The sequence below is a fragment of the Caloenas nicobarica genome, chromosome 2 (genome assembly GCF_036013445.1).
Source record: "Caloenas nicobarica isolate bCalNic1 chromosome 2, bCalNic1.hap1, whole genome shotgun sequence".
In the NCBI taxonomy this organism is placed as follows: domain Eukaryota; kingdom Metazoa; phylum Chordata; class Aves; order Columbiformes; family Columbidae; genus Caloenas; species Caloenas nicobarica.
Window position 1 is genome coordinate 51,353,228 of NC_088246.1, and position 144,179 is coordinate 51,497,406.

At 44.7% G+C, this 144,179-nt stretch overlaps 3 protein-coding genes across 3 annotated transcripts; 2 read left to right on the forward strand and 1 right to left on the reverse strand.

Moving 5' to 3' along the window:
* The first annotated feature begins 11,157 nt into the window (after nucleotides 1–11,157).
* NME8 (NME/NM23 family member 8) lies at nucleotides 11,158–33,181 on the forward strand. Its single transcript, XM_065629758.1, has 15 exons — nucleotides 11,158–11,190; nucleotides 11,288–11,345; nucleotides 12,249–12,355; nucleotides 13,416–13,487; nucleotides 14,507–14,623; nucleotides 15,225–15,291; nucleotides 18,202–18,281; nucleotides 19,939–20,031; nucleotides 24,256–24,407; nucleotides 25,731–25,909; nucleotides 26,992–27,136; nucleotides 30,023–30,127; nucleotides 31,046–31,197; nucleotides 32,220–32,364; nucleotides 32,959–33,181. The coding sequence occupies exons 1-15, from the start codon at nucleotides 11,158–11,160 to the stop codon at nucleotides 33,179–33,181; spliced, it is 1,728 nt and encodes a 575-aa protein (XP_065485830.1).
* A 10,838-nt stretch (nucleotides 33,182–44,019) lies between these two features.
* Nucleotides 44,020–54,252, reverse strand: SFRP4 (secreted frizzled related protein 4). The gene is made up of 6 exons (XM_065629075.1): nucleotides 53,698–54,252; nucleotides 53,464–53,544; nucleotides 53,310–53,375; nucleotides 50,524–50,722; nucleotides 47,373–47,436; nucleotides 44,020–44,923 (listed from the first exon to the last, which is right to left on the reverse strand). Exons 1-6 carry the CDS (start codon nucleotides 54,137–54,139, stop codon nucleotides 44,735–44,737), a joined length of 1,041 nt encoding a protein of 346 aa, XP_065485147.1. The 5' UTR covers nucleotides 54,140–54,252; the 3' UTR covers nucleotides 44,020–44,734.
* A 1,547-nt stretch (nucleotides 54,253–55,799) lies between these two features.
* EPDR1 (ependymin related 1) lies at nucleotides 55,800–88,498 on the forward strand. The gene is made up of 3 exons (XM_065629077.1): nucleotides 55,800–56,139; nucleotides 82,955–83,163; nucleotides 86,048–88,498. Exons 1-3 carry the CDS (start codon nucleotides 55,856–55,858, stop codon nucleotides 86,236–86,238), a joined length of 684 nt encoding a protein of 227 aa, XP_065485149.1. The 5' UTR covers nucleotides 55,800–55,855; the 3' UTR covers nucleotides 86,239–88,498.
* The last annotated feature ends 55,681 nt before the right edge of the window (nucleotides 88,499–144,179 follow it).

Consider the following 144,179-nt stretch of genomic DNA (forward strand, 5'->3'; position numbering starts at 1 on the left):
ATAGACCTGATGCTGGACAGATATTACAAGGAAAACAAGAAAATCTGAGAGCTTTCCCTTGGCTTGAGCTGACATGTCTGTATGGTTTTGCTCAGTACAACTGTAACTTGCTGCTATGGCTGAGTTTTACTGCCATATTTCCTCCACACACACAGACAAGACATTTTAAAACTTGTATGGAACATTTCAGTTTAGCTACATGGCAAAGTCACTGGAAAGCCTTAAACAGAGAGAAATTTCCACAATTCAGATTCTTCTTCAGGTAGCTGGTTTTTAATATCAAATATTATCTTTTGAGTAACCTTTCAAGATTAAGGTGTGTAGAACTCATCAGGTCATTGCCACCACTCCTGTCTGATGTGAATAACAAAAGTGAAGTAAAACAAGTGAAGCTGAGTGATGCGATAGGACACTATTCCTGGAGATGAAGTTATATATCATTACTATTTTGTAACTTATACTTAAACCTGGAACCATTTATATTTCAACCCGGAAATTATAAATGAGATTGAGACACAGAGGAAAAAATGGGTTTGATCGAGAAAGTGTGTTCCTTAAAATTCTAGATATATTGATGGCTTTATTGTGCTATACACAGCACTTGATTAGCATTAAAAAGGAAAGGCTATCAGAATTTTTATATAAGAGACAAAAGTACTTTTACCATCTGTAACTGCAGTACCTCTCTGCTTCTCTGCATGTTTCAGATGCTGAAACTTTGGGCAAAATGGTGGAAATGAAATTAGCAGTAGATTCATATGGGAAAGTTTCAAAGATCTGAGCTTGAGTTAATAAAAACTTGCAAAGTAGTTATGAGATATATTAACTGAATAGTGGGAGATAATTGAAAACATTGAACAAATTTAGGTGAATAATGTGTGCAATCAGATTGTAAAACTTATATGCACTCAAAGTTGAAGATAAAACTAGTTTTATAGCTGCTTGTATAAAATTAATAGGCCTGTTCCATTTAACATGTAGTTATAAAATACTGAATTTAGACACACATGTACAGTATAACACTATTGTACTGTTTTACAGAGCAAAAAGCAGAAAATAATATGCCATCTTGGGAATATTTGAAAGATCATTTACTTATTCTTAACATAATTAGCATTTTTATAGGCTATTTCATAATTTAAATAAAGCTAGAACCTCTCTTATTTAAGGATCAAACAACTGCCTGCAGCGTGCTAGAGATTTTTGTATACATAAGAGAGGGAATAATTTAAAATAAATTAACAGCAAAACTCTCACAGATAGATATGATGACCATATCATTGTGATTATATCAACATATACTGATGTATAAATATGTATTAGTATATATAAATATATATCAGTTTAAATACACCAGTATATATTTACACACTGTGTTTTCAGTAAAACACTGAATTAAAATTTTTATTAAAAGAGAAAAGGTTATAAACTTTCAGCTGTGCTTCAGATTGAAGTTCATCATCTTTCTTGAAGTTTGTCAAATTTGAACAGTGAGGATGACTCACTGGGATCAGCAGCTGACTTCGTTTAAAAAAAAAAAAGGAAAAAAAAAGAAGAGGACTAGTCAATAGAAACTACAATGCTAAAAAAATCAGGAAACAGTTTTAATAAGCTTTTCTCAATATATCTGAAATATACATCCCTGGTTCCCTAATGGATCTCCAGTACTTTATTTCACTGTCAGATCATCTTCCACCACGAAATCATTTTTCAGGAAAAAATTTTTAGGCCATATTACCGTCTGTACTAGGAACAGCATATGGATGGCATAGCTGTTAGCAATCTGTGTACATGGAATTATTGTGTACATTTTCACACACTGAGTTTGCAATGTATAATATATATGAATGCATATATACATGTTTCCTACCTGTCTTTTGTGTTCAAGACCACGACTGGGGAAACAAGTTTGTTCCCCCTCCAGCCTCTGTGGTGAGCCTATGGGACTGGCAGGGTGTTTCACCCTCAGGCTGTGTGCAATAGCAATCCTTACAACCCGGAGCACCTCCTGTGCTCATGAAGTGTACACGTGCAGTGAGTACAGCTGGAGCACAGGAAGGAAACCACGACAGCAGAGGCAAATCTGGTTTTGAGATAAGCCAGAGGTGATTTCTGACCCTCCAGTACCTGGTATATTGGAAACCCTGTGAGAAACCCAAGCAGCAGCTCACAGATAGGATGAGTCATCCAGCCACAGGCTTGCCCTGTATCACCTTTTTTCCAGCAGGACCCTTTTTCTACAGATAAAAATACATTGCGATCCACACAAAACCTTCTTGATTCTGCTAACGAGTGACTATTACTCTCTCCAAATGACCTTCTTGTTTGACATATCATCACATACTACATGACCAAGCCCCAGATTTCCTTTTCCTATCCACAGGAACATATGACAGAAATGATCACTTGCGGTTTATCTCATCCTTTTGTCATATACTGGGGAGGCATATGGCATTTATTCCTCAAAATTCTTAGTGAAAAAAGTGTGGCCTATGTCAGGTGAAAGCTTGGCTACTGCTGGCCTCTGCAGTACTTCTATATGCAGATACATGCTGTGTACAAGCCAGGACTTCGCATCCATTAAACAAGTTGAACCAGCATAAAACCTTGAATGTTAAAGTGACATCTGCAACAGGATGTACCATTTAAAATGTTTCTGAATGTGACACAGGCATTCATCATTTCTAAACAGCAGTTTTCTAAGTACTGTGTTAGATTTTTGAAAGCTACAGTTGGCTAAAAGTTGTGATGACTGCAAACATTCTGTCAAGACCTGTTTTCTATTCCTTACAATATTGTTATCTTAGAACAGATATATAGGAAATCGTTTAGAAATATGTAGTCTTTTTTACTTTCATGAGCTGGATCAGAGCTTGAAAAAGTCAATAATGAGAATAACTCAGCATGATTTTTTTTTCCTATGTAAGCTTGAATGAGTATAGCTTGAAAAATTTTAACAAGTTAACAAAATTTCATTTGCTTTTAAGCCTCTCTGTGTGACCTGATCAACTGTCTCTGCCTTATGTGCTCTTCCTGTTTATAAACTTCCCACTATCTTACTTTTTCTTTTAAATGACTGCATAGTGCCAACTAGTAGGGAATTTAAACACAAAGCCAAACCAAACTCTTACACCAGCCAAATCATTCTCCAACTGCTTGACTATTTTATTCATTATGGCCATAAAAACATAGCTCAATTAGTCTCTGGCAAAGTGTTTAGTGGCTTTTTTTCTGTTCTGTTTAATTTCCACTCCTATTTTAGCAAGGAACAGTACTTCATATACTACAAAATTTTCAACCCAGTACAGCTGTGCAGACACTAACCTGCCCCATGACTGGAATGTCTGAGCATATTCTGCTCAGACTACATCACAATTCAAGTATTAATGTAATATTCCATTGTATTTTCAGGTCTGGTATTCTCTAAAACCTTAAATCTTTCCTCAACCATATTTGGATGCTCACCTTGATATATCAAGACAACACAATTGTCTGATCTCCTGTTTTTTTGCCTTGATGGGATTTACAACCACGAATATGCTAAAGCTTTTCACATATATCTGTTCAGATTGTCTCTGCAGATGAATTTCTTCCAGTCAAAACAGGAATACACAACAAGGTTTACTAGCTGGAGTTCCATAAAATATAGAGACGTCTGAGTTCAGTCCAGCTTCGTTAACTTCGGCTAGGCTCTGAAGATCTTTAGATTTGATAAACTAGAAATGACTCTGTATATTTACTAGTTAACTTCAATTTTAAACACTTACATGAACTTCAGTTACAATCTATCTTTGTTAACTCATATCACAGGTTTTGTTTTTCAACATATAGGAAGCTGCTTCAAGTCAATGTATCTTTACTTTCCTACGATTTACAGATCCCGTTGCAAAGACCAGATTTCTCTACCTCTCTTGTAGTAGAGCCCTAACCAGGACACATGAGTAATGGAAAACTTTACATGAATCTGGTGAATCAGTGTATTTGAGACTGCCAGAGAAGAAACTACTAGTCTGTTTCAGCTGGCCTAGATGTGACCCAGATCAGAATTACCAGGTTTTTTGATGAGGACTACTTGAGCTCTTGGAAATCACTTATTATTTCTTGTGGCCCTCTTATGTTCATGGATGGGCACATATCACAGCTACAAAGGCCAAATCCGACGTTACACTCTAGTGTTCCATAAATCACTATGTAAGATATTGAATATGTTTCATACACCCAAAAGACAAACCAATATACAGACAAGGAATGACAAATACATAGAAACGGGTACACGAATTACCAAACACAAATAAAACTTTAACAAAGGCAGAAATTAAAAAATATATATATTATCATGTGTATTGCATCCACAACTATTAACCATGCTGTCATTCACATAATTTTGAGATTCTAGGGTGAAGTGGAATAAAACATCACTGATTTTTCTTGCTCTAGGGCACCAAGTCCCAGAGGTGATAGCCACATTACTTGGAAGGATTAATGCCCATATTTATCAGGACTGCTAGAACATTGTATTGTCTCGGTTCCTTTTCATCTGTGTATTTTCTGTATGTTCCATGGTAGCATTCATGAACCTCTCATGGTACAAAGTGTACAAAAGTCTATGTATTAGTAACATCCACATCATTCATGTAGTCTTCAGGGCAAATTAGGGGAATGTGCCTAGCACTGACACGGTCAGATCATTCTCTGAAAGCAATCTGTCAATTCCATTATGTTAGCTACCATTTACAGGCAAAACTAATTAATTGCCCCTCAAACCTATACAACTGTAACCTGTACTAGGCTTGGACTGTCACCTGAAAGCTAACTGCCTGGTTTTGGGGTCATTTGTTCTCTCACCTTGAGAACACACATGCTGTTGTGTCACAGTAAGTCTTTACAAAATTTCTTAGATTGTTAATTTATTTTATGCTAGGTTTGTTTATCAATATAGTTTTACCACACAGAACTATTGCACCTGCAAGTCTGTGCAATGGTGGTCTGCGCTTGCAGGCACAAGTACCACGTTCTTCAGTTTTGCAGCTTTCTGAACCATAACATCTATTTTATTTTCAAGAAGTTAAAATGTCCACCTTTTCACATACTTTCTTTCTGCTTTCCTCAACAATGCAAGAAATCAGAAAGTTCTGCTGCTGCTGTCAGATCCATGGTCTGATGCAGAGTAAGCCAGTACACACATACAGACCTTTCAAGTTACACAGACTGCTATGCTGCCAGGCTAAGAACAGTTCTGTAGAAGAGCTGGGAAGATCAGATGTTCTCTGATCATGAGCAATCCTAGAGCGAATCCAGGCAGAGAGGCAGGAGGAACACCTGGACACATCCAGGAAATCTAGCAAGTAAAAAGCACTGATCGAATAAACTACAGCACTGTCTTATCTGTGGACTATACAGCTACAGAGGAGATCACAAGAGATTATAAATGAAGGTGATTAAGGTCTCCAGTGTGTTTACTAGCAGGTACTCATCACAGCTGCATAGGCACTGGCACCAGAGCATGTACTAGGAAAAGTAAAAAGACTGACTTGCAGGGAAAACCCGTCTCTAGTTTTTTCTCAAACGTTACAAGTCTCAGAAATGTCTACAACTGCTTTTCATTACTTCATAGAAGAATGTTAGTCATTTAAAACTAAGTCACTTGGGACATTAACAACTCGTGACAAAGAACAGACCTGAAATCAAGTGGTATGCACAAAATGGAGTGAAATAGTTTTAAAGTTACTCAGAAAAATCATGTAGTCATTCATCATGAACCCATTTTGGTTTATCCATTGCATATTTTCAGTATACTCACAGAATCATTTTGATTCAGGAAGGAAGACAGTAAACTCCTAACCCCTTTTTTCTGACGTCTTTTATAATGACCACGGAAAGTTCTGGTCTGGATAACCTAAGTATGTCATCATTAAATTCATTAAGAATTTACAGAACTGTGTACTCTAACCTAAAGAAGCATATTCTTATTATACTTTTTCCACTAAAAGTGCAGACTTGCAGAGTTTTTTGATAGTGTTTATTATCGAAGAATATCATATAAAATCATCAAGCTACACTTAAGCTGCCTAAGTTGGCAGCTAAAACACTCTGACAGAAGAAAGTCCTTTGTTTGGGGGGTGGGGAAGGACGTGACATGGAAATCAGGTACATCCTCCAGTCAAGGTCTTGCTTTCATTTCTCTGTGGAAAGGATATTTTAAACATAATCCCAGGGACCAAGAGAAGAAACAGTCGTTGACTGTTATTCCCCCAAAAAAACTCACACTAGTACAATATCATCAAGTGTATAGAAAGGAGGAGGTTAAAGATAAAAAGCTGGAGAAAATATTTTTCCTTACTCAAGGCCCTTACTATTTAACTACCCTTCCTACCCCACACCAAATCAGGTATATACCTTTACACAACAGCTACTAGACAGTAACATATAGATCTAATTCCTTACTGAAATTATGACTGTCAGAACAAAAAATGAGGGAGACACAGTATGAAACCCAAAAAGAAGAGCTTCAGCTGCTGATTAACAAACATGACACAACTCCAATCTTCATTTACCACTTGCTTCTAAATTTTGCAAATGTGTTGATGAGTATGGGTGCAATGAAAATCAATCTTTTAAGTCCAATATTTTAAAATACCAAATTTATGAATGAGATCCCTTTACACTAAATAATTTGTGATATCCAAAGCATACATATAATCCATTCTAGCGGAGTAGTTAAATAACAGGCTGTCAGCCTTTTAACATTTGGTAAATGAGCATTACCTCATTCCAGTGTTTCTCTTCAGAATTTTTCTTTCCTAAGATGTAAAATAGTGGGTGCTCATGAAGAAAGTGGTCTAGATAAAAAAATTAGCAGTTTGTGAAAGAAACCCCCAAAACATAGTCTATGTTTTGGGGCTTTAACTTCCTCACAGTGATTGGGTTAAATATCTCATTTTTTGTAGTTCTTTCTAAATTTGTAAGCCTATTAAGGTTTCAAAAGTTGTTCTCCTGCTTCATACAGGAAAGATTATTCAAGGGCACTCCCCCACTTCCAAGTAGACCAATGCAGAATTTATACTAGTTCCAAGCTAGAGTTTTCATTAAAAACAAAAAAATTAGGAAGTGCTTTAATGTTGATTATATAAACGCACTATTTCTGATCCGAGTGCACAGTCTGTCTTGCCACCTAATCAGTCTAATCCAAGCTGTTTGGACATAGCACAATCTCAGCATTGAAAATTTATGCAGCTCTGTGGAAACGCTGCCTCCTTCACACTGCTGCGGAATTAACATCTGTCAACTTGGGATGATTTAACAGTGAGAAAGAACATCTATTCTAGCTCCGTTAAGTACTATTACCCTGCTTTTTTTCTTCATATCAGTTTCTGGAAATAAAATTAACTCTTCAGTAGGGACTTTGCAAGGTGAGCAGTCCCAGAAAGTTTAAGTAGCAAGAATGTCACTGAAACTAGATTTTCTTAACATGAGGCAGATACACATAGCAGCATTTAGTATGCCTGGGCAGGGCTTCAGAAGTAGATTGAAAGCCCAAATGATTTATAAATCAGGAACAACTCACATATGTGAAATGCGAACAGTTTAGAGACACCTACATTTCATTTGTGCTCATTCTTAAACTTTTACCTCCACAAAGAAATTCTCACCAGCTGGGATGCCTTTAAGATTTAATCTATATATGAAAAAAGCCATACCATGCTGTGGGCCAATCATGTTTTCTACCTGTATAAATGAACTTTGCCTTTAGGCACACATAAGTGCGAATTTTGGGAGGTGCTGAGATATAAGCTCACATCTGAAAAAACAATACTCTGGTCTGAACCGGTGCAGTCCCAGACCTGCACTGATAGCATGTGAGCATGAGCAGTCATCGTCATTTGGCTTTCAAGATCTCCCTTTGGTCACCGTGACTTCCACAAAAAAATTCCTCTTTTCATCACCGTTGTCTCACAATTTGCAAGTAACACAGAGTGAAGGTGGATTGCTAATTATGTTCCATGCCTAATAGTCTCAAATTTTAAAGGGTAAGGTTGGATTCTGCCAAGTGGGAAACAGAGGGGAAACAGTGCAGGAAATGGCGATACTTCCTCCAACTCCTGGTCCCCCCAGCTCCCTCCCCATTCCCCTCTTTGCGTGCCCATAGCTTGGCTCCCTGTGCTATGTCAGCCCCAGACTGGCAGAAGAGGGTGAGGAGGGAAAAACGACCCTTGGAGACTGAGCAGTGTGAGGGGCTGAGGTGCTGTTACAGTCCAGAGAGGCAGTTAGAGCCGTTGGGGGTTGGCAGATGGGCGGTTAGAGGGTGTCCCCAGGTGAGCAGCTGGTCCACGACAGGGACAAGGTGTGGATGTGGGTGTGGGGCTGCCCATCTCCTCCCGGGTGGGTTCCGATCTCAGGGGTGAGCAGGCACTCAAGCTGTTGTGCCATGGTGGTGTGCTTGTCGTGGCGAGTGCGTGCCAAACCACTGGGTGCACAAGCACGTGAGTGTCCTGGTTATGGGAACCTGTGTGGGGAGCTGTCACTGACCTGCCATGTGTCTGTGCATTTCATAGAATCATAGAATAGTTTGGATTGGAAGAGACCTTCAGAGGTCATCTAGTCCAACCCCCCTGCAATGAGCAGGGACATCTTCAACCAGATCAGGTTGCTCAGAGCCCCGTCCAGCCTGGCCTTGAATGTCTCCAGGGATGGGGCATCTACCACCTCTCTGGGCAACCTGGGCCAGTGTCTCACCACCCTCATTGTAAAACATTTCTTCCTCATGTCTAGCTTGAATCTCCCCTCCTTCAGTTTAAAACAATCACGCCTCATCCTATCACAACAGGCCCTGCTAAAGTCTGTCCCCATCTTTCTCGTGGGCCCCTTTTAAGTACTGAAAGGCTGCAATAAGGTCTCCCTGGAGCCTTCTCTTCTCCAGGCTAAGCAAACCCAAGTCTCTCAGCCTGTCCTCAGAGCAGAGCTGTTCCAGCCCTCTGATCATTTTTGTGGCCTCCTCTGGCCCCTCTCCAACAGGTCCATGCCTTTCCATTTGTCCGCTTACCCATGTTTCTGTGTGTTTGTGTGTGCATGCAGAAGGTGGACTTATGCACAAAAGTCTGTGCATGCATGCACACCCGGGCATGCTCACGGACAGGGCCTGCGCAGATGAGCACACACCTGTATAACAGAGGTGCATACTTGCAGGCTTGGGTGCCTGCAGAAGGATGTGAGTCCTTGCACATATTTGTGGAAGTATGCAGGTGTGCATGTGCATGCGAGCTGAAGTGTGGTGTACCTCAATGAGTGTTTTCCATCTGTGGTTTTTCATATTTCATCCTGTTTCATAGAATTCAAGGGTAGAGAGCAGATGGTCCGTGAGAGTGCTATGTGGAGGATGCAGGGACTCATTGTCATACACAAGTGCTTATGTACAGGCAACTATGTGTCTGTATGTATGTACACATACACAGGTGCTTGTCAAAATCTCACAAACGCCTGGGTATTTTCATATATATATGTGTGTGAAGGTTTGTCCTAAGATATTCCACGTCTGTCTGCAAAGAACATGCATATTTGAATGTCAGTTTGACAGTGTATCTGAGTGCAGACTCAGATCTATTTTTATATTTGAATAGTCCAAGGAAGCAGTTTTGGTTGTGGTAAGAGGTGTAGCACGTAAACAGCAAAAGGCATTGTATCAAGGTTAGAGAAGCATGTTGCCTGTATCAAAGATAATAGAGAAAATGTGCTTGTCCATGTTTTATCAGTGTAATACTGTATTACTGAGAGAATGTGTTATGAGAAAATTTTATTTAAAAGTATAGATGTCACATGTATCTTCACGTCTGTCTCATACAGCTGCTATGCCAGATTAATATTAATATTTGTGTATTTGCATGCATATCATGTGTCTGTTCTGCAGTGCTTTTATCTGCCATCTGAGAATGCATAACTGCACATTTTTGGCTGGGGAGCATGTGTAGATTGATTGGGAAGTATAGCCCATTGTGATATACGTGGCATGTGTTTTGTAGATCTGATCTTGCAGTATATTGATCCCCACTGCTCAGAGACAGTAAGTAACAATGAAAGACAAGTTCTTTAGCTTAAGATTTCCTACTAATATGGGATATTTTAATCTGTCAGTTTACTATAGTTTGAATTGTTAGCATGTCTCCTCAGAGTCTTTAACGGACCGAACCTAACACCATGCTAACAACTCTGTCTTGCTACCTGTTTTAAATTACTTGAAGAAAGCCTGTATTTATAATTTTATACATGAATAAAATTTTTAGATGAAATGTGAAACAAGCATCAGGGCAAGATTTCTCATGTTGACCACTGTGCCTCAGTCTATGATCTAAAGGGAGCATCTCCAGTGGGAATGCCAGGATAGTTCAAACTCTGGATGTATTTGCTGGTTGACTTGTCAGATATTGGTGACAGTGGAGGTGACTTTCATGATGGCACTTTCACCTTCCTCAAGACAAAGACCATCAAGAGCTTTATAAACCTCCACTCAAGCTGCTGATCCAGTGATAACATTCATTATTCAGTCAAGGTCCATTAACTAAGACAATTTTCCTGCCCAGTTCAAAGTTAATTATCTATTAATTAAAAAAAAGTGAGGGGGAATATTTAAAACATGTTTTATTGATGACAGAATGATGAATGCACCAGGATTCAGTTTGGGAGTCATTGGTCATTTGGTCATTTGGTAAGTCATTGCTTTTCATATATCCCAGAAGACAGGAAGCCTGATTCGATGCCATCAGAGTTGAAGCTCTTTAATCAATACTTTTTTGAAATGGTTCACTCTTACAGCAGCTGTCATCCCATCCAAGGTCCTTGTGGCCATTCTGAACAGAAAAATTATAAGTTTGAAAAATTGTTGAGACCAAAAAATTCTGAAAATCTTAAGAGATTAAGAAACTAAATTTTATTCTGTTTCCTGTGCTATGTGGGGTTTGCATATAAGTTGTATATTGCACCACAGAATTCTGACACAGGGTGTTAACTGTCATTGTTGTAGGGGCTTCAGTTGAGTTATTTTTTAAGGGAATCGGAAGGCAGTGCTGTGCTGAAAAACATGTAAATCAGTTCTGCTTGTCACATGTTCTTCTAAAAAATTGTTTAATGGACTTTGTATTTTGATATGTTTCCTGTAATCACAGAGAAATGGCAAGCAAGAAGAAAGAAACCCAGTTCCAGGTATAAATCCTAATTACTTGAACAATTCCAGAGATTAATGGGTATAGATTTTGTCCACTTTTGTAAGAAGTTAAAATGTCAATTCATTTTATTTCAGACCATAATAACCGATCAAGACCAGTGGGATGAAATGTTGCTAAAGAAAGGTGTAGTAGGTACTGTTAGTATTTTCTGTTTAATCTCCCATGAAAACATATACAGTTTTTCATACGTATATATTATATCATATTTAATAGATACTTGTCATAAATCTAGAAGACTGGTGTCATTAACTTTTAGAGAAAGTTTATATTAATGTCTTTATAAATCTATGTATTGTGTTTATGAATATATACTGTCTTTCTGATAAATACTTGTCACAAATCATATTATCCATAATTTTATGCACTGCTATAGTCTGATGTTTAGAAAATATCTTTACAATATGGTATTCTGTATGGTAAGAGGTAGGACACTTCTGTGGAATTTTTTCCCTAAAATCTTGTACAGACTAAATTAATACTGTACAGTTGTACTGAGCAGTTAATTGGTCAGCATTCTTGAGAGCACATGTTCAATGATGTGTATTATCCCCTATTTTCAGTTTACTCAGTCCAATGACAGTGTCTCCAAAGTCTCCTAAAAAGTCTATTTAGATAGAAGGAACAAATTTGTGATAGGATCTTATCTACAGTGGAGCAATAATGGGAAAGAAATTATCTGTGTGGGCTTATGGAGGTAAAATCCTGTAGAATAAAGACCTAGATAAGAATGAAAACCGACAGTGGTAAAAGAAAAAGAACAACTAAAAGGAAAAGGAATATGAGAGAGACATAGTGGTTTGGATTAATCATCTCAAATAGTATTACGAAGTAGGTTGTTGATGTCAAAAGTAATTGAAATAAAAGAGGAAACTGTAGTGTATCCACTGAATACATTGGTGTATTCATGATGCTTTCACTGACTAGGAGACGACTGAAAGATGCATATGAACACCGTCCCACTACTGTTCATAAATATGTCTCATTTTATAAGTTCCACAAGTCAGCTGCTTGTAATTCCAAACTATCTCATTTTAGTAATAGACGTGTATCAAGCTTGGTGTGGTCCTTGCAAAGCTGTGTTGAATCTGTTCAGAAAACTGAAGACTGAGTTTGATGATGACGATGTGTTGCATTTTGCAGTGGTAAGGATGTAAATTCTGTATGGAACTTTATTTACATTTTATTTTAAATATCTCTTTATATCTGCCTATACAGAGCTTTCATTTTAATATGTGGTATTGATTTTGGCCTAATTTCCTCTTCTTCTGCATATTTCCTGTTAAGACTTTGTTTAGAGGTAGATTAGAAACTATGATAAATATGGAAGGAGCTATAATGGAAAGGGACCTGATATCCCACAACTTTTGTTTTTCTTGATGGGATTGCAGAAACACTCAAAAGCTGGACTATATGATTTTTAGTTTAAGTCTGTACATTATTGATTATCACATTTAAAATTCTTACATCCCTGAAAAATGCTGTTAAGCCTTTTTCCCAAACATTCCCATTTATTTCATTTTTAAGACAACAAAAAGGAGGAATTGAAAAATAAATTATCACTAAAGCTATAGTATAAAAATATTCCTCTGCATTAGCAGCATGGAATAGGAGGTATATATCATATCCAAACTAGATAAATTTGTTTCACAGATTCACTTCCTCCCAGATGTTGATCAAGTTCATCCTTTTTCGTGTTCCTGAGAACTTTCAAATGCCTGATGAAAGCATTTCTGCAGAAAATACTTGTATTTTTTATACACAAAAAGGTGTTCAGAGATTATCTCAAGTGTGTTCATAGAGTTGACCACATGTGACAAAGAATGTAATACAGTGAATAATCTCTTCTGTCAAGACTGTATGGGCTACTTCCTCATTTATGTATGTTATTACAACCTACATAGGAAAACAGCATTAGGATAACGTATTCTTCCGTGATTAGCTGCTGTAATACAGAGGCCAATCCCATGTTACCAAACCAGTTCATTCTTCATCACCAGCAAATGCCATAAGGATTGTTAGTTGCATTTAAGATTGCAGTTTGAGTATGTAACACCAAAGTATACAAGACTGCAATTTTCTTTCAGGCAAAAAGTTTTATATATATATACATATACATATATATATATACACATATATATACATATACACATGCATACATATACACACTTACATAAGTAAACAATCTTTTTCATCTAACTTCAGGCAGAGGCTGACAGCATTCCAACTCTGGAACCATTTAGGAAAAGATGTGAACCCGTGTTCCTTTTTTGTGTTGTAAGTACGTCACATCAGTTTCTTTCAATGTGCTGCCTACTTTTGCATTAATTTTTCAGCAGATTAAGAAGAAATGTGAAGCTATATAAATCAGATATTTACATTTTACAGTATGTAGGATCATGTCATCAGATGTTTACTTGGGGCTCTTTCCCATGCCTAAATCTGTGGTTCTCGAGCACATTTTTTGTTATGGCTGCTGCACATACAGCTACAGAAGATTTGTGGTAGCCATAGTTTAGGTAGTTACCTAATCAGAAATTAGTATAAATTTTTCAGAGTTGCCTCACATTAAGTGTCCACATATGTCTACAGTGAAATGATTATTTCATGCACACTTTCCCTCAGGGAAAAAGTTTACATTTCCTGCCACTTAAAGTTTGTCAAGATAAACAACTAAATGCATTTTTTTCACCAGAACAATTGTAACAATGAATCATATGTTTATTACCTCTCCTTGATGGATACAGACAGGCTGTTCTCCTATGACTCCAATGTAGATCACTGCTCACTATGAAGCAGTGGGGTTTTTTTGACTTTGAGTTCCCAGAACTAAGGGCCAAGAACAACAATACTTTCAAGATACTTTCAGGTTTTAATCTGAATGCTGCTAAGTGAAGTTGGCAGTATCTTTGATCATTGGTAGTTAGCTTAACTATGGTGCTCCTAAGTGTAGTAGAGCACACACTGAAACGTAATGCAAAGATAGAAAACTCCATGTTATAGAAATTAAGAGCTAGTAAATTCCATATTTGCATTTATTTCTGACTGTACTATTAATGGTAAACCCAGAAATAACTGTAGAAAATGAGGCAGAAAAGGAGGGAAGTAAAAGTAAGAATGCTTCATTCTGAACTAATAGAGGTAGTAGTAGATTTGGTATTCACTTCAGAGGGCATAGGAAGTGGTCCTGTTGCTGGAAAAAAAGAAATAGCAAGATAGAGCATGTTCCAAAAGTCAAGTTAATGTGTAAACTAAGCAATGAAAACTCACCAAGAGTGTTATTTTCTCTTTTACAGAATGGCAAAATTATTGCCATGGTGAGAGGTGCAAATGCTCCTCTTCTAACTAAGAAAACAATAGAGCTAGTGGAAGAAGAGAGGCAAATCGCAGCTGGACAGAAGGAACGCATCGAGGTACACACAAACCAGATATTTAAATAAGAATATTTTTTTACACTTACATAGTTTCTCTCAATGTCTGTGACAGTGTTTTCTGCAATGTAATGTTTTATTTTTGGTATTTTTTTCTTGACAGTATAGTGACATATATGAGGTGGTTTTTTAGAAATTTCCATTAAATTATACTTTATAAAAACTTAAGAAATTTATGGATTAACCTATTAGTGGAAGAAATGGAGAAATGGATGAAATGTCACTAACACATAAAGGTTTTAGTCATTTTTTTTTTTCTTTCAGGACTATTTTTCATATATAACTTAGTAAGAACGCATTATACAAAAAAAAAATAAAGACATGGGAAATAGTCATGTCTCATTGTTTCTTTTGAACGAAAATGGAAATCAAAGAACTCTGCTTACAGTAAAAGGAAGCTTTTAACAAACTGTAGCTCAGTTAAGGAAAATCAGGCTAGCATAAGGTCTTTCCTAGAATTACTTGCTTTCCTGGTTAGCTAATACGCTATTACATTAAGACAAAAATGTTGTAAAGATATGACAAGTGTGTTCGGTGACTTCAGCTTCACACTGGCGATGTGCTGTATTTACTATTACCTTAGGTAGATGAACTTGTTTTCCCAGAAGATAAATCATCAGAAGAGAGTGTTGAGGGCAATGCACCTGAGGGTAAATATATTTGGTTTATTTTAGAAATGTTAATGGAAAGAAAAAGAACAAATGTCTTTTTAGGTTTTTTATTAAGAATTGTGTATGTTCAGCCTCAATAGACCTTCCTTTGAATTAATAACATAACAGGTTATGATTGAGGATGTCAAACTAAGGGGAAGCTTTCTCCTGTCAACAATTAACATATTGGACTGTCGACATTAGTGTTTTCACTTTCCTTTGGGAACCTTCAGAATTCCTGCCCCTGGCACATAGCAGCAGCACTAGATGGCAGGAATTTTCATGTGTAAAACTAGTGTCTGAAAGTCACTTCTACACAGTCCCTGGGTTAGCTATGTACTTTTGTTGACATGGTGCTTCTTGACCCTTGGATGTTCTACAGGAACACCAAAATGAGGGCAACCTGTGAAGACTGGAAGAATTAATCTCAGACTGAAGGCATGCCTTGTATTTCAGATTATTTTTAATTAACTCTTTCATCAGACTAGATTTAAGCACTAAAAACCAGACTTACATAAGAGCATAAACCAACAATAGTAGGATAAGGTTCCAAAAAGATTTTAAAATATGCACCATCCTGTTTGTAAGTCTCATGTCTGTGATTTATTTCAGGCTTGTCATGAGCTAGGACCTACATATTTTCTATTTTTATTGTTATCTGTGGCTATCGAAGCTTCCTACTGCTTTGTATATGCACAGAATGTCATTTGGCAATGTTCAGGTGGAATAAGCTACTTCATCCTCTCTTCTTCATCTTGCCTTCTTTTTTTTTCCTGTGATAAGGCATTCAATCACTGTCACAGATTAAGTTGTGTCCATTCTCCTTCTCCTTCATGTCTTCTTTATTATATGATTCAAGTGACATGTTCCTGACCTCAGTTTTAACCCTCTGAGACCTAGTAGTACAGTATTGTAAATCCTCTAGGATTATATAGACTTTGCACTAATCCACAGAACCTAAAAGTGTGACAAAATCAGGCAACAGAGTTTTCAGCTTGGGTTCAGCTCCAGGTTAAAGGATCCCTCAGAAGCCATAATACACTAACGCTTTGTGGTAATACTTTCCTTACCATGTGCAGGTGCCTATGAGTGTTTTCTGGTACTGGAAACAAGTGGTAGCCTGGTGTTTCCGTTAGAGCTATCAAGTTCTTCTACAGTGTTTGGGATCTGATTGAATTACATGCTCACGCTTAACTGTAAACCTTAGATTCTGCAAAGAGAGATGTAGTTTATATTCTGACCAGTTTCTGTCAATTTTCAAGGATCTGTATGCTATGGATGTTGTAACTGTATGTCTACAACCAGGAAGACCTCTTGTTTTAAACATTAGATTGTGTTAGCAAGCATGTTTTACTTCAACAGTCATAATAAATAACCAGTAAATTACTTCAGCATCCACAAATACTGAGGAAACAGACATCTATTATGACAAGAAATGTATATTTGACTTCATAGAATCATAGAATATCCTGAGTTGGAAGGGACCTACAAGGATCATCGAGTCCAGCTCCTGTGTCTGCACAGGACAACCCCACAGTTCACACCATGTGTCTGAGGGCCTTGTCCAGTCTCTTCTTGAACACTGTCAGGCTTGGGGCCGTGACACCTCCCTGGGGAGCCTGTTCCAGTGTCCACCACCCTCTGGGTGAAGAACCTTTTCCTAATGTCCAACCTAAACCTCCCCTGGCACATCTTCCTGCCATTCCCTTGGGTTCTGTCATTGGTTGCTAAAGAGAAGAGTTCAGTGCCTGCCCCTCCTCCTACTCTTGTGAGGAAGCTGTAGACCATGATGAGGTCTCCACCCAGTGGACTTTAGCCAGTCTTCCCCTCCAAACCCTTCACCAACTTCATGGCCCTCTTCTGGACACTCTCCAGTAGCTTTATATCTTTTCTATATTGTGGCGGCCAGACCTGCACTCAGTGCTCCAGGTGAGGCTGTACCAGTGCGGAGCAGAGCGAGACAATCCCCTCCCTTGCCCGGCTGGCAATGCTGTGCTGGATGCACCCAGGACATGGTTGGCCCTCTTGGCTGCCAGGACACACTGTTGGCTCTTGTTCAACTTGCCATTGACCAGAACCCCCAGATCCCTCTCCACAGAGCTGCTTTCCAGCATCTCATCCCCAGTCTGTACGTACAGCCAGGGTTGCCTTGTCCCAGGTGCAAAATTGGCACTTGACTTTGTTGAACTTTATGTGGTTGGTGATTGCGCAGCTCTCCAATTTGTCCAGATCCATCTGCAGGGCCTCTCTGCCCTCAAGAGTGTCAACAGCTCCTCCCAATTTTGTGTCATCAGCAGACTTACTAAGTAATCCCTCAAGTCCTGAGTCTAAGTCATTTATGAAGACATTGAAGAGTGCTAGCCCTAAGATGGATCCCTGCGGAACCCCGCTAGTGACTGGGGAAAAGCGTTATCAAAGCCACAGACTTTTGTAAATTCCAACTGCTTTTCTTCCGCATGTTTTTTATTTAGAATCATAGAATCACAGAACTACTTGAAATCTTGAAATCTCCAATATTCATCCAATTTTTCACTTAGTGAATTTTCCTTAGTAGTATTCATTTGTTTCATATTTTTACTCTTGTACATATAGAGCTCCCCAGACAAAGCACCCTTAAACAGTAGTTTTTCCACCACACCTAGCTGTATGTGAATCATTTCTCCACCATATGACCCAAAACACTAGTGGTTCATAAGGAATGTGGATTTCAGGGATGGTCAAGGACAGTTCCACTCTCCAAGACATACTTTACATGTTCAAGTCAAGCATTTTTTGGAACCCCTGTTTGGCCATCTCAATATTAAAATGGAGAATTATATAGGGAAACCCTCTTGTAAGTAATGGAAAGTTCAGTTGTGTATTTGTTTTGATAAATGTATTCACTGACACATGTTTTTTCCCCTTTCCCAGAGGAAGCAGTCAAATACTCTGTTGGAATTATAAAACCTGCTGATGTCTTAGAGGGACGCGTAAAAGAAATTAAAAAAAAGGTAGACAAAATTTGAAGATTTATTCATCCTCTTTAGCATAGGTATAGTAGCAAGATGTAAGATAAAGTAGGACCTAATTTATGCCCAGGCTTTAGAACAAGACCTGTTAATGCTTCTCTGATAAGGATGATAAAAGCAAGATAATTTTGACCTGAAATAATTTAGCATTCAATTTGACACTATTGCTTTAACATTTGACATCACTGGATGAGGTATGTTGATGAGGTATGACATTGATTCAAACTACGTTAATCAGCGACATGTGAAATCAGAAAAGTGTCTTTTTTTTTCCTCCATATTGCAATAGAAACAAGAACTAGAAATTGTGCTAGTAAAGCTAATTCTTCTCAGAGCATCTTTAAGAATTGTGGGCACGCATAAATCAACTAACCAGTTCCTTATGGAAGAGAGTCTGTACACAGACATATATGACAATATATGCATGTGGATGGTCAGGCTAATTCATGTGCACTAGTAAGTGTACTAATACATGTCAGTAGTGCAGTATTTGTTCCTGCACTGGAGAATGAGATTCCAGTAAGTACACAGGAGTGCATCCAAGGATTCAATGTTTGTTTAAGCCATCACGCAGTGAAAGAAAAATTATTTTGCCTTCCAGAATATGATACTATTGTAATGCACATTTAAATTATAGGAATTTCTCACTGTTTCTGTTACAAAAAATGCCTCATAACACTGTATATCAAAATAAAATCATGCTAATTTTAAAAAGTGTTATGACAGGGCCAGTGACCTTTGCAGGAAAGAAAATCAGAGTATTGTATAGGTTGTTCCTGCAATTATCCTGCCTTGGCCAGAAAGGAAGAAAATTCAGCAAAGACAAAAAAGAAGCAGGTAGTGCTTGAAAGCAATTTAGCTGGAGCTGAGCAGCTGCTAGTTTGCATTGCCTTATGAGGTGTGCACCCATAATGTTTCCACATTCAGCCTTGTCAAGACGGTCTGGAAACACTCAGCAGCATCATATGGGCTTTTAAAGAGAAAAGTGCTGCTAAGCAGATTAATATTGACATATGATCAGTATTTGGGCTGGGTAGTGCCTTTGTAGTTTGAATATTAGTATACGGCATAAACCTCATAACAGTGGGTTCTGAAATTTTATACAGGTCATGTAAGTGTGCATCTCTTACACATACTTAAATTTAATGCAGTAATGTAACTTAAAATAATAATAAAATAGATTTTATTTTTGTTTACTTGCTGTTTCTAAAGACAAGTAGTTTAGCCGGGTACAACAGTTGTTGACAAGTATCCAGTTATATAACTACTAAGATTATAATATAGTTTATAATAACATTTTTAGAAGTGGTTGCACGTTAATCACTCACAATGGTTAAAATGAGTTCGTTCAATGTTAAATAAAAGTTATTATTAACTACTGAATGAACACATACATTGAACTGCACTATATTTTTCACAAACCTTAATTTAGTGGGAATTATAATCCTGAATTTAGTGAAGTGCTTCGAAAAGCTGGAACTTTAGTTTACGTAAACTCAGCAGTTATATTTGGAATATTTTAGAGAATTTAAAATTTAAGATATTTTCCAAAATCAATCAATCTTTAGATTTACAATAACACATGATCTTGTATGTAACCATTTTCAAAGGCCACTGAGTAATAACTGAATAATTGCAGATTAAACGAGCAGGATTTACCATTGAAGCAGCAGAGGAGAAAATGCTAACTGAAGAGCAAATCAGAGCATTCTATGACCACAATAAAGAACAGGTAAAACCAAATGAAAGCCAAAATAGAAGGAGCAGGTAAAACTTATCATTGTAGCTGTATGTGTTTGCAAATCTCTGTCTTGTACATTTTTAGTATGTTGAAGAACTGATTTAATGTAGATTTAGTACATAGAAAAAATTATCCCTCTTTTTTTCTTCCTGACTCATACAAATATGTCTTGGTAACGCTCTAACATTCCAACTAAGTTAAATCAAATTCCAATTAAATACCAAAAGATTTTGTAGTTCTTTCTGTTAGCAGAATGTATATGACCCTTAGTCATGGCCCTAAACATAGGCTATTAGGTGCTGCAATGTAGCACAAATCCAAAATCCGGTGTCATCTACATGACAGTACACATCTCTTTGACACATACACTTCCAGTCAGAAAATAAGTTATAGTATATATTACATTATTTTTTTCTTTGCAGGTTTTATCACAGGGTAGTACTGAAAACAAGCACATGCATAAGCAGAAAGCGTCTACATCGAAGTTTATTTTTCTGGCCTTATATTGGGGGACAACAAATAGCTAAGTACAGACAGCTCAAGAAAACAATGAAATTATGCTGATCACCATTAAATGCCAGTGGTCTAGCAAACTAGCACCTGGATATTGTCAAGTGCTTTGGCAATATGGTAGCTAAAGTTAACTCTACAGAAAGATCTGGATCGCAAAAATGAAGCTGCTTAGCAAATATGTTTACCTTCTCCTATTTACGATCTGCAAAAGATAAACAGAGGCTGCAATTATTTGCAGAGAACTAGTTTGATATTATTAGAGAGGCCAATAGAGGGATCAATGAAAGTGTTAGCATAACCAAAAGAAGAAGCGGGGAAAGTATTCCAGTGGCGTTCCAAACGAATAAGAGTGAGACAAGATTGCTCCTACTGAAGCCAGAGAGAAAAAGATAGTGATCACCAGATGGCTGCACTACAGTTTAGAAAGGAAGTAACAGGGAGAGCTTACAAGGAATCATGAAGAGCTTGTTGTTGTCAAAGCTGAGACTCTAGTTTAGACAAAGATGATTTTGAAATAGAAGTAAAAATAAGTTATCTTCATAGGACTGGCAGCCAAATTTAAGATAAGTTAGGTGTAGAGGGAGATGTGGGAGGAGCAAAGACAGAAAAAGCATGTAGTGTTCAATATATGGCAGCACTACTACACTGAAGCAGATCCTGGCCAGCATTAGGACAGAGGAAATAACAAAACTACTATAAACTATCAGAAATGGTTCAGAGGACCCTATCTGTATTGAGAAGCCAATTATTTGCCATTCTTAAAGTTTAATTCTAAGCTGAAAAATAGTTATGTTAAGGTGACAATATGGAATATAGATTGCTTTGTGTTCAGTGGGCAAAATTATTCCTGGTTTAATACTCTGCAACCTTGCTGAAGTTCCAGAGGCTGCCTATTGTAACAGAATGAAGACTCAAGATAATAGACCTCCAGATATAACTGGAAGCAGAAACGGTTTCTTTTTAATGATGCTGAGTGAGCCAAAAGAGCCAAATCTAATAGCCACATCTATTTCTTTTAATGTGAGCAAGTGTACTTTTGAAGCCACAACAGTATAGATACACTCTTTATGCTTTGTACTAAACATTTTAGTATTTGCGTTTATTCTATCTCTTTTGAGTTAGTTCATCTTGTGAAGTGGGTTAAGTTTATGCATGGATATGAAGATAATCAAAAGAGAATTGCAATTAATTGAAAGGACACATGAATATTTCATTCCCATATTATTAAAGGAAAAATGTATCATACACAATCAGATGAGGGTGACTGGTAAAGAAGAGATTTGGTCAAATATTTTAAATGAGAAAATATATTTGAGGAAATTCACATAACTGATAAAGGTGACATACAAGGAAAAAATATTACAACCTCACAGCAGCTTCAAAAGATATTTTCTGAAGAAAATGTAAATCTACTGGATTGAAGGTTGAAACTGAAGGAGTGAAAAGAACATGATAAAGAGAATCACAGAATCACAGAATGTTAGGGATTGGAAGGGACCTCAAAAGATAATCTAGTCCAATCCCCCTGCCAGAGCAGGAACACCTAGATGAGGTTACACAGGAAGGCGTCCAGGCAGGTTTTGAATGTCTCCAGAGAAGGAGAATCCACAACCCCCCTGGGCATCCTGTTCCAGTGTTCCATCACCCTCACTGAGAAGAAGTTTCTTCTCAAATTTAAGTGGAACCTCTTGTGTTCCAGCTTGAACCCATTACCCCTTGTCTTACTGTTGGTTGTCACTGAGAAGAGCCTGGCTCCATCCTGTGACACTCACCTTTTATAGATTTATAAACATTGATGAGGTCACCCCTCAGTCTCCTCTTCTCCAAGCTAAAGAGACCCAGCTCCCTCAGCCTTTCCTCATAAGGGACATGCTCCACTCCCTTCATCATCTTCGTTGCCCTGCGCTGGACTCTCTCCAGCAGTTCCCTGTCCTTCTTGAACTGAGGGGCCCAGAACTGGACACAATATTCCAGATGAGGTCTCACCAGGGCAGAGTAGAGGGGAAGGAGAACCTCTCTCGACCTACTAACCACCCCGCTTCTAATACACCCCAGGATGCCATTGGCCTTCTTGGCCACAAGGGCACAGTGCTGGCTCATGGTCATCCTGCTGTCCACCAGGACCCCCAGGTCCCTTTCCCCTACACTGCTCTCTAATAGGTCATTCCCCAACCTATACTGGAACCTGGGGTTGTTCCTGCCCAGATGTAAGACTCTACATTTTCCCTTGTTATATTTCATTAATTTTTTCCCTGCCCAACTCTCCAGCCTGTCCCGATCTCGCTGGATGGCAGCACAGCCTTCTGGCGTGTCAGCCACTCCTCCCAGCTTGGTGTCATCAGCAAACTTGCTGATAGTACACTCAATTCCCTCATCCAAGTCGTTGATGAATATATTGAATAGTACTGGCCCCAGAACTGACCCTTGAGGCACTCCACTAGATACAGGCCTCCAACCAGACTCTGCCCCATTGACCACGACTTTCTGGCTTCTCTCCTTCAGCCAGTTTGTGGTCCACCTCACTACCCAATCGTCCAGTCCACAATTCCTCAGTTTAGCCGTGAGGATGCTGTGGGAGACGGTGTCAAATGCTTTACTGAAGTCAAGGTAGACCACATCCACTGCTCTGCCATCGTCAATCCACCTTGTTATAAAAGGCTATGAGGTTGGTCAAGCACGACTTCCCCTTGGTGAAGCCATGTTGACTGCCCCTGATGACCCTCTTATCCTTGATATGTCTTAAGATGGCACCAAGGGTAAGGTGTTCCATCACTTTCCCAGGGATGGAGGTGAGGCTGACCGGTCTATAGTTGCCCGGGTCCTCCTTCTTGCCCTTTTTGAAGACTGGAGTGACATTTGCTTTCCTCCAGTCCTCAGGCACCTCTCCCGTTTCCCAAGACTTAGCAAAGATGATGGAGAGTGGTCCAGCAATGACTTCAGCCAGCTCCCTCAGCACCCGCGGGTGCATCCCATCTGGACCCGTGGATTTATGGATGTCCAGATTGCTTAATTGCTCCCTAACCCAGTCCTTATCAACCAAGGCAAACTCCTCCATCGCCCTGCCTTCCTCTGGGGCCTCAGGGGTACGGGGCTCCTCAGGACAGCCTCTGGCAGAGTAGACAGAGACAAAGAAGGCATTCAGTAACTCTGCCTTCTCTGTATCTTCTGTCACCAGGGCACCCGCCCCATTCATCAGTGGGCCTACATTGCCTCTGGTGTTAGTTTTATCTGCCATGTATATGAATGAAGTAAAAGACTAGGAATGTCTTGCAAATATCTCAGTGTTCTATACTTGCAGTCAGCTACATGATTTTTAGTTTCAAAAATTACACCTGGAACTGTATTGCAGTTTGTTGTGTTGCACTATACGTGTTACTGCAAGCATAACATTTGATTACATTGAGCTTCTAGATTTTCTCCACTCCTGTCATTTGCATTTTAACCTGGAAGAACATGTGGTACTTGCTTAATGGAATTTTATTACTATATTTACCTTGATTAATAATGTTTTAGACATTTTATAGTGTTGTTTTCTCAAACGATTAATCTAAAACTTCCCAAATAATTTAGAGGATTTTGAGTAATGTATATGAATGTCATTTTAGAACAGGAATTATGAGTTACTTTGGAAAGGATATCATCATTTCCAATGATAAACTCGGAGTTCCTACAATTCATAGGGGAAAAATTATGTTTTTTTAGCCTGATTTTGAAGAATTTGTTCAATACATGATGAGTGGACCATGCCATGTTTTGGTAATCACTAAAAAAGGAGCACCTGCTGATATTCCTAACTGGAAAGAACTACGTAAATTGAGTGAGGATGATGACCCTGAGGCTGAGGAGTCAGGCAGGTAACTAACAGTGAAAATGTGGATATGTGATTCAGTTACAGTATTTGCAGCACACCATAAACTAAAGGACGTTGTTGCAGATGCTCATGTGCCTGTGTTCACAGGGTCCAGGGAACAAAGTTCTTCACCTGTTCTGTCACCAGACCATCACTAGGGATGCAATCACAGTTCCTGTGGGAACACAGAAGCTCCTTGCTTCCTAAGTAAGGACAATAAGGAAAGTGCACTGATCTCTTGCCATTGCTGAACTGGCCTTGAATGGGTTGTCAGTGAGATGAGAACAGTGCTGTACTTCTAAGCTGATGTACTCCATGCCATAGTTCACCCAAAGTGACTGCCAGCATTGGCCATTGAGGGTTGCATTCTTGCATATGTTTACTCCTATATATGATGGGAAACTGTATATGTGGCCCAAGGGAGACTAGGGGACACCCAAGGCATACCATGCTCCCTGGGACCACTCTGTAAAAGCCAGCAAACAAGTGGGAGGCTTTTGGGTTTTGTTCTCCCCTGACTCCAAGATGCATTAAAAACATTGTAAGAATTAGTTGTTCACAACCATGGTATTTTGAAATGTCTGGTTTTCTCCTATGACAAATATTTGTAGAGAATTTGAAAGAGGACAATAGTTGTATACAAAGCATCAGACAATAAAGATAGTGTTCTCAAAAACTGAAATATTGAATCAAGTTTCGGATTTAGACATGAGATTTACTTAAAGCAACATGATATTAAATACATTGTTCTAAAAAAGAACTTGTCATAACAATTGATATTTTTGTTGATGCCTGCTGTATCCTTCTCTGCATTAATTTGGTACAACTGGGGAATATTGCACTTTCTGTAAGTGGCCAAAAGTTACTGGTTTTACATAGCTCAATAAACATTAGAAATACCAGCAAGTAAAAATGAGAAGCACCTCTCTTAAAGATAATTCTGTAGTGCTATCTTTTTATGATGATTCTGTACATTAATTAGCACAATCCTTTTATTGACAATTCATTATACACTGTACACTTGTCAGTGATAATTCTGTCAAGTGAAACAGAGAGACTATTTTGAATAAGCTAGAGAGGAATTAGAAAAGCTGCATGGCTGAGAATTGTCTTTCATAGCACGTGACAAGGCACTTTTTGAGAAGATTAATAATTCTCTTCTCAGAAACATTACTTCAGTGAGGAATCTGAATTTAATAAAAACTTAGTTTGGCATTCCATTTTTATGCTTTACTAAACTTCAAGAAAGTTCATTTTCAGGAAGTCAACTGTTAACACAATGCATGCAGTGACTTAAATATACATCTATTACTTTGTGTCTCCTTAGCTTGGAAGGAACCACGGAAACCGAGAGTTTATTAAACCTGTGTGATGTGCAAGACAGTGTAGAAGAGGCCAGCAGGCAACTTGCCTTCTTTTTCCCAAATTTTGATAAAAATAAGACAGACCAAAAAGTTGAAAGGACTTTGGCTTTAATTAGACCTTCTCTCTTAAAGGAAAGACGAGGTAAGTGCTAATAACTACATTTTCCATCTAGGCTATATAAAAAGTCTTATATTTTGAACTTTAAAAATTCTAACTCTATTAATGAAAGTTTCTTATGTTATATTGTCTCCCCAGCATCAACCTGGCAATAGTCTTTGTCAGGAAAAAAAGCTACATGCTTAATGTTTTTGATACATTGAGAATGTAAATGTCAAAACTATTTTGTTAATTTGCTTGATTTTTCAAGAACATATTTAGATTGTATACTTGGATGGAATGCTTCTAGACTACCTCTCAGAGAAACTAGAAATTTCAAAGTATAGTGTAAGGAATCATTCTTCCTGCAGTAACAAAGCAGATGATATTATCTTTGAATGACAGGTCAAAGGTAGCTCAATGGCAAGGTGAAAAAGATCTGACCTAGGTATGTTCTGTGCTGCATAAGGTAGTGCTGCACAAAGGCAGATCTATACAGACAATGCTTTTACAGATTAAATCAGAAAATCTACCCCAGTAGCATGAAACTCTCCATTTGAACAAGTTGACTTTTCTTCTCAGGCATATATTTTCATTTTTTCTTGAGAATCTCTGTAGTGAAAATAACCTATACACAAAGATCTGAAGGACTGCAATTTTGACCTCTCCTTGTGTTTTTATTTTCTTGATTGTTATCAAGTATGTTGCTCAGAGCACTAGTTTTGCAGTCCATATATAGCCAATTATAATCATTTTGACTTGCACCAAACATGCTTACTTATGCATGTGGTCTTGTAAGACTTAGTCAAATGAATATTCACCTATTCAAAATCCTTAGGCCTCCTTTTGGTGACAGTAACACATATCATGTTTCTCAGTCAGGATTCCTACTGAGGTTCCTGAAGCGAGAGAAAACTTTAGGAAGGTGAGCATCAGCTTTCTAAACATCCGGGCAAATACTGAAGCCCTCTAGCAGTTGCTTTAAATTAGTTTTCCGTTCTTCAGTTGAGAAATTAATTCACCTGTGAAAACATAACAGTATGATTGGAAAGTCCATGTCATTTCTTCACAATTGTGCAAATTAGTGAATGGATGGCGATTTAGCATTATTTCAATATTTCAAACAGATTCTGTCCTACAAAGAATAAGGAATGATGGCTTTGAAATAGCAATGCAGAAAGAAATAATCCTATCTAAAGAACAAGTACGTGAATTTTACAAAGAACATGAAAATGAAGACTACTTCCCAGTCCTTCTAGAGCAAATGACCAGGTATGTTGAATGAAAAATTAGTATGTGTATCTATAAATAAGACTGAAACATCCACAATTAATAATTCTCATGGACAATACATGTCTACAAGATATCCATGTTTCTGAGAGTTTAGTAAAACTCAAAACCAGAACCAGACAACTGCAGATAACGAGATAATTCCCAAATATGTAGACAGATAAATCAGGTTTTGAAAAATTACTTCATATGTCTGTATGACAGATGTTGAAGTCGGTGGCCAGTTCCATTGATTTGGGTGAAAACAGTTGAGCTCTGCTCTGGAAGGCTGCATTTAGGTTGTCTGTAGGAGAGTTCAGAAATCTTCATCCAGGCCGTGTGCTGGATTCCTTGGAGAGAAAACGTAAATAACAGAAAAACAGAATCACAGAAAGGTTAGGATTGGAAGGGACCTGTGGAGATCATCTAGTTCAACCCACCTGCTAAAGCAGGTTCACCCAGAGCAGATTGCACAGGAATGTGTCCAGGCAGGTTTTGAATGTCTCCAGAGAAGGAGACTCCACAACCTCTCTGAGTAGCCTGTTCCAGTGTTCTAGCACCATCAAATTAAAGTTTTTCCTCATGTTTAGATTGAACCTCCTTTGCTTCAGTCTGTACCTGTTGCACCTCATCCTATTGTTGGGCACCACTGAAAGGAGTCTAGTCCCATCCTCTTGACATCCACCCTTGAGATATTTCTAAATATTGATGAGATCCCCTCTCAGCCTTCACTTCTCCAGGCTGAACAGACCCAGCTCTCTCAGTCTTTTCTCATAAGAAAGATGCTCTAGGCCCCTAATCATCTTTGTAGCCCATCACTGGACTCTCTCCAGTGGTTCCTTGTCCTTCTTAAACTGGGGAGCCCAGAACTGGATGCAGTACTCCAGATGCGGCCTCACCAGGGCAGAGTAGAAGGGGAGGACAACCTCCCTCAACCTGCTGGTCACATTCTAATGCTCCCCAGTATACCGTTGGGCTTCTTGGCCACAAGGGCACATTGCTGACTCATGGTCAACCTGTTGTCGACCAGAACTCCCAAGTCCTTCTCTGCAGTTCTGCTTTCCAGCAGGTCCACCCCTAACCTGTACTGATTCCTCCACAGGTGCAGGACCCTGAACTTGCCCTTGTTAAACTTCACTAGGTTCTTCTCTGCCGAGGCCTCCAGCCTGTCCAGGTCTTGCTGAATGGCAGCACAGCCTTCTGGTGCGTTGGCCCTTCCTCCCAATTTGGTATGATCAGCAAACTTGCTGAGGGCGCACTCAGTCTCTTCATCCAGATCATTGATGAACAGGTTGAACAGGACTGGACCCAACTCTGACCCTTGGGGAACCCCAATAACTACAGGCCTCCAACCAGACTCTGCACCATTGATCACAACCCTCTGAGCTCTGCCATCCAGCCAGTTCATGATCCATCTCACTGTACATTCATCCAGCCTGCACTTCCTGAGCTTGCTTATGAGGAGGTTGTGAGAGGCGGTGTCAAAAGCCTTGCTGAAGTCAAGGTAGACAACATCCACTGCTCTTCCCTCGTCTACCCAGCTAGTCATACCATGATAGAAGGCCATCAGGTTGGTCAAACGTGATTTCACTTTGGTGAACCCATGCTGATAGCCTTCTTTTCCTCCACATGCTTGGAGATGACGTCCAGAATGAGCTGTTCCATCACCTTTCCAGGGATGGAGGTGAGGCTGACTGGCCTGTAGTTTCGTGGGTGGTCCTTCTTGCCCTTTTTGAAGACTGGAGTGACATTGGCTTTTCTGCAGTCTTCAGGCACCTCTCCTGTTCTCCAAGACCTTTCAAAGACGATGGAGAGTGGCTTTGCAATAACATCTGCCAACTCTCTCAGCACTTGTGAGTGCATCCCATTGGGGCCCATGGATTTGTGGATGTCCAGTTTGTGTAAACAATCTCTAACCTGATCTTCCTCAACCAAGGGAAAGTCTTCCTTTTGCCAGACTTTCTCTTCTATGTCTAGGGTCTGGGATACCTGAGGGCCAGTTTTAGCAGTAAAGATGGAAGTGAAGAAGGCGTTCAGTAACTCTGCCTTCTCTGTATCATCCATCGCCAGGGCATCCTCCTCATTCAGCAGTGGATCTACATTTTCCCTAACCTTCCTTTTGCTGCTGATATACTTGGTGAAGCCCTTCTTGTTGTCTTTGACATCCCTGGCCAGATTTGCTTCCAAGTGGAGCTTGGCCTTCCTCACCTCATCCCTGCGTACTGTAACAGTCTCCTTGTATTCCTCCCAGGTGGTCTGCCCCTTATTCCACGTTACACAAACATCCTTCTTCCACCCGTGTTTTGACTGGAGTTCCTTACTCATCCATGCTGGCCTCTTACTCCCTTTACTTGATCTCTTCCTCATAGGGATGCATTGGTCTTGGGCTTGGAGGAAGTGATGTTTGAATATTAGCCAGCTCTCTTAGACCCCCCTACCTTCTAGAGCCCTATTCCATGGAATTCTTTGAAGCAGGACATTGAAGAGGTCAAAGTTTGGCCTGCTGAAGTCCATGGTTTTAGTCCTACTCGTTGTCCTCCATGCAGGATCCCAAACTCCACCATGGCTGCCCTCAACCATGGAGTCTCCAACCAGTTCTTCTTGGTTTGTTAGGACAAGGTCTGGATATTGTGCAATAAAGACATAGCCCAATTCTACAACATTCTCACTGTCATGTTGACATTACTGAATGAAATGAAACTTTGAAATTTGTGTTTAAGGCCCATAAGGATTTATCAGGCTGCAGCTGTTTAAATAGAGATAGGTTTTTAAATCCTCCAATATTATTAGGGCTCATTTCCTGGCCTGGACTATATATAATCAAGTTCCCTTTACAAATTACCATGTTTAATATTTGATGTTTTTAATGCCAGTTTTCCCTTTTTACAGTGGTCCAACTCTTATACTTGCTTTAACACGAGAAAATGCTGTAGCACACTGGAGAGGTTTATTAGGCCCAACGACTCTTGAAGGGGCTGAGGAAGATCCAAACAGGTAATACTTGGAATACTGAAATATTATTCACAGCTTCCAATTTACTTTCGCATTCCTCATCTCAGTGAATACCACATTCCAACTGGCGTAACTACAGTGCCATCATCTGGAAACTAATACATATTTCTGCAGTTTGTTAAGCTTGTCTTGGAAGAAGCGGATTATACATAGTGACTATAGTACTTTTTGTGAAATAATGGTTACTAAATATAATGAAAAGCTGAGTTTAAAAAAGGGTATTGATGCAAAAGAAGATCTCTTGAGTCAGAGAAAAACCCTTAACTGCTAGATGCGCATACCACAGGAAGAATCCACCTGTAATAATCTTTTTTGTAATCCTGCTCTGACGGTCATATGAGCAGATTACTTGGCTCTTCAATTGAATCTTTGTGACCTTAAATGGCAATTTTTAGGCTTCAGGGTCTACAGAACTATTGCTATTAATTCTCTACATTAAAAAAATCTGGTAATATCTCATGTTTATTGGGGTTTTTTGCTGAGAACAGATGCTTATTTTATCAGCTTAATGAAAACTCTCCATCAGTAGCATATTTTATTTGTGACTAAGTTTCTTCTGCACATTTTATAAGTCAACATCTTCATTTTTACTGCTCATTTTGTTGTTCTAAGAAACTGCTGTGGTATCATCTCGCCTATTGTGTTGCATTAAGCAAGAACTGTTATTATCTTGGAAATATAACAAGATGACAGGAGGGAAGATGTTCATATTTCAAGTAGTCAATTAAAAATTGATTTTCTTTCCTTAGACAATGAAGGCTTCTTACTCCTGCAGAGAGATCATCAAGCACTTAAGCCACCAGAGCAACATTAATTTGTATTCACTGGGTTAAGGCTAATCATTGTTGAAGCTCGAAATGGCTGTTCTTTTAAGTAACTTACTCTTTTAATGACTCCTAGTTTACGTGCACGGTATGCAGTGGACAGCAGTCCTATTAATCAGCTGCATGGTAGTTCCACACCCGATGATGCTCAGAAGGAATTAGAGTTCTTCTTCCCTCAGGAGCACACACTGGCAGTAATCAAACCTGCTGCTGCTAAGGAGCACAAAGGTAAGTGAACTAGAAAATATGGGCTATGGCTACAGATGTAATTTCTACAAAATATTAGCAATGCAGTAAATTGTGTCATATGCACTCTTTTTATTCTCTGAAATGCTTTTTCCATGCAGAGAAATGCTTTTACAGAGCTTGCATAATTGATATTGAGGTCTCAAGTGTCACAATTCCTTTGCTTAAGCTGCCTATAGCTCTTTCTTCACAAGAATGGTGCTGAATTTAAGTGAGAGAGTTTTTAGCTAACAGTTTAAAAGCCAAGTACTTGTGTAAACCATCTATCCAGCATCCTTCTAAGTCAAAGGAAAGGGAAGCTTTCCAAATTCATATTACTTATTTCATACAAGTATCTCTACTGACTCAAAGATGTTACTGCTCAATTAGATGCGCTCCCATCCTTGGTTTAACTTGCTATTAGGCAAATGGAATGAGGAGGAAAGGTCAAACTATAAAGTACACTATGTACAATTTGGAATATCACCTTAAAGATATTCGTTGCCATTTTTTTTAAACCCTCTATCCAGGGCCTCTTCTTGACATTCTTCTTTTCTGTCCTAACAAATTTTAGTAGTCTTTCTAATGTTAATTTTTCATCAGCTTTTGTGAGTTTTTCTTCCCCTCTTGTAACAATCCAGACTGATTTTAGCAGGTCAGCTGGTGTATGATGTAGCACTACAACTATAGTCCACGTTCTGCCCAGTATGAGAAACAGCAGTGAATGGTACTGGTATAGTTTATAACAGTAAGGGTTTGTCACCTGCACAGAGAAAGATTAGTGCAATGACAATGGTTTCTGTACATTTTAGAGGACTGATGAAGTTTGTCACTTTGTCCATGATTATTTGATACTGTAAGTAGAATTTTAATAGATATTGGTGATTTTTTTTTTAAAGCATCTGGTATTTTATGAAATTTTTAAAGTTTGGGTGTTTTTTTTGCATCCAGACTTTTATTTATTTTATTATTTTTTATTATTTTCTTATTTCACTCAAGAATGAGTTTTGTTGTTATTCTCCTAGATGACATTATGCAAAAAGTTAAAGATGCTGGATTTACTATCTCAAAGATTAAAGAAGCAGCTTTAACTCGTGATATGGTTGCACAATTTTATAAGGATCACGAAGGAAAACCATTTTTCGGTGACTTAGTGAATTCTATGACTGAGTAAGTGTCTCATTATGAAATACTGAGGTATGTCAGTGTACATCAAACTTTAAATTTACAGTACCAAAAAAACATACTACACCCAAAGTGGGCAAAGAATTTTGCATTCTGTCACACTTTCTAGCAAGTTTAGTGGCTTCTAGCATTGACTGCTCTTCCTTCAAAAGGAAGATTTAAAATTCTTTCCAAACTTACGGACAGTGACTGTTAATTTTTATTTATTTCTCAAAAAAATAACAAATTTCTGATGGAATCCTTGTTCTTCCCGTGGAGGACAACTGTCTTCCCCATAATATTGTTAGTCTAGCTGTTGATAAAACAGCATGTATTGTTTTGCTTCAGAAATTATTGGGTGAGAATATTTTGGGGACAAAAAGTCCAAATCCAAATAGATGACCATCGTAATCTTTTTGACTGTCAAACACAGGATATTGTCTTAAACAAAACACTCAGAGAAAAAAAGGCTAACATTTAAACTGTTTAACAAAATTCTGATGGTGCAATGCTTACCATAATCCTTCACAGTACCTCTGAAGTCAAAGTTAGATCTGCATCTCAGAAAAGTGTAAGAGTTTCCTTATATTGATTTTACAGGGGCCCATCGGTGATAATGGTCTTAACAAAGGAAAATGCTGTGGAAGAGTGGAGGCAACTAATGGGTCCAACCGATCCAGAAGAGGCAAAAAATATCTCTCCTGAATCAATTCGAGCTCAGTTTGCACAAGATATTTTGTCTAATGCTGTTCATGGATCATCTACTAAACAACAAGCACTGGAAAACATTGAGTGCATATTTGGAGAGATTGATATAGATTGAACAATTAAGATGCAATCTCTGAAAATTTATATTCATGTCATTAGATGACTTTATTTACCCAGCCACCTCTATTTAAGAGTATATACACACACATATTTCATGCTCAATCCATTTTTTCATTAGCCAGTTCTTTGTTATCAGCTTTGCAAAGCATAACAATGTAACAAGTATGATGATGTTCGTAATTATTTCTTTATATATGCTTACTAGATAGCTTTTCTTTTATAACTTTAACAGATTTGTGCCATTCCAACAGTTCCAGGACTCTAAAGTGCTATAACTGTATATATGTATAACTGCATATATATATGTATATAACTGCCTAAAAAACCAACCAAACAGACAAAAACAGGGTTAAAGAAGGTCATTGAAACACTGTTAATGACATCCGCTGTGATGTAGGTTGAGTCCTCCAGTTCAGGCACCTACAAAGGAGAAATGCTGGAAGGTAGTGGAGATATTGCTACAATATGGGCAGGGAGCAGCAGCAAGTGTGGGAATGCTCCCCAAGGGAGAAGGATCCAGGAACCAAGTGTGAGGCCTCACCACACCCAAGCAGAACTGGGTAGCCACATCCATCAACAATCCCAGACAAAAGAAGTAATGAACCATGTCCAGGACCCATTCAAGGGTCCACCTAGCAAAAATAGGCAAGACAGTCAGAGATAAGCACTCCTGCAACGCAGCTCAGGCAGGGATTAAGGCCAAGTGTGAGTTTAAATTGGGCTTCTGAGCCTGTTGGCCAAGATATGAGTGCGCATCCCAGGTGAGGCTGCTCAGGGCTGTTAAGGCTTATTGGTTCCCTCAGGACCCCGAAAAAAAAACCTTTGCATTGTTTATTTATCGTTTCCCTAAACATCTTCTAACGATTACTGTCACAGGTAGGATAAGAAACTAGAAGGTCCTTTCCGGTCCATTTACTCAATTCAAATGTATCAGATGAAGTAAAATATAAAGTCAGCTCTTACGTAACAGCTATTCTTGACATATAACTCCCTGCCAAACTACTCAATTTGTATCCTGTCCCAGTCTAGCTTGGCTGGCCTTCATGAAGAACACAAATATTCTCTGTACCTGATATATTGTCACTTTTGCTGTCTGAGTCTGTTGAAGGTTGAGATACTAAAGAATGGCATTCAACTAAAGCAACTTACTTATGGCATTGATTATAAGTGCGAAGTCCAGAAAGAATGAAATCTTTCTCACACTTCCTTTATTGTTCCTATTGTATTTAATAAAACTAGTTGTTTTAAAGAACTTCCTGACAAATATTTCTGTTGTGATGGGGCATTTGTTATTATAGACATTCCTCCAGTAGAAGTTGGACTGAGCGTTCTCCTGGTGGCCCATTTTCACCTACAGCTGCTTTACTGCCATAAACTCGAGTTGAGGCTAGCTAGCCCGTAGGAAGCTATGATTAGTGCAGAATTTATATGTCACCTCATGAGGTGAGTTCTGAGAAATGTACTTCAGAATTACTGTATGGTTTTTGGCTTGTTTTTCCTTCAAAAACCCATTAAAACTGTTCTTCCAGGCATTATTTCAGCACTTTGTGTCTTTTGGGTGCTGGCAGCTTGTACTTTAAACCAAGAAGCAGTCTCAGAAAAGGCCTGAGTAGGGCAATTTCCGATACACAAATTCAGTTCATTTCCCAAGATCCTTGCTAGAGTTAATGGTTTTCCTACCAATGGGACAAATACAGTTTTGAAGTTTTAGATGGGGTTATTTTTTGATAGGAACAGAAATGTGAAACAGCAAAATATGTTTATGTCTAAGGAGGTCATCAATCTTCTGATGGTAGTTCACAACCAAATAGTGAACTTTTGATAGGTATCACACACAGGTTTTGAATACTGTGGATTATCTGTTGCACTGATCTTCAATTTCAGTCAGCTGTAAAGGTACACAAGCTCTGCCTGGTTAAGTATGATATCATTTTATATACTGAGTTATTGCTTGTTTAACCACCATTCTTCATCCTCCATTACATCACTCTCAAGCAATATAACATGCTTTTCTCTTTAGTTCAACTGTTAGCTGTTGAAGGACTGCATTTATTTGGGTTCGTATATTCATGTGTGTCACTTATGACCCCTGCTTGGGGGATCACAAGTGCTTGGTTAAAATGATTCAGTAGATTCCATTGCAATATGATGCATAGATCTATGACAGTTTTTCTTCTCATTGCATAAGTATGCAAAGCTAAACTGAAATGTGGGAACATTTAGTTTATCAATGCTTATTTGCTTCTCCTAAACGTGGTCTTGATCTTAATGTGTTTTAGCAGCTTTTGAAAGAAGGAATTCAAGAGATACATTTAAAATGACAAAAATGTTTCAGTCAGCTGTTAGAGAGATTCAGATTCACAAAGGCTGTGTATCTTTGAGTTACAGACTTGTAGAATTATCAAAATATCATATATTCAAAAGCATGGCAAATGAAATACAGTCAGTATTTTAACAGATCACCTTGTCTCTTTAAAAGTTGAACTCAATACGTAGGTATTATACACAAAATTTAGACTGCCATCCACTTTTCTTCAAATTTTAAATTACTGTGACATAGACATGGATGTAATGTTTAAGAGTTTGAGCACTTTTTATGAGATCAGCAAATATTTGCATTTATAGAGTTGGGAGGAATGTGTTCCAACATAAACTCAATCGAGCCTCACAGATTAAAATCTTCCTGCAATTAAATTTACACAGCTCCTTTACCTACAAATCTTATAGAAAGTCTGACTCTGTCCTTTCATCTCATATCTAAATGCCAGACCAAGAGGATGTGACCTTCATGATGCTTTATTTAGAAAATATCTTGTGGTTCAGCATAGAATTAGGTAGTGCAGAGATATGATGAAAATTCTTCCAACACTAACAAAAGATAACATAATTATTCTTCCGAGTTTTGTCCCAGCAGGAGAGAAATGGAACCACAAGACATGTTTATTTGTAAAACAGACCACATAGTTCCTTGTTTAGGAACTTTAATGAAATAATAATCTGACACTAAGACTATATTAAAGCTCTGTTTCAGTTTAGAATGATAAACAAGCTGGTTCTAAATCTCAAAATACTATTTAAGAAGAATTAGTATGTCTCATTTTAGCAAGTGTTTGTACTCAATTACGGCACAATCAAATAAGAGAAGCGGGGAAAAAGCTTTTTTCCCTGCCAAGGAGATGGAGCCGATCAGCTTGTGGTTATGTACCACTGCTCTGTTTTTCCTTTGCTCTGACTGCTGAACGAGCTGCACTGGCAGGTCATACCTCGTAAGGATCTATTCACTTTATCAGCTGTTCTTTGTGAGCAAATGATTAGCTTCGTGATTACCTCTATCAGATGATAAATGCTGATGTGCTCTGAGTATCTAAAGTTTCATCATACTGTAGCAAAAATGCTTGGGGTGTTGTTCTGCTTGGGGCATCTCTTGATCACTCTGATGCATCCATTAACCTTCTACTTGTAACATAGACCATCTGACATATTTAAGGTACATTTGGCTTTTGATCTTACTATTCTCATCTAGAGAAAAGGACTGTGTCCTCCCTTCCAGATGCTTTCCTTTTTGCTTATTGTCATACTGGTTTATCCACAAGCCTCTTGGCAACAACAACAGGAGCTAGTCTGATATTAATAGATTATTTGGAATGCCCTGAATTTACTGCATCTCTAGGAAGCAAGCCTGAAATCTGTTTCACCTTCCAATAAGGCTGTTGTTCAGTTTTGGAGATGTTACAAGAAACACAGTGTCAGCAGTTGAAGTTAAACATAGAGTCTTGACTAGGTCTAATTAGAAGTAATGTACTTCTATAGAAATTAAATACTTATTTGTAGGTCCTTGCAAGTTACTGCTTTCTACCATAACCGGAAACATAATTTTGAATCTTTGTTGACCCATATTAATGGATTTATATTTATTGACAAAATTAATTGGAGCTGATGTGGTCTACCAGAAAAATCCAGTTGAGGAAAAGTTTTCATAAGCGCATTTACATTCAACTACTAAGCACAACCAAAAAGTGTGTGTCAGTTGTGCATAATTGGAGTAAATATTTTTTCAGGTTTCATTCATTTGGAATCTAGGTTGCAATGCTAGATCAAATAATTTAAGAGCTGTTTGAGTATTTTGGACTGGAAAATCTTCTTTTTATTTGTACAGGAAGTATTTCTCAGTTATATGCAATGACTGGACAAAAATAACAAAGCTGCAACACTGAGTTGAATTAATGTGACCGGGTCGTTCAGGTCCTGTTGGAGGGGAGGTTATGACTTTTTTTAAATGCGGTTCATAAAAGAGTTCTGATTTGCATTTACAGTGAGCTTCTAAAACAGTGCCAATTATTCACAATTAGAGCAAATATTTTTTCAGGTTTAATTCTTTTGGAATTGAGGTTAGAACATTCAGTCAAAATTTTCAATGGCAGCTCTTACTAAACTGAGAACCTCCGTGTGGGAGGTAGTAAGAAACACACTAGAAACATCTGTTCGGTATTCCAGGCAATTTTTGTTTTATATGAAAAAAATGTCAAGCCCCTCAGCTGTAGCACTGAGAAAAAAACATTTGACACTTCACGTTTGGGCCTGTTAATTTTTTCAGCTGTGAACAGGCAAAGTAATTACTTTCATCCATCAGCGGACTATTTGCCCACTCTGCTAAACCAAGGTTTCACAACTGTGGTGCTGGGCTGCACTAGCATGGCAATGACTATACCTGGCCATGGATGTGCACAAGGAGAGGTGACTCTGACTTTTAGACAGATGTCAGGGAGCAGAAGTGGGGGGTGAGGCCATATGGGGACACAGGAGGATACACCTCCCTGCTGGAAAAGCTCTCGCTGCATCAACATCTGTTTCACACCTTTGCAAAGGAAAGACAGCAAGCTGGAGGGTGGGGATGTTCTGGGTCTGCATTCAGCTGGTATTTGATTTTGCAGTGGATTAATAACTGTAAGCGATTTTTAAAATTGAGTGAGTTATCTTAGTGTTGAATTGTGTTGGCCCATGGCTTCTTCAAATATAGAAAAATAATATTTGGGAAAACAAAAGGGAACAATAAGAGAAACCTTACTAATTCATTCTGCTTGTCTGCACATCTGCTCTTTGTATTATGATAACCCCTGCTTTTTGTTATATTGCCTTTCCTTCTTCCGTATTTTTACCATATTAGAATAAAAATTTGTCAACATAAAGCATACATAAAAATGTCAAGGAGTTTGGAAACACCGGGCTTGGTGCATTGAAGGCTATTGCAAGATACTGAAATCCTCAGTCCAATAACGGAAACTTACAGAAGGAATGGTGACAATTCTCTGTAGAATATAATTTTTACTTTTTTTTCTCTGATATCAAAAAATGAAAAAAAATATTTTAACAGTTGTAAAATAATACATAATGTTGCTACGAAGTCTAGCTAGCTGTTCCAAAGGTTTAATTCAACAAACATCGCACTTGATGATGTTGACAATAAAACTTGTTAAAGTGAAATATCACAACTTCGGTAATTGCTACTTCAACATCACAATGACTAATTTTTAATAGCTAACATAACTCATATTTATTGGGGTACTTTAAACTGGGATGTGGCAGTTGCACCACCCTTTTCTCCCCCTTCCCTCTCCCCCCCGATGAGATCCGAAGCTTTCAATAGGACAGTTGATGGCTCTTTAACACCTTCTGTGTCCCGCTGTGCCCGTCCTCACAGACGCACCTCGGTCAGTGCCGAAAGTCACGACCCCCCTTCCCGGGGAACTGTGACTCCTCACGCTCATCCCTCGCGGCTTGCAGGATCAGGAGCGACGGGACCCTCGATCAACAGACAGGGTCCTCAGCCAAGGGAGAAGCTTCTGGACCATGCTCGTAATTATCACAGCCAGATCCGACCTGGCTATAAAAGGGGGCCACCTTGGAGAGGTCTTCTCGGAGTAACGGGCCTGTGAACAGAGCCCTCTCCTCAGATCAGGGACCCCATCTAAGGACACTTCCCGGGATTAAATGCCCTCATCTTCTCCTTGGTAAGTGATTTTCTTCCGTATCTTTGAGTGAGCCCATGCCCACCCCGGGCAAGCAATTATTTCTTCTGGGTACCTCTAAGTGAAAGAGGCCTCTTCTTTCTGTGAGTGCTTGCACGCTGTGGATCATCATTTTTGAGTGGTGACATGGTAATAATATCCTGAATTAGTATATCGAACCTGCCTGCAGTTTATTAAATGTTGCCGGAGTGCTGACTGATTTTGGATAAACCCCGTATTTAGTTGCTTCTCCGCTAAACAGTTCTGGTTTGGAAAAAAATCTATTGGGAGCTTATCGCCTGCCTAAATTGACTTCGAGGGAGCCTCCGTGACATTTTAATTGGTGTAGTCAGCAGGATATTAGAAATGGAGGAGTTACTGTGGGGGTACGGCTGTAGTCCTGCCGCCCCGTCCTGCACACATTGGGCGGGGGAGAGGTGGTTCGGTCCCGGAGTGGCCATGGCCGTGTGCGCTGTTGTTGTTTGTGCTGTGCTGTGTACAGTCCTGCGCGCCTGCCTAAAGCAAACACAGGACCAGCACAAATGCTACAAACAGTCGGAGAGGAGTGACTCTGAAAAACAACTGGAAACAAGTTGTTTGAAAGCGGAGTTACGGCGAGAGAGAGAGCAAACGCATTTATTACAACAACAGATTGAGCTCGTGTTAACTCAAGCGAAAACCCCCGCTAGCATTGCCCAATTTCGAAAATTGATTGCGGGCATGGACCCCGAGGACGGGGATATGTGGAGAGATTCTAATGAAAACAGTGTTGATGAAGTGGAGGAGGCAAAAGATGTAAGCCCTCTTCTTAAAACGGAGAAGTTTACAGGTCCACATGGCCGAAAACCCCGAACTGCCGTTCGTACCAGCCGGTGGACGGGACGCGAGCTCAGCGGTTTGCAAGATAAATTTTCTCGCAAGCCGGGCGAAACAGAAACTGAGTATCTTTGGCGTGTTTCACTTACGGGGGGTGATCGGATATTACTGAGTAATGATGAAGCTGGGGGATTTTGGGGCCCTGGCGTGTTTTTAAGTGGTGGTCCGGATGGTGATCAGTCCCTAACATCTCGGGTGGCTTACTCGGCTGGCGGCGTAGATCCCAGGGAGCGAGGGGAGCCCGTCACCATTAGGGTAAGAAGGTTGTCAGAGTTGGCTGAGGGCGTACAAAAAGCTGCTTGTATACAGGCGATGTATGAGAAAGGGCAGCAAGGAATCCCCGTGGCTGCGCCGGTAAATCCCACCCACCTTCGGCCGCTTATCAGAGGGCTGCCGGACGCTTTAAAAATATATGTCCAGTCCCTCAGGGAGAGAATTCAGGTGGCTATAGAACATAACCAGCAAAACCCCCGAAATCCGTCGGCACATGTATTAACCTGGGCTGAAATACTACACAATATAGTCATCTACGGGCGCGAAATGGGGTGGCCGGGCCCAGGCGGTGGCGGCACGGACAAAAGCAGGAGGGTCCGGCCAGGCAGGCGCAAGCCTTGTCCCAGATGGCCCCCACGCTCCCGGGCACACAGAGGGAGCACCGGCAAGTGCCCCGGCTCGGGACCCTGAAACCTTCCGAGCGCGAGTTTACGATCCAGGAGGGACCGAATTGCTCGGGGAGGAAAAACTGTTTTAGCAACTGCACATCTTTCTTGAAGAAGGGAAACTTGCCCCTTTCGTGTCTCTGCGAGGGGAATGAAACGAATTAAAAACTAAAAGCCGCGGGCTGGGACCTCGGGCCGCCCCAACCCACTGAATATTTATTTGCCGAAATGGATAAATTTACAGTTTTTAATTAATACGGGAGTCGCGGGGTGGAAGCTGCTCGTAGTTTGCTCCTGGGCTGCTGCAGTTTAAAGCGATTTGTATTGCGCGGTGCCCTCTGCCAGGCTCAGCAGGACCGGGCATTGCAGAAGCCATTGACCACCTTTGTTATTCTAATCGGCCTCATTCAAGGAAACCAAACAGTGCGAGTGTTGTGGGTTTTGTGAGTTGGTTGTGAGTGTTCTGTGTTTTACCCATCCCCGAAAATATTCGCGGTAATAACGGATCGCACTTTACTACCGCAGTGGTTTAAGATCGGGCTGGAGGGGAAAGTGTTAAGGGGGTATTTCATACGCTGTATTAAGACAGGAAACCCCACTGCATTAGCAACCGGTAGATAATCCCGGATTTCTAACCCAAAAGCCTAGTTCCAAGGAACCGAGACCCACATCTGTGTTCTCTTGCAGGACATTGGAAAGATGAACAATCCTGCTCCTCCTACTGACGGACCGAGGTATCTACGGATAGGATGGCAAAAGACTGCAGCTGAGATTGGGTGGTGGTTAGAATCAAACTTTGGAAAGAGAGTCACACCAGTGCAAAGCTGACAGGTCATTCCAGAGGTGACCCTGCAAATGGAAACACTAATGTACTCTACACATGACACCGCAGAGGCTTCCTAAATCATCACTTACACAAAAACAACAAAATGACTATCGAAAAAACAAAACAATATTGAACTTAAAACCTATTGAAGGAGGAAGGTGTATGCTGGAAGCTGAATTTATCAGTAAGCAATTGCTGCATCTAGTTCTGAACATTTCAGTGCCACTACGAGGACAAATCAACAAAGGACTCTGGGCAGTTGTTGCCATACTGGGGGCTAATTGGTAAAAACATTGTCAACACATTTGGTTTTCCTTATCAGGATGTCTAACCAGCCTCCTCCAGTCTTACTACAACTGTAATTATTGAAATTTGCATTGTTCTATTGTTCGATTATTGTCAGGTTGATTAATGACAATGTACAACACCTAAAATACACTTGAAGTATGATGATCCATGGTGGGCATCAGAACTCACTGGCACTGTGCCCCCTTTTAACTTTGGAGGCAAGAGGTGACTGCACCACCACTCCAAAGGAACAAGTTGGATCATGACTGTGGTCACAGGGTGGATTGTGTGGCAGTTGCACATCCCCCGATGAGATCCAGAGCTTTCAGTAGGGCAGTTGATACCTCTTTAGCACATTTTGTGCCCCACTGTGCCTGTGCTCACCTATGCACAGCCATGTCCCCCCCACCCTGGGGTATGTTGAACGTTCACCTCCCCTCAGCTGGGGGAACAGGTGGGGCAGGACCTTCAGTCACCCTTGGTCAACAAACAGGGTCCTCAGACATGGAGGTGCCCAGGCCCAGAGAAGCTTTTGAATCATGCTCATAATGACCACAGCCAGATCCAACCTGGCTATAAAACGGGGACCCCGCCGAAGACCCCCTTTGAGAGGTCTTCTTGGAGCAGCGGGTCTGTGAACAGAGCCCTCTCCTCAGATCAGGGACCCCATCTAAGGACACTTCCCGGGATTAAATGCCCTCACCTTCTTCTTGGTAAGTGATTTTCTTCGGAAGATATCCTTGAGTGAACCCTTGCCCACCCTGGGCAAGCGATTATTTCTTCTGGGTACCCCTGAGTGAAAGAGGCCTCTTCTTTCTGTGAGTCTGCACACTGTGGATCATTATTTTCGAGTGGTCATATGGAAATAATAACCTGAACTAGTATATCGAACCTGCCTGCAGTTTATTAAATGTTGCTGGAGTGCTGACTGATTTTGGATAAACTCAGTTTCTAGTTGGTTCTCCGCTAAACAGTTCTGGTTTGGAATAAAGTCTGTTGGGAGCTTATCACCTGCCTAAATTTATTTCAGGGGTGTCTCTGTGACATAGGATCAATAGGTAATTAAAGCTTAAGAACTCCTGTTACACAGTAGATAAAACTAGTTTAGAAGCTTTCCAATCATTGGTATTTTAGATCATGCTTGCTTAAGTCAACTTTTGCAAATTCACCTAGTTTAGTCACCTGCAGTGAAATTCTGTCTTCTTTGATTTTGGTTTCAGTTTTTCCATTTCCTTGTACAGGATTAAGATTTCACCTTTAGTCTGTATTTAGGCATCTTAAGTTTGTGGTTTGGTTTTTTTTGCACATGTTAAACACACATAATTTCCACTAAACTCAATAGATGCAATATATATGCTCAGCATTCCTGGCACCTGGATTGAATTTTAGATCTAATTTGCAGATGTTCCATGGAGGTAAAGTTCTGCAGCTACCCAGAATTAGCAGGAATAGCTACATTCAAATGCTGACTTTTGCATATTTTAACCAACTGCTCAAAACTCAACCAATGATCATGTAGGGTTGGTTTTTTTTGTTTCGTGCTTTTTTTTTTTCTTGAACTACCCTATATGCTATTTAGTTTTTCCGTAATACCTCTGTTTTAAGCATTCTAACTTGGCATCTATCTCTTCAGCTTGTGTTAGCATATCACCAACTATATTACAGCTTCTACCAAAATCACTCTAGCATATTCTGCCTTAAATTTCATGCATGCAAATTTCATTTGAATTCTTGCAATAACATAGATCAACATATTGATATGACCAGTTGTAATGCTTTACGTTGACCTACACGTCACTTTTTTTTTTCTAATGTAAACTCTGTCTATTTTTGAAATGCTCATTTTGTTTTATAGCTACCAGAACTGCTAAGTCTAGTCATTATTTTTGCTGTAGGAATTCTTGAAGAGCTTTAAAATGTCTGTCACGAGCTCTTAGAATGCTAATGCAGCTGAACTTTTTACATTTTAACAGAAATCAGACTGTGCTAGCCATTATTTATGTCATCTTAAAGTTATGTTAATTAGATTTATGTCATCTTTGCTATTTTTTTGTATTTTTTAATAAATAAAAGCATCTGCTTTGTCTGTGAAACTTTGCAGGGCTAATGTTACCTTCTGATCAGCAAAACTGCAGATATCCAGTTGTTTTGAGAAGTTCAGGAATATGGACAAGCCATATTTATTTATTCATTTATTTATTTGGTATCAGAGAAAAGTTTAGAAATATGGTGTCAAATGATAAAAAAATGATCCAAATGAACACTGAGCCACATGAAGCCCTATCTTTAATACTGTACAATAGCTGTCAGTTATGTTTAGAATAATGCTTCTATTCCAGTTTTCATAACAAAGCTATATTACAGCAAACACAAGTGTTACTTTTAAGAATTCTACAGATCTGCTCCACTTTAATCTGTCCTTTTAAAAAATACTGATTTTTCAATTAGATGCTTAAATATATTTGAAATTATAACAACAGAAGCCAGCCTGAAGTACAATAAAAAAATTAAACGTCTGCTTTCAACACGTTTTTGCTACACAAACCCACAAGATCAAATACTAACATTGTAAGTATATTTCTGGCACACACATAAAAATAATCACATAATGCATATCCAGATGCTTATCGGTAAACTACGCTTCTCAATGCTCTGAGCAAATTCAGTCAACTTGAATACGCCTACCACATATTAGTGCAAACCTACACTCTATGGCTTGCAGTGGCTTGAAAGGAAAAGCAAACCTTTTAAAAGTAAAGTGCAGCAAAAATGGCTATGTAAAAACTGCCATGAGTTTTTAAGTCAAGGAGTTCTGGATTAATAAAACATGCCGACCAAGCCAGATTGTGCCCCTCATTGTGCAGGGTAAGTCTTTCCCTTTGGAAAATTCACATTCATGCCTTTTTAGGGTTGATTTCTTTCTGGCCATTTCTTATTTTAACGGCCTTTTTGGGGCCACTGACCAGTGGGTTGGTGTTCTTGGTTGATGGTTTTGGGGCTCCACTCCGACCACTGCGCCCTGCATTCTGGCTCTTACTGCGGGCCGTTCGCAGCTTCTGTTCTTGCAGTCTCTGTTCCCACCTCTGTGGAAAGCGCAGAAAAACAAGAAGCTGAGTTAGGGAAGGGTATAATCTTAAATAATTGTCTTAATCAAAGCTATCCTGAAGTACTGATACTAATGCTGCTTTTAACAGTTTTGTGCTGTGCCCTGCAGGGCCGTAGATGTCACTATATTATGGCTGTCTGCAGGGGGGAATCTGCCACAGGTTCTGGGGTGGGGGAATTTGTGCTATACCAGTTGATGAAAATGACGACTGCACACCTTGTGTGCATGCTGCATGTGAGTGCACATCTCATGTCTTTTCAGAAATCCAGGGAAGCTGGCACTACTCCATCGAAAAGATAAGATCTGCACACTGGGACTCCTTTGCAAACCCCTTCTTTGCTGTCTTGCTTAACGTGCTACTGGAATTTTTCCTCAGAAAAGTCTGCAGAAAGCAGACAATATATATTTAAACACTCAATTACAAGAGAAGGTGGTGTTTACTTTCTGGTTCTGTTTTTCCTTTGAGTACAGAAGACTGAGTATGAAAGTTCTGATCTCACAGACAGACAGCAGAGGTGACCACTGAAATGGGATGGTTATGAATAATGCACCTGCAGATTTATTCAGCAGGATCCCTGAGCAATTTTGAAAAGTAGTCAGATCAAAGAGCCCACCAAATAGAATAGTTGTTAGATTTCCAAACCCGAAAGTGTAGTGGTCAGTGGTCCAAATTATGTAGAGATACACAACACTGCAGCAGAGACTGCAGTCTTTCACCTCTAGGAACAGAAATACTTACTTTAAGAAAAGTGAGGTAAATAGTAGAGCCTGGAAAGTGCCTCGCCTCTCCCCTCTATTAATGAACTTCTGAAACTCCCAAAGGCAGGGGCTTTGCCAGTGATTGGAGCAAGAGAAATGCTCTCCAGCTTTCTGCCTCTGCCCTGACCCTGTTGCAACACAGGCTCTTGTCCTGGCTGGAGAAGAGACCAGCCATGCTGTGGTTATGTTAACAGCTGTCTTCTGTGGTGCACAGACAGCTCAAAACATTCATTTTAAGTGGTAACTCAAGATAAAAGTTGGATGCAAGTCTTCAGTGATGAATGACGGGCATTAAAATGAAGCCACTGTGATACCTAGCTCCATACTGGCTATTCTGGTGTAGTCAGGGTCATTATATGCATCTTCATAAAACAAAAACGATTAACAGGCATTTAGGTGTGTCCCACTCAAACATGTTTAACTGAGTATTTAATTTATGAAACTATTAGTATCAGAGGGAAGACACATTCTTTGAGAAATATTTTGTTTGGCGGTCATGCATATATTTGTCAGTCTGGAAGTGAATGTCCAAACAGGCTTCAAGACACAATTAGAAATGGCAAAACAGTGTGAGGAGGTCACTAAAACACACCGTGTGCCAGTAACAGGCCATTAAGTTGACAGCTAGGGGATTTCAAGGGTCCAAGTCATATGTCAATATTCTCCTAAATCCCACATGGTATCATCTGCAATTGCAGTGTATTTATTTTTTAAAGATTTAAAGCATGTTTTCTTTTTCACACATAGGTTTTACATGAGTAGGTGAGGAGAAAAGGGAATTATAAAAGCATCAGATAGGATTTTCCTGCAATAAATTGGTCTGCAATCCAAAAGTTTCTACTGATGGATACATGCATCTTTATTGCTCCTCTCTATCAATTGCCAATCAGCTCATGATTAAAATAAATATACATGTATGTCCTTAATGCTCTGAAAAGTTTTATGAATTCTAGAAATAACTTTCTTCCATCTCTACAAGTGTGAGGAAAAGTCAGATACTGTCTTGATCCAATCCGTCTTTCCATTATAAACAGGAGTTTACAAGAAGGGAACGATAGCAAGTGCTATCGTGAAGCCCCAAAAAGCAGGGGCATCTGCTGCTCCTGCATCCCAGGTCTCTATACGATAGACTTTTCCTCCCAGTGCTCCCTGAAACCAGTGAGAGGATGCCCAATGTTTTCAGTGGGTCTTTAGTGGGAAGTAGCTGGTGATGAGTCTGTGCCTCCAGCCTGCAATCTTTCATGCAGCAAAGTTCATTTATCCAGTGCAGTGGATTTTAATTTCCTTTCTTACCTAACGTGTACTATATACTCATCTGCGTATCACCTGATAGTTACTTGCCTCAGCAGTGATATGAAAGGAATTCCTAGAGTCACTATTGTAATAAGACAGAATTCACACAGAGGTCATGCATCCATCCATCCTTCCATCCATCCATCCAATTCAGGGACAGTTTGCAGATAAAATAGAAATAAAATTTTAGAGACTCTAAAACGCAAGATTAAAATTTTCAAATTTCCATTTAGATGTAATTATGATGTGTGAAAAGCATAATACCCAAAGATATTATGAATATCTGAAAGTCAAGTAAGTTACTCAATGCTGGAGAAGTGCAAAGGTGTTTAACTTTTTATCAAGAACGGCAGCATTCTTTAACTGCTATTTACCTTAAATCTTTTGTTTAGTTGGTCCTTCCATTTTTCAACTAGACATCCATCAAGAAGCATTAACCTGAAAATTAAGAAATAAACACAAGTTATAGAAATTTCTGATTTCGATTCCTGAGATGTCATTCCAGATGGTTTAACAGAGACTGAGGTTGAAATGAACCAGCAGGTACTGGTACTGACAGTGCATGGGGCAATAAGCAGAAAAATATTTTTCTCTGTCCCTAAATGCTTTCTAATGGATTTCTAAATGCTTATATAGATCCTTCTGAAATTCTATTTTAAAATCTGTAAAAACAGAAAATAGTTTTCAAAAGAAAACAGAATTTGCAGGCAAAACTGCAGCACATGACCAGTACGGAGAAAACATTTAGAGCTCTTTTTTCTCACCTGCAGCTGTTCTGAAGGGGAAAATTGTCCTGTCTTGACCACTGTTAACAAAAAGCGATGGGTTGGGTAACATCCCATGAAACTGTTTAAATGTCTATCACATATATTTTACTTATGTCCACCATATGTTCATGTGTGTGCGTGCAGAAGAGCAGTTTAAATTAATGTATTTTACTCCTGAATTCAGAAGAAAAGCTAGGTTTTACATGCACCAGTTAATAAAGCTCAGTGGATGAATGGTAACATTATTTGGCCACTTCAAATTGTCTCCCTTGCTACCTATACACATTAGGAAGGTATTATGTATTTCCTACATGTAGCTACTAAATGAGGGCTTTAAAGTACATTCAGAATATCTATTGGCAGTGATATTTGCCTACCAGTGAAATATGGCTGGGTCCTGTAGGAAAATACTGAGTCTAGGTTTTATGAAATGAACAAATCAAGACTGTAACTATTTAACGTATAGGCCTTAAGTAGCTTCTAAAATAGTTTACTCTAAAGCAGTCTTATGTCACGCCTTCTAAGTCCCACCCTAGAAACAACTATTTTACAGCACAAGGATGCTGGAATTTCTGTATCTCCTCTGCTGCTAACCATTTAACTTTTTTTTTTTTTTTTTCCTTTTGAGATACTGGGACTTTATATTCCCTAATGTCATTTCCCTATTTCTGGAAGGCTTTATTTAAATATCAGTATTGGCTGAAGACATCAAAAATCACTAGAAATGCACATAATTTCATACAGCACTTTGCTGGCAGGTGAGGTTTACACAGCATAGCAGGGCCTGACTCTCCAGTTTCCATGAACAGCGTTGCTGCTCATACCAGTTCAAAAGAGCACAAAATGCTGCCACTCGTAGCTGTTAGTCACTGTGCATCCACTTCGCCTAAACATGAAAGTATTACAGCGAGTGCAAGCCCTGGAAAATCAAGACCAACATGATACACGTATCATTTTCTTTCCGAGGAGAGATCAGAGAATTAACATATAGGATTGATGCTAAAGCCACATCATGATGAATGAAATCATAAAGCAGCGTACATGTGACACAGCTTCTGTTCAGGTGAAAATATTGAGTGAGACCCTAACCCTGTTGACTGGCAATGGATGTTTTGCCATTGACTTCAGCGGAGGTACAGCTTCCACCCATTTTGCTTCTGGCATTTTTAAGAGCTACTGTAACTCAAAACCTTCTGTTTGCGTGCCATGGAATTCAACAGGAAACACATATAATAGTTTATGTTTCTTTTTCAAATCCGTTTTAGTACACTATATGAAATTAAAAACCTCAGTGACCTTTAAAAACCATCACAAAATATTTAGTGAATGGTGTGTTTTTCCACAGTAATGGAGAAGCAGATTGTGATCTTTCCCTTTTGAAATCTCCTCTCCCTGACAGCCTCCTGAGGGTCCTCTCCAACAAAGCCCCGCAGCTCAGAACTCCTTGATCGCAATCTTGGTTGTGGTACTTCTGCATGACCCAGAGTATGTACCCCTAAAATGCGTAACACAACTAGAGGGCCCTAAATTAATCCTTGTGAAATACTTCCAGACCTAAGGGGGCAACATGCTGTGTAATAGTAAAATACTGTGCCTGTTAGCTCACAAAAAAAAAAGTTAATAAAGTATCAGATGCCAAATTTTAGAAACACCTATAGAACAGACCTAGTTTACCAATGTAAAACTCATAGGAAACATGGGTATGGCCCATCAAGTTTCACACGTAGAAGTTCTATGGTCCTTACAAAGTGCACGTGTTCAATTAACAGTCACGTCACTGTATGCAAAACCAGCCTGTGCATTTTGCCAACAGCCTTACCTTTGACCCACAGCGCAGAGCCACACATACCCACCACACCACAACCTGTCCTGTTGGCATCTGTTGCTACCGGTACACTTGGGGTGCTAACAGGGATGGGGCGTCCACTTCTGCCTCAAGGACCCAGAAAGAAAAGGGAGCTGTGATTCATCACCCCCTCTCCTCCTGACCAGCATGCTGGGTTTCCTTCCATGCCTGGGGCTAGGCTGACTGCCAGATGAAAGGTCTGGTAAAGTTTGTTTTGTTTTGTCTTTTAATCATACAGCAGGGCTGGCAAGCTGCTCTGAGAGTATTTACTTTCCATCTGTCATCCGGGAGCTGGAGCTTCAATGGCTGCAGCTTTGGCTGGTCCTGGTACAGCTGTGGGATCAGAAACATCTCACTGATGGCATAATTCCGAAGTATGGATAGGCCAGTGGAGAAGGCCTGGCTCTCTGTTTCCAGCAGCTCTGCAGACAGGAGATGTGTCTCCTATCGCCTCTCCTGGGGTCAGTGAGGCAGAGCTATGCTTCCACCTGGTCCTGCCAACACGGACCACCCTCTAATGTAGCACATTAAGTAGCTCATACCTACAGAAAGTGGTCCTAGAAAAACACTCATGAACAGCTGGAGATGCCTGAACTGCTGCATGATGCATTAAGCAATATGCTGTCAGCACCTAATGCCACCAAGAGTTTATGCTCCACGTGTGAGCCAGGTTTTGTAAACACTGCATCTTGGCACAGACCTGAGCCTGCTTAAGTGGAAAAAGTTAATTGTGAAGGTAATTGAAACATTAATGTGTACGGGCGAGTTATCTTAAGAAAAACTATCAACGGTGTAATATTAACTGTAAATCACAAAACATGCTCATGACCAGAAAGAGAGCTTTGCTGGTCCTCCTTCCCACCTGTCACAGCTACCTAGAACACCCTTCTGCACCATATCACCAGGGCTCACCTTGAGCGCCATTCATAGCACATGATGAGAACATCCTGCTTTGGTTGAAGAGGTGGACACTGGCAGGAGGAGTTTGTAAGAAGAGGCACTTGAGACAGAGGAATTGGAGTTGAAGACTTCAGTATGTCTTTGACTTCAACTACGGTCGTTATCTCGTTGCAGTTCCCTCTTTCTACGCTTTTTACTTTAGCATGAATGACTGCAATTAGAAAAAGAGAGCTATGAGAATAGCAAACTGTATTAGAAATTTAAACACATCTCAAAATTTAATAAAACATATTAAATTGAAAACCATTGTTTTGGCTGTGAAACTAGAACTACTTCTTCATGTGTGGGCACATACAGTGGCTTAGAATAACAGGGGCCTCATCCCAGTTTGGTTTTCAGTAGGACTGTTGACAACTGTGAAATTAAACATGTGCCTAAATCTTTGCCAGATCAGGCCAAGCGATCTCTCCTGGAGTCATACACACAAACAGCTCCTTTGACTCAGACTTGAACAACCCCTTGCATAAATTGGACCCGTTCTTGTAGACACATCTGCCTATATATAATTAAGTAATGAATAATTTACCTCACAGACAGCATGAATCCAGTCTTTCCAATAATAAAACCATTTCCCTGTAGGTTGCATCCAAGAACTAAAGTCTTGTCTTAAATATAAGAAACAAGGTTTGAAACAAGTAGTCAAAAACTAAGAGGCTTAGGATCTTCATTATTTACCTGGTTTATACTTTTTTCACTTTTGCCTTTGAATTATGCATCAGTCGTAAGATTCTCATATAAAACAGACTCTGAAAAGTGTTCTTCTGACTCTGAATACACAAGCATTCACTTTTTTTTTTGCAAGAAGGTGAAACTGTGTAGATTGCTCTGAGGATGATCCCTGGCTAACTTTGTACTTGCAAACCACCGCAGCGCTTTACCCACTCTCTCTTGTCAGAAGTACCAAATCAGAGAAAAGAGGCACGATTTTTACATGAAGCACTTTGTCTCTAGGAAATGTCAAAATAGGAAGGGTTCAATCATCAAACTGTTAATAAAATTCTTCCGTAAAAGAAGCGTGAGCAGCATGTGTACCGCAATGTGATCAGCCTGCATCGACACTGCCCCTGGTAGTCACCAGGTCAAAAGCCTTCAAAAGGACCTCCAAATGTTTGAGATAAACTTTACTTGTAGAAAATGAGACCAGCAATTTTAATGCAGTCTGGGGTTTCTGTGCTAGCTTTATCAGGACACATGTAACAGCCACAAAACACATGAGGGATTTCAGTTTTGGAGATTCACAATCCATTTTCCAGTTTGATTGAAACCAAGTTCTGACCAAGTGGAACAACAATTTGGCTGTATATATTATTTTAAAGGATTTTATTTGCAACTTGTTCTGCCCTGTCTTGTCTCTTAATTCATTTTCCATATGAACGTGTCTATTTATTTTAAAGGATGATGAATAAAAATCTACCTCTCAAAAAAAAATCCTAATATTAAAAATTCAATGGAATTAAATTTTGGAACCCAACCTACACTTTTTACTCAAACTTCCACTGAAGTCACTGGAATCAGAATTTGTATCACTAACATCTGTACTTCATTTCAGAATAGTCATTTTATATCACTACTTTTTCATATATTTTTGACAACTGTGGAAATTCAGTGTCCCATCTGAACATAACACTATGTTGTACTGAGGTAGATTAAGGAATGATATAAAAAGAATATATTATATAAATGCATCAAAATGCCATGACAAGAAAGGAAAAGTATTCAGCTACATAAATTAGATGTTCAGCTTGATTATTCCCACCGAACTGGGATTTGGATTTGTTTTCCTATACTAACAAAGAAGCAGATAACTACACACTTCCTTTCATTTGATATCAAACAAATAGGAATTGACTGGATATAACAACTCTATAGCATAAGAACTGAATACACTTCTTGAAGAGACAACTTTCATCTGAGAAAAAGCCTGTAAAGTGCAAAAAATCATGATACCGCATGTTAAATTCATAGTTAATAGGGGGTTCTATTGACATTACAGACATTCAATCTGGTATTTATCTAATATTAATTAGAGTTCTTCCTGACTCCCAGCACCAGAAAACCAGAGCAGGGGGGACCCAGGGGGAGAGAGATGAATACTTACTTATATTACCAATATGTCATGTAACATATCAGAAAACTACAGATGACTCCTCCTCTGGCTAGCGCAAACTTTCAACAAATTCAATTAATCTCTGACAGTTCTGTACCAGACGAAACTCTGGCTAGTAAGTAAAAGAATATGTGAACTTCTGTGAAGCTTTAACCTTGCTTTAGATTAATTCACATTTAGAAGTTTTATTTAGGTGATAAACCTTTGTATAGTCCACGTCCTGGATGAAAACAGGAGCTGGCAGAGCAGCACATGGTCATGCTCACATTAGACGTTATTGCACTTTAACTAGAGTGACCTTTACAGAAGCAAAGCACCATTTCTGCATGGCAACCTGTTGATCCCAGTGCACGTTATTGACATTTTACTGGTTTTATCACACCGTCATCTGCCAAATGACTACTACTGCCAGCACACACTGCATGCAAGTGGAGGGTTTCAGAAGAAGACAACTGGGTGCCCTCGGGCAAAAACCCACTTGGAAAGGCTGCAGTGGAGCCATGTCCTCGTGTCACACTTGCTGGACAGGCCCTGGTGTGGGTGCAGCACCCACATGGAGCTGCTTAATTTGCAGGGGACCCAGACAGGGTGTGGGATGGGCAAAGTGAAGCGTTTTCCCCCGTGCACTTACTATAGCTGTAGTTCTTGGCCAGGTAGGTCGACAGCGTAGGCTTTGTCTTTTTGCACCTGCATCGCTCTTCAAAGGAAGAAAAGAGAAAACGGTTGAGGGGTGTCAGAGGGGGCCTGGCAGGGAGAAGGAAGCCGGAGGGGCGCACGAGGCTCACCTTGGCCGCGGCTCCTGCAGTCGGGGTCCGGGGGTCTCTCCGGCACCATCACACCCTGCGTGAAGTCCGTCCACTTCACATCTGCAAGCAGAGGCGCGGCGGGGAAGGAAAGTTGTCGGGAAGAGGTTCCCGGGACAAGGGCGGGGGGATTCCCTCACCCGGGGCGTCCCGTAGGGGTGCGGGGGTCCGCCCTACCGCCTCCCCTTCGCGCCCCGCCACCCCCGGGGCGCTCACCCTCCGGCAGGTCGGTGACGATGGCCTCGGGGGAGATGCAGACGCCGCGATCGTAGACCGGGAGATCGTCGCAGGAGAGGCTCTCGGGCCAGCTGTGGTTGTAGCGGCGCATGATGGGCTCGCAGCCGTCGCGGGCGCGCTCGCAGACGGAGCGGCACGGCTTGATGGGGTCGTAGAGGAACTCCAGGGTGCAGATGGGGGCGTACATGGCGCAAAGGAAGAAGGACAGAACCGGGCTGCAGCCGGTGGCCACCAGCTCCTCGTACTGCTCGATAGCGAGGATGGCGTTTTCCTGGGTGCTGTGGTGGAGGTGGTTGGGCATGCGGGTGATGTTCCAGGGCATGGGGCGGCACATGGGGATACGCACCGCCTCGCACGGCGCGCCCTGCGCCCGCGGGCTCACCCGCAGCCACAGGGACACCGCCACCAAGGCGCGCAGCATCCTCCTCCTCCTCTTCTTCCTCCTTCTCCGCCGCCGCCCGCCGCCGCCCCGCGGGTCGCGGCGGCCGAAGGGCGCGGAGCGGCGCTGCCTCCCGGCGCCCGGCTGCAGTCAAGTGCTGAGAGCCGCCGCGCCGACAGCCATGGACATCGCGGGACCGCATTTATACCGGTGGCACGAGTGACGTGGGGCCGATCGCGCTCCCTTGGCAGCACCGCACCTCCGGGGGAGGTCGGGAGGGGGGGTGTGTGCGTGTGTATGTGTATGCGCGCGAGTGTGTGTTTTGCTGTGCAGGCACGGTGACATCACCTCCACCCCGTTTAATCCCCCGGCGACATCACTGCGTCTCTCGTCCGCGGCTCCAGTTCCGTTTCTGTTTTCAATTGTGTCATAAATTCCTTCAGGTGGCCGGAGAGGGAGGGAGGAACAAACCCAAACTACACGCGCCTGCCGCGGAGCTGCGCGCTCCGACGCGGGGAGAGGGGAGGAGGAGGCGGGAGGAACGCGGGAGCCGCGACCGGAGCCCCCCTCCTGCGGAGCTGAACTTTACGCTGCATTTTATTGAGGGAAACGGAGCAGAAACTTTTTGCAGGTTTAGGGGAGCTGCGGCGGTTGCTCGCGTCGCCGCCCGAGTGGTTGCAGAGTTACCTCCTTGAGCTCAGCACGGCCGGGGAAACGCGTGAGGCGGACCGGCAGACGGGCAGGGAAGTTGCTTTTTGCCCGGTTTGCTCGGGACGAGGGAAGCGGCGGCGGCCGACCCGAGGCGGGACCGGGGCCTGTGCGGGGCTGCTCTGCGGGCAGTCAGTCCACCACTGCGCTTTCCCCACCCTTGTCCTCCCCCAGTCGCATCTGCAAATGGGTGCGAGAAGGGATTTCAGGTTTTCTCCTATATCGGGACTAAGCGACTCCCACCCAGCTCCCTCCCACCCCAGTCTCTGTGCACGGAAAAGACCTATGGGCCCTTCCACCCTTGGGGAGAAATGCTGCCTACCGGTCATTGAGAGACTCGATGAGAAAACAGTATTAACGCAATGTCAGATTATTGCAGTGGCCTGGGAAAGCTCCAGCATGGCTCAGAGTTAGCAGCTGCTGGGCCTGCCCTGGCCAGGTTCCGTGGTGCCACCAGTGTTTCCCCTCGTAGATCCAGTGGGGCTCTGACCTGCATGCAGCAGAGGATCTGTGGGGGCAGAAGGTTCCCCCCTCCCTTTGTGTGAAAGGAAAGCTCAACCACAGCGGGCAGTAAACAAGGGCTGAGAAAGAGATCAGTGGGAGATGAAGGTATTCATGTGCTCGATGACATTGTATGTTGGGAGCCACCGGCAAGGAAATAGTTAATTCCTCCCTCTACAGCAGCTTCACCTAGCCGGTCCCCCTCCTGTTCGTGTATCCCCTTCCTCCCAAAGCCCACAGAGAGTGCTCAGAAGTACCCCAAAACTCGGATCTTGCAGGTGCCCCTCTGGCATCACTCCTCGAGGGCACAGCCAGGGCAAGCAGACCCTCACGGGCACTCCGGCTGCGCGGGGGCACGAGGGTCCCCGTTCCCCCGCTGCCTCCTGCTCTCCCATCCCGCTCGTACGGAGCGGCAGCAGCAGAAACCGCCTCTCCCCGCCGAGGTGATGCGGGTTTGGAGGCGGGCCGCCCCCGCCCCCCCTTGGCGCAGGCCTGCCCGCCCGCCTGCGCGCTGTGCGGGGCGGCCGTGCGCGGAGCGGGGCGCGGAGCATGGCGCAGGCGGCGGGCGGGATGTGGCTGCGGCGGCCGCAGCTGGATCCGGAGCCGAGGCTGCTGCTGCGGCTGCTGCTGCTGAGCGGCCTCCTCCTGCGGGTCGGCGGGGCGGCGGCGGCGGCGGGGGCCGAGCCGTGCCAGGCGCCGCGGCAGTGGGAAGGGCGCACCGTGACCTACGAGCACGGCACGGGCCGCAACACACGGGCCGCCGTCTCCTACGACGGTCCCAACCAGCGCCTCCGCATCCTGGAGGAGAGGAAAGCGCTCATCCCCTGCAAGAAGTAGGTGTCCGCAGCGGGACCCCGCGGCGAGGACGGGCCGGGCGGGGCGGCGATGGTCGGCACAGAGCCCGGAGTAGCTTCACGGCGGAGGGGGGCAATGCGGAGCGGGGCGGGGGGGTGCCCCTAGGCCCCCGGGGTTGCGGGGCGCCACCTCCTCTGCGGGAGACGGGGGAGCGCGGGGGGCGGCAGCGGCGGGGCGGCTGGGCATGGCTGCGGGCAGGCAGCTGCTGGGAGTAACCGGCGGTAGAAAACCTGTCGCAGACATGATTTGTATCCGTGCTCCCTCTATAGATATACGTATCTATCTCGAGAGATTTATGATCAACAATGTCAGCTTTTTACCTTCAGAGATATTCCTCTCTCCCAACTGTTGTTGTTTTTTGAGTTGTTTTTGTTTCTGTTTTTTAATGAAATGGGAAGCAAGACCGAAAATGCAGCCCAAACTGTGGGCTATAACAGGTACAGTGAGGTATAGTGAAGAGATTACACTCGAACATGGGAATAATGTTGTGGGAGGGGGTGGTTCTAGCCCATTAATTTACTGACAAGTTTGAGTCATGTTTTGCAAGCTCTCTGCTCATTCTCGGTTCCTGCAAGTGCTAAGTCAGTGCAGGGTGTCAGGTCACATCTGTTACCTGTGGTACAGCGCACTTACATTGCACAGGCTGCCCAGCCCCAAAGGCCCTCCCTGTTCTTAATTTATACAGCATGTGTCTGTTAAGCCCATAACTAACTCAACAAAATCCTGCGTCATTGTGCATTTCTTGATTTGCTGAAAAATAAGTGCAGAAAAAAGCTGTCTGAAGAAAGGCCTGTTTTTTTCTCCTCAGCCTGCCAAGCTCAGGCCCTGACAGACTAGGTGGAATAGATGATCAGCCCAGAGGGGCCTTCCTGAGTGAGATGTTTCTGGTTACCAAGTGTCAATAATTCTCTTATACCCTGTCCAGACATACCTGCTACTGTGAGTGTAGTCAGTCTGCCCATACCTCCGCCTCTCCCACCTAAAAATTGTGCAAATAGTACTGCATCAGTCCTGGGGATGTGTAAGCCAAGGTGAAGACCAGGCTACAAATGCTGTATCATCCAGACTAAATGGTCCCTGATTTGAAAGACTAATATTCCTGGCTTTTTTTTTTTTTTTTGTGACGACGATCGATTTCTTACCAACATGACATAGTCATTGTTTTAATCTTTCCAAAGTGCATACTCTCCTCCGTCTTTCTGTGACAGTCCCAAAACACTCTTAAAACTGGTTTATGTGTCTCATTTTAAAGCTTAGCTTTCCCTCATTGTGAGGTTTTTTTCTTTATTACTGTTTTAATGTAAGAGCCATATGAAGAATGTTAAAAGCAACATACGGCTGTTTGTTGGTGATCTGCTAACATGCAACATAGAGTCTGACACTGGCTGTGCTCATAGTCCCCTTCTCTTAGAAGTCCTAGGTTGACCTTCATGTTTGACAAGCATAAAACTGTGCTACAAAGTCTGGTGCAATCCTTTTCTAGCTTCTAAGTTGCACTGACCTCATTCCTTCAAGTTTATGTTTATTTTACTTGAAACCTTTGTTTTAAGATTGAATAATTATTCTACATTTTCCACTCTGGGCCAGATTTTGGCTTTTGCCAAGATCTACTCTTTTCACATTTTTGATAAATATTTGCTCTGGATGCAGCTTTGTCTAGGCTGATAGTGCTAGAAAGAGGCAGAGTGCAGACAGGTGCACTTGAAGCATCTCTCTGTTGGTTTTTCCTGTTTTAGTATTTTTGTTGTAGACAATCTCTGAACTCAGGAATCCCTGCTGTTTCCAGGCTGGCCATGTTTTCTGCCATCCAAAACTGGAGGGTGATTTTGTTATGTGCACAGCTAGTGTCTGCTAAGGGCGTGACCCAGCTTCCATTGAAGTCAACAGAAAGACTCCCATTGATTTCAATGTGTGTTGGATCGAATCTGGAGTTGTGAGCACAACTTCATTTCACTGTGGACACAGTGAGTCATAAGCTGAATCCTTCAGAAGTTAGAGGCAAGGGGATTTTTCCTGACTTTTGAATAATAACCTCTCCCCCACTCCACTTTGACGTTGGCAAGGAAAGGATAATTATGCTGAGGCCGTGACTACAAAAGCAACAAGAAAAACAGTGCTGTCCTGGTCTCTAAGGGAATTTCAGTCTAAATTCTCACAAATTGACATATTTTGCTCCTATCAGATGTGATGTACATACAGCAATCAGGGTTGGCCAACAACCAAGTTTTTATACAAAGCGTTTTCTGAAGCTTGCAAATGTGGACCTTAATCAGACACAGCCCTGTTTAAGTTAGTTGACTGAGGTTAATCAGGGACACAAAGATCTGCGTGTGTGGAATGGCTTGCAGGCTCATAACCACAGGAAAACCTGAAACTTTCAGTTTTTATTATAGATATATGTTTCAAATTAATGTAATTTGCAATGCGGCATTTTCATATCTACGTCGACCCAGTGTTTTAAGTAAACTCCTGAAAAGTAACCATGAAGTAACTATCTCATAGCTGCTTTGTTAACATCACTCCTTTGCTCGTCAGTCATTGCAGGAGCACCCAAGATGGAGTGACTGCAATGGGGAAGACTGCCTGGTCCCCATTGTTGTCACCTGCCACCTGAGCACACCCCTCACTCACTGTACAACCAAGTGAAGCTGATGGGTTTAAGCAGTTGTTGACAGTTGTTTCAGCTGGCTTGTTGGGTGTATGTTTCTGTGGGTCGTGCTGTTGATTGCCTGTTCTCCTGTTTAGAGTATAAAAACTACCAATGGTGATCCTAGGCCGAGCTTTTCAGAGGAGAACCTATTCCAGTTGGATTAATTACTAAACTTTATTTTTCACTCCTTTACAGCCCCAGCCTTAGCTACACTCTGCATCTTATGTTTGCTCCGGTGTGCCTTGCCACACTGCTTTTTTCCCCTTCGGGATCAAAATTTTTGGGATAGACAAGCAGAGCAGGGACAATCATCTCTTTTGGTTCTGTGTAGTGCTCAGCTGATACCAGAGAAGTGGAAATAAAACAGAGATTTTTATTGAGTAGATTGTACCATTTCCAATTTGGAAGAGGTCATGCCAGTAAGGTTATTATATGAAGTGAACAGTTCCCTAGAGCTCTTGAGGCAGAGCTGTGTCACATTACCTGTTAAACACTGGACGTGTTTATTAATCCTTTATTGCCTACTACATGGTGTTCCTTCCTTTTGTGCTCTCTGTATATTAACCCTTCCTTGGTCTTGTTCAACCCTCTGTTGGCCACCTTCTCAGGACACTGCATACAAGAGGTAACAGTCATCAGTGTGGTTTTGCTGTTGGGGCAAAAGTGTTTCATTTTAAGGTAACATCTACTGGTCCAGATTTGAATATGACGTCACTTTAAACTGGTGAGAAATCCTGGCACTACAAAGGTCTAAACAAAAAATCCTACTGACTAATATTGTGGCCAGAACTTCATGTGTCCTGCATCGCCTTTCATTTTCTTGGAGAAAGAGAGCAAGAAGTGTACAGCCTGGCACTGCTGAAGCCACTCAAAAGGCATTAGGGATCAGTTAAGAATTCATTAAGAAAAGCAAGAAGTGGAGAGCAGAGCAGAAATCACACAGATGGGGTTTGAAGGCCTGGGTGTTACTTAACACATGCCATATTCATACAGTTTCACCCTTATTTTCCATACTCTTTTTCACAGAGTGATTTTAAGGGCAGGCCCAGTAACAGTTTCTCCTATGAGAAATGTGATGGTGGGGAGAAAAAAATTCCACGCGGTCAGGAAAGTCAGTAGGAAGAAGAAAATTAATTTCTCTCATCTATGACTGTATTTTAAATGTAACTTCCATGTGCCATTGTACAGTGTGCAGCACACTGGGGTGCTTATGTGTTTGAGAGTGCTAGGGTTATTGTTTTAACAACCATAACTGCAGAGCAGAAAAACAACCTGGAGATAACATTTCAATGTTTATTTAAAAACAGAACTGCATGTTGGTAATTACTTTAGTTTCAATTGTATTTGCAAAAGGCAAGCACAGTTATGGGCAGGATTAACGTCTTCACTTGGCAAGAAAAACTGCTAGTACAATAAAGGGAACAACAAAGCTGTGTTTAGAGAAATACGTCTGTTATTCCAGCAGGCTGTTTGCAGGCATGTGTAAATCCCTGTCCCTGACTGAAGAGAAGCAGTGTATGGTCAGGTGCAAATATAACAGCATTCATCTGGAGAAGCGGTGGTGACTTTTCAAAATAAACAGTGTGGGCACACGTGTCTGACTGACTTATCTCAACTACTTCTTAGTCGTTTTAGGATGTGTGATTGTAAAGGAAAAAACAGTGGTGCCTGACCTATTAAAATCATATAATCCATCCGTTCTGTGGTCATTATGGTGACTCAACAGGCTAAGTATTGAGCTACCCTGAGCAACTGCAAATTTGTTTCCCAGACTTGGTTTTGGGAGTGGTTTCTGCAGCTTAATGTTTAGGAGAATGAACGATGGTCATGAGTAAAATTTTCAGAATTAGCCAAGTTACTTGGGAACCCAAGCCCCGTTTTCTAAGATTATGTAAAGCGTGCAGACTTCTGAGACCCTCAATTTGCAGTGAAGCAAAGAATTGAATTTTCAGCAGTTTCTCTAAATCTAATGCAAGTTCTTGGGATCTCAAATGCTTCATACGCTGCTGTGCATATAAGTCACTATTGAGAACAAGAACTAAGGGAGGGTACTTAAGCCTCCTGCATTTACTTTCCTCCCATAGGTGCTGAGTTCTTTCAGGTGCTGGCTGCTGGTAAAGACTCTGAGTTTGGAGAAGGCAACCCTGGAAAGCTGCTGTGATGGACGCAGGCTGGCAGGCAGATGCTAGGCGATAGCCTGAAGCATGCAGCCGTTGTCCTAGTGAGAGCTGCTGTTGGGGTACGGAGAGTTGGCTCTGCAAGCCTCAACTTTTACATTCCCATCATACACTGATTCATGAGTTGGTTTACTGAGTCCCTTAGTGATGCTTCCTGGTGAGGCGACCAGTTCCTTGGAGAAGAGCGCTGTGCAAGGAGGGAGCCATGGTTCGTGAGGGCTGTGTGGAGGAGCATCTCAGTCAGACTGTTCATTCTGTTTATTTCTGCCTACAAGAGGCATCAGCCATTTCCACGTTCTTGCTTTTGTTGGAGGTCGGCCAGGCTGTGCAGGTCAGGAAGGCGGTGAAGCTAATTGCCTTCGTTGTTGCAGGTGGGCTGGGGGAAGAGATGAAAACATCACTTGGGGAGGTAGCTGAAAGGCTTCAGCCATCAAGCTGCAGCACTGACAAGCAAGTGGACTCTATCAGAGGAAGCTGGGAACAGTTGGCTTAGCCATGCTTTTGTTTTGCATTTTATGTTGCTGATAACTTCCTTAGACAGCAGCATCTTTGTCAGTATTGTGGGGGGGAAAAAAAAGGTAACTGAGTATGAATAAAGCAGATCCATTGCTTTGAGATGCCATATTCTATTTAGTGTAGTGTTCTCAAAACCCTTGTTTATGGTAAGTACGCTGCAGACGTTTCATATGCTACCAAAACACAGCACCCACCCAAACTGCAAGAAATAAACTGGTTCTTAAGTCTGAAAGGGCAAGGTCCACAGAACCCTTTAAAAGTGTAGAGAAAATGTAGATAAACAATGTCCAGTAACCCCAAATTGATAAATTGCTGGAGTGCTGGTTGGTATGCTTAAAAACTGCTGTCAGACTTCAGTGGGGTCATTATTATCATCTCGGTTATAAATATTGTTGACTGGATGTTCTTAAAAAAATAAAAGTTCTAATCAAGAAGTTTTGTTTTTCTAAAAAAGGCTGTTAAAGGATAGCCACTGGCACCATGTTGCTGGTGATACTGTTGTATGCTGGCTTAAGCCTTTTATCTTTCTGAACCCTTTAAAGCTGGGGAAATAATTCCTCTTATTCTCTCTTCCTTGTCTGTTTGAACTCTTTGGCATAACGTGTGTTTGCATTGAAACTTACGGCTCATTTTATACTATTAGACATTACAATGAAAACTTAAAGCAACACCAGGACTGCACTGAAGATACCGTATGCATACATACCTATAACTCAGACCAGAGGACCAGTGTTTTCACAAGATAAGTCACTGCCATTTTTAATCAGGGATTTTTTAAAAAAATTCTATGATAGAGACTTAGAGTGGAAATGAATGGAGAGAGAGAGAGAGACATTCAAGTTCATAATTTGTTCTGTGCTTGCAGACAGCACGCAGACAGTCAGTGGTGACATGACTGCACAGCTAAACAAACACGATGAAAGAAATCTTTATATTCATGATCTTAATTTGTGCTCTATTCAGCTTGAGGCCTGGTGTAATTTAAACGGCACAACTGGCAACATCACACCTATTCTCACAGGACCAAATGCTATTTGTCTGAAAAAGCATCCCCTCTGAGGGATAAGCCATAATCTTCTAATTTAGGGATGATCTTGCACTGCCGTGAGCTGAGGAAAAAACTGACCGTACATTGCTTTCAGAGAAATCAGGGATAAAAGCATCCAAAGGACACTTTACCAACTGCTATGTTACTCCTTCAACTGTAATCTGTTTAAGTTAAGGATCCAGTAAGTTAGACAGTTTCAGGTATTCAAGAGAGCATTTACTGAAATGCCTCCAGAAATTTGTCTGTTTGAGCACTATAGCTTTCTATAATCTTTCTGTATGCTCTCCATTTCTTCGCATCCCAGTCTGGTTCATCTCAATTCCAGTGCATGACACAACAGGGTGGTTTAGGGCGCAGTCTCTTCCCTGTAATGTGTCTCCATCAGTTTCCCGTTGTGGCTGTAGCCATCCCTGGGCTGAGTGGTGGGTTTGTGCCTGGGCTCCTTTTTTTGCAGGGTGAGAGGATGTCCTCCAGTATTGTCCCACTGGCTGGGGAGCAGCTGTGGCCTGTTCCCAGGAGCAGCATTTAGGAGGTAGTACTGCATCCTGGAATTTGGAGAGAGCTAAGACCAGAGGACACACTGATTTATTCAGTCCCACTGTTTATTTTTCATATGCAGTTGAACTGCATTTTCCTTGATATGCCAGAAAGAGAAGGGTTTCATATGCGACAGCTGCATATGTTACAGCTGAGACTATACTGAAAAGCTGAAGAGTTTGGGTTAAGAAGTAAAAGATTTTTTTATTACTTTTTGCTTACTTCTGTAACTCAGGGCTGAAAACTTACTGAAGTCTATGAGAATTTTTTCTTTGGCACAAAGATCTCATCACAGGACTTAATGTTAGATGCACATTTGTAACATATGTGGGAGGTATGTACAAGAAATACATTTCTCTGTTTCCAACTCAAACTCGGCCTCGATTCTGAGGTTGGTCCATTCTGCCAAAACTGAAACCATCTTTCAGTCTTTAGCCTTATTGATGACAGCAGTGGTATAACTGTGGTGGACAGCTTTCAATGTTGTGTCATCTGAGTGGAATTGGAAGAGGTGGTGATAAAACCTGTGCCTCTGAATCCAGTCCACACCCTGCCTCTGCCAGCATTTCCAGGGATGAATTTTGGTAGGCAATTGCCAGTTAGAGGAGAGGAAGTGTTCAGGGAAGGAGGCAGGATGTTTAAATTTTAAGAACAGAAGACTATATTTTTTTTAGCCTTCCCTGCATTTCATTTGGCAGTCCATTTGTTCACTAGTGGACTTAATTTTCATGCTGTTGTTGTTCATTAGTACTGCTGTTGATTTGTTCACGTGACAAGAGAATTTATGGATAAGTTTATTATTTTGTAGGTCTTTGTGTGCTTTTTCCTGTCAGAGGTCATCCTACTGAAAGTTTTCTTCTCCAGGTAGAGAACTGATTTGTTTCACATATCAACAGGCTTGTCCATTTTATAACTGCATGTGACAGGTTTTCAACTGGATGATATTTTCATAGACAAGGGAAGGCAGTGAAACGGTAGTCATTTATGCCTTTATCTGTGTGCCAGGTCATTAGCTGATGCAAAATTGAAAGGTTAGGTTCAAATATTCTTCCGTCCTCTTCATTTTGCTGTGAGCTGATGGCTAAACTTCACATTATCAGATGCTTCAATTCAGGAAAGGACAGTGGCATCGCAAACAACACTGAGTTATTCAGAAAAAGAATAAATACACTAATCTGTCACATAACACAGGAGAAGGTTAAATGTAAAGGAGCTTTGGGAAGAAGAATGCTTGCCAGAGTGGCCAGGTGTCATGAAGAGATAAGAATGGGAATAAGAGGAATGTAAATAAATTGCAAGATTAGAAACTGATGCAGTTTTAGAAGTGGACTTTTGACAATTCAGGGATGAACATAATAGAAAATAGGACAGGGTTTTCTTCTCAAGCTTGGTTTTTAGGCATCGGATCTGTGCAAGAACTGGAGGAGAATGTCTTTTCCCCTGCCTGTCATGCTGGGGCTGCTTTCTGGGTAAGTGGTCGTGTGGCCAGTGATGTTTGGGCTGTGGATCTGTGTAGCTGCAGCAGCAGGAATCCAACTCCTGACCTTCATATTGGTCAACTTCATTGCTATCTTCACGTGACCTTCAGCGTGGCCTTCCTTGTAGATTTGCCAGGAATTGCATGTTCAGCAACTTGCTGAGTTCTCGCTTTGAAACTATTTTTACCTGTTTCTCTTCTTAATTCAAAGAGGAAATTATTTTTGTGTTTTTAAGGCACGGTATAGTGTCTGGTGTGCTGGGGAGGGAGTGATGTCTGAGTAGAACAGGCCCACCTTGTGCAATATTTTGGCTCTCCAAAAATAAGGACCATTATGCCCAGCATGGCATTGCATAACTTGAAGGTAGCACTGGCCAGTGAAACTTCTCCTCATCTCTGCCAAGCAGACCTGTTTCTTTCAGCTGTTTTTGTTTACTGCCTCACTTTTTTAGCCCTTGGGGAAATGCATGTATGTTGACAAGAGATCTTAGATTCCACAGGGAAACTGTGTGTTCTCCCAAGGCTCCAGAGGATGGCTGGTTGCCTCTATCATGGTCACTCTCTGATATCTGAGAGTCACAGGTCAAGGACAGGATTTTCTGCCAAGAGTTTGTTCCCATGCGTGAAAGTACAGAAGGCTCAACATGTGAGACAGTCCTTGTTTTCAGTAGTGTGTTAATTTCTGGAGTTGATACCTTTTATACTTTGATACCTAGGAGTAAATTAGTGGTTTCCAACAGCAGCATAACTGTCCTTGTCCAAAACCTAATTTATGACAGGTGGTAGTAAAAAAGAAAGAAACATTTGTTTTCATCTGAACTTGTACCTTTTTTTTTCATATTTTGTAACTATAGATCCTTGACAAACATTTATTTGAGAATCAGTTTAATCATTATTTTGAAGGTTATATGCACACATTTGGCTTTATGTCCCACTTGATTATTAAAATATGCTTCCCTTGTACCACAAAAAGTGAGTAAGGTAAGAGTATTTTTTGCAGTTCTTTTTTTTGAAATGATAATTTTGTTAGCAAAATTTCCTACAGTCATTAGTGCTGTTCCAAAAACTTAGCAATGACCATATTCTTGCTTTTTCAGATTTTGTTTTCAGCTTTTCACAATTTTCAGAATTTCTGGCATCAGAACATGAATTTGGCAGGCATTTTCTTCTTGTACAGTGCTCACACTGTAGTTATTACAATTTTTCAGTCTTTGGCTACTAAGATTTCATATGTCTCAGGAGCTACATAGCTATTCATTCCATGAAAACCTATTTTTTATCCCTTTCGTTCCTTATGAAATTTACTCTTTCATTCTGGCATCATCCAGACTATATTTTGTAGGCCAAATTCAGCCTGGAGGAAACTTCCATCCAGGCTTCTGCCTTTCACTGCTGAATAAGCTCCTTGTTGCTTTAATAATTGTCTGGCCCTTGGATCCCCCTGTGTCCATGTTGGAGAAGTAGAAAGGGCTGGGTACGTAGGTTGGAAATTACTCCAGTCGCTCCTGTGGGTGAGGGTCAGTGGTGTGCAGTGCCATACTGGAAGAGTAATGGAAAAGTCACTGGTAATGTGTGCGAATGCCACACTGTGTGTGCATTGCTAATTTATTTTGCATATAAAACAACTCAGGGTTGAGTGATCTTGGGACATTATTAATTTCTTGTCTGACAAAAAAAAAAAGAAACCTGTAAGATTTGGGCAGTTAAGAAGATTAGGATTATCAGGTATCATTGATAGATACCAAATTATTCTAAATCTGGAGTTCTGTCTGCATTAAAAAAAAGTTTCAAAACTTAATAAAATAAATAGAAATATGAGTAGAACTGCATAAGTGTCTAATTCAACTCAAATGCCCCCAGAGAGCTGTCTGAAAGCTACAGGCATAAAAGCACATAAGGTTTCTAGAATTCTGGAAGAGTAGTAAAAATCTTGATTGCTGTCTTCTTTTGGATCTTAGAAGGCTTAAACTGTTTTGCTCTAGCTCTTCCCTAAATTATAAACGAAAGCAATCTCTTCATTGCAGTTGAAATTGTCTTTTAAAATGAAATATCCAAGAAGGGGCTTATCCTTAAGTTCATTAAACTCATTTGCCTTTTTCAAATGGAAGGTAATATTGCATACTTACTGGATGTCTTATTTTCAAAATGTATTATTTATCCTGAGGACAGTTCATAACGAAATGTGATATTGTGACTGATAGCATAACAATGTAGAAGACCAAATTTACCACAAGTATTGCAACATCCCGTATTAACGTTACTTACGATGAACCTTGTTTCTTTACTCCATTTAAAAAATAACATTGTAATAACGCCCTGCATATTTACCTTTTGGTCAGTCGAATAGTCACAAGTAATTCCTTCCAAAAATGGCTTCACTGATCCTTGTTGATTGATTTCTTGTGCAGTAACGTGCTATTCAGAATCTGTTCCTTAATAGCTATTGGTAAATATTATTTCATATTTTCGAGTGTATGTTCAAAACACATTGCCAACTGCTTTACTGGAGTTAGCAGCAAAGCAGGAAAAGTTTTATGACATCTGTAACTAATATCCCAGGTTGTCTCTTGGGAGCAAACTGTTTTCTCTCTCTTTTTTTTTTTTTTTTTTTTTTTAAGAACAGACTTAATTTTTCTTATGGCTTTAATGGGATGAGAAAAAAAAGCCCCCCGAAATACTTCCACAGAATGGTACCACTTACCACTAGGATAAAGAACAAAAGTCTCTATCTTTTTTCTGCTCTGTTCTTACTCTGAGCTTGGGACCAGTTGAAGAGAGAAAAATATTGTAAGGTAACAATGAAGACAACAGCTTATAAGAGTTTGCAGTGAGGTTTCAGTCTCTCATGTTGTCCATCTGTTTCGCTGTCAGTTCTGGTGCCTTCACACTTAGCAAGCCTTATCTGCTGTCATCCTGTCAGTTCTCTGTGGGAATTCATGGTGAGGTTGCTGCTTCATCTGAAAATCAGATGGCTCAGTAGATAAGAGGGTTCCTCAAAATGTGGTGTTCTTGGCATTTGACAGTTACTTTGGTGAAACTCTACGCAAGGAAGCTGGTGTGAGACCTGTTCAGCCCCTGAACACCTGGGAATTTCTCCTTAAGAAGTCTGTCTGGATTGATACCTGCTGTTTGTATGGATACCTGTTGTTTCAGAAATTAATGTTTCTGAGGGGGAACGGCCGGATTTTCTGCAGAGTTTTCCAAGGACAGTTTTGTACATGGCAGTGCTAAAGGCTTTTAAGCACAAATATGGAGCACAGAGTCAATGCAGTGAACACAGCAAAGAAAGATCTCATTTTTCATTCTTTCGGTATCTCCTAATACCATTTGCAACTGAGATTTTGTCATGTTCAGATACTTCTTGTGCCAGGAAACTTATGATTCTGCCATACTTTTAGGCAGCCAGCACTGGAAAGTTTACTCATGCTATGCAGTTATGGTAATTCTCAGAGGATGTTTATTATTTGGAAAGCATAATTCCATACAGGATGAGGAATTCTTACTACAATTAGTTCCCAAATTAATGTATCACTGCTTAATTAGATCCAGATTTGTTTGCCTACATCTTTTGCCCAAGAAATAAATTTCTTTTTTCTTATCTGTGGTGACATCTGGGGACTTGGATGCCTCCCTGTATCACTTTAAATACCTGTGCACAAAACCACACATGGATTTGCAAAGTCAGACTGATGAAAGACTTGCTGGTTTTTTAATTTATCTTCTGGTTTGCTTGTCTCCAAAACAAAATGTAATCATGTGGATATTGATTCTCAGTACATTTATATGTATTCTTTGCTCAGTGGCATATTTATCTTAATTTTTTGTTAGTTACATTGACTTTAGGAGTAGGTGATTTCACAACATACGTACCTCTTAGGCAGATTATTTTAAATTCCTAAATCCTTAATGTAATTAATCTAGTCTTCTGAAGTATGAAACAGTTGGCCAATGGAGACGGAGGCAGAACTGAGTATAATTCAGATACATTCAGGCTACCCAGTCTGTCATATCGGTTGTGCTATTATAGTCAAGCCAGGTCAAAGTGATGTACAGTCTGACACGGAGACACGAGCTGATGTTTGAGGCACCGCCAGATGTAGGTACCACAGCTGCTTAGTTGGAGCCCAGTAAAGGGATCCATGGTGGGTCAAATGGGTTCTCCTCTCTTACTGTGTTTTGGAAGTCTAGCACATGTCTGAAACACAGTTTGGTTCTCTGGATTTCCTTCCTCTGAAAGAATGGAAAAATTCGCTTACAAAGTTTGTATCATGTCTCTACAGGATATGTATTGCAAATGAGATGCTTAAAAACTGTAGCAATAGTAACTATAAACATTGTTCAATGTGTAAAATGTCCTTTGGATGATTTTTTTTAACCATGGAAGTGTTCTTTAAACATCCAGTATTGTCCCCCCTGTTGGCCCAATGAATTATCTACTGTTTGCAATTTCTGCTCCATTTATAATCATTCTGGTCTTCATAATTCGCCTCCCTCAAATATTTGAATGCAGTTTCAGGATGTAAAAAAAACAGAAATAATTTTTATATTTTTAAAAATGTCACTTAAAATATTACGAAAAGAGGGAGAACGTCTCATCATTTCACCATGCATATGGTGTTTGCTAGGAACTTATATAGTGTATGTACAATAATCAAATATAAAACCAAAAATCTGCTGAAACCATTAGCCCAAAATGTTTATACTGAAGCAGCGTATGTAGAAATGAAGCCTTGTGAGAGCTGATCATAGCAGCCGCCAGCTACAATGCCCTTGAAATACATCTGCTGTGTAGAGAGCTGGGGCAGTTGGTGACAACATGGGTGCTTGGTCTCCTCTTAGGATTTGGGTGAACCTCTACCCAGATGCTTTTTGTAAGAAGAGGTGAGCAGCAACCAAATCACCATCTTGGCCAGAGTGAGTTTCCTGTATGATTTTTGCTCCTTACCAGCTCCCTCCCTCAGAAATCACTTTCCTGTTCCCTGAATGAGTCCAACTACAGGGTTAACACAATATGGAGAACCTGGAAGAGCAAGTACCCCAAGAGACACAGCACACCAGAAAACAAATTGATACATAAAAGTGCTGCAAAGATTTCCCATAAGCGAATTCATTTTTCTGAGTTTCCATACTCTCAGAGTTGTAGGATTTTTGTGAAGTTAACTATAGCAAATTACTACACAAAAAAGGCCCCAAAGAGGGGTTTTTGTGAAAAAAGATGCTTTGAATACTTTATGTGTTTGTAGTTAAGGATAGAAAAATATTATTAATAATTACTTTGCCTAAAAACAAAGGCCAGAACACTATAAGGAAAAGAACAAGAAATATCACAAAAGTCAAAATATTATAAGTTGGCTTTAACTTGTTGAAATACATTTTGGGGAGTTGAGAGTACATAAAATGTGTTATGTTTGCCTTCCAGCATCTCCTCAGATTGCCCATTTGAGATAAGTTGATGGTTGTGTTCGGTTTTAAACATTTTTCAGCTTCTTTTTTCTTCTAAATGGAACAGCCAATAAATGCCTGATCCAACATCTGTAAAAATCAGTGCAACTCCTCAGGCTGCTTTCACAGGGCTGTGGATCAGGTTAATGCATAATTTTGGAGAAGGAGTTATACAGCCAGATTTATCTCTAATTACATAGCTGGTAGGTGGAAATTGTAAACAGCAGCAGTTACATGAGGATCTGCTGTTATGCTGCGGGAAGAACAATTGTCTCTTGACAGCCAGGGGACACATGAGATATGGGAGGGAAAATCTGATGGGCAGAAAAGTGATTTCTACTGATGCACTTCTCTGGGGAGAGAACTTAGGAGTTTCTTGTGCAGTCTTTGCATAGAAAAAATGTCTGTTAATGTTGGGCACCTCAAGTTTGCAATGGTTACACTCGCACACGGAATTTTAGAAAAGATTGGATACTTGCCCTCTGAAAATTTGTGCTTTTCATGTGTGTTCACATTGAACATCCAAAATAGGAAGCTGTTCAAAACCACAGGTCAGTTTTGAAAATCTTGCCCATTAAATGTATAAAATAACATAATTAGAATCAATAAAAAAGTCAACATGCAAATATGAGACACTGTATAAATTTAAAATAATTATGAAGTAATTTGTACTTTAAAACCAAATTATTTTCGTATTTGTTATGGTTGTAGGAATGGTGAGGGAAAATAATTTTGGCATGTACAAAAGTTCTGAGCTCATATTAATTAAGAAAAGCTCAAAGAAAACTGTGGCTCCCTGGCAGTGTATGTGTGACACTGGGCTCTTTGTCAGGAAAACACCCCCAAATTAGGTAGGCATACCTGTTTGCCAAAGACTTCATTTTGTATTTGTGTCAGATGCTAAATGGTAAAGCTATTTCTGTCATGTTTTAAGCAGCATGGGTAGTCTAAACATGTTCAATATGTCTAGTGACCTTTTCCTGAGTAATGGAAAACTTTCAACTGTGCCAGTGCAGTATATTTATATCAATATTATTTACAGGTCTTGCCCTCCTTGCTACTGCTTGTTAGAACTGTCCTTGAATTAAAAATAAATGTGTCAGGGTTTTAATACAATTAAAATGGCTATAAATGTTATTAAAAATAGAAATGTATTCTTAGCCATGCTTACTTTAGCTGATTGCTATGTCTTCAGCAACTGTTATTTCAGTGATGGACTGCCAGATAATCTGTGAAATGGTTCTGCATCAAATACACCGATTTGTACCCTGAAGTAAGTACTCAGTAGTTTGAAAAGAAAGGGTTTGAAATTCATGTTAATCTTTTAATTATTTATGTATTTGCATTCTAGCTGAGTTTTACAAACACACTGATGTCTAACAGTTTCTTGTGATGCATCCTGGATATTGCTTACAGAGGGGTCCTACAAGCAGTATCTGTGTGTGGTGACTGCTGAAAGTCCCCCACAAAAGCCAAAGAAGTTGAAGGTTCCTGTCAGTTGTAATAATGAAAATCACAATAACTCAATAAATCACACACCCACACCAGTTTTGTGAAGAGCAGTTTTAACAGGTGGTTTAACCTTTTAATTATTCCATTTAAATGCTGAGCATGTGTCATTTGAATTCTGTCTCCTCAGTCCTGATTTTACACGGTATTTGTCTTTTAACATGTTCAGGCACTGGAAACAATGAGATGGTGTAATTAGGGTTAGCTGTAAAAGTGGGCAGAGCTGAGGATCATCAGTGTGCAGGAGATGGCACTGTCCTTCAAATCCTGAGGCTCCCTGAGTGAAATAAGATGGAGGTTCAGCCTTCTGCTGACGCTCCTCGGAGATGATGCACAGTTGCCACCATTGCTTTTGGGAAGTCTCAGAAAGTGATGGCCAAAGCTTGTTCAGCACCTTCAGGCAGGTAGCAGTGTGAAGGATCCAAGTTGCAGACCTGATAATGTCAGGACTAGTTGGTTAATCTTTCTGTTACCAGAAGAGATGAGCAGCCATCAATATTCTCTAATCACCTGTGTGTAAGGCTGGGAAGATCTCTGAGCTGCCATATAACCCGTTCCTCCATCCCAGAAAAGCAAAGCTGTATTTGGGATGTCTCTGACCCTTGGTTTTCTTACCAGTTCTTGTAAAAGCTGGAGCTTAACAAGATTCCATGGAAACCTGTAGCACTTACAAACACAGTCATTTTCAGGGGATATCACTTAAACCCTCCTTGCTGAAAGTGATGGTGTTTTCTTCCAATGCTACCTTCAGCTAACATGGAGAACAATTGGTATTCTTTCTTAGCTTTTTATATGCTGGATGGCTTATTACAGAATCACAGAATGGCTGGGGTTGGAAGGGACCTCTGGAGATCATCTAGTCCCACCCACCTGCTAAAGCAGGTTGACCCAGAGCAGATCACACAGGAATGTGTCCAGGCGCATCTTAAATGTATCCAAAGAAGGAGACTCCACAACCTGTCTGGGCAGCCTGTTCCAGTGCTCTGTCACCCCCAAAGTAAAGAAGTTTCTCCTCATATTCGGATGGAACCTCCTGTGCTTAAGTCTGTGCTGTTGCCCCTCATCCTATTGTTGAGCACCACTGAAAGGAGTCTGGTCCCATCCTCTTGACATCCACCCTTGAGATATTTCTAAATATTGATGAGATCCCCTCTCAGCCTTCTCTTCTCCAGGCTGAACAGACCCAGCTCTCAGTTTCTCCTCATAAGAAAGAGGCTCCAGACCCCTGATCATCTTCTTAGCCCACCGCTGGACTCTCTCCAGTAATTCCTTGTCCTTCTTAAACTGGGGAGCCCAGAACTGGATGCAGTACTCCAGATGCGGCCTCACCAGGGCAGAGTAGAGGGGGAGGACAACCTCCCTCAACCTGCTGGCCACACTCTTCTTAATGCACCTCAGGATACCGTTGGACTACTTGGCCACAAGGGCACATTTCTGACTCATGGTCAACCTGTTGTCGACCAGAACTCCCAAGTCCTTCTCTGCAGTGCTGCTTTCCAGCAGGTCCACCCCTAACCTGTACTGATTCTTCCACAGGTGCAGGACCCTGAACTTGCCCTTGTTAAACTTCACTAGGTTCTTCTCTGCCGAGGCCTCCAGCCTGTCCAGGTCTTGCTGAATGGCAGCACAGCCTTCTGGTGTGTTGGCCCTTCCTCCCAATTTGGTATGATCAGCAAACTTGCTGAGGGCGCACTCAGTCTCTTCATCCAGATCATTGATGAACAGGTTGAACAGGACTGGACCCAACTCTGACCCTTGGGGAACCCCACTAACTACAGGCCTCCAACCAGACTCTGCACCATTGATCACAACCCTCTGAGCTCTGCCATCCAGCCAGTTCATGATCCATCTCACTGTACATTCATCCAGCCTGCACTTCCTGAGCTTGCTTATGGGGAGGTTGTGAGAGGCGGTGTCAAAAGCCTTGCTGAAGTCAAGGTAGACAACATCCACTGCTCTTCCCTCATCTACCCAGCCAGTCATACTATGATAGAAGGCCATCAGGTTGGTCAAACGTGATTTCCCTTTGGTGAACCCATGCTGATAGCCTTCTTTTCCTCCACATCCTTGGAGATGACGTCCAGAATGAGCTGTTCCATCACCTTTCCAGGGATGGAGGTGAGGCTGACTGGCCTGTAGTTTCGTGGGTGGTCCTTCTTGCCCTTTTTGAAGACTGGAGTGACATTGGCTTTTCTGCAGTCTTCAGGCACCTCTCCTGTTCTCCAAGACCTTTCAAAGATGATGGGAAGTGGCTTTGCAATAACATCTGCCAATTCTCTCAGCACTTGTGAGTGCATCCCATTGGGGCCCATGGATTTGTGGATGTCCAGTTTGTGTAAACAATCTCTAACCTGATCTTCTTCAACCAAGGGAAGGTCTTCCTTTTGCCAGACTTTCTCTTCTATGTCTAGGGTCTGGGATACCTGAGGGCCAGTTTTAGCAGTAAAGATGGAAGTGAAGAAGGCGTTCAGTAACTCTGCCTTCTCTGTATCATCCATCGCCAGGGCATCCTCCTCATTCAGCAGTGGATCTACATTTTCCCTAACCTTCCTTTTGCTGCTGATATACTTGGTGAAGCCCTTCTTGTTGTCTTTGACATCCCTGGCCAGATTGCTTCCAAGTGGAGCTTGGCCTTCCTCACCTCATCCCTGCGTACTGTAACAGTCTCCTTGTATTCCTCCCAGGTGGTCTGCCCCTTATTCCACGTTACACAAACATCCTTCTTCCACCCATGTTTTGACTGGAATTCCTTACTCATCCATGCTGGCCTCTTATTCCCTTTACTTGATTTCTTCCTCATAGGGATGCATTGGTCTTGGGCTTGGAGGAAGTGATATTTCCTACCTCAGTCTTCCTCTTGTAGAATAAACATGCCCAGTTTCTTCATAGGTCCTGCTTCTTAAACATCATACTTTTCTTGCTGTTCTCTGGACTGTATGCAGTCTGTTTATCTGATCCCTTAAGGGTGGCATCCAAAACCAGGAACAGCATTACCACTCTGACCTCACCAGGGCTATGCAGAACAGAATAAATGACCTCTGTAATTGACCCAGAACTGTAAAGCTGCCTTTCTAAATCATTACTGTGTACTGTACCACATATCAATGGAGATGTGTTCAAAATGCCATTTACTTTATAACCATGGAAAAATTAACATTTGTCCATAATGGTACATTTTCACTCACACAGACATTCTGTTCTTTCCCATAATTCTTTTATTTTGCATGCTTTCAGTCAGGTCCCCCTGGACTTTTAACACACCAACTCTTTGTATTTGAATCCAGTCACTATCTTATGCACTCAGCAAACAATATTACTTTGGACTGATAGCTGCTGAAGGAAGAAGAAAAAGATCTACACAAAGCCCTCTGGATGAAATGAAGAAGTTATTTTTGCATTGGAGGTGGGGAGGGAGAATGAAGTACAGTGCCAGGACTTCAGGTTGTATTTATTTCCAGTGAAGTGAATCTCCATCTTTCACAACGTTTACTTAAAAATAAGCTATACTCAGATCTTTGGATAAGTGTACTTAGCTTTGAAACTGTGTTGTCTGATTATCCTAGCTGGCCTGACTTCTAAACTCCCTTAAAAACAGACCTTGTGTTTTTTTACATTGGACAGATATCTGAAAGACCTGAATCATCCCTCTTAAGGAAATCATTGCAGATGGAAGGTGGAAATCATTACATCTTGGGGCAGTAATCTGATACAAGTGCATATCCTCACAAATTTTTCCAGGGAATATTCCACTGTGAAAGAAAAATTTACTCTATCAGAACAGAGATCTACTCCCCATCTGTTCCAAAGGGCAATCTGTTCCACAGACTTCTTCATGATTGCTTTTTATACTCGAATGCATACCGGAAAGCAACTAACTGGCCAAGTAGATGTGTGATGGGATTTGCAGTCTCAATCAAGAGCAATATAGATCTCCTCAATTTCATGGTACTCAAAGATCCATCTCTGTTTATACATACACGTTAAGATGTGTAAGAACCTGCAGTGCCCAGTGCTAGCTGAAAAATTGGTGTTTATTTTTTATTATTATTTTATTCTGAAGTGTCTGGAAAAGGGAGATCATTTAAGTTTAGTTATCTGTTATCAGGGAATCTCATTCTGCTGTGCCTTTCTGATGTGTAAAATAGGTGTTATCATATTGGAACAGAGCTAAGGTCCAATTTAATATCCTGTCTCTGAGCCTGATACAGAGAAAAGTCTGAAAACTCCAGAGAAATCTGACAATTACAAGTAAAATTAAAAACAGGAACGCAGGTATGCCTTTTATTTTGTTTTGTTCTGTTTTGGGGGTTTTTTGGTTTGGGGCTTTTTTTGTTGGTTTGTTTTGGTTTTTTGGTTGTTTCATTGATTGATTGGTTTTTGTTGTTGTTGTTTTCTTTCTGGAGATACTCTCAATCATTGTAACCATGATTTTCCTAGCTATCTCTACGTGTTAAATTTCTGCTTCCTTTTTCTTACATTTTTCCAAGTTCATAGAGTGCCCTAATATAATTGTGTGCTTAGAAGAGCATTTCCACATCTTAGTTTTGAGCATCCCCTCTTTCAATTGTGTTATTTACTTTCCTTCTGTATATAACACAAAGAGGATGAGAAATGAAATAAATGATAATGTACCTCTGTCATTTCCCTCCATATTGTTCTGTCTTTCCTTAGGTCTTTAGTATACATTGAGAAGCAAATCCTGGCCTTCCTCATTCTTTTTGGTCTCCACTAAGTCCTGCTGTGATATTCCAGTTACCTTTATTATTATTAACCTACTCAGGGCAACAAGACCTGTACTAGGCTTTTTTACAAACCCAGAACAGGAAAATAATCTCTGACTTCAAGTCTATTTTGATATGATGTGGCTCTGCTAGTATCTACCATAGTCCCTAGGAGATGAGTCCATGGATTCATTGGAAAGCATTCTGGCATTCTGGCTATATCTTCCATTCCTTTCCTTTTTGAGCTATGCCATTGTCCACTGAGGGCTCTGATTCACGAATATACGTGGGGAAACACACAGATGCTCTCTATGAAGAATAATGCATCTTTTAGCCCCTTGCAAAACAGGACTCCCTTAAAACACAATACTTTATTGTTTTCCTGAATTTCAACTTCAATCAGGATGCATTGTCCTCAGGGCTACAACTCGGTGGACCAGGCTGTTTATTATGGAGTGTCAAATAGCCAAAAAGGGACAGCAAGGGGACAGCGTTCTTGCTGAAGAACTTAATTTGCCGTAGCATTTGCCAAAGTAGCTCATCTAATTTATGGCAAAACAAATAAAGAAATAAGACATTGCATCATTTTTTATTGAGTTTTGTAAATAAAATCACAAAAATATATCATACTTTAGTTGATGTAGCTTTGACTTTCCATCTCTTGATTCCTATGTTTAAGGTTTTCTTTCTACATGAACTTCGTAATTAACGGTATTCAAACTGCCTAATTCACTTTGCTTTGGAAACTAGTCGTGCTGACAAAGTTCCTCATGTACCTTGCTAATTAGATAACTGATACAGAGGGCTTGGTCATCTTGAAAATAACGTAAGGCTTTTACAATCTGCGAGTGATTTAAGTCAGACTAAAAAATACTGCTTTTACACAGATCAGATTACATTTGCTGTCATGTGTATTTGCACAATACTGTATTTGTACAATATACCATCATCCAGCACTACTGCCAAACATGTGAGATCAAATATGGTAAATTACTGTTGTTGTTGAGGTCTGATACACCAGAAGAAAAACACAAGTCTGAAATTACCGAAAACTTCATGGGAAAGAGGAGAGGAGTTCCCAGAAATATATTGAAAAACTAATGCTTCTGAGTTTTGAACTGAGCTCGCCAGAGCTTTCCAAAAGCAGATTAATGTTCTTGACTTGATGAGTGTTTATCAACTGTCTGCATGTCTGCTCAGCAGCTTTGCTCCCTTGAAAATGTCCTTAATCTGAAGAGCTGAGAAGATGAGGTTTTGAAGTCATCCATCTAGTAAAGGTTCCCATTCTCACAGTACATCTTTCTTCAATAAAAAATGTGTGAAAAATAGTGTTATTGTTATGAAAATTTTGTGGGATATGTTATCAAGAGGATACAAGTTAACTGAAGAATCACATATTTGGATGTACCTGTCAGTGCACACGAGAACAGAGAATTCGTTTGGAATATTTTTTGTGAAAGTTCTTCTAGTTGGAAGTGTTTCTAACTTCTTTCACAGTGTTTAAAAATGCCTCTTTAGAAACAGAGCCAGCAAAAAGTTATATAATGCCACAAAGACAGACAGATGCTTCAAGCTTTCATTAGTCTCAAACGAGAAAGCAAAGTTAACTTTGGAATAATTGCAGCAACCTCGACTTTATATCTTAAATGTCAAATGCTGTTCCCTGCTGAGCCATACAATATCTCTGATACAAATTATACATAAAATTTTGCTTTCGTTTTTCAATTTCTTTATAATAATTACTAAGTAATGTAAGTCCTGGTTAACATGAGTGCGAGTTTTAAAGATACAATAGGTGCACCTGGGAAAGCTGAATCAACAGATACCTGAAATCCCTTATGTCTTTTCAGGAAAGGAAAGTCTGTTTTACAAGAACCATTGTTCCCTTGTTGTTTGGGGCAGGAATTGTGGTTTTGTTCTTTGTTAATACAATGCCCAACACAACTGGTTCTTGATCCCTGGTTAGAGTGTCTTTAGTGCTACAGCAATCAAAAAATAAATAAAGATAATAGCATTTTAAGACTCCAGTATTTTAAGTTACTTGTCCAAAGCCACAGAGCGAAATGATGCAGAGCCAGATTTCTCACACAAGGAATTTCTTTTACCTGATCTCAGCCTCCCACCATTATTTTGGTTCACTCTAGCAAAATGACCTTGTCTAATGTGCTTTGGTACATCGCTTGGGTCTTGGCTTGCTACTGGCAGCACCCCTGCTCCTCTGAGTCACTATGAAAGCAACTGGACAGCGTCTCCTTCCTTCTAGGTTTGATGCTCACGAGGAAACCTTTGGAAGTGCAGAATTAAACCCTGGGAGTCACACAGATGTGTTAGGTGATGGGCGGGCTAGCACGCTTCAGCACTGACAGCTGGGAAGGACCTCAGCATAAGTCACTTTTCAGCAGGACTCAGTGCAGACTGAGTGCCTGGAACAGAGCTGGTAGCATGGTCTCGAGTCTAATGACTTTTTTTTCTGACAAATATTTAAAAATAATTAATTGCTTTGAATTGCATTAATAACATGCAGAACAATAATCCATTCAAAAGACAAGTCATTAGATAAGTTTATTGGTTTCAGTAATTTATGAGGGTCTGAGACTGTGTCTCTAAGTTATCTGGGCTGTCTCCTGGTAGGCATCTCTAACTATGTCCCCAAATTTCAGGAGGAATCTCAGAGGTAGGATGGCATTTGAATGCACACTCACTCCTCACGGTATGTCCGCAATGCAAGTGCTTTGCCTCATGATTGCGTGGGCATAGTATACTGCCCTTGGCTTGAATTCAGTTGGTCTCTTATTCAGTAAAAATACTTCCCTTAGGTCGGGAGAAGAGAGTACTGAACTCAGTGTGTATCCCACCTGTCTGACATGATTACTTCCAGCAAAGTCAAGGGAATTATTTGCCCAGGATGTGATCCAGTGTTAAGAAATTCTTTAAAGCATAGGAAGAAAAACATGTGCATGTCTTTATATGCTGGAATGTGTCCATTTTCAGGCACAGACAAAGGGAGTATTAAGGGCCATGAGAGAGTCCCATCAAGGGTGTAGTGTACAAAGGGTGTGAGGCGTAGCACAGGGTAGGATGGAATAGGACAGGAAAGGAAGGGAAATAATCTCAGTCAGGCAAATAGGTTAACTTGTCCAAGGAACTTCTCCAAATCTGTTTGAAGGTGCCCAGTGAACAGGTTGGGACTTTCTTGAAGTTATAGTTTAAAGAGTGAAATTATTTTAAAAATATTATGAGAGGTGGGCACAGGCTGCAAATATGTTACTTTTCTTGAAAAAACAAGCAAATTAAAAATAATTTCCTCTTCTGTTTCTTTGCCAAGACCTATTTTCAGGGCTCTCTGCTTCCCCTCAAGCAGCCAATGAAATCTCAGGCACCTAAAACAAATAGAGGCAGTACACTTAGGACTTGACCAGTAAAAAAAAAAAAAAGGAAATTATTTTTAAATATTTTGATTTAAAATGTGCTAGATTGTAATTTTTATATTCATGCACGTTTTGTTATTAATTTTGGCTGGTAAATAGTTCTCTTTATAAAACAACCATTCACCTTTCATATGTAGTTAAACTCAGATCCTGTGTAGTCTTAGGGTTTTGTGCTTGTTATTTCCAGGATGCACATAGGAGCAATTCTCTTTAAAACTTGGATGTGAGGTACACACAGGTTGAAAAATGACAGCTGAGTTCATCCCAGCAGCTCATCAAGTCATATGACTGGTGTCTGTTCCACATGTGTTCGCTCTGTCTCTCCCAGAACCAAAAATGTAGGTGTTGGAGCCTCTTGCTCTGCAGAATGGGTGCTAGAGAGATGCTTGGTGATGAGTTTGATTTGTTTGTTTTTATCTAATTCTTCTTTTCGTTATTGTTTCAAAATGCACATTTTGCTGTCTGCATGGAAGATGGCAAAGTCAAGAAAGTAAGCTTTTTTGGGTTGTGGCCCTCCTTCTGCAAGTATTCAGGCTATCTGTCGAAGTCACAGTGGCTATCCATGTGCTGGAAGTCAAATACATGCATTTGTCAGGTTGAAGTTTGAACCACTGTTTCACTTGAGTACATGGCACATGTCCCTCATGCAATGACATTAATTCACAGGTTACAAAATTTAGAACAAAAGATATTTATCCCATTAAATAATTTGTAATGGAAAGCATAAGGAAAAAGAAAATGTGAAAAAGTTATTATTAAAAATGCAAATGAAATTTCTGCATGAAATAAGTTTTAAGTAAGGATTGAAAATTAAAAAGATATGTAATTGCTTAGATTTTATTCCAGCAGTTTGTAATGCTTTTTTGTTCTTTCACAGAATGGCTGTTTTATCACTCAAATATTTCAAACACATTGATAGACTCATCTATAAGGTATTCCTCATGCCATTTTTATGGTAGCTGCTGGGCAGCCAGCTGAACAGTAGTTGAGTCATTAAAGCCTGATCGCAAGCACGTAAATAAATGTATTTTAGTGTTCTTGTGAGTATGTTCTCTGGACTGAACATGATATGAAAATTACGTATGTCTTTACGTGGTCGTAGGCTTGGGTTTATGTAAGGAACCAGTTTATATATACTGAATTCTTCAGTGACGTATCTGACTGTGGAGACATTGACTAAGAAAATGGCAGGCGAGTTTAGATTGGTACAAGTTATCACAGAAGCAGGAATATTTTAAGGCATGGTTAGGAGAATTATTTACCACTGGAAAGCTAAATCTTGCAGCTTGTCAGCCTCTCTGTGTGAGTCTTGTCGATGTGTGGGAAGTTCCCGGTGACTGACTCCCTCACGGAAAGCGGGACAAGCCACCTCTGTGTTGTGCAAGGTTGTGCATGAGAGGTACGCCCCAACCTGCCTTCTTGTCCACTGTTACATTCTTTGTCACTCTTCAGTTTGGATAATGCTATTTAGCCTGCCTGTGTTTCCACACATGCCAGATAAATGATCCTCTCAAGAAGCAATGGGAAAATTTCTCGGATGCTTTTAACTGTGCTTAGACAGTACTCATCGTGCAACCTTTAAATGCCTCTGTGTCAGTGGTGGGTCAAGTGATTCCTGTCTGATGCAATTGTATAGTGCAACAATTAAAACTGTAAATTGTTTTGTTGCCAGCCCTATTTTATGTAAACTTTACATCCTCCCCAAAAGAATGTGAAGACTGCAAAGAGAAACATGACGGAGTTGGGAAATACCACGGAGAAGGTCCCCTCTTGCTTTTGTGCATCATCTTTTCAATCACGTGGATTATGCACTGTTTTCCACCAGCTCCCCGTCTTGCTGAGGGCACAGGGTGAATACTGTTAGGGGATAGCATCAGGGTTGTAAAGTGGAAGATGCCACTGGCCAAAGGACACCCAAGCCTTTTTTTTTTTCTTCAGGAAATGGAGGCAGCATCATGAATGAAGCAAGGAATTACAAATGGAAAGAGACACTATTACAGACAGGCGAGATGAAGCTGTTCAAGGGAATTAATACCATCCCTTCCTTTTTGCTAGAGTCACTGTGTAACAGTAGACTGTAGCCAAATACTTGAGACAAGATATTCACAGGAAGCCTCTAATAATGAGTGCACAGTTGGGGGCATTTAGAGAGTGACTTCTGGGTCTCCTTTGCAAAAGGTGCAGAGCATGCATAAGGATGCTTTGAGTTGTGCATTGAACAACTCATCATCTGATTGGTAATTCAAAGTACCCTGGAGAAGTTAGGCATCTGGTGTTTCTGGTTGTGTATTCAAAATCAGCTTATACTTCTGATAATTCTGATTTCGGTTTCTCTCTGGTTTCTGTCCCCAGTTATAAGGTAAGGATCATACCACCTCTTGTTTATAGGTATGGAAGCAAAGTCACTGTTTGTGGTAGATCGAACTACTGTAACTAGTAGCTAGATGAAAATGTCCGTGTGTATCATCTCTCTTCAGAGCAGGGCTTGGTCACTTTATAGAAGATTGGTTTTGAATTCTTATTAACTATCCATTTTGTTGACTTCTGGCCTCTCAAGCTCATTGGTCTCCATGCCTCTCCTTATCTCTGACTTAGTCTTTTGCTCCTCTGCTCTCTCCTTCCACTACTTCTTGAGCCTGGTGGCTTCCAGAGGGAAACTTCCATTAGGAGAGAGAACCTCTCAGTTCTGCACTTGGGACCATGTACTTCCCCCTTCACCAGCATGTCCCAGTAAGCTACATGGGTTGCTGTGGAGGAGCATCTATGATGGCAGATACCACATCTAACCAGCACAGAGAAAGGCTCTACCACATTCATGGGGAATTGAATCTATGCAGCCTATGCAAGCAGATTTTTTTCAAAGGCTTATAACTTAGCCAAACCTGGGCATCTTTTAATAAAAACTTTTGCCCTGCCAAATTTCAAATCCTTTCTCCAAAATATGGAGGCACTAGAGCTTTTTAATGAAACAGTTATTAAAAAACAGATCAAAACTAGAAATAATAACATGTTTTTCTCTCAGTTGTTCTCAGAAAAGTTGTTCTGTTGTTCTCAGAAATGGCTGAACCAGTTCAGCCTGATTTATTTATTTTGGAGTCAGCTGAGACAAACTTTCAGCATGGGAAATTTCAGCCCAACTGGTTAGCCTTTCTCAAAGTTTGGCAAAGTTTAACGCAAGTGAAAAAGGTCTTATACTGAGAAGTCAAAGGCAAGCTTACTTATCAGCAATGCTCCTTGTTTAGTATAGAAAAAGACTATATATATTAACTGCCTTTTTTAATGTTTCAGATTCTTTGAGTATATATTGCTCTACAAAGATGCAGTGATGTTTCAGATTGAGCAAGTTACAAAGCTTTGCTCGAAGATTGCTTTGACAGAGCCATGGGATCCATATGATATTCCTGCCAATTCAACTTATGAAGATCAATATTACATCGGGGGACCTGGAGATGAAATTATGGTACAGGAATGGTCTGACAGGAAACCAGCCAGGAAATGTATGTGCATGCTTTTGTTTAATCTTAATAATAATCATTGTCTCTGCTACCCAGGGAAAAATAAAATTATTCATGTTTCACCCCAGATTTCCATATTTCTATAAATTTTGCTGGAAGAAATAAGTGCAGCACATAATTTTATTATCAATGCATTTTATTAAGAGAATGTTTCATATCTCAGCAGAATCAAATATGTTCAAGAGACTTGATTGTATTTTAGGTCATATCATACAGATTTTGGCAAGGAACAGGATCATTTTGCATCTGAATCCAGAAGCATGTATCCAAAATTGGTCTAGAGAAGAATTGGTAATAAAATTAGGCACACACTCAAACTAGAGTGTGCATGATAGAAACAAAGCAGGTGTCAGTGTGTGTCTATACACAAGTATTGAATAATGTCATAGAAAACATCCAATACATGGTGCTGCAGCAATAGACATTGTTAATATGCACCCAAGTTTTGTTATCCACTGAACTAGTAAGAAACATCTGCTCTCGAGGCTTAGCTCTGCATTTGGCAGCTGAACACCTGCATCATAAAAGAAAATAGGCTGAATTTTCCAAGGTACAGTATGTTAAGTTTTGGATGCGTAGCATTTTATTAGCATGTTGGCTTCAATTTCATCTATGGTTTACTGATGACCCGGACAACTATAAAAATAATTTTAAACCCCCCATGAAATTTATGGCATTATTCAGCTAATGCAATACCTACAGTTATAGACACCTAATATATAGACTGGTTATGAACCTGAGCATTTAGCCAGGATAAAATATTTTTTTCTTGGATAAAAGTAGAAAGAATGAAGTAGAAAAAGAAAGATAAGATCATTAGACCTCTGTAAGTAGGTCGGTATATCCTCTGGTATTCTACAAGAGAAAAATTATCACTTAACTTCAAGAATTTTGTTTTTCACATCCATTATTTTTGGAACTTTTATGGAACTTAATATCCAGATACATTCAGTTAATGATGTGTGATTTTTATCCTGTAGGATTTTGTATCACCAGTGCTTTTCTGTATGATCATTCAGAAAATTAATGTCTTAAAGTTGTCTACCTATCCACCTTTCAGCTAATATTGGCTTGAATTCTAGAAATTATATCTCTGTTAAAATTATTAAGCTTTCAGTGGAGATAGAGGCTACCTTGGTAGCATTATATTTTACTTTAATTTTTTAATTCAAAAATTATAATAAAAGTCTTGTTGAGAAAAAGAGGCCTTCATTTCTGGATACTCAACACCAAACTCATTGAGGTCAGGGTGTTTTTGGCATATTAAGATGCCCTGTAGAGATATTTTCAGATATTGCTCAGCTTGCCACCCTTTTTTTTAGATACTGTATGTGTGTTTATGTCACAGCTTATCTATTTCAAATACTATGATTGTGGTGCAGCATATCACACAATACTGGAAGGACAGAAAGCATGTTTGATAGCTGCCGAGTGAGAGAAAATAAGCCTCCCTGGGACTGGGAAAAATTCATACAGGCATCACTCAAAGGAACTGATTTATGATCACATTAGGTGATTTTGTATTTTAACCTCATGCGTTTCTGCTGTCAAGAGATCTGAAATACATGAACCAACTGGATGAAGTGGTGTATGAAGGAAGGGGTAAAGAAAGATCACAGAAGAGATGCGTGAGATAAAGAAAGAGATTTATAAGTGAGGTTTTAAAAGTGAAGAGTGTTCAAAGGAAACCAGCTCGATGACATTGACTGCAGAAATAGTTTCATGGTGAAAGTAGAGGTGATGGCAGAGGGCAAGGGGGGAAGAGAGTGAGATAACACCTCTGAGATAACCACATAGTGGAATTAAACTGAAGTTAAAAAAAGGGACAGACTTGCTACATCATATACGTGGAGATCGGCATTGAGTGTAGTCTTGAAATAATTAATGCACCAGTAGAAATATCTGAAAGAAATGGGAATTAGAAAAATGAACATGATAATGATCATAGGAATCGATGGTGGTAAACAGAAGGAACAATTTAAAACAGGAGATGGAGGTACAGGAGTTGTATTTAGGAATGTTCCTCTTCGAACAAGATGAACACTCTATACTTGAGACAGTAAGACAGAAAAAGATGAAGCAAGGTCATGTTTATTTGGATTAAAGATGCGGTAAGTATCGTAAGCGTAAGAATGGCAGTTAAGATTATAAAGGAGCAAAAGCTGTGGAAGCAAGATGCTATGGCTGTTGGTTCTGGTGCAGAGGAGTCGCCAGCACAGCAGAGGACAAGTGCTTCCTTGAGCAGGTGAGTGCAGAACTTCCAGGGCACAGGCAGGAATCAGATGTCCCATGTAGTTGGAGGGATTGTGTTTTAGTGTCAAAGGCTGTGTTGAGGGCCAACATTGTGAGATGGACCACAGGTTTTCAGTAATCACACCTTTCAACTTGTCAAGAACACAGCATAAGGTGAAGTGTCCCTATGCTACCCAAGCTGACGGCACCAAAATTTACCTTCTGGGAAAAGAGTATTTCATTGCTTTGCAGGTGAAGTAAGTGCTGACATGAAAATGGTATGAGAGATGAGGGAAATCAGACTTGTGCAGAACACAGCTAAATTTGGGACTAAGCAGAAGTGACAGTCCCTCCGTAGAAGTATACTTGAAAGGTGACATACTGATGCCATGATGGTATTAGGATTTGAAATGGGCTTGACACCAACATGTTCAGCTTTACGATCATTGCAAGGTCCGAATTATACTAGTTTTGTGGCATTTCTTGGGGTGTTGCCATGCATATGGACAGAACTAAGGGCAGGTCCAACCTATAGGCTTTGCTTGAGGAATGGCCAATTTGTTTGACTGACATCATTGTGACACATTCATTCATTATTGTCTTCTAAAGCAGTCGTATTTCTGCTTGATTACAGTGGAATCCTGGGTCGGTGTTTACACAGTTAAAGACTGTTACCCGGTACAGGAAACCTATACGAAGAACTACAGCGTGACAACCTCTACTCGCTTTTTTGATCTACAGCTGGGTATTGCTGACCCCTCGGTGTTCACCCCACCCAGCACCTGCCAGACAGCCCAGCTGAGGATGATGAAGGACGAATGCTGATTATGGACACTGGCTGCCCCGGGCAAATAAGTATTAGTCAAGAGAATGGTTATTAATAGTCAGCTGCTGACGTCTAACCTGATTTTTCAAGCTTATTGTTGCTCTTTTGGGAATTTTAAGTTTTCACTTGGAAGAGAACATAAACATTTAAATGGGGAAAATGTGTAACACAAAAGATCTCTTTCATCATGTTAATCTGTTCGGTGATGCACTTGCAGTATTATATAGTTACCACTAAGATAATATTTATAGATACTATTTATTTGAACTGTGGCTGATTTTCCTTTTGTAAAGATTTCCTTATTTATTTTTTCAAGAAGACAGAGTGTAAGCAGGCTGCAATAATGGCAACAGCAAGAAGGAAAAGCTAGATTTTGTCATTGTTGTTAGTTCTGGGGACCTCAGGGAAGGGGAAATACGTCCTTGGTAAGACCTCATCCCTCACCAAAAAATACCCCATTTTAAACAATGTACATCAAAAGTGTGGAACCTCATTCTCTTGGTTTTGTTTTTCCTCGTGTGGTTTGTTTTGTTTTGTTTTGTTTCCTTTCTGCCCTTCAGGAAGATGGTAGTCCAATGTTTTAGCTGATTTTTTTCCTTCTGAGAAGAAACTAGAGTAGCTCTATTCATGTAATGCTAGTTGACATGCAAAAAATACTTTTCTGTTTCTCAAGAGAATGGTGTGAAAGGAAGGGAAAGAAGGAGAGGGACATCCGCAATAAAAGCAAGCCAAAGTTTTCTTGCATTTACTACACTTTGAAGTGTTCCGATAGGGTGTGATGAGACATTTTTCAATCATATTTTACTTTGGCACCCACTTTTCAAGGCAATACTAGTTTTAACCTATGCAAAGAGATTAAGAGGTACTGCACTCTAAACAGCTTTAATATTTTGTAACTATTTTCAAAGGTGTTTTCCTACTCAAGGGGTATGAAAACACCTTTGCAAGTCCAGGTAGAAGTTAAAAAAAAAAGCTGTTCTTAGTGCATAATTAGTAAAGGCTAAATCAGCATTTACACAGTGCTTGGCGATCTGGATGGTGTGACAGAGCTGTGTGAGTGGTGTGCGGAGCTGGGATCGGAAGGAGCGTTAAAGGTTTTAGGTGTCTTTTGTCTGGTGGAACTGCAAGGCACTGCAATCTAAGCAGAAGTGCTTTCTTTGGTACCCACTCCACGGATGCCTGCCACATTTGCTGTTTAGCCAGCATTTCAAGCCTTATAATCTCCACGTTCTTTTCTGGTGGGCAGTGCGAAAGTTTCCTTAAGGGAAATAAATAACTAACCCACACGAGCATAGGAAGTGCACGTGTTTTGCTTGAGAAAGATCAAACCAAATCTTCATGCACCTTCAGGCCCTCAGAAATGTGGAATGGTGATGGGCTTTGTGCTTTTACCAAATGAAATTAATTGGCTTATTCTGTAAGTCTAGGTATACATTTTATTTATTACTTGCAGTTTAGAGTTTAAAGCCAGATTCTTGTCCTCTCACATGTGTTGGGTAGTTGTTTGCTCCAGAAGTTATCTGGCTGAAAACAGTGCAACACTGCGAAGTTTAGTGTCTCTAGAGGAGAGATGCAGGGCAGGCTTTTGGAGCTTTAATGCTCATAGCCTTTTGTATGTAGGCAAGTTGTACAGTGATTATTTTGCTTTTACAGTTGTGGTCAGAAGGCCATTTTACTTTGCCTTGTGCCTGATGAAAGCATGTACACATACCTGCTAAAATTTAGGTAGCTCATTAAAAAAATTCTCACAGACATGACCATTTCACTGAAACATGCTACTGGAAAGAAGGATTGGGTTTCCTTTCACTTAGAGTGCATTTAGTCCGTACTCACCTGTAATTTTTGTGACAACCTAAATGCTGACTGCATATTGTTTTCATTAGGGCAATGATTAACATGCATTTCTGAATATGTGTCTTGTTAGAATCTGGAAGATACAATAAATCTGACTAGCAAACATGAAGCTGTGGTACTGTATCATTTGGGATTATTTTGTTGTGGCAGAGCAGATAGCTGAGTAATCAGGGTGTTTATATTATGTTTTGCTGACAGTGATATCATTTCTAGAAATAACATTAAATGTTCCTTTAAATATGAATTTGCAAAAGTCTCGTACACAGAAGTGCTTTGAAAATGTTGCCATGGCATACAGGGCAGTTTTATATGGCTAAATATGTACCTCTAAAACAATGCTGTTGTTTACATATTTATGCTCTGCAAATTCAATAAAGAGAGTTGTCAAAGAGATGTTGAACAACACACTTTTGAATTACGTGTTTTAAATTAGCCACTAACCAAATGTGAAGCACAAAATGGCCTCTGCCTGGTTTGTTATCTTTGTTATCATTTGCTGTGGTTCGGTACCATGTATCACAAGACACATTTTTGTCTTTATGTGACTATGCCAATGACTCAATACGAATGAGCACAAAAGGACTTTAAAGTAGCCGTATAGTGTGCTGCCACGGTAAAAATAGGGCTTTCATATGTCTAATAGTCTGGGGAATTTGTTTATCACAATTATCTGGGTGGAATATTAATAATAAATTGGTATGTACATGGGTTAGATTGTATTCTATTGGGTGACGGAACATGGGAACTGGATATCCTGCGAGACAAAGCTGTTTTTGTGAGATTTCCAGTGCTTCCTGGTTTAAGCTGGGCCAGAAATAGTGCAAACATAGATCTGCCTGCCATATTTTTGTATTTCTGCTTGGAGGCTTCGCTGAAAGCAGGATGTGTAGAAACACAACATTGTTTTATTTAAAGTTAACCAAACATTCCTGAACCTCAAAATGGGTTTAGTTTGAGTTTGAGGAGGAGATTGGGCATTTGGTTCAATTCCTATTTTAACAGTTTGCTTAACTCTAGTATTAGGGCCAGATTTTGCTGCCTCAAGACATGCTCCACTCCATGGAAGTGCTGCCATTTAATGGGGCATGCTGACTTTCATGAAGAATGTAGGAAGAAATACAATAATCCATAGTCAAAGTAAATTCCGGTCAAGATATCTCTAAACAATACAATATTTGTATTTTGGGACAGTAATGATATTAGTGTGTTTTCCACCTTGAAGTTCATTTCATTCTAGTGCTCACACTCCTTGCAACCTTGCATGTCTTTTCCCGCCACCCTTTACTTGCTAATGTTAGTGGTGTCCACTTCCAAAAGGTGTTTACAACCCTCACTTGCATGTATTTCAGTAGGAATTCAGCACCTACATACATGATGGATCTGATCTGGACCAAACCTCTTTAATTTTGCCAGCCATCTTATCTCAAGCACAAGACCAGCGTGAGCCATGACCAAATGTGAACATGTACTGAAATACACATAGGTGACCAATGTTGAGATCAGGGTTGGCTCAGGTGCAATTGCGAGTTCCCCAAAAGCCCAATTGATGAGAGGTCTTGGTGTGGTTCCTACATCACATCCCGCATCTCCTGCATCCTTGGCCACAAACTGGTGCTGGACGCAAGTGAAGGATGTTTCCACATGACAGAAAGGCATGTCAGGAAACCACCAGCTAGTTGCCTGCTCCCTAGCCACAAAGAATAAAGATTTCAAAAGAGCACTCCCACAAGAAACAGAGGTCTGTGACTGTAAAGATCTTGAGGTCTCTCTCAGCTACCTTTCCAGGAGGCTGCATGTAAGGTATGGACTCAGGCACATACAGATTTAATCTTCACATCTGCACTTGGGCATAGGAACAAATTAAGCAAGCTTGGAAGGCTCTTTAAGTACATCTTTACTGCTTTGTAACAGGAGAAGGAGAAAAGCTTATAATCCAATGAGTAGTCTCAGAAAACAGTGACCGATATGTAGGATAAGAATGACGAGATGCTGCTATGAAGCTGCTAGGATAAATTTCCAAACATCACTTTGAGAGGATACTGATTTAACATGCTCCATGGTAAAGATCTGTGTGGTTTGATATGGCTGTTTCAGCATAGAGCCTGTAAGTGCATACTGAATGAAATTATGCACATAATTACAGTATGATATTTTGTTTGAAGTAAGGACAAATAGCCCAGCAGTGCACATTTTGCAGGCATGAGTGAGTGACTGGTGACTTTAGCTGCAGGGAAATACGTGTTTTTCAGGAGGGGTGCTGCCTGCTTGCCTCTGAGAGAAGGCAGAGCACTTCAGAGGACAAAAGAGTCACTCTTCTTATCATTCCATCCATAGGAACCCGCTTTGGGGTCCTTCCTTTCCCACTCTGCAAAGTGGGAACAATAATTTTGCTTTTCACCTGCTTTTGTCGTCCCGACTGCGACAGCTCTGGGCCAACGTCATCGCCTCAGCCAGCAGGGCCCATGGAGGCCTGGAGGCGTTGCTGCGGGAACATGAATGTCATGGAGGGTTCCCAACCTCCACCTTACAACGTGTGATGAAAATTAGGCGTGTGTGTGTTATACGTGTGGGCTTACCCTCTGCACTCCTGCGTGCTCACTTGGTGCCTGGAGCTGTTGCTCATGCGCTCAGCACCTGGCTGTCACCATAAATTGGGCTCAGCTTGGGCTTCGTTGACGCCAGGCAAAGGGGGCTTGTGAGCAAAAGGAAAAGAGAGGAAAGGAAAGCCTGCTGGGCTCACCTTGCTCCCCACCAGGGTTTTTCCCATGCTTGCCCGGTGCTGATAAACAGCTCTGACGTTCCTGAAACAGCAGCAGCTGAGTTGCCGGTATCATGCTGAAGGAGAGGGCTCAGTTTCACCCTCTTCACTAAAATTATCCTTAAGGCCAGGCCAGGGACTCTGTTTTGGTGGAGAAAGCATATTTGCTTCCATCACCCCCTCTGCTGCCATCCCAATCTGGCTGGCAGAGCCTTGTGCCCACAGCACCTGCCTCTACCAGCAGCCTGTGACAGCCCCTGGGCAGCTGGACAGTGCTCCTCAGCCTGTCCCCTCTGTCCCCTCTCCATCTCCCACTCCGCAGGACAAGCAAGGGTCCAGCAGGGACCTCACTGTCCCCAAGCATGGGGCTTGCAGGTCTTCTCCGCTTTCCTGTAGGGCTTGCAAAGGTGGGGGAAAAGCCCTTTCTCTCTCCCCACTGCTGTGCCTTTTCAAAATCCATTTTTGATGTGGTTGCATCAGCTGGTTCCTTTCTTCTTTGTGTGAGAGTTCCTTGTGTTAATTTGATGGGGTGATTTGTCTCAGGGAAGCTGAGGTTGGGTTTTTCTACCACCCTCCTCGTACCAGGTAGCAACATTGGAATATTGCTGCAATATCTTGGCGACATTCTTGGTGATGGCAGCAGCTGGCACTGGTAAGAGCACAGGTGGTGAAAATACTGAAAGTAGTGAGGAGTGACAGCAGACATGCTGTCAACTGGTGGCCCAAGTAACTGCCACGTACCATGACAGTGTTAATCCTCTGGGGAGAGGACTCTGGAGAGGCCACAGAAGCTTCACCCCAAGAAATACTCTACACTTCTCCAAAGGAAAACCAGGACCTTTGCTGGGCAGACCACATTGCATTTACTTTATTAAATTAATATCTTGTACTAAATCCTGTATGCGTGACCCTAGATCACTCCTGAGCATTTGCTTCATAGGACAGAAAAACAGATGTTTTCTCTCAATATGCTTCTACAGAAATGATGTAAAACTTAGTTATCTGCAGAAAATGTTGACTTCTGAATTAAAAAACGGTATGTAGAAAGTTCCAAAGACTTGTAGTGAAACAAAAGCTACATCTATAAAGCACTCTGTAGCTTTAAGCTATTTTTCAGCCTTTGAACTTCTACATCGAAGTTAATAAATAATGTCAGAAGGACTGAACTCTGAATAAATATTCTCAACAGGCATTGAGCTTTGGAAGATGCTGCTTCTGTTGTGGGCTGGAAGAGAGGCTCTTACCTAAAGTTTGCTACTTTTTCCAGCCATACCTACTGAGCTAATGAAAGATACTGCCTCTTCCTACAAACCTTGTTCTATCAAAAGGATGGTGTTTCTTTACTTGTGTGTACACCTGGTACTCTGCAGATTTCCAAAGAAAGATGATGCTTATGCCAGCACAGGATTTTTTTTTAATTGAAAGTGCTTGCTTGAACAGAGAACACACTATGAGCAACAGGCAGTGTCCCTTATCATGGGAGAAAGCTTACCCAAACTCATGACATTTTTCCCTGTTTCTGGTGTGCTGGGACATCCTAGACTGTAAATCCCATTCAAGGAATCTGTCAGGTTCATGTTCTGCGTAGATGAGAATGAGAGAAAAACAGAAGTGAAAAAGCAAAGTGAAAAAAATAAGTTAGATGAGGCAAAATCAGAGTATGAGTGGTAGCCCAGAAACCAGTCAATCATGCCTCAAACAAAAGAAGAAAAATTTAAAAACAAACAAAACCAAACACAAAGAAAGAAAGAAAGAAAAAAAGACAGAGAACTGTCTTTGCCAGCACCTTCTCAGCCTGTTTTATGGGTTTCTAGAGAATACATGGGGATCAAATCCAAACATCATCAGCATTTATTTTCCATCAATACAATGCCCTGAAAGACCTGACAGAGCACATGTGGGATTTGGTCACGTGGACACCGCTCACTCGGCATCTAATGGTGCCATGGGAACCAGCGCTGGGCTTTTGGGTGCCCCACAGAGGGAAGGAAGCTTTGGGTGGGCCTCCACCTTCTCCTTGGGAAGGAGGCTTTGAGTGGATTTGACATTTCAGGCTCACTTCAAGGAAGTACCAAACATTCGCAACTTGCACTGAAGTGGATAGATTGAACACAAAATCATCTCTAGCCAGTGGAAATCAACAGTGAGCACTTACGACTCTGTTCTTTCCTTTCCAAGAAAAGCGTTCTTAGTCAACTGGGCTGCTGAATTTGGACACTGAAAGTGCCTAACTCCCTTCCATTTAATTTCCACCTTGTGCTAGGTCACGCTGCCAGAACGATATTGTCCTTAGGAATATTTGTTCCAACAGTCTCACTCTTACAGATGTGGATGAAAAGGACAGATGGTCCCTGTGGGAAACATCAGGAGCAATAACCAGAGGGAGAACTCCAGAACGAAGCAAAGCAGGACATGTTCCCGTGCACCTGCTGCCTTTCCCATCACACCAGCCACCCCAGCTGGACTTGCGAAAACAGGCAGTCGCAAAAACTAAGCCAGAGGAAGCAAAGCGCTCTTGTGCCTCATAAATTGGGGCTAATATTGTCTACATTAGAGTGGCACTCGCATGATGTCAAACATGTTACTTGCTAATGAAATCTCCCTCTCTGGAAGATCTTTTTCAAGAGCAGAGGGAAATGTTGGATAATGTGTGTCCTGTCCCAGCCAGCCAAAAGCACCAGGCGAAGGTGGCCAAGCACAATACGTCTTTAAAGCTTCCTTTGTTATTCCTACAGCAGCTGCCTGGCCTGAAACACAGCTGTCAAAAGGCTTTAGAGGAGGAAAACATATGTGGCATGTGCTTGGTCAGGTGTCTGAAGTGCTACAATGAACCTTGGGCCACCTGAACCTGACGGCGTGAGCAGAATCATTGCACTCAAGTGCTGTAGACAGCATTTGCTTTGCACTGAAACCCCTCACTCACACTGAAGTGTCCTGCTGTATAACAGGCGCTCACAGCAAAACATTTGGAATGAGATATAAACCCCAGATCAGGCTGTCAATGGCCATGGTTGAAAAGAAAAGCCAAGAAATTGTTAAAGAAAGCAAAAAGCCAAGTAACACCTGCACTTCCAAAAAAATTTCCATCTACATTGGCTAAAAGACATTATTAATGTGGCAGTCAGTGCAATTATCGAGGAATTTGTTACTTCCAGTCCGGATTGTTGCTAGATACAGCACAGTACGGGAATGCAATTAGGACAACTAGAGCTGATTGTTTCAGGATGTGCTAGTTCAGCATTCGTTTGCCTTGTGGGGCCCTTTGGATAACCCAAAGTGCGGTCTTAAAATGCACTGGCTATCTGTTTGTTTTCAGGTGTAACTCAAAACATAGATTTTAGCTTAAAAATTCCACGTAGTCTGAAATCCTTGCTACTGACAGACTATTTTTTTTTCCTCAAAGCCCTCTGGACAGGGGACACTTATGGGAAGGGAATTAATCTCTAGCCTCGCTCTGCCTGCTTATCCATCAGATCCGTGTTTGGACACATGCAAGGGCCTGTCTTGTCACACTGAGCTTGGACTAAAATGTTGAGATTCTTTAACTGAACAGAAATAGCCTGGCAGCTTTCTGCACTCATTGCACCAGTTTTACAAACTGATTAATCCCAAACTGCATGCTAGAAGATTGTTTTCTGAAGTTTCTTTCATAATTAAAATTAAGTTCCTTTGTATCTGAATGACATAATCAGTAATGTCACCACACCAACATTCTGAGGTGGTTTCAGGTGGGTGTACAAAAAGCAAAATCTCCAGTCCTTCTTTGCAGCTATCTTAAAAAGCACATAGGGCCTCTTAAAGGGAGGCAGTTGCCTTTTCGTGTCAGATGGACACCTGGCCGGCCACCTTCTTACCCATCTAAGCATTACCAGCAACAACCTTCCTCTTCACTGAACACCTGCAGAATTCATTTAAAAAAACATCAGGAAACTTTGTTGAGACTCCTGGAGAGTCACAATGCCCCAGGACAGGATAAAAACCACAAGCCCCCCGTGTCCACTGCCAGAGCTGGCTGGGGGTAGCCCAAAGACATATGAGAAGATGTCCTTGAGGAGCTGGTGGAATCATTTGGCAGGGGCTGAGAGTAGGTCACAGCAGGACTATGAGCCACAAATGTGATACAGGCAAATGCATTCTGGTGTGTTAGGCAAGGCATTGCAATAGGAAAGGCAAGCCATCTGCAAAGCCCTGGTGAGAACTCACCTGGACCACTACAGGCATTTCACATTCCTTGAGTTCAGGAAAGATAAAGTCCATCTGGGATGAAAGCAAACCAAGACTAAGTAGCTGGTCAGGAGCATGGAGGGCCTTCAGAAGAAGACAATAACTAGAAGGAGCAAGACAAAGCCTCAGGGGGCTGCCATAACTTTCTAGAACGATATCAAGGATGAAGGCCAAAGGAGGAAAAGAGCTATCAAGAGCAAGGAAAGAGACGGTAAAAAGCACAAAACAATTCAGAACTCCTTCCCAAGCAGACAGCCTTGCCATTGTCTCTTGTTGCATTTGGAAGGAATGGTGAGGGAATCAGGCGTGCTCTCTACATCTCTTTGACTTTCCTCCAGGCTGTGGCTACTGAAACCAGCCCCTGCTGTCCCCTCAGAAAAGGCTTTGTGTCCCTGGTCCTCCTCGCTGCAGGGCTCCCTAGATGTCAGCTCTGGTGCAGAGAGGTAGAACAGCTACCAGAGGTGGTCTCTGAGGCTGCAGGTCTTATTTCAGCCCTGGCCCCAGAGAAGAGGAACAGCAGGAGGTTTCTTTTGGGGAGCCGAAAGGCAGAAGAGGCATTAGGGATGCCCAACAGCTGTGCCCAGTGTGTGGCCACGAAGGGCAGGGGCAACTCCCTGGGCCTCCTGAACACAAGGACTGATTCCGGACCAGCAACCCAAAGGATACCTCCAAAGGGTGCTGGGCGGAGGGGAGGCAGGCGGGGCCACACGTGGGGGCTCTTTTGTAAACCAACTGCACCACTGGACTGTATACACGAAAAATATTGCACTGTTACCTTCTCCCCATCACATACCGTCAGTAGCCGCACGGGAAGGGCTGATTTGCAAACTGTAGCTCAGCAAACAGTTTGCTGTGGATGCCCCGGTCACAGGGCACAGGTAGGAAGGTCCCAGTGTTAAACAGCCAAAGAGAGAAAACCCGCTGAGTCCCCAAACCCATCTGTGCCAAAACAGCCACTGAGGCGGGAGGTATCTAAGGAAGAGAAAGTCAAAACACAGCGAGTCATTGCCCCAAGTGCCAGACAGAAGGCACCTTCCTGTAACTGAACGGGAGATCGTCACAGGCACTATGGCTACTGGAAGCAAGGCTGGACCGGCAACAAATCCACACTGTATTTTTGCAAAAAAGGGACACCATTAGGTTGATTACTCCCGTATCTTGTAGGTACAGGGACTGATTCGGGGATAGCACCCCAAAGGTTTCCTCCAAAGGGTGCTGGGCGGAGGGGGGGCGGGCGGGGCTGCACATGGGGGCTCTGTCACCCCCATGTCACAATGCCAGCACCCGGCAACGCAGCAGTCACAATGCCCCGGGCAGCATCAAAAGGAGCAGCCTCCCGTGTCCAGTGCCAGAGCTGGCCCGGGGGCAGCCCCAACACATCCCAGGGGAAGCACTTGAGGAGCTGCTGGAATCACAGGGCAGGGGCTGAGGGAAGAAGACCTTGCATGAGGCTGCTGGAGGTTCTCCACTGCAAGACAATCTCCTGGCAGGGCCATTTTCCAGACTCGTCTGATGCACGGAAATCCTTTTCAGCTGGATAGTAGCAGCAAGACCGAGGGAATTCCTTCTTGAGGAGCACTGCAGAGCTCACCATCCGCATCCCCTGCGGAGCCAGGGGCAGTAGCTCTAAGAAGTGCGATGCCCAGATGTTGCAAGGGCGCCTGGGGCTCTCGCCCCCATCAGAAGGTACGTGCCTCCTTCCCACAAGGTGACAGAGCCAGTGCCGAAGATGGGACACGCTTAAGGGTTTGCAATGCCTTCTGTTAGTGCAGGGATGGAAAGCAACGACATCCAAAATATCCACAGCAAGTACTGCTAGGGAAAGGAGGAGGTAGGAACAGAAGGAGAGAAGACTTCAGCCGGAAGGGACCTACAATCAGCATCTAGTCCAAATGCCTGACCACTTCAGGGCTGACCAAAAGTTAAAACACGGTATTAAGGGCATTGTCCAAATGCCTCTTCGACACTGACCAGGAATGGGGCATCGACCACTTCTCCGGGAACCCTGTTCCAGGCCTTGACCAGCCTCTTGGGAAAGAAAAGTTTCCTCTTGTCAAGTCCAAAGCTCCCCTGATGGATGCAGCTTTGAGCCGCTCCCACATCTCCAGCCATTGGCTACCGGGAAGAAGAGATCAGCAGCTCCCTCTCCAGTTTCCCTCCTTGGAAGCTGTAGAGAGCAATGAGGTGGCCTCTCAGCCTCCACCTCTCCAAACTAGACAAATCCCAGGTCATCAGCATCCATGAACCAGAAGAAGCTCTAGCTCACAATGCAGTTCTACAGCCCCCATACTCCCTACCAGTTGAAGCTCTGACCCAAGAGAAATCCCCTACATCAAGAAACCTTGCATGAAGATCTACAGGCTAGAAATAGGGAACACAACGTCAGGTGGAGCACCGTGAGTTTCTGGCACTGGTTGAACACATCAGAGTAGGAAAATGCTCCTGGAGGCACAAATACTTCACAGGATGACTGGGAGCCACAAATATGATACAGGCAAAGGCATTCCGGTGTGTCAGGCAGGACATCGCCGTAGGTCAGCACTGGCCTGGACCACTAGGGACATTTCTCCTTCCTCGGGTTCAGGAAAGATAAAGTCCATCGGGGATGAAAGCAAACCAAGGCTAAGTAGTTGGTTAGGAACATGGAGGGCCTACAGAAGAAGACAACGGCTACAAGGAGCAAGACAAAGCCTGAGAGGGCTGCCATGACTTTCAAGGAAGATAGCAAGGATGAAGGCCAAAGGAGGAAAAGAGCTGTCAAGCGCAAGCTAAGATAGGCTCAACAGCACAAAACCATTCCAGACTCCTTCCCAAGCAGACAACCTCACCGTAAAGGACAGCGTAGCAGCACATGCCACTTGCTGCATTGGGAAGGAATGGCACAGGGACCGCCAGAGCCACCTTCCAAGCTTATCTGATGGATGGATGGACGGACAGACGGATGGAAAGCCCTTTCAGTTGGGTAGCAGTGGCAAGACCAAGGGAATGATGCCTTCTTGAAGAGCACTGCAGAGCTCACCATCTTCATCCCATGCGCAGACAGGCTCAGGAGCCGTAAGAAACAGCAGGTAGAGGGGTTGCAAGGGGTTGCAGTGCTTTGGAGCACCCACTGGTGTCCCACCAGGCACAGGAAGGATCCTTGCCCCCAAGGTCCATCAGCTCAGAGGCATGTGGGCACTCTGGGAAGTCCCCGAGATGGCTCCAGCTCAAGGGAGGATAGGGCTTGGGCAGGTCCTGGGAGGCGTGAGCAGCCTGTGGGACAAGGAGCCAGGTCTGGCTCACATGCTCAGGGAACAGCCGATCGCCAGCACTGGGGTCAGGAAGGAATTTTTCCCCCCGGGGCAGATTGGCACTGGTCCCCGGGGGTTTTTTGCCTTCCTCTGCAGCATTGAGCGTGACCACTTTTCAGAGCTCCTCTGGGCCCTTTTGGCTCGGTTCCTGCCTGCTGCTCAAGCACCAGGAAGATGGCCTCTCGTGCCCTGCAGCTGGGGGGAGGAAGGCTTTTTTTTCCCCCCACGTGGGACACCAAGTGTCTCTGGGGGTTTTTTGCCTTCCTCTGCAGCATTGAGCATGGCCCACTTGCCGCGGCTTCTTTGGGCCACTTGGGCTGGGTGCCTGCTGCTCCACGAGGTGGCCCTAAACTTAGCTAGAACAGCCCACCTAAATCAGCATAGAACACCTCACCTAAACCAACCTTAAGCAACTGAAAACAATTAACCTTCAAGAACCTAAACCAATCTACCTTAAAAAACTTCAAACAATCGGCCACAAACAACCTAAAAAGAACCTTAAACAACCTACAACAAATTACCTAAACCAACCTAAACCTAGCAAAATAAACCAACCTAAACACCCTAAAACAAACCTACCTAAAGCAAATGACCTAAACAGTCCTACCAAAACCAACCTAAAGCTACATCAACCAGCATCCTTTAACCAACCTTCAGCAACCTAAATCTAAGCAAGCTAAATAAATCTAAACCAAGCAACCTTAAACAACCTAAAACAACCCTTCAACAATCTCAAACAACTTAAAACCCACCTAATAAAGCATCAAACCTCCTGAAACTACCAAGCTAAACTAACCACCTAGACTAACCAAACAACATAAACAACCTGAACAAAACCACCTAAAGCAAATGACCTCAACCCAAATAAAACCACCGAAACCAACCCCAAACGACCCAGCTAAAAAACAATCTAAATCAACCACACTTCAACAAACAAGCTGAAACAGTCAAAAAACCCCTACATGGCCAAAACCCAACCAACAAACACCCCGCCCCATGCAGTGCCTCACTTGCATGTGTCTGCAGTCTTGGAAGCTTGACTACCCCAGCCAGCTTCTCCTACAAATGCACCTTGAGCTTGTTTGGAGCTTCTAGAAGGGGAGTGCAGCTACCGCATACCCTTCACCCATGAATGGTAGCCCTCCAACAGGGAAGCTCATCCTCTTTGAGTGACCGCCTAGCTTCGGGAAGGACACACATGGAGCAGGGAGGGAGCAAGGGGACACCTGCCTAGCCAGCCAGATCAGCCCAATCAACCATGATCATCAATGGGGTGACAGAGGTCGCAGCCGGGTTGCTCTCACATCCAAACCAACCAAATACAACCTAAAACCAACCAAAACCATCCTAAACCAAATGACCTATACCATCTCAAATGACCATCCTAAACAATCCAGCCTAAACCAACCAGCCAACCTGCAACCATCAACCTACCTACAAACAAACAAAATTAAACGACTAAATAAAAGAAACAAGATCCTGGTCCCACTTTTATTCTTTGTGGTTTGTGTCCTTGAAAGTGTTTCTGGAGCTAAAACCCCCCTGGCATTTCAGGGAAATAGTAGTCTCGTCGTTACCCAGTTCATGGTGAACAAATAGAACAGAAGAGTTCTGCTCTGTGATGCCTGGAGCTCTGCAGGACAAGCCCTGACCGAGCCCTGAGGGCTCCATCCAGGAGAGCCGCTCTCTGCAGGGCAGGGCCCAGGCCCAGCCAGGGACAGGGGCAGACACGAGACGGGCACGCACACCTACAACATGGCTCAGGCAGGGACCCAAGGCCCCAGGCTGAGCTGACACACGGCCCCTGGGCCCTTGGCACGAGACCGTGGTGGTGGGTGGGGGTCCCAGGGGAGGCCGGTCCCAGCCGCTGAGGCCTAGGAGCACCCCCAAGACTGCCAAATATTTCAAAGCCACAGGAAAAATGTGGTCACTTAGTGACTCTAAATAATAATAATAATAAAGAAGTAAATAATACTTAGTGATTGTAAACAATACTTCTGGTTACATCAATGACCCTACTGTGCTTCCTCACCATACCAAGTGCAGGCTCCCTGGAGAAATCTTGGCTTTCTCCGCTCTCTTTGCACTCAGAAAAAGGGGATGTTCCAGGAGGCAGCAGACGTGCCCGCAGCAGCCGGGTCGCTGAGCGCTGGGAGATGCGGCTGAGCTGCCGGGGACTCTGGGTTCTCCGATGGTCCAGCCCAGCTGGCAGCTCGGCCAGGGCTCTCTCCTACGCGCAGCCACCTCGCCTCAGAAAACAGCCCCAGCTTTGGGACCTCTTGGCTCTTTCCTCCTCTCGTGCACTAAAAATTGACAAGGCACAGAGGGAAAAGTCGGCCATGAGGGCGACTGACCAACCTGCCGGCAAAGAGACGGGTGGCGTCACACGCACACACGGGCCTGTTCTCATCAGCCTCGCTCCTGCACAAGTCACGCTAAACCCAACGCTACCAAGCTTCGGCTTTCCGTTCAAGATGCCACGTGCAATTCACAGAAAAAAACAGCAAGACAGCAACATTTTCTCAATTAGAAAACTCTGTGTGTCTGTTTAGAGCAGACTGTTTCTTAACTATACATTAATTAGCGGCTGCTGCCAGCAAAAGCAAGCCCTCCAAAGGATGATCTATATAGAGCACAGAGAAACACCACTATAAGGGTTGTAAACCAACTGCACCACTGGACTGTATACACGAAAAATATTGCACTGTTACCTTCTCCCCATCACATACCGTCAGTAGCCGCACGGGAAGGGCTGATTTGCAAACTGTAGCTCAGCAAACAGTTTGCTGTGGAAGCCCCGGTCACAGGGCACAGGTAGGAAGGTCCCAGTGTTAAACAGCCAAAGAGAGAAAACCCGCTGAGTCCCCAAACCCATCTGTGCCAAAACAGCCACTGAGGCGGGAGGTATCTAAGGAAGAGAAAGTCAAAACACAGCGAGTCATTGCCCCAAGTGCCAGACAGAAGGCACCTTCCTGTAACTGAATGGGAGATCGTCACAGGCACTATGGCTACTGGAAGCAAGGCTGGACCGGCAACAAATCCACACTGTATTTTTGCAAAAAAGGGACACCATTAGGTTGATTACTCCCGTATCTTGTAGGTACAGGGACTGATTCGGGGATAGCGCCCCAAAGGTTTCCTCCAAAGGGTGCTGGGCGGAGGGGGGGTGGGCGGGGCTGCACATGGGGGCTCTGTCACCCCCATGTCACAATGCCAGCACCCGGCAACGCAGCAGTCACAATGCCCCGGGCAGCATCAAAAGGAGCAGCCTCCCGTGTCCAGTGCCAGAGCTGGCCCGGGGGCAGCCCCAACACATCCCAGGGGAAGCACTTGAGGAGCTGCTGGAATCACGGGGCAGGGGCTGAGGGAGGAAGACCTTGCATGAGGCTGCTGGAGGTTCTCCACTGCAAGACAATCTCCTGGCAGGGCCATTTTCCAGACTCGTCTGATGCACGGAAATCCTTTTCAGCTGGATAGTAGCAGCAAGACCGAGGGAATTCCTTCTTGAGGAGCACTGCAGAGCTCACCATCCGCATCCCCTGCGGAGCCAGGGGCAGTAGCTCTAAGAAGTGGGATGCCCAGATGTTGCAAGGGGGCCCGGGGCTCTCGCCCCCATCAGAAGGTACGTGCCTCCTTCCCACAAGGTGACAGAGCCAGTGCCGAAGATGGGACACGCTTAAAGGTTTGCAATGCCTTCTGTTAGTGCAGGGATGGAAAGCAACGACATCCAAAATATCCACAGCAAGTACTGCTAGGGAAAGGAGGAGGTAGGAGCAGAAGGAGAGAAGACTTCAGCCGGAAGGGACCTACAATCATCATCTAGTCCAAATGCCTGACCACTTCAGGGCTGACCAAAAGTTAAAACACGGTATTAAGGGCATTGTCCAAATGCCTCTTCGACACTGACCAGGAATGGGGCATCGACCACTTCTCCGGGAACCCTGTTCCAGGCCTTGACCAGCCTCTTGGGAAAGAAAAGGTTCCTCTTGTCAAGTCCAAAGCTCCCCTGATGGAAGCAGCTTTGAGCCGCTCCCACATCTCCAGCCATTGGCTACCGGGAAGAAGAGATCAGCAGCTCCCTCTCCAGTTTCCCTCCTTGGAAGCTGTAGAGAGCAATGAGGTGGCCTCTCAGCCTCCACCTCTCCAAACTAGACAAATCCCAGGTCATCAGCATCCATGAACCAGAAGAAGCTCTAGCTCACAATGCAGTTCTACAGCCCCCATACTCCCTACCAGTTGAAGCTCTGACCCAAGAGAAATCCCCTACATCAAGAAACCTTGCATGAAGATCTACAGGCTAGAAATAGGGAACACAACGTCAGGTGGAGCACCGTGAGTTTCTGGCACTGGTTGAACACATCGGAGTAGGAAAATGCTCCTGGAGGCACAAATACTTCACAGCATGACTGGGAGCCACAAATATGATACAGGCAAAGGCATTCTGGTGTGTCAGGCAGGACATCGCCGTAGGTCAGCACTGGCCTGGACCACTAGGGACATTTCTCCTTCCTCGGGTTCAGGAAAGATAAAGTCCATCGGGGATGAAAGCAAACCAAGGCTAAGTAGTTGGTTAGGAACATGGAGGGCCTACAGAAGAAGACAACGGCTACAAGGGGCAAGACAAAGCCTGAGAGGGCTGCCATGACTTTCAAGGAAGATAGCAAGGATGAAGGCCAAAGGAGGAAAAGAGCTGTCAAGCACAAGCAAAGATAGGCTCAACAGCACAAAACCATTCCAGACTCCTTCCCAAGCAGACAACCTCACCGTAAATGACAGCGTAGCAGCACATGCCACTTGCTGCATTGGGAAGGAATGGCACAGGGACCGCCAGAGCCACCTTCCAAGCTTATCTGATGGATGGATGGACGGACAGACGGATGGAAAGCCCTTTCAACTGGGTAGCAGTGGCAAGACCAAGGGAATGATGCCTTCTTGAAGAGCACTGCAGAGCTCACCATCTTCATCCCATGCGCAGACAGGCTCAGGAGCCGTAAGAAACAGCAGGTAGAGGGGTTGCAAGGGGTTGCAGTGCTTTGGAGCACCCACTGGTGTCCCACCTGGCACAGGAAGGATTCTTGCCCCCAAGGTCCATCAGCTCAGAGATATCTGGGCACTCTGGGAAGTCCCCGAGATGGCTCCAGCTCAAGGGAGGATAGGGCTTGGGCAGGTCATGGGAGGCGTGAGCAGCCTGTGGGACAAGGAGCCAGGTCTGGCTCACATGCTCAGGGAACAGCCGATCGCCAGCACTGGGGTCAGGAAGGAATTTTTCCCCCCGGGGCAGATTGGCACTGGTCCCCGGGGGTTTTTTGCCTTCCTCTGCAGCATTGAGCGTGACCACTTTTCAGAGCTCCTCTGGGCCCTTTTGGCTCGGTTCCTGCCTGCTGCTCAAGCACCAGGAAGATGGCCTCTCGTGCCCTGCAGCTGGGGGGAGGAAGGCTTTTTTTTCCCCCCACGTGGGACACCAAGTGTCTCTGGGGGTTTTTTGCCTTCCTCTGCAGCATTGAGCATGGCCCACTTGCCGCGGCTTCTTTGGGCCACTTGGGCTGGGTGCCTGCTGCTCCACGAGGTGGCCCTAAACTTAGCTAGAACAGCCCACCTAAATCAGCGAAGAACACCTCACCTAAACCAACCTTAAGCAACTGAAAACAATTAACCTTCAAGAACCTAAACCAATCTACCTTAAAAAACTTCAAACAATCGGCCACAAACAACCTCAAAAGAACCTTAAACAACCTACAACAAATTACCTAAACCAACCTAAACCTAACAAAATAAACCAACCTAAACACCCTAAAACAAACCTACCTAAAGCAAATGACCTAAACAGTCCTACCAAAACCAACCTAAAGCTACATCAACCAGCATCCTTTAACCAACCTTCAGCAACCTAAATCTAAGCAAGCTAAATAAATCTAAACCAAGCAACCTTAAACAACCTAAAACAACCCTTCAACAATCTCAAACAACTTAAAACCCACCTAATAAAGCATCAAACCTCCTGAAACAACCAAGCTAAACTAACCACCTAGACTAACCAAACAACATAAACAACCTGAACAAAACCACCTAAAGCAAATGACCTCAACCCAAATAAAACCACCGAAACCAACCCCAAACGACCCAGCTAAAAAACAATCTAAATCAACCACACTTCAACAAACAAGCTGAAACAGTCAAAAAACCCCTACATGGCCAAAACCCAACCAACAAACACCCCGCCCCATGCAGTGCCTCACTTGCATGTGTCTGCAGTCTTGGAAGCTTGACTACCCCAGCCAGCTTCTCCTACAAATGCACCTTGAGCTTGTTTGGAGCTTCTAGAAGGGGAGTGCAGCTACCGCATACCCTTCACCCATGAATGGTAGCCCTCCAACAGGGAAGCTCATCCTCTTTGAGTGACCGCCTAGCTTCGGGAAGGACACACATGGAGCAGGGAGGGAGCAAGGGGACACCTGCCTAGCCAGCCAGATCAGCCCAATCAACCCTGACCATCAATGGGGTGACAGAGGTCACAGCCGGGTTGCTCTCACATCCAAACCAACCAAATACAACCTAAAACCAACCAAAACCATCCTAAACCAAATGACCTATACCATCTCAAATGACCATCCTAAACAATCCAGCCTAAACCAACCAGCCAACCTGCAACCATCAACCTACCTACAAACAAACAAAATTAAACGACTAAATAAAAGAAACAAGATCCTGGTCCCACTTTTATTCTTTGTGGTTTGTGTCCTTGAAAGTGTTTCTGGAGCTAAAACCCCCCTGGCATTTCAGGGAAATAGTAGTCTCGTCGTTACCCAGTTCATGGTGAACAAATAGAACAGAAGAGTTCTGCTCTGTGATGCCTGGAGCTCTGCAGGACAAGCCCTGACCGAGCCCTGAGGGCTCCATCCAGGAGAGCCGCTCTCTGCAGGGCAGGGCCCAGGCCCAGCCAGGGACAGGGGCAGACACGAGACGGGCACGCACACCTACAACATGGCTCAGGGAGGGACCCAAGGCCCCAGGCTGAGCTGACACACGGCCCCTGGGCCCTTGGCACGAGACCGTGGTGGTGGGTGGGGGTCCCAGGGGAGGCCGGTCCCAGCCGCTGAGGCCTAGGAGCACCCCCAAGACTGCCAAATATTTCAAAGCCACAGGAAAAAGGTGGTCACTTAGTGACTCTAAATAATAATAATAATAAAGAAGTAAATAATACTTAGTGATTGTAAACAATACTTCTGGTTACATCAATGACCCTACTGTGCTTCCTCACCATACCAAGTGCAGGCTCCCTGGAGAAATCTTGGCTTTCTCCTCTCTCTTTGCACTCAGAAAAAGGAGATGTTCCAGGAGGCAGCAGACGTGCCCGCAGCAGCCAGGTCGCTGAGCGCTGGGAGACGCGGCTGAGCTGCCGGGGACTCTGGGTTCTCCGATGGTCCAGCCCAGCTGGCAGCTCGGCCAGGGCTCTCTCCTACGCGCAGCCACCTCGCCTCAGAAAACAGCCCCAGCTTTGGGACCTCTTGGCTCTTTCCTCCTCTCGTGCACTAAAAATTGACAAGGCACAGAGGGAAAAGTCGGCCATGAGGGCGACTGACCAACCTGCCGGCAAAGAGACGGGTGGCGTCACACGCACACACGGGCCTGTTCTCATCAGCCTCGCTCCTGCACAAGTCACGCTAAACCCAACGCTACCAAGCTTCGGCTTTCCGTTCAAGATGCCACGTGCAATTCACAGAAAAAAACAGCAAGACAGCAACATTTTCTCAATTAGAAAACTCTGTGTGTCTGTTTAGAGCAGACTGTTTCTTAACTATACATTAATTAGCGGCTGCTGCCAGCAAAAGCAAGCCCTCCAAAGGATGATCTATATAGAGCACAGAGAAACACCACTATAAGGGTTGTAAACCAACTGCACCACTGGACTGTATACACGAAAAATATTGCACTGTTACCTTCTCCCCATCACATACCGTCAGTAGCCGCACGGGAAGGGCTGATTTGCAAACTGTAGCTCAGCAAACAGTTTGCTGTGGAAGCCCCAGTCACAGGGCACAGGTAGGAAGGTCCCAGTGTTAAACAGCCAAAGAGAGAAAACCCGCTGAGTCCCCAAACCCATCTGTGCCAAAACAGCCACTGAGGCGGGAGGTATCTAAGGAAGAGAAAGTCAAAACACAGCGAGTCATTGCCCCAAGTGCCAGACAGAAGGCACCTTCCTGTAACTGAATGGGAGATCGTCACAGGCACTATGGCTACTGGAAGCAAGGCTGGACCGGCAACAAATCCACACTGTATTTTTGCAAAAAAGGGACACCATTAGGTTGATTACTCCCGTATCTTGTAGGTACAGGGACTGATTCGCGGATAGCGCCCCAAAGGTTTCCTCCAAAGGGTGCTGGGCGGAGGGGGGGCGGGCGGGGCTGCACATGGGGGCTCTGTCACCCCCATGTCACAATGCCAGCACCCGGCAACGCAGCAGTCACAATGCCCCGGGCAGCATCAAAAGGAGCAGCCTCCCGTGTCCAGTGCCAGAGCTGGCCCGGGGGCAGCCCCAACACATCCCAGGGGAAGCACTTGAGGAGCTGCTGGAATCACGGGGCAGGGGCTGAGGGAGGAAGACCTTGCATGAGGCTGCTGGAGGTTCTCCACTGCAAGACGATCTCCTGGCAGGGCCATTTTCCAGACTCGTCTGATGCACGGAAATCCTTTTCAGCTGGATAGTAGCAGCAAGACCGAGGGAATTCCTTCTTGAGGAGCACTGCAGAGCTCACCATCCGCATCCCCTGCGGAGCCAGGGGCAGTAGCTCTAAGAAGTGGGATGCCCAGATGTTGCAAGGGGGCCCGGGGCTCTCGCCCCCATCAGAAGGTACGTGCCTCCTTCCCACAAGGTGACAGAGCCAGTGCCGAAGATGGGACACGCTTAAGGGTTTGCAATGCCTTCTGTTAGTGCAGGGATGGAAAGCAACGACCTCCAAAATATCCACAGCAAGTACTGCTAGGGAAAGGAGGAGGTAGGAGCAGAAGGAGAGAAGACTTCAGCCGGAAGGGACCTACAATCATCATCTAGTCCAAATGCCTGACCACTTCAGGGCTGACCAAAAGTTAAAACACGGTATTAAGGGCATTGTCCAAATGCCTCTTCGACACTGACCAGGAATGGGGCATCGACCACTTCTCCGGGAACCCTGTTCCAGGCCTTGACCAGCCTCTTGGGAAAGAAAAGGTTCCTCTTGTCAAGTCCAAAGCTCCCCTGATGGAAGCAGCTTTGAGCCGCTCCCACATCTCCAGCCATTGGCTACCGGGAAGAAGAGATCAGCAGCTCCCTCTCCAGTTTCCCTCCTTGGAAGCTGTAGAGAGCAATGAGGTGGCCTCTCAGCCTCCACCTCTCCAAACTAGACAAATCCCAGGTCATCAGCATCCATGAACCAGAAGAAGCTCTAGCTCACAATGCAGTTCTACAGCCCCCATACTCCCTACCAGTTGAAGCTCTGACCCAAGAGAAATCCCCTACATCAAGAAACCTTGCATGAAGATCTACAGGCTAGAAATAGGGAACACAACGTCAGGTGGAGCACCGTGAGTTTCTGGCACTGGTTGAACACATCGGAGTAGGAAAATGCTCCTGGAGGCACAAATACTTCACAGCATGACTGGGAGCCACAAATATGATACAGGCAAAGGCATTCCGGTGTGTCAGGCAGGACATCGCCGTAGGTCAGCACTGGCCTGGACCACTAGGGACATTTCTCCTTCCTCGGGTTCAGGAAAGATAAAGTCCATCGGGGATGAAAGCAAACCAAGGCTAAGTAGTTGGTTAGGAACACGGAGGGCCTACAGAAGAAGACAACGGCTACAAGGGGCAAGACAAAGCCTGAGAGGGCTGCCATGACTTTCAAGGAAGATAGCAAGGATGAAGGCCAAAGGAGGAAAAGAGCTGTCAAGCGCAAGCAAAGATAGGCTCAACAGCACAAAACCATTCCAGACTCCTTCCCAAGCAGACAACCTCACCGTAAATGACAGCGTAGCAGCACATGCCACTTGCTGCATTGGGAAGGAATGGCACAGGGACCGCCAGAGCCACCTTCCAAGCTTATCTGATGGATGGATGGACGGACAGACGGATGGAAAGCCCTTTCAACTGGGTAGCAGTGGCAAGACCAAGGGAATGATGCCTTCTTGAAGAGCACTGCAGAGCTCACCATCTTCATCCCATGCGCAGACAGGCTCAGGAGCCGTAAGAAACAGCAGGTAGAGGGGTTGCAAGGGGTTGCAGTGCTTTGGAGCACCCACTGGTGTCCCACCAGGCACAGGAAGGATCCTTGCCCCCAAGGTCCATCAGCTCAGAGGCATGTGGGCACTCTGGGAAGTCCCCGAGATGGCTCCAGCTCAAGGGAGGATAGGGCTTGGGCAGGTCCTGGGAGGCGTGAGCAGCCTGTGGGACAAGGAGCCAGGTCTGGCTCACATGCTCAGGGAACAGCCGATCGCCAGCACTGGGGTCAGGAAGGAATTTTTCCCCCCGGGGCAGATTGGCACTGGTCCCCGGGGGTTTTTTGCCTTCCTCTGCAGCATTGAGCGTGACCACTTTTCAGAGCTCCTCTGGGCCCTTTTGGCTCGGTTCCTGCCTGCTGCTCAAGCACCAGGAAGATGGCCTCTCGTGCCCTGCAGCTGGGGGGAGGAAGGCTTTTTTTTCCCCCCACGTGGGACACCAAGTGTCTCTGGGGGTTTTTTGCCTTCCTCTGCAGCATTGAGCATGGCCCACTTGCCGCGGCTTCTTTGGGCCACTTGGGCTGGGTGCCTGCTGCTCCACGAGGTGGCCCTAAACTTAGCTAGAACAGCCCACCTAAATCAGCGAAGAACACCTCACCTAAACCAACCTTAAGCAACTGAAAACAATTAACCTTCAAGAACCTAAACCAATCTACCTTAAAAAACTTCAAACAATCGGCCACAAACAACCTCAAAAGAACCTTAAACAACCTACAACAAATTACCTAAACCAACCTAAACCTAACAAAATAAACCAACCTAAACACCCTAAAACAAACCTACCTAAAGCAAATGACCTAAACAGTCCTACCAAAACCAACCTAAAGCTACATCAACCAGCATCCTTTAACCAACCTTCAGCAACCTAAATCTAAGCAAGCTAAATAAATCTAAACCAAGCAACCTTAAACAACCTAAAACAACCCTTCAACAATCTCAAACAACTTAAAACCCACCTAATAAAGCATCAAACCTCCTGAAACAACCAAGCTAAACTAACCACCTAGACTAACCAAACAACATAAACAACCTGAACAAAACCACCTAAAGCAAATGACCTCAACCCAAATAAAACCACCGAAACCAACCCCAAACGACCCAGCTAAAAAACAATCTAAATCAACCACACTTCAACAAACAAGCTGAAACAGTCAAAACAACCCTACATGGCCAAAACCCAACCAACAAACACCCCGCCCCATGCAGTGCCTCACTTGCATGTGTCTGCAGTCTTGGAAGCTTGACTACCCCAGCCAGCTTCTCCTACAAATGCACCTTGAGCTTGTTTGGAGCTTCTAGAAGGGGAGTGCAGCTACCGCATACCCTTCACCCATGAATGGTAGCCCTCCAACAGGGAAGCTCATCCTCTTTGAGTGACCGCCTAGCTTCGGGAAGGACACACATGGAGCAGGGAGGGAGCAAGGGGACACCTGCCTAGCCAGCCAGATCAGCCCAATCAACCCTGACCATCAATGGGGTGACAGAGGTCACAGCCGGGTTGCTCTCACATCCAAACCAACCAAATACAACCTAAAACCAACCAAAACCATCCTAAACCAAATGACCTATACCATCTCAAATGACCATCCTAAACAATCCAGCCTAAACCAACCAGCCAACCTGCAACCATCAACCTACCTACAAACAAACAAAATTAAACGACTAAATAAAAGAAACAAGATCCTGGTCCCACTTTTATTCTTTGTGGTTTGTGTCCTTGAAAGTGTTTCTGGAGCTAAAACCCCCCTGGCATTTCAGGGAAACAGTAGTCTCGTCGTTACCCAGTTCATGGTGAACAAATAGAACAGAAGAGTTCTGCTCTGTGATGCCTGGAGCTCTGCAGGACAAGCCCTGACCGAGCCCTGAGGGCTCCATCCAGGAGAGCCGCCCTCTGCAGGGCAGGGCCCAGGCCCGGCCAGGGACAGGGGCAGACACGAGACGGGCACGCACACCTACAACATGGCTCAGGCAGGGACCCAAGGCCCCAGGCTGAGCTGACACACGGCCCCTGGGCCCTTGGCACGAGACCGTGGTGGTGGGTGGGGGTCCCAGGGGAGGCCGGTCCCAGCCGCTGAGGCCTAGGAGCACCCCCAAGACTGCCAAATATTTCAAAGCCACAGGAAAAATGTGGTCACTTAGTGACTCTAAATAATAATAATAATAAAGAAGTAAATAATACTTAGTGATTGTAAACAATACTTCTGGTTACATCAATGACCCTACTGTGCTTCCTCACCATACCAAGTGCAGGCTCCCTGGAGAAATCTTGGCTTTCTCCGCTCTCTTTGCACTCAGAAAAAGGAGATGTTCCAGGAGGCAGCAGACGTGCCCGCAGCAGCCGGGTCGCTGAGCGCTGGGAGACGCGGCTGAGCTGCCGGGGACTCTGGGTTCTCCGATGGTCCAGCCCAGCTGGCAGCTCGGCCAGGGCTCTCTCCTACGCGCAGCCACCTCGCCTCAGAAAACAGCCCCAGCTTTGGGACCTCTTGGCTCTTTCCTCCTCTCGTGCACTAAAAATTGACAAGGCACAGAGGGAAAAGTCGGCCATGAGGGCGACTGACCAACCTGCCGGCAAAGAGACGGGTGGCGTCACACGCACACACGGGCCTGTTCTCATCAGCCTCGCTCCTGCACAAGTCACGCTAAACCCAACGCTACCAAGCTTCGGCTTTCCGTTCAAGATGCCACGTGCAATTCACAGAAAAAAACAGCAAGACAGCAACATTTTCTCAATTAGAAAACTCTGTGTGTCTGTTTAGAGCAGACTGTTTCTTAACTATACATTAATTAGCGGCTGCTGCCAGCAAAAGCAAGCCCTCCAAAGGATGATCTATATAGAGCACAGAGAAACACCACTATAAGGGTTGTAAACCAACTGCACCACTGGACTGTATACACGAAAAATATTGCACTGTTACCTTCTCCCCATCACATACCGTCAGTAGCCGCACGGGAAGGGCTGATTTGCAAACTGTAGCTCAGCAAACAGTTTGCTGTGGAAGCCCCGGTCACAGGGCACAGGTAGGAAGGTCCCAGTGTTAAACAGCCAAAGAGAGAAAACCCGCTGAGTCCCCAAACCCATCTGTGCCAAAACAGCCACTGAGGCGGGAGGTATCTAAGGAAGAGAAAGTCAAAACACAGCGAGTCATTGCCCCAAGTGCCAGACAGAAGGCACCTTCCTGTAACTGAATGGGAGATCGTCACAGGCACTATGGCTACTGGAAGCAAGGCTGGACCGGCAACAAATCCACACTGTATTTTTGCAAAAAAGGGACACCATTAGGTTGATTACTCCCGTATCTTGTAGGTACAGGGACTGATTCGGGGATAGCGCCCCAAAGGTTTCCTCCAAAGGGTGCTGGGCGGAGGGGGGGCGGGCGGGGCTGCACATGGGGGCTCTGTCACCCCCATGTCACAATGCCAGCACCCGGCAACGCAGCAGTCACAATGCCCCGGGCAGCATCAAAAGGAGCAGCCTCCCGTGTCCAGTGCCAGAGCTGGCCCGGGGGCAGCCCCAACACATGCCAGGGGAAGCACTTGAGGAGCTGCTGGAATCACGGGGCAGGGGCTGAGGGAGGAAGACCTTGCATGAGGCTGCTGGAGGTTCTCCACTGCAAGACAATCTCCTGGCAGGGCCATTTTCCAGACTCGTCTGATGCACGGAAATCCTTTTCAGCTGGATAGTAGCAGCAAGACCGAGGGAATTCCTTCTTGAGGAGCACTGCAGAGCTCACCATCCGCATCCCCTGCGGAGCCAGGGGCAGTAGCTCTAAGAAGTGGGATGCCCAGATGTTGCAAGGGGGCCCGGGGCTCTCGCCCCCATCAGAAGGTACGTGCCTCCTTCCCACAAGGTGACAGAGCCAGTGCCGAAGATGGGACACGCTTAAAGGTTTGCAATGCCTTCTGTTAGTGCAGGGATGGAAAGCAACGACATCCAAAATATCCACAGCAAGTACTGCTAGGGAAAGGAGGAGGTAGGAGCAGAAGGAGAGAAGACTTCAGCCGGAAGGGACCTACAATCATCATCTAGTCCAAATGCCTGACCACTTCAGGGCTGACCAAAAGTTAAAACACGGTATTAAGGGCATTGTCCAAATGCCTCTTCGACACTGACCAGGAATGGGGCATCGACCACTTCTCCGGGAACCCTGTTCCAGGCCTTGACCAGCCTCTTGGGAAAGAAAAGGTTCCTCTTGTCAAGTCCAAAGCTCCCCTGATGGAAGCAGCTTTGAGCCGCTCCCACATCTCCAGCCATTGGCTACCGGGAAGAAGAGATCAGCAGCTCCCTCTCCAGTTTCCCTCCTTGGAAGCTGTAGAGAGCAATGAGGTGGCCTCTCAGCCTCCACCTCTCCAAACTAGACAAATCCCAGGTCATCAGCATCCATGAACCAGAAGAAGCTCTAGCTCACAATGCAGTTCTACAGCCCCCATACTCCCTACCAGTTGAAGCTCTGACCCAAGAGAAATCCCCTACATCAAGAAACCTTGCATGAAGATCTACAGGCTAGAAATAGGGAACACAACGTCAGGTGGAGCACCGTGAGTTTCTGGCACTGGTTGAACACATCGGAGTAGGAAAATGCTCCTGGAGGCACAAATACTTCACAGCATGACTGGGAGCCACAAATATGATACAGGCAAAGGCATTCCGGTGTGTCAGGCAGGACATCGCCGTAGGTCAGCACTGGCCTGGACCACTAGGGACATTTCTCCTTCCTCGGGTTCAGGAAAGATAAAGTCCATCGGGGATGAAAGCAAACCAAGGCTAAGTAGTTGGTTAGGAACACGGAGGGCCTACAGAAGAAGACAACGGCTACAAGGGGCAAGACAAAGCCTGAGAGGGCTGCCATGACTTTCAAGGAAGATAGCAAGGATGAAGGCCAAAGGAGGAAAAGAGCTGTCAAGCGCAAGCAAAGATAGGCTCAACAGCACAAAACCATTCCAGACTCCTTCCCAAGCAGACAACCTCACCGTAAATGACAGCGTAGCAGCACATGCCACTTGCTGCATTGGGAAGGAATGGCACAGGGACCGCCAGAGCCACCTTCCAAGCTTATCTGATGGATGGATGGACGGACAGACGGATGGAAAGCCCTTTCAACTGGGTAGCAGTGGCAAGACCAAGGGAATGATGCCTTCTTGAAGAGCACTGCAGAGCTCACCATCTTCATCCCATGCGCAGACAGGCTCAGGAGCCGTAAGAAACAGCAGGTAGAGGGGTTGCAAGGGGTTGCAGTGCTTTGGAGCACCCACTGGTGTCCCACCAGGCACAGGAAGGATCCTTGCCCCCAAGGTCCATCAGCTCAGAGGCATGTGGGCACTCTGGGAAGTCCCCGAGATGGCTCCAGCTCAAGGGAGGATAGGGCTTGGGCAGGTCCTGGGAGGCGTGAGCAGCCTGTGGGACAAGGAGCCAGGTCTGGCTCACATGCTCAGGGAACAGCCGATCGCCAGCACTGGGGTCAGGAAGGAATTTTTCCCCCCGGGGCAGATTGGCACTGGTCCCCGGGGGTTTTTTGCCTTCCTCTGCAGCATTGAGCGTGACCACTTTTCAGAGCTCCTCTGGGCCCTTTTGGCTCGGTTCCTGCCTGCTGCTCAAGCACCAGGAAGATGGCCTCTCGTGCCCTGCAGCTGGGGGGAGGAAGGCTTTTTTTTCCCCCCACGTGGGACACCAAGTGTCTCTGGGGGTTTTTTGCCTTCCTCTGCAGCATTGAGCATGGCCCACTTGCCGCGGCTTCTTTGGGCCACTTGGGCTGGGTGCCTGCTGCTCCACGAGGTGGCCCTAAACTTAGCTAGAACAGCCCACCTAAATCAGCGAAGAACACCTCACCTAAACCAACCTTAAGCAACTGAAAACAATTAACCTTCAAGAACCTAAACCAATCTACCTTAAAAAACTTCAAACAATCGGCCACAAACAACCTCAAAAGAACCTTAAACAACCTACAACAAATTACCTAAACCAACCTAAACCTAACAAAATAAACCAACCTAAACACCCTAAAACAAACCTACCTAAAGCAAATGACCTAAACAGTCCTACCAAAACCAACCTAAAGCTACATCAACCAGCATCCTTTAACCAACCTTCAGCAACCTAAATCTAAGCAAGCTAAATAAATCTAAACCAAGCAACCTTAAACAACCTAAAACAACCCTTCAACAATCTCAAACAACTTAAAACCCACCTAATAAAGCATCAAACCTCCTGAAACAACCAAGCTAAACTAACCACCTAGACTAACCAAACAACATAAACAACCTGAACAAAACCACCTAAAGCAAATGACCTCAACCCAAATAAAACCACCGAAACCAACCCCAAACGACCCAGCTAAAAAACAATCTAAATCAACCACACTTCAACAAACAAGCTGAAACAGTCAAAACAACCCTACATGGCCAAAACCCAACCAACAAACACCCCGCCCCATGCAGTGCCTCACTTGCATGTGTCTGCAGTCTTGGAAGCTTGACTACCCCAGCCAGCTTCTCCTACAAATGCACCTTGAGCTTGTTTGGAGCTTCTAGAAGGGGAGTGCAGCTACCGCATACCCTTCACCCATGAATGGTAGCCCTCCAACAGGGAAGCTCATCCTCTTTGAGTGACCGCCTAGCTTCGGGAAGGACACACATGGAGCAGGGAGGGAGCAAGGGGACACCTGCCTAGCCAGCCAGATCAGCCCAATCAACCCTGACCATCAATGGGGTGACAGAGGTCACAGCCGGGTTGCTCTCACATCCAAACCAACCAAATACAACCTAAAACCAACCAAAACCATCCTAAACCAAATGACCTATACCATCTCAAATGACCATCCTAAACAATCCAGCCTAAACCAACCAGCCAACCTGCAACCATCAACCTACCTACAAACAAACAAAATTAAACGACTAAATAAAAGAAACAAGATCCTGGTCCCACTTTTATTCTTTGTGGTTTGTGTCCTTGAAAGTGTTTCTGGAGCTAAAACCCCCCTGGCATTTCAGGGAAATAGTAGTCTCGTCGTTACCCAGTTCATGGTGAACAAATAGAACAGAAGAGTTCTGCTCTGTGATGCCTGGAGCTCTGCAGGACAAGCCCTGACCGAGCCCTGAGGGCTCCATCCAGGAGAGCCGCTCTCTGCAGGGCAGGGCCCAGGCCCAGCCAGGGACAGGGGCAGACACGAGACGGGCACGCACACCTACAACATGGCTCAGGCAGGGACCCAAGGCCCCAGGCTGAGCTGACACACGGCCCCTGGGCCCTTGGCACGAGACCGTGGTGGTGGGTGGGGGTCCCAGGGGAGGCCGGTCCCAGCCGCTGAGGCCTAGGAGCACCCCCAAGACTGCCAAATATTTCAAAGCCACAGGAAAAATGTGGTCACTTAGTGACTCTAAATAATAATAATAATAAAGAAGTAAATAATACTTAGTGATTGTAAACAATACTTCTGGTTACATCAATGACCCTACTGTGCTTCCTCACCATACCAAGTGCAGGCTCCCTGGAGAAATCTTGGCTTTCTCCGCTCTCTTTGCACTCAGAAAAAGGAGATGTTCCAGGAGGCAGCAGACGTGCCCGCAGCAGCCGGGTCGCTGAGCGCTGGGAGATGCGGCTGAGCTGCCGGGGACTCTGGGTTCTCCGATGGTCCAGCCCAGCTGGCAGCTCTGCCAGGGCTCTCTCCTACGCACAGCCACCTCGCCTCAGAAAACAGCCCCAGCTTTGGGACCTCTTGGCTCTTTCCTCCTCTCGTGCACTAAAAATTGACAAGGCACAGAGGGAAAAGTCGGCCATGAGGGCGACTGACCAACCTGCCGGCAAAGAGACGGGTGGCGTCACACGCACACACGGGCCTGTTCTCATCAGCCTCGCTCCTGCACAAGTCACGCTAAACCCAACGCTACCAAGCTTCGGCTTTCCGTTCAAGATGCCACGTGCAATTCACAGAAAAAAACAGCAAGACAGCAACATTTTCTCAATTAGAAAACTCTGTGTGTCTGTTTAGAGCAGACTGTTTCTTAACTATACATTAATTAGCGGCTGCTGCCAGCAAAAGCAAGCCCTCCAAAGGATGATCTATATAGAGCACAGAGAAACACCACTATAAGGGTTGTAAACCAACTGCACCACTGGACTGTATACACGAAAAATATTGCACTGTTACCTTCTCCCCATCACATACCGTCAGTAGCCGCACGGGAAGGGCTGATTTGCAAACTGTAGCTCAGCAAACAGTTTGCTGTGGAAGCCCCGGTCACAGGGCACAGGTAGGAAGGTCCCAGTGTTAAACAGCCAAAGAGAGAAAACCCGCTGAGTCCCCAAACCCATCTGTGCCAAAACAGCCACTGAGGCGGGAGGTATCTAAGGAAGAGAAAGTCAAAACACAGCGAGTCATTGCCCCAAGTGCCAGACAGAAGGCACCTTCCTGTAACTGAATGGGAGATCGTCACAGGCACTATGGCTACTGGAAGCAAGGCTGGACCGGCAACAAATCCACACTGTATTTTTGCAAAAAAGGGACACCATTAGGTTGATTACTCCCGTATCTTGTAGGTACAGGGACTGATTCGGGGATAGCGCCCCAAAGGTTTCCTCCAAAGGGTGCTGGGCGGAGGGGGGGTGGGCGGGGCTGCACATGGGGGCTCTGTCACCCCCATGTCACAATGCCAGCACCCGGCAACGCAGCAGTCACAATGCCCCGGGCAGCATCAAAAGGAGCAGCCTCCCGTGTCCAGTGCCAGAGCTGGCCCGGGGGCAGCCCCAACACATGCCAGGGGAAGCACTTGAGGAGCTGCTGGAATCACGGGGCAGGGGCTGAGGGAGGAAGACCTTGCATGAGGCTGCTGGAGGTTCTCCACTGCAAGACAATCTCCTGGCAGGGCCATTTTCCAGACTCGTCTGATGCACGGAAATCCTTTTCAGCTGGATAGTAGCAGCAAGACCGAGGGAATTCCTTCTTGAGGAGCACTGCAGAGCTCACCATCCGCATCCCCTGCGGAGCCAGGGGCAGTAGCTCTAAGAAGTGGGATGCCCAGATGTTGCAAGGGGGCCCGGGGCTCTCGCCCCCATCAGAAGGTACGTGCCTCCTTCCCACAAGGTGACAGAGCCAGTGCCGAAGATGGGACACGCTTAAAGGTTTGCAATGCCTTCTGTTAGTGCAGGGATGGAAAGCAACGACATCCAAAATATCCACAGCAAGTACTGCTAGGGAAAGGAGGAGGTAGGAGCAGAAGGAGAGAAGACTTCAGCCGGAAGGGACCTACAATCATCATCTAGTCCAAATGCCTGACCACTTCAGGGCTGACCAAAAGTTAAAACACGGTATTAAGGGCATTGTCCAAATGCCTCTTCGACACTGACCAGGAATGGGGCATCGACCACTTCTCCGGGAACCCTGTTCCAGGCCTTGACCAGCCTCTTGGGAAAGAAAAGGTTCCTCTTGTCAAGTCCAAAGCTCCCCTGATGGAAGCAGCTTTGAGCCGCTCCCACATCTCCAGCCATTGGCTACCGGGAAGAAGAGATCAGCAGCTCCCTCTCCAGTTTCCCTCCTTGGAAGCTGTAGAGAGCAATGAGGTGGCCTCTCAGCCTCCACCTCTCCAAACTAGACAAATCCCAGGTCATCAGCATCCATGAACCAGAAGAAGCTCTAGCTCACAATGCAGTTCTACAGCCCCCATACTCCCTACCAGTTGAAGCTCTGACCCAAGAGAAATCCCCTACATCAAGAAACCTTGCATGAAGATCTACAGGCTAGAAATAGGGAACACAACGTCAGGTGGAGCACCGTGAGTTTCTGGCACTGGTTGAACACATCGGAGTAGGAAAATGCTCCTGGAGGCACAAATACTTCACAGCATGACTGGGAGCCACAAATATGATACAGGCAAAGGCATTCTGGTGTGTCAGGCAGGACATCGCCGTAGGTCAGCACTGGCCTGGACCACTAGGGACATTTCTCCTTCCTCGGGTTCAGGAAAGATAAAGTCCATCGGGGATGAAAGCAAACCAAGGCTAAGTAGTTGGTTAGGAACATGGAGGGCCTACAGAAGAAGACAACGGCTACAAGGGGCAAGACAAAGCCTGAGAGGGCTGCCATGACTTTCAAGGAAGATAGCAAGGATGAAGGCCAAAGGAGGAAAAGAGCTGTCAAGCGCAAGCAAAGATAGGCTCAACAGCACAAAACCATTCCAGACTCCTTCCCAAGCAGACAACCTCACCGTAAATGACAGCGTAGCAGCACATGCCACTTGCTGCATTGGGAAGGAATGGCACAGGGACCGCCAGAGCCACCTTCCAAGCTTATCTGATGGATGGATGGACGGACAGACGGATGGAAAGCCCTTTCAACTGGGTAGCAGTGGCAAGACCAAGGGAATGATGCCTTCTTGAAGAGCACTGCAGAGCTCACCATCTTCATCCCATGCGCAGACAGGCTCAGGAGCCGTAAGAAACAGCAGGTAGAGGGGTTGCAAGGGGTTGCAGTGCTTTGGAGCACCCACTGGTGTCCCACCAGGCACAGGAAGGATCCTTGCCCCCAAGGTCCATCAGCTCAGAGGCATGTGGGCACTCTGGGAAGTCCCCGAGATGGCTCCAGCTCAAGGGAGGATAGGGCTTGGGCAGGTCCTGGGAGGCGTGAGCAGCCTGTGGGACAAGGAGCCAGGTCTGGCTCACATGCTCAGGGAACAGCCGATCGCCAGCACTGGGGTCAGGAAGGAATTTTTCCCCCCGGGGCAGATTGGCACTGGTCCCCGGGGGTTTTTTGCCTTCCTCTGCAGCATTGAGCGTGACCACTTTTCAGAGCTCCTCTGGGCCCTTTTGGCTCGGTTCCTGCCTGCTGCTCAAGCACCAGGAAGATGGCCTCTCGTGCCCTGCAGCTGGGGGGAGGAAGGCTTTTTTTTCCCCCCACGTGGGACACCAAGTGTCTCTGGGGGTTTTTTGCCTTCCTCTGCAGCATTGAGCATGGCCCACTTGCCGCGGCTTCTTTGGGCCACTTGGGCTGGGTGCCTGCTGCTCCACGAGGTGGCCCTAAACTTAGCTAGAACAGCCCACCTAAATCAGCGAAGAACACCTCACCTAAACCAACCTTAAGCAACTGAAAACAATTAACCTTCAAGAACCTAAACCAATCTACCTTAAAAAACTTCAAACAATCGGCCACAAACAACCTCAAAAGAACCTTAAACAACCTACAACAAATTACCTAAACCAACCTAAACCTAACAAAATAAACCAACCTAAACACCCTAAAACAAACCTACCTAAAGCAAATGACCTAAACAGTCCTACCAAAACCAACCTAAAGCTACATCAACCAGCATCCTTTAACCAACCTTCAGCAACCTAAATCTAAGCAAGCTAAATAAATCTAAACCAAGCAACCTTAAACAACCTAAAACAACCCTTCAACAATCTCAAACAACTTAAAACCCACCTAATAAAGCATCAAACCTCCTGAAACAACCAAGCTAAACTAACCACCTAGACTAACCAAACAACATAAACAACCTGAACAAAACCACCTAAAGCAAATGACCTCAACCCAAATAAAACCACCGAAACCAACCCCAAACGACCCAGCTAAAAAACAATCTAAATCAACCACACTTCAACAAACAAGCTGAAACAGTCAAAACAACCCTACATGGCCAAAACCCAACCAACAAACACCCCGCCCCATGCAGTGCCTCACTTGCATGTGTCTGCAGTCTTGGAAGCTTGACTACCCCAGCCAGCTTCTCCTACAAATGCACCTTGAGCTTGTTTGGAGCTTCTAGAAGGGGAGTGCAGCTACCGCATACCCTTCACCCATGAATGGTAGCCCTCCAACAGGGAAGCTCATCCTCTTTGAGTGACCGCCTAGCTTCGGGAAGGACACACATGGAGCAGGGAGGGAGCAAGGGGACACCTGCCTAGCCAGCCAGATCAGCCCAATCAACCCTGACCATCAATGGGGTGACAGAGGTCACAGCCGGGTTGCTCTCACATCCAAACCAACCAAATACAACCTAAAACCAACCAAAACCATCCTAAACCAAATGACCTATACCATCTCAAATGACCATCCTAAACAATCCAGCCTAAACCAACCAGCCAACCTGCAACCATCAACCTACCTACAAACAAACAAAATTAAACGACTAAATAAAAGAAACAAGATCCTGGTCCCACTTTTATTCTTTGTGGTTTGTGTCCTTGAAAGTGTTTCTGGAGCTAAAACCCCCCTGGCATTTCAGGGAAACAGTAGTCTCGTCGTTACCCAGTTCATGGTGAACAAATAGAACAGAAGAGTTCTGCTCTGTGATGCCTGGAGCTCTGCAGGACAAGCCCTGACCGAGCCCTGAGGGCTCCATCCAGGAGAGCCGCCCTCTGCAGGGCAGGGCCCAGGCCCGGCCAGGGACAGGGGCAGACACGAGACGGGCACGCACACCTACAACATGGCTCAGGGAGGGACCCAAGGCCCCAGGCTGAGCTGACACACGGCCCCTGGGCCCTTGGCACGAGACCGTGGTGGTGGGTGGGGGTCCCAGGGGAGGCCGGTCCCAGCCGCTGAGGCCTAGGAGCACCCCCAAGACTGCCAAATATTTCAAAGCCACAGGAAAAATGTGGTCACTTAGTGACTCTAAATAATAATAATAATAAAGAAGTAAATAATACTTAGTGATTGTAAACAATACTTCTGGTTACATCAATGACCCTACTGTGCTTCCTCACCATACCAAGTGCAGGCTCCCTGGAGAAATCTTGGCTTTCTCCGCTCTCTTTGCACTCAGAAAAAGGAGATGTTCCAGGAGGCAGCAGACGTGCCCGCAGCAGCCGGGTCGCTGAGCGCTGGGAGACGCGGCTGAGCTGCCGGGGACTCTGGGTTCTCCGATGGTCCAGCCCAGCTGGCAGCTCGGCCAGGGCTCTCTCCTACGCGCAGCCACCTCGCCTCAGAAAACAGCCCCAGCTTTGGGACCTCTTGGCTCTTTCCTCCTCTCGTGCACTAAAAATTGACAAGGCACAGAGGGAAAAGTCGGCCATGAGGGCGACTGACCAACCTGCCGGCAAAGAGACGGGTGGCGTCACACGCACACACGGGCCTGTTCTCATCAGCCTCGCTCCTGCACAAGTCACGCTAAACCCAACGCTACCAAGCTTCGGCTTTCCGTTCAAGATGCCACGTGCAATTCACAGAAAAAAACAGCAAGACAGCAACATTTTCTCAATTAGAAAACTCTGTGTGTCTGTTTAGAGCAGACTGTTTCTTAACTATACATTAATTAGCGGCTGCTGCCAGCAAAAGCAAGCCCTCCAAAGGATGATCTATATAGAGCACAGAGAAACACCACTATAAGGGTTGTAAACCAACTGCACCACTGGACTGTATACACAAAAAATATTGCACTGTTACCTTCTCCCCATCACATACCGTCAGTAGCCGCACGGGAAGGGCTGATTTGCAAACTGTAGCTCAGCAAACAGTTTGCTGTGGAAGCCCCGGTCACAGGGCACAGGTAGGAAGGTCCCAGTGTTAAACAGCCAAAGAGAGAAAACCCGCTGAGTCCCCAAACCCATCTGTGCCAAAACAGCCACTGAGGCGGGAGGTATCTAAGGAAGAGAAAGTCAAAACACAGCGAGTCATTGCCCCAAGTGCCAGACAGAAGGCACCTTCCTGTAACTGAATGGGAGATCGTCACAGGCACTATGGCTACTGGAAGCAAGGCTGGACCGGCAACAAATCCACACTGTATTTTTGCAAAAAAGGGACACCATTAGGTTGATTACTCCCGTATCTTGTAGGTACAGGGACTGATTCGGGGATAGCGCCCCAAAGGTTTCCTCCAAAGGGTGCTGGGCGGAGGGGGGGCGGGCGGGGCTGCACATGGGGGCTCTGTCACCCCCATGTCACAATGCCAGCACCCGGCAACGCAGCAGTCACAATGCCCCGGGCAGCATCAAAAGGAGCAGCCTCCCGTGTCCAGTGCCAGAGCTGGCCCGGGGGCAGCCCCAACACATGCCAGGGGAAGCACTTGAGGAGCTGCTGGAATCACGGGGCAGGGGCTGAGGGAGGAAGACCTTGCATGAGGCTGCTGGAGGTTCTCCACTGCAAGACAATCTCCTGGCAGGGCCATTTTCCAGACTCGTCTGATGCACGGAAATCCTTTTCAGCTGGATAGTAGCAGCAAGACCGAGGGAATTCCTTCTTGAGGAGCACTGCAGAGCTCACCATCCGCATCCCCTGCGGAGCCAGGGGCAGTAGCTCTAAGAAGTGGGATGCCCAGATGTTGCAAGGGGGCCCGGGGCTCTCGCCCCCATCAGAAGGTACGTGCCTCCTTCCCACAAGGTGACAGAGCCAGTGCCGAAGATGGGACACGCTTAAAGGTTTGCAATGCCTTCTGTTAGTGCAGGGATGGAAAGCAACGACATCCAAAATATCCACAGCAAGTACTGCTAGGGAAAGGAGGAGGTAGGAGCAGAAGGAGAGAAGACTTCAGCCGGAAGGGACCTACAATCATCATCTAGTCCAAATGCCTGACCACTTCAGGGCTGACCAAAAGTTAAAACACGGTATTAAGGGCATTGTCCAAATGCCTCTTCGACACTGACCAGGAATGGGGCATCGACCACTTCTCCGGGAACCCTGTTCCAGGCCTTGACCAGCCTCTTGGGAAAGAAAAGGTTCCTCTTGTCAAGTCCAAAGCTCCCCTGATGGAAGCAGCTTTGAGCCGCTCCCACATCTCCAGCCATTGGCTACCGGGAAGAAGAGATCAGCAGCTCCCTCTCCAGTTTCCCTCCTTGGAAGCTGTAGAGAGCAATGAGGTGGCCTCTCAGCCTCCACCTCTCCAAACTAGACAAATCCCAGGTCATCAGCATCCATGAACCAGAAGAAGCTCTAGCTCACAATGCAGTTCTACAGCCCCCATACTCCCTACCAGTTGAAGCTCTGACCCAAGAGAAATCCCCTACATCAAGAAACCTTGCATGAAGATCTACAGGCTAGAAATAGGGAACACAACGTCAGGTGGAGCACCGTGAGTTTCTGGCACTGGTTGAACACATCGGAGTAGGAAAATGCTCCTGGAGGCACAAATACTTCACAGCATGACTGGGAGCCACAAATATGATACAGGCAAAGGCATTCTGGTGTGTCAGGCAGGACATCGCCGTAGGTCAGCACTGGCCTGGACCACTAGGGACATTTCTCCTTCCTCGGGTTCAGGAAAGATAAAGTCCATCGGGGATGAAAGCAAACCAAGGCTAAGTAGTTGGTTAGGAACATGGAGGGCCTACAGAAGAAGACAACGGCTACAAGGGGCAAGACAAAGCCTGAGAGGGCTGCCATGACTTTCAAGGAAGATAGCAAGGATGAAGGCCAAAGGAGGAAAAGAGCTGTCAAGCGCAAGCAAAGATAGGCTCAACAGCACAAAACCATTCCAGACTCCTTCCCAAGCAGACAACCTCACCGTAAATGACAGCGTAGCAGCACATGCCACTTGCTGCATTGGGAAGGAATGGCACAGGGACCGCCAGAGCCACCTTCCAAGCTTATCTGATGGATGGATGGACGGACAGACGGATGGAAAGCCCTTTCAACTGGGTAGCAGTGGCAAGACCAAGGGAATGATGCCTTCTTGAAGAGCACTGCAGAGCTCACCATCTTCATCCCATGCGCAGACAGGCTCAGGAGCCGTAAGAAACAGCAGGTAGAGGGGTTGCAAGGGGTTGCAGTGCTTTGGAGCACCCACTGGTGTCCCACCAGGCACAGGAAGGATCCTTGCCCCCAAGGTCCATCAGCTCAGAGGCATGTGGGCACTCTGGGAAGTCCCCGAGATGGCTCCAGCTCAAGGGAGGATAGGGCTTGGGCAGGTCCTGGGAGGCGTGAGCAGCCTGTGGGACAAGGAGCCAGGTCTGGCTCACATGCTCAGGGAACAGCCGATCGCCAGCACTGGGGTCAGGAAGGAATTTTTCCCCCCGGGGCAGATTGGCACTGGTCCCCGGGGGTTTTTTGCCTTCCTCTGCAGCATTGAGCGTGACCACTTTTCAGAGCTCCTCTGGGCCCTTTTGGCTCGGTTCCTGCCTGCTGCTCAAGCACCAGGAAGATGGCCTCTCGTGCCCTGCAGCTGGGGGGAGGAAGGCTTTTTTTTCCCCCCACGTGGGACACCAAGTGTCTCTGGGGGTTTTTTGCCTTCCTCTGCAGCATTGAGCATGGCCCACTTGCCGCGGCTTCTTTGGGCCACTTGGGCTGGGTGCCTGCTGCTCCACGAGGTGGCCCTAAACTTAGCTAGAACAGCCCACCTAAATCAGCGAAGAACACCTCACCTAAACCAACCTTAAGCAACTGAAAACAATTAACCTTCAAGAACCTAAACCAATCTACCTTAAAAAACTTCAAACAATCGGCCACAAACAACCTCAAAAGAACCTTAAACAACCTACAACAAATTACCTAAACCAACCTAAACCTAACAAAATAAACCAACCTAAACACCCTAAAACAAACCTACCTAAAGCAAATGACCTAAACAGTCCTACCAAAACCAACCTAAAGCTACATCAACCAGCATCCTTTAACCAACCTTCAGCAACCTAAATCTAAGCAAGCTAAATAAATCTAAACCAAGCAACCTTAAACAACCTAAAACAACCCTTCAACAATCTCAAACAACTTAAAACCCACCTAATAAAGCATCAAACCTCCTGAAACAACCAAGCTAAACTAACCACCTAGACTAACCAAACAACATAAACAACCTGAACAAAACCACCTAAAGCAAATGACCTCAACCCAAATAAAACCACCGAAACCAACCCCAAACGACCCAGCTAAAAAACAATCTAAATCAACCACACTTCAACAAACAAGCTGAAACAGTCAAAAAACCCCTACATGGCCAAAACCCAACCAACAAACACCCCGCCCCATGCAGTGCCTCACTTGCATGTGTCTGCAGTCTTGGAAGCTTGACTACCCCAGCCAGCTTCTCCTACAAATGCACCTTGAGCTTGTTTGGAGCTTCTAGAAGGGGAGTGCAGCTACCGCATACCCTTCACCCATGAATGGTAGCCCTCCAACAGGGAAGCTCATCCTCTTTGAGTGACCGCCTAGCTTCGGGAAGGACACACATGGAGCAGGGAGGGAGCAAGGGGACACCTGCCTAGCCAGCCAGATCAGCCCAATCAACCCTGACCATCAATGGGGTGACAGAGGTCACAGCCGGGTTGCTCTCACATCCAAACCAACCAAATACAACCTAAAACCAACCAAAACCATCCTAAACCAAATGACCTATACCATCTCAAATGACCATCCTAAACAATCCAGCCTAAACCAACCAGCCAACCTGCAACCATCAACCTACCTACAAACAAACAAAATTAAACGACTAAATAAAAGAAACAAGATCCTGGTCCCACTTTTATTCTTTGTGGTTTGTGTCCTTGAAAGTGTTTCTGGAGCTAAAACCCCCCTGGCATTTCAGGGAAACAGTAGTCTCGTCGTTACCCAGTTCATGGTGAACAAATAGAACAGAAGAGTTCTGCTCTGTGATGCCTGGAGCTCTGCAGGACAAGCCCTGACCGAGCCCTGAGGGCTCCATCCAGGAGAGCCGCCCTCTGCAGGGCAGGGCCCAGGCCCAGCCAGGGACAGGGGCAGACACGAGACGGGCACGCACACCTACAACATGGCTCAGGGAGGGACCCAAGGCCCCAGGCTGAGCTGACACACGGCCCCTGGGCCCTTGGCACGAGACCGTGGTGGTGGGTGGGGGTCCCAGGGGAGGCCGGTCCCAGCCGCTGAGGCCTAGGAGCACCCCCAAGACTGCCAAATATTTCAAAGCCACAGGAAAAATGTGGTCACTTAGTGACTCTAAATAATAATAATAATAAAGAAGTAAATAATACTTAGTGATTGTAAACAATACTTCTGGTTACATCAATGACCCTACTGTGCTTCCTCACCATACCAAGTGCAGGCTCCCTGGAGAAATCTTGGCTTTCTCCGCTCTCTTTGCACTCAGAAAAAGGAGATGTTCCAGGAGGCAGCAGACGTGCCCGCAGCAGCCGGGTCGCTGAGCGCTGGGAGACGCGGCTGAGCTGCCGGGGACTCTGGGTTCTCCGATGGTCCAGCCCAGCTGGCAGCTCGGCCAGGGCTCTCTCCTACGCGCAGCCACCTCGCCTCAGAAAACAGCCCCAGCTTTGGGACCTCTTGGCTCTTTCCTCCTCTCGTGCACTAAAAATTGACAAGGCACAGAGGGAAAAGTCGGCCATGAGGGCGACTGACCAACCTGCCGGCAAAGAGACGGGTGGCGTCACACGCACACACGGGCCTGTTCTCATCAGCCTCGCTCCTGCACAAGTCACGCTAAACCCAACGCTACCAAGCTTCGGCTTTCCGTTCAAGATGCCACGTGCAATTCACAGAAAAAAACAGCAAGACAGCAACATTTTCTCAATTAGAAAACTCTGTGTGTCTGTTTAGAGCAGACTGTTTCTTAACTATACATTAATTAGCGGCTGCTGCCAGCAAAAGCAAGCCCTCCAAAGGATGATCTATATAGAGCACAGAGAAACACCACTATAAGGGTTGTAAACCAACTGCACCACTGGACTGTATACACGAAAAATATTGCACTGTTACCTTCTCCCCATCACATACCGTCAGTAGCCGCACGGGAAGGGCTGATTTGCAAACTGTAGCTCAGCAAACAGTTTGCTGTGGAAGCCCCGGTCACAGGGCACAGGTAGGAAGGTCCCAGTGTTAAACAGCCAAAGAGAGAAAACCCGCTGAGTCCCCAAACCCATCTGTGCCAAAACAGCCACTGAGGCGGGAGGTATCTAAGGAAGAGAAAGTCAAAACACAGCGAGTCATTGCCCCAAGTGCCAGACAGAAGGCACCTTCCTGTAACTGAATGGGAGATCGTCACAGGCACTATGGCTACTGGAAGCAAGGCTGGACCGGCAACAAATCCACACTGTATTTTTGCAAAAAAGGGACACCATTAGGTTGATTACTCCCGTATCTTGTAGGTACAGGGACTGATTCGGGGATAGCGCCCCAAAGGTTTCCTCCAAAGGGTGCTGGGCGGAGGGGGGGTGGGCGGGGCTGCACATGGGGGCTCTGTCACCCCCATGTCACAATGCCAGCACCCGGCAACGCAGCAGTCACAATGCCCCGGGCAGCATCAAAAGGAGCAGCCTCCCGTGTCCAGTGCCAGAGCTGGCCCGGGGGCAGCCCCAACACATGCCAGGGGAAGCACTTGAGGAGCTGCTGGAATCACGGGGCAGGGGCTGAGGGAGGAAGACCTTGCATGAGGCTGCTGGAGGTTCTCCACTGCAAGACAATCTCCTGGCAGGGCCATTTTCCAGACTCGTCTGATGCACGGAAATCCTTTTCAGCTGGATAGTAGCAGCAAGACCGAGGGAATTCCTTCTTGAGGAGCACTGCAGAGCTCACCATCCGCATCCCCTGCGGAGCCAGGGGCAGTAGCTCTAAGAAGTGGGATGCCCAGATGTTGCAAGGGGGCCCGGGGCTCTCGCCCCCATCAGAAGGTACGTGCCTCCTTCCCACAAGGTGACAGAGCCAGTGCCGAAGATGGGACACGCTTAAAGGTTTGCAATGCCTTCTGTTAGTGCAGGGATGGAAAGCAACGACATCCAAAATATCCACAGCAAGTACTGCTAGGGAAAGGAGGAGGTAGGAGCAGAAGGAGAGAAGACTTCAGCCGGAAGGGACCTACAATCATCATCTAGTCCAAATGCCTGACCACTTCAGGGCTGACCAAAAGTTAAAACACGGTATTAAGGGCATTGTCCAAATGCCTCTTCGACACTGACCAGGAATGGGGCATCGACCACTTCTCCGGGAACCCTGTTCCAGGCCTTGACCAGCCTCTTGGGAAAGAAAAGGTTCCTCTTGTCAAGTCCAAAGCTCCCCTGATGGAAGCAGCTTTGAGCCGCTCCCACATCTCCAGCCATTGGCTACCGGGAAGAAGAGATCAGCAGCTCCCTCTCCAGTTTCCCTCCTTGGAAGCTGTAGAGAGCAATGAGGTGGCCTCTCAGCCTCCACCTCTCCAAACTAGACAAATCCCAGGTCATCAGCATCCATGAACCAGAAGAAGCTCTAGCTCACAATGCAGTTCTACAGCCCCCATACTCCCTACCAGTTGAAGCTCTGACCCAAGAGAAATCCCCTACATCAAGAAACCTTGCATGAAGATCTACAGGCTAGAAATAGGGAACACAACGTCAGGTGGAGCACCGTGAGTTTCTGGCACTGGTTGAACACATCGGAGTAGGAAAATGCTCCTGGAGGCACAAATACTTCACAGCATGACTGGGAGCCACAAATATGATACAGGCAAAGGCATTCTGGTGTGTCAGGCAGGACATCGCCGTAGGTCAGCACTGGCCTGGACCACTAGGGACATTTCTCCTTCCTCGGGTTCAGGAAAGATAAAGTCCATCGGGGATGAAAGCAAACCAAGGCTAAGTAGTTGGTTAGGAACATGGAGGGCCTACAGAAGAAGACAACGGCTACAAGGGGCAAGACAAAGCCTGAGAGGGCTGCCATGACTTTCAAGGAAGATAGCAAGGATGAAGGCCAAAGGAGGAAAAGAGCTGTCAAGCGCAAGCAAAGATAGGCTCAACAGCACAAAACCATTCCAGACTCCTTCCCAAGCAGACAACCTCACCGTAAATGACAGCGTAGCAGCACATGCCACTTGCTGCATTGGGAAGGAATGGCACAGGGACCGCCAGAGCCACCTTCCAAGCTTATCTGATGGATGGATGGACGGACAGACGGATGGAAAGCCCTTTCAACTGGGTAGCAGTGGCAAGACCAAGGGAATGATGCCTTCTTGAAGAGCACTGCAGAGCTCACCATCTTCATCCCATGCGCAGACAGGCTCAGGAGCCGTAAGAAACAGCAGGTAGAGGGGTTGCAAGGGGTTGCAGTGCTTTGGAGCACCCACTGGTGTCCCACCAGGCACAGGAAGGATCCTTGCCCCCAAGGTCCATCAGCTCAGAGGCATGTGGGCACTCTGGGAAGTCCCCGAGATGGCTCCAGCTCAAGGGAGGATAGGGCTTGGGCAGGTCCTGGGAGGCGTGAGCAGCCTGTGGGACAAGGAGCCAGGTCTGGCTCACATGCTCAGGGAACAGCCGATCGCCAGCACTGGGGTCAGGAAGGAATTTTTCCCCCCGGGGCAGATTGGCACTGGTCCCCGGGGGTTTTTTGCCTTCCTCTGCAGCATTGAGCGTGACCACTTTTCAGAGCTCCTCTGGGCCCTTTTGGCTCGGTTCCTGCCTGCTGCTCAAGCACCAGGAAGATGGCCTCTCGTGCCCTGCAGCTGGGGGGAGGAAGGCTTTTTTTTCCCCCCACGTGGGACACCAAGTGTCTCTGGGGGTTTTTTGCCTTCCTCTGCAGCATTGAGCATGGCCCACTTGCCGCGGCTTCTTTGGGCCACTTGGGCTGGGTGCCTGCTGCTCCACGAGGTGGCCCTAAACTTAGCTAGAACAGCCCACCTAAATCAGCGAAGAACACCTCACCTAAACCAACCTTAAGCAACTGAAAACAATTAACCTTCAAGAACCTAAACCAATCTACCTTAAAAAACTTCAAACAATCGGCCACAAACAACCTCAAAAGAACCTTAAACAACCTACAACAAATTACCTAAACCAACCTAAACCTAACAAAATAAACCAACCTAAACACCCTAAAACAAACCTACCTAAAGCAAATGACCTAAACAGTCCTACCAAAACCAACCTAAAGCTACATCAACCAGCATCCTTTAACCAACCTTCAGCAACCTAAATCTAAGCAAGCTAAATAAATCTAAACCAAGCAACCTTAAACAACCTAAAACAACCCTTCAACAATCTCAAACAACTTAAAACCCACCTAATAAAGCATCAAACCTCCTGAAACAACCAAGCTAAACTAACCACCTAGACTAACCAAACAACATAAACAACCTGAACAAAACCACCTAAAGCAAATGACCTCAACCCAAATAAAACCACCGAAACCAACCCCAAACGACCCAGCTAAAAAACAATCTAAATCAACCACACTTCAACAAACAAGCTGAAACAGTCAAAACAACCCTACATGGCCAAAACCCAACCAACAAACACCCCGCCCCATGCAGTGCCTCACTTGCATGTGTCTGCAGTCTTGGAAGCTTGACTACCCCAGCCAGCTTCTCCTACAAATGCACCTTGAGCTTGTTTGGAGCTTCTAGAAGGGGAGTGCAGCTACCGCATACCCTTCACCCATGAATGGTAGCCCTCCAACAGGGAAGCTCATCCTCTTTGAGTGACCGCCTAGCTTCGGGAAGGACACACATGGAGCAGGGAGGGAGCAAGGGGACACCTGCCTAGCCAGCCAGATCAGCCCAATCAACCCTGACCATCAATGGGGTGACAGAGGTCACAGCCGGGTTGCTCTCACATCCAAACCAACCAAATACAACCTAAAACCAACCAAAACCATCCTAAACCAAATGACCTATACCATCTCAAATGACCATCCTAAACAATCCAGCCTAAACCAACCAGCCAACCTGCAACCATCAACCTACCTACAAACAAACAAAATTAAACGACTAAATAAAAGAAACAAGATCCTGGTCCCACTTTTATTCTTTGTGGTTTGTGTCCTTGAAAGTGTTTCTGGAGCTAAAACCCCCCTGGCATTTCAGGGAAATAGTAGTCTCGTCGTTACCCAGTTCATGGTGAACAAATAGAACAGAAGAGTTCTGCTCTGTGATGCCTGGAGCTCTGCAGGACAAGCCCTGACCGAGCCCTGAGGGCTCCATCCAGGAGAGCCGCTCTCTGCAGGGCAGGGCCCAGGCCCAGCCAGGGACAGGGGCAGACACGAGACGGGCACGCACACCTACAACATGGCTCAGGCAGGGACCCAAGGCCCCAGGCTGAGCTGACACACGGCCCCTGGGCCCTTGGCACGAGACTGTGGTGGTGGGTGGGGGTCCCAGGGGAGGCCGGTCCCAGCCGCTGAGGCCTAGGAGCACCCCCAAGACTGCCAAATATTTCAAAGCCACAGGAAAAATGTGGTCACTTAGTGACTCTAAATAATAATAATAATAAAGAAGTAAATAATACTTAGTGATTGTAAACAATACTTCTGGTTACATCAATGACCCTACTGTGCTTCCTCACCATACCAAGTGCAGGCTCCCTGGAGAAATCTTGGCTTTCTCCGCTCTCTTTGCACTCAGAAAAAGGAGATGTTCCAGGAGGCAGCAGACGTGCCCGCAGCAGCCGGGTCGCTGAGCGCTGGGAGATGCGGCTGAGCTGCCGGGGACTCTGGGTTCTCCGATGGTCCAGCCCAGCTGGCAGCTCGGCCAGGGCTCTCTCCTACGCGCAGCCACCTCGCCTCAGAAAACAGCCCCAGCTTTGGGACCTCTTGGCTCTTTCCTCCTCTCGTGCACTAAAAATTGACAAGGCACAGAGGGAAAAGTCGGCCATGAGGGCGACTGACCAACCTGCCGGCAAAGAGACGGGTGGCGTCACACGCACACACGGGCCTGTTCTCATCAGCCTCGCTCCTGCACAAGTCACGCTAAACCCAACGCTACCAAGCTTCGGCTTTCCGTTCAAGATGCCACGTGCAATTCACAGAAAAAAACAGCAAGACAGCAACATTTTCTCAATTAGAAAACTCTGTGTGTCTGTTTAGAGCAGACTGTTTCTTAACTATACATTAATTAGCGGCTGCTGCCAGCAAAAGCAAGCCCTCCAAAGGATGATCTATATAGAGCACAGAGAAACACCACTATAAGGGTTGTAAACCAACTGCACCACTGGACTGTATACACGAAAAATATTGCACTGTTACCTTCTCCCCATCACATACCGTCAGTAGCCGCACGGGAAGGGCTGATTTGCAAACTGTAGCTCAGCAAACAGTTTGCTGTGGAAGCCCCGGTCACAGGGCACAGGTAGGAAGGTCCCAGTGTTAAACAGCCAAAGAGAGAAAACCCGCTGAGTCCCCAAACCCATCTGTGCCAAAACAGCCACTGAGGCGGGAGGTATCTAAGGAAGAGAAAGTCAAAACACAGCGAGTCATTGCCCCAAGTGCCAGACAGAAGGCACCTTCCTGTAACTGAATGGGAGATCGTCACAGGCACTATGGCTACTGGAAGCAAGGCTGGACCGGCAACAAATCCACACTGTATTTTTGCAAAAAAGGGACACCATTAGGTTGATTACTCCCGTATCTTGTAGGTACAGGGACTGATTCGGGGATAGCGCCCCAAAGGTTTCCTCCAAAGGGTGCTGGGCGGAGGGGGGGTGGGCGGGGCTGCACATGGGGGCTCTGTCACCCCCATGTCACAATGCCAGCACCCGGCAACGCAGCAGTCACAATGCCCCGGGCAGCATCAAAAGGAGCAGCCTCCCGTGTCCAGTGCCAGAGCTGGCCCGGGGGCAGCCCCAACACATCCCAGGGGAAGCACTTGAGGAGCTGCTGGAATCACGGGGCAGGGGCTGAGGGAGGAAGACCTTGCATGAGGCTGCTGGAGGTTCTCCACTGCAAGACAATCTCCTGGCAGGGCCATTTTCCAGACTCGTCTGATGCACGGAAATCCTTTTCAGCTGGATAGTAGCAGCAAGACCGAGGGAATTCCTTCTTGAGGAGCACTGCAGAGCTCACCATCCGCATCCCCTGCGGAGCCAGGGGCAGTAGCTCTAAGAAGTGGGATGCCCAGATGTTGCAAGGGGGCCCGGGGCTCTCGCCCCCATCAGAAGGTACGTGCCTCCTTCCCACAAGGTGACAGAGCCAGTGCCGAAGATGGGACACGCTTAAAGGTTTGCAATGCCTTCTGTTAGTGCAGGGATGGAAAGCAACGACATCCAAAATATCCACAGCAAGTACTGCTAGGGAAAGGAGGAGGTAGGAGCAGAAGGAGAGAAGACTTCAGCCGGAAGGGACCTACAATCATCATCTAGTCCAAATGCCTGACCACTTCAGGGCTGACCAAAAGTTAAAACACGGTATTAAGGGCATTGTCCAAATGCCTCTTCGACACTGACCAGGAATGGGGCATCGACCACTTCTCCGGGAACCCTGTTCCAGGCCTTGACCAGCCTCTTGGGAAAGAAAAGGTTCCTCTTGTCAAGTCCAAAGCTCCCCTGATGGAAGCAGCTTTGAGCCGCTCCCACATCTCCAGCCATTGGCTACCGGGAAGAAGAGATCAGCAGCTCCCTCTCCAGTTTCCCTCCTTGGAAGCTGTAGAGAGCAATGAGGTGGCCTCTCAGCCTCCACCTCTCCAAACTAGACAAATCCCAGGTCATCAGCATCCATGAACCAGAAGAAGCTCTAGCTCACAATGCAGTTCTACAGCCCCCATACTCCCTACCAGTTGAAGCTCTGACCCAAGAGAAATCCCCTACATCAAGAAACCTTGCATGAAGATCTACAGGCTAGAAATAGGGAACACAACGTCAGGTGGAGCACCGTGAGTTTCTGGCACTGGTTGAACACATCGGAGTAGGAAAATGCTCCTGGAGGCACAAATACTTCACAGCATGACTGGGAGCCACAAATATGATACAGGCAAAGGCATACTGGTGTGTCAGGCAGGACATCGCCGTAGGTCAGCACTGGCCTGGACCACTAGGGACATTTCTCCTTCCTCGGGTTCAGGAAAGATAAAGTCCATCGGGGATGAAAGCAAACCAAGGCTAAGTAGTTGGTTAGGAACATGGAGGGCCTACAGAAGAAGACAACGGCTACAAGGGGCAAGACAAAGCCTGAGAGGGCTGCCATGACTTTCAAGGAAGATAGCAAGGATGAAGGCCAAAGGAGGAAAAGAGCTGTCAAGCGCAAGCAAAGATAGGCTCAACAGCACAAAACCATTCCAGACTCCTTCCCAAGCAGACAACCTCACCGTAAATGACAGCGTAGCAGCACATGCCACTTGCTGCATTGGGAAGGAATGGCACAGGGACCGCCAGAGCCACCTTCCAAGCTTATCTGATGGATGGATGGACGGACAGACGGATGGAAAGCCCTTTCAACTGGGTAGCAGTGGCAAGACCAAGGGAATGATGCCTTCTTGAAGAGCACTGCAGAGCTCACCATCTTCATCCCATGCGCAGACAGGCTCAGGAGCCGTAAGAAACAGCAGGTAGAGGGGTTGCAAGGGGTTGCAGTGCTTTGGAGCACCCACTGGTGTCCCACCAGGCACAGGAAGGATCCTTGCCCCCAAGGTCCATCAGCTCAGAGGCATGTTGGCACTCTGGGAAGTCCCCGAGATGGCTCCAGCTCAAGGGAGGATAGGGCTTGGGCAGGTCCTGGGAGGCGTGAGCAGCCTGTGGGACAAGGAGCCAGGTCTGGCTCACATGCTCAGGGAACAGCCAATCGCCAGCACTGGGGTCAGGAAGGAATTTTTCCCCCCGGGGCAGATTGGCACTGGTCCCCGGGGGTTTTTTGCCTTCCTCTGCAGCATTGAGCGTGACCACTTTTCAGAGCTCCTCTGGGCCCTTTTGGCTCGGTTCCTGCCTGCTGCTCAAGCACCAGGAAGATGGCCTCTCGTGCCCTGCAGCTGGGGGGAGGAAGGCTTTTTTTTCCCCCCACGTGGGACACCAAGTGTCTCTGGGGGTTTTTTGCCTTCCTCTGCAGCATTGAGCATGGCCCACTTGCCGCGGCTTCTTTGGGCCACTTGGGCTGGGTGCCTGCTGCTCCACGAGGTGGCCCTAAACTTAGCTAGAACAGCCCACCTAAATCAGCGAAGAACACCTCACCTAAACCAACCTTAAGCAACTGAAAACAATTAACCTTCAAGAACCTAAACCAATCTACCTTAAAAAACTTCAAACAATCGGCCACAAACAACCTCAAAAGAACCTTAAACAACCTACAACAAATTACCTAAACCAACCTAAACCTAACAAAATAAACCAACCTAAACACCCTAAAACAAACCTACCTAAAGCAAATGACCTAAACAGTCCTACCAAAACCAACCTAAAGCTACATCAACCAGCATCCTTTAACCAACCTTCAGCAACCTAAATCTAAGCAAGCTAAATAAATCTAAACCAAGCAACCTTAAACAACCTAAAACAACCCTTCAACAATCTCAAACAACTTAAAACCCACCTAATAAAGCATCAAACCTCCTGAAACAACCAAGCTAAACTAACCACCTAGACTAACCAAACAACATAAACAACCTGAACAAAACCACCTAAAGCAAATGACCTCAACCCAAATAAAACCACCGAAACCAACCCCAAACGACCCAGCTAAAAAACAATCTAAATCAACCACACTTCAACAAACAAGCTGAAACAGTCAAAACAACCCTACATGGCCAAAACCCAACCAACAAACACCCCGCCCCATGCAGTGCCTCACTTGCATGTGTCTGCAGTCTTGGAAGCTTGACTACCCCAGCCAGCTTCTCCTACAAATGCACCTTGAGCTTGTTTGGAGCTTCTAGAAGGGGAGTGCAGCTACCGCATACCCTTCACCCATGAATGGTAGCCCTCCAACAGGGAAGCTCATCCTCTTTGAGTGACCGCCTAGCTTCGGGAAGGACACACATGGAGCAGGGAGGGAGCAAGGGGACACCTGCCTAGCCAGCCAGATCAGCCCAATCAACCCTGACCATCAATGGGGTGACAGAGGTCACAGCCGGGTTGCTCTCACATCCAAACCAACCAAATACAACCTAAAACCAACCAAAACCATCCTAAACCAAATGACCTATACCATCTCAAATGACCATCCTAAACAATCCAGCCTAAACCAACCAGCCAACCTGCAACCATCAACCTACCTACAAACAAACAAAATTAAACGACTAAATAAAAGAAACAAGATCCTGGTCCCACTTTTATTCTTTGTGGTTTGTGTCCTTGAAAGTGTTTCTGGAGCTAAAACCCCCCTGGCATTTCAGGGAAATAGTAGTCTCGTCGTTACCCAGTTCATGGTGAACAAATAGAACAGAAGAGTTCTGCTCTGTGATGCCTGGAGCTCTGCAGGACAAGCCCTGACCGAGCCCTGAGGGCTCCATCCAGGAGAGCCGCTCTCTGCAGGGCAGGGCCCAGGCCCAGCCAGGGACAGGGGCAGACACGAGACGGGCACGCACACCTACAACATGGCTCAGGGAGGGACCCAAGGCCCCAGGCTGAGCTGACACACGGCCCCTGGGCCCTTGGCACGAGACCGTGGTGGTGGGTGGGGGTCCCAGGGGAGGCCGGTCCCAGCCGCTGAGGCCTAGGAGCACCCCCAAGACTGCCAAATATTTCAAAGCCACAGGAAAAATGTGGTCACTTAGTGACTCTAAATAATAATAATAATAAAGAAGTAAATAATACTTAGTGATTGTAAACAATACTTCTGGTTACATCAATGACCCTACTGTGCTTCCTCACCATACCAAGTGCAGGCTCCCTGGAGAAATCTTGGCTTTCTCCGCTCTCTTTGCACTCAGAAAAAGGAGATGTTCCAGGAGGCAGCAGACGTGCCCGCAGCAGCCGGGTCGCTGAGCGCTGGGAGATGCGGCTGAGCTGCCGGGGACTCTGGGTTCTCCGATGGTCCAGCCCAGCTGGCAGCTCGGCCAGGGCTCTCTCCTACGCGCAGCCACCTCGCCTCAGAAAACAGCCCCAGCTTTGGGACCTCTTGGCTCTTTCCTCCTCTCGTGCACTAAAAATTGACAAGGCACAGAGGGAAAAGTCGGCCATGAGGGCGACTGACCAACCTGCCGGCAAAGAGACGGGTGGCGTCACACGCACACACGGGCCTGTTCTCATCAGCCTCGCTCCTGCACAAGTCACGCTAAACCCAACGCTACCAAGCTTCGGCTTTCCGTTCAAGATGCCACGTGCAATTCACAGAAAAAAACAGCAAGACAGCAACATTTTCTCAATTAGAAAACTCTGTGTGTCTGTTTAGAGCAGACTGTTTCTTAACTATACATTAATTAGCGGCTGCTGCCAGCAAAAGCAAGCCCTCCAAAGGATGATCTATATAGAGCACAGAGAAACACCACTATAAGGGTTGTAAACCAACTGCACCACTGGACTGTATACACGAAAAATATTGCACTGTTACCTTCTCCCCATCACATACCGTCAGTAGCCGCACGGGAAGGGCTGATTTGCAAACTGTAGCTCAGCAAACAGTTTGCTGTGGAAGCCCCGGTCACAGGGCACAGGTAGGAAGGTCCCAGTGTTAAACAGCCAAAGAGAGAAAACCCGCTGAGTCCCCAAACCCATCTGTGCCAAAACAGCCACTGAGGCGGGAGGTATCTAAGGAAGAGAAAGTCAAAACATAGCGAGTCATTGCCCCAAGTGCCAGACAGAAGGCACCTTCCTGTAACTGAATGGGAGATCGTCACAGGCACTATGGCTACTGGAAGCAAGGCTGGACCGGCAACAAATCCACACTGTATTTTTGCAAAAAAGGGACACCATTAGGTTGATTACTCCCGTATCTTGTAGGTACAGGGACTGATTCGGGGATAGCGCCCCAAAGGTTTCCTCCAAAGGGTGCTGGGCGGAGGGGGGGTGGGCGGGGCTGCACATGGGGGCTCTGTCACCCCCATGTCACAATGCCAGCACCCGGCAACGCAGCAGTCACAATGCCCCGGGCAGCATCAAAAGGAGCAGCCTCCCGTGTCCAGTGCCAGAGCTGGCCCGGGGGCAGCCCCAACACATCCCAGGGGAAGCACTTGAGGAGCTGCTGGAATCACGGGGCAGGGGCTGAGGGAGGAAGACCTTGCATGAGGCTGCTGGAGGTTCTCCACTGCAAGACAATCTCCTGGCAGGGCCATTTTCCAGACTCGTCTGATGCACGGAAATCCTTTTCAGCTGGATAGTAGCAGCAAGACCGAGGGAATTCCTTCTTGAGGAGCACTGCAGAGCTCACCATCCGCATCCCCTGCGGAGCCAGGGGCAGTAGCTCTAAGAAGTGGGATGCCCAGATGTTGCAAGGGGGCCCGGGGCTCTCGCCCCCATCAGAAGGTACGTGCCTCCTTCCCACAAGGTGACAGAGCCAGTGCCGAAGATGGGACACGCTTAAAGGTTTGCAATGCCTTCTGTTAGTGCAGGGATGGAAAGCAACGACATCCAAAATATCCACAGCAAGTACTGCTAGGGAAAGGAGGAGGTAGGAGCAGAAGGAGAGAAGACTTCAGCCGGAAGGGACCTACAATCATCATCTAGTCCAAATGCCTGACCACTTCAGGGCTGACCAAAAGTTAAAACACGGTATTAAGGGCATTGTCCAAATGCCTCTTCGACACTGACCAGGAATGGGGCATCGACCACTTCTCCGGGAACCCTGTTCCAGGCCTTGACCAGCCTCTTGGGAAAGAAAAGGTTCCTCTTGTCAAGTCCAAAGCTCCCCTGATGGAAGCAGCTTTGAGCCGCTCCCACATCTCCAGCCATTGGCTACCGGGAAGAAGAGATCAGCAGCTCCCTCTCCAGTTTCCCTCCTTGGAAGCTGTAGAGAGCAATGAGGTGGCCTCTCAGCCTCCACCTCTCCAAACTAGACAAATCCCAGGTCATCAGCATCCATGAACCAGAAGAAGCTCTAGCTCACAATGCAGTTCTACAGCCCCCATACTCCCTACCAGTTGAAGCTCTGACCCAAGAGAAATCCCCTACATCAAGAAACCTTGCATGAAGATCTACAGGCTAGAAATAGGGAACACAACGTCAGGTGGAGCACCGTGAGTTTCTGGCACTGGTTGAACACATCGGAGTAGGAAAATGCTCCTGGAGGCACAAATACTTCACAGCATGACTGGGAGCCACAAATATGATACAGGCAAAGGCATTCTGGTGTGTCAGGCAGGACATCGCCGTAGGTCAGCACTGGCCTGGACCACTAGGGACATTTCTCCTTCCTCGGGTTCAGGAAAGATAAAGTCCATCGGGGATGAAAGCAAACCAAGGCTAAGTAGTTGGTTAGGAACATGGAGGGCCTACAGAAGAAGACAACGGCTACAAGGGGCAAGACAAAGCCTGAGAGGGCTGCCATGACTTTCAAGGAAGATAGCAAGGATGAAGGCCAAAGGAGGAAAAGAGCTGTCAAGCGCAAGCAAAGATAGGCTCAACAGCACAAAACCATTCCAGACTCCTTCCCAAGCAGACAACCTCACCGTAAATGACAGCGTAGCAGCACATGCCACTTGCTGCATTGGGAAGGAATGGCACAGGGACCGCCAGAGCCACCTTCCAAGCTTATCTGATGGATGGATGGACGGACAGACGGATGGAAAGCCCTTTCAACTGGGTAGCAGTGGCAAGACCAAGGGAATGATGCCTTCTTGAAGAGCACTGCAGAGCTCACCATCTTCATCCCATGCGCAGACAGGCTCAGGAGCCGTAAGAAACAGCAGGTAGAGGGGTTGCAAGGGGTTGCAGTGCTTTGGAGCACCCACTGGTGTCCCACCAGGCACAGGAAGGATCCTTGCCCCCAAGGTCCATCAGCTCAGAGGCATGTGGGCACTCTGGGAAGTCCCCGAGATGGCTCCAGCTCAAGGGAGGATAGGGCTTGGGCAGGTCCTGGGAGGCGTGAGCAGCCTGTGGGACAAGGAGCCAGGTCTGGCTCACATGCTCAGGGAACAGCCGATCGCCAGCACTGGGGTCAGGAAGGAATTTTTCCCCCCGGGGCAGATTGGCACTGGTCCCCGGGGGTTTTTTGCCTTCCTCTGCAGCATTGAGCGTGACCACTTTTCAGAGCTCCTCTGGGCCCTTTTGGCTCGGTTCCTGCCTGCTGCTCAAGCACCAGGAAGATGGCCTCTCGTGCCCTGCAGCTGGGGGGAGGAAGGCTTTTTTTTCCCCCCACGTGGGACACCAAGTGTCTCTGGGGGTTTTTTGCCTTCCTCTGCAGCATTGAGCATGGCCCACTTGCCGCGGCTTCTTTGGGCCACTTGGGCTGGGTGCCTGCTGCTCCACGAGGTGGCCCTAAACTTAGCTAGAACAGCCCACCTAAATCAGCGAAGAACACCTCACCTAAACCAACCTTAAGCAACTGAAAACAATTAACCTTCAAGAACCTAAACCAATCTACCTTAAAAAACTTCAAACAATCGGCCACAAACAACCTCAAAAGAACCTTAAACAACCTACAACAAATTACCTAAACCAACCTAAACCTAACAAAATAAACCAACCTAAACACCCTAAAACAAACCTACCTAAAGCAAATGACCTAAACAGTCCTACCAAAACCAACCTAAAGCTACATCAACCAGCATCCTTTAACCAACCTTCAGCAACCTAAATCTAAGCAAGCTAAATAAATCTAAACCAAGCAACCTTAAACAACCTAAAACAACCCTTCAACAATCTCAAACAACTTAAAACCCACCTAATAAAGCATCAAACCTCCTGAAACAACCAAGCTAAACTAACCACCTAGACTAACCAAACAACATAAACAACCTGAACAAAACCACCTAAAGCAAATGACCTCAACCCAAATAAAACCACCGAAACCAACCCCAAACGACCCAGCTAAAAAACAATCTAAATCAACCACACTTCAACAAACAAGCTGAAACAGTCAAAACAACCCTACATGGCCAAAACCCAACCAACAAACACCCCGCCCCATGCAGTGCCTCACTTGCATGTGTCTGCAGTCTTGGAAGCTTGACTACCCCAGCCAGCTTCTCCTACAAATGCACCTTGAGCTTGTTTGGAGCTTCTAGAAGGGGAGTGCAGCTACCGCATACCCTTCACCCATGAATGGTAGCCCTCCAACAGGGAAGCTCATCCTCTTTGAGTGACCGCCTAGCTTCGGGAAGGACACACATGGAGCAGGGAGGGAGCAAGGGGACACCTGCCTAGCCAGCCAGATCAGCCCAATCAACCCTGACCATCAATGGGGTGACAGAGGTCACAGCCGGGTTGCTCTCACATCCAAACCAACCAAATACAACCTAAAACCAACCAAAACCATCCTAAACCAAATGACCTATACCATCTCAAATGACCATCCTAAACAATCCAGCCTAAACCAACCAGCCAACCTGCAACCATCAACCTACCTACAAACAAACAAAATTAAACGACTAAATAAAAGAAACAAGATCCTGGTCCCACTTTTATTCTTTGTGGTTTGTGTCCTTGAAAGTGTTTCTGGAGCTAAAACCCCCCTGGCATTTCAGGGAAATAGTAGTCTCGTCGTTACCCAGTTCATGGTGAACAAATAGAACAGAAGAGTTCTGCTCTGTGATGCCTGGAGCTCTGCAGGACAAGCCCTGACCGAGCCCTGAGGGCTCCATCCAGGAGAGCCGCTCTCTGCAGGGCAGGGCCCAGGCCCAGCCAGGGACAGGGGCAGACACGAGACGGGCACGCACACCTACAACATGGCTCAGGGAGGGACCCAAGGCCCCAGGCTGAGCTGACACACGGCCCCTGGGCCCTTGGCACGAGACCGTGGTGGTGGGTGGGGGTCCCAGGGGAGGCCGGTCCCAGCCGCTGAGGCCTAGGAGCACCCCCAAGACTGCCAAATATTTCAAAGCCACAGGAAAAATGTGGTCACTTAGTGACTCTAAATAATAATAATAATAAAGAAGTAAATAATACTTAGTGATTGTAAACAATACTTCTGGTTACATCAATGACTACCTCACCGTAAATGACAGCGTAGCAGCACATGCCACTTGCTGCATTGGGAAGGAATGGCACAGGGACCGCCAGAGCCACCTTCCAAGCTTATCTGATGGATGGATGGACGGACAGACGGATGGAAAGCCCTTTCAACTGGGTAGCAGTGGCAAGACCAAGGGAATGATGCCTTCTTGAAGAGCACTGCAGAGCTCACCATCTTCATCCCATGCGCAGACAGGCTCAGGAGCCGTAAGAAACAGCAGGTAGAGGGGTTGCAAGGGGTTGCAGTGCTTTGGAGCACCCACTGGTGTCCCACCAGGCACAGGAAGGATCCTTGCCCCCAAGGTCCATCAGCTCAGAGGCATGTGGGCACTCTGGGAAGTCCCCGAGATGGCTCCAGCTCAAGGGAGGATAGGGCTTGGGCAGGTCCTGGGAGGCGTGAGCAGCCTGTGGGACAAGGAGCCAGGTCTGGCTCACATGCTCAGGGAACAGCCGATCGCCAGCACTGGGGTCAGGAAGGAATTTTTCCCCCCGGGGCAGATTGGCACTGGTCCCCGGGGGTTTTTTGCCTTCCTCTGCAGCATTGAGCGTGACCACTTTTCAGAGCTCCTCTGGGCCCTTTTGGCTCGGTTCCTGCCTGCTGCTCAAGCACCAGGAAGATGGCCTCTCGTGCCCTGCAGCTGGGGGGAGGAAGGCTTTTTTTTCCCCCCACGTGGGACACCAAGTGTCTCTGGGGGTTTTTTGCCTTCCTCTGCAGCATTGAGCATGGCCCACTTGCCGCGGCTTCTTTGGGCCACTTGGGCTGGGTGCCTGCTGCTCCACGAGGTGGCCCTAAACTTAGCTAGAACAGCCCACCTAAATCAGCGAAGAACACCTCACCTAAACCAACCTTAAGCAACTGAAAACAATTAACCTTCAAGAACCTAAACCAATCTACCTTAAAAAACTTCAAACAATCGGCCACAAACAACCTCAAAAGAACCTTAAACAACCTACAACAAATTACCTAAACCAACCTAAACCTAACAAAATAAACCAACCTAAACACCCTAAAACAAACCTACCTAAAGCAAATGACCTAAACAGTCCTACCAAAACCAACCTAAAGCTACATCAACCAGCATCCTTTAACCAACCTTCAGCAACCTAAATCTAAGCAAGCTAAATAAATCTAAACCAAGCAACCTTAAACAACCTAAAACAACCCTTCAACAATCTCAAACAACTTAAAACCCACCTAATAAAGCATCAAACCTCCTGAAACAACCAAGCTAAACTAACCACCTAGACTAACCAAACAACATAAACAACCTGAACAAAACCACCTAAAGCAAATGACCTCAACCCAAATAAAACCACCGAAACCAACCCCAAACGACCCAGCTAAAAAACAATCTAAATCAACCACACTTCAACAAACAAGCTGAAACAGTCAAAAAACCCCTACATGGCCAAAACCCAACCAACAAACACCCCGCCCCATGCAGTGCCTCACTTGCATGTGTCTGCAGTCTTGGAAGCTTGACTACCCCAGCCAGCTTCTCCTACAAATGCACCTTGAGCTTGTTTGGAGCTTCTAGAAGGGGAGTGCAGCTACCGCATACCCTTCACCCATGAATGGTAGCCCTCCAACAGGGAAGCTCATCCTCTTTGAGTGACCGCCTAGCTTCGGGAAGGACACACATGGAGCAGGGAGGGAGCAAGGGGACACCTGCCTAGCCAGCCAGATCAGCCCAATCAACCCTGACCATCAATGGGGTGACAGAGGTCACAGCCGGGTTGCTCTCACATCCAAACCAACCAAATACAACCTAAAACCAACCAAAACCATCCTAAACCAAATGACCTATACCATCTCAAATGACCATCCTAAACAATCCAGCCTAAACCAACCAGCCAACCTGCAACCATCAACCTACCTACAAACAAACAAAATTAAACGACTAAATAAAAGAAACAAGATCCTGGTCCCACTTTTATTCTTTGTGGTTTGTGTCCTTGAAAGTG

Excerpts from the sequence above, each read along its gene's own strand:
- NME8 (XM_065629758.1), top strand. The coding sequence starts at position 11,158 with ATGGCAAGCAAGAAGAAAGAAACCCAGTTCCAG. Across the intron at positions 11,346-12,248 it reads GCTAAAGAAAGGTGTAGTAG|TAATAGACGTGTATCAAGCT; the intron begins GTACTGTTAGTA and ends ATCTCATTTTAG. Across the intron at positions 14,624-15,224 it reads GACAGAAGGAACGCATCGAG|GTAGATGAACTTGTTTTCCC; the intron begins GTACACACAAAC and ends CTATTACCTTAG.
- SFRP4 (XM_065629075.1), bottom strand. The coding sequence starts at position 54,139 with ATGCTGCGCGCCTTGGTGGCGGTGTCCCTGTGGCTGCGGGTGAGCCCG. Across the intron at positions 53,545-53,697 it reads CGTCACCGACCTGCCGGAGG|ATGTGAAGTGGACGGACTTC; the intron begins GTGAGCGCCCCG and ends CTCTGCTTGCAG. Across the intron at positions 53,376-53,463 it reads CTGCAGGAGCCGCGGCCAAG|AGCGATGCAGGTGCAAAAAG; the intron begins GTGAGCCTCGTG and ends CTTCCTTTGAAG.
- EPDR1 (XM_065629077.1), top strand. The coding sequence starts at position 55,856 with ATGGCGCAGGCGGCGGGCGGGATGTGGCTGCGGCGGCCGCAGCTGGAT. Across the intron at positions 56,140-82,954 it reads GCGCTCATCCCCTGCAAGAA|ATTCTTTGAGTATATATTGC; the intron begins GTAGGTGTCCGC and ends TTAATGTTTCAG. Across the intron at positions 83,164-86,047 it reads CAGGAAACCAGCCAGGAAAT|TGGAATCCTGGGTCGGTGTT; the intron begins GTATGTGCATGC and ends GCTTGATTACAG.